General features: G+C 40.9%; 4 protein-coding genes and 2 long non-coding RNA genes across 8 annotated transcripts; 3 read left to right on the top strand and 3 right to left on the bottom strand.

Moving 5' to 3' along the window:
• Window positions 1-3,854: 3,854 nt before the first annotated feature.
• Window positions 3,855-57,606, top strand: atp6v0a1b (ATPase H+ transporting V0 subunit a1b). Of its 3 annotated transcripts, XM_037755269.1 has the most exons (22): window positions 3,855-3,965; window positions 7,380-7,542; window positions 7,824-7,902; window positions 10,550-10,647; window positions 13,108-13,236; window positions 13,342-13,424; window positions 13,921-14,047; window positions 14,223-14,305; window positions 14,574-14,667; window positions 18,181-18,393; window positions 19,833-19,983; window positions 20,091-20,230; window positions 20,323-20,486; window positions 22,296-22,386; window positions 22,972-23,090; window positions 26,613-26,829; window positions 27,585-27,692; window positions 29,745-29,945; window positions 32,433-32,450; window positions 43,893-44,010; window positions 45,811-45,982; window positions 56,349-56,442. In XM_037755269.1, exons 2-22 carry the CDS (start codon window positions 7,426-7,428, stop codon window positions 56,440-56,442), a joined length of 2,616 nt encoding a protein of 871 aa, XP_037611197.1. In that variant the 5' UTR covers window positions 3,855-3,965; window positions 7,380-7,425. The 3 variants fall into 3 exon arrangements, with proteins under 3 accessions (XP_037611197.1, XP_037611198.1, XP_037611196.1); XM_037755270.1 differs by lacking the exon at window positions 3,855-3,965 and having other exon boundaries at window positions 7,426-7,542; window positions 29,838-29,945; window positions 56,349-57,606; XM_037755268.1 differs by lacking the exon at window positions 3,855-3,965 and having other exon boundaries at window positions 7,426-7,542; window positions 56,349-57,606.
• Window positions 12,051-23,289, bottom strand: LOC119479531. Its single transcript, XR_005204695.1, has 3 exons — window positions 23,278-23,289; window positions 23,235-23,243; window positions 12,051-12,274 (listed from the first exon to the last, which is right to left on the bottom strand). It is a non-coding gene; the product is annotated as an uncharacterized LOC119479531 (long non-coding RNA).
• Window positions 57,607-61,350: 3,744 nt separating the features above from the next.
• Window positions 61,351-71,987, top strand: naglu (N-acetylglucosaminidase, alpha). The gene is made up of 6 exons (XM_037754439.1): window positions 61,351-61,876; window positions 65,645-65,792; window positions 66,016-66,162; window positions 68,053-68,138; window positions 70,087-70,343; window positions 70,587-71,987. Exons 1-6 carry the CDS (start codon window positions 61,464-61,466, stop codon window positions 71,789-71,791), a joined length of 2,256 nt encoding a protein of 751 aa, XP_037610367.1. The 5' UTR covers window positions 61,351-61,463; the 3' UTR covers window positions 71,792-71,987.
• A 3,929-nt stretch (window positions 71,988-75,916) lies between these two features.
• On the bottom strand, window positions 75,917-79,018 carry LOC119479825 (uncharacterized protein K02A2.6-like). Its single transcript, XM_037755794.1, has one exon. The coding sequence runs from the start codon at window positions 79,016-79,018 to the stop codon at window positions 75,917-75,919; it is 3,102 nt and encodes a 1,033-aa protein (XP_037611722.1).
• An 8,772-nt stretch (window positions 79,019-87,790) lies between these two features.
• On the bottom strand, window positions 87,791-114,833 carry ipmkb (inositol polyphosphate multikinase b). Its single transcript, XM_037754440.1, has 6 exons — window positions 113,334-114,833; window positions 104,489-104,574; window positions 99,599-99,695; window positions 98,309-98,481; window positions 89,277-89,358; window positions 87,791-88,993 (listed from the first exon to the last, which is right to left on the bottom strand). Exons 1-6 carry the CDS (start codon window positions 113,569-113,571, stop codon window positions 88,188-88,190), a joined length of 1,482 nt encoding a protein of 493 aa, XP_037610368.1. The 5' UTR covers window positions 113,572-114,833; the 3' UTR covers window positions 87,791-88,187.
• Window positions 95,970-106,534, top strand: LOC119479155. The gene is made up of 3 exons (XR_005204623.1): window positions 95,970-96,037; window positions 103,174-103,176; window positions 106,514-106,534. It is a non-coding gene; the product is annotated as an uncharacterized LOC119479155 (long non-coding RNA).
• Window positions 114,834-115,063: the final 230 nt, after the last annotated feature.

Genomic DNA, 115,063 nt, shown 5'->3' with positions numbered 1-115,063 from the left:
TGCAGCCGTGTGCTTCCCTGGACTGCGGCTGCACAGGGGAGGAGGGCGGCACCTGAGGAGACAGAGAATAGGGCAGAAAAATATAACATACATGCAACACAGCACGGCACGTAACATTAACCAATAACTTTTGTTGCCTAAACCTAACCAAAACCTAAAAACTAAGTAAACCTACGGTGGAAGTTTATTTTGAAAAGACACTGTATGCATGCCCTAAAGCATCCCCTGCTTTATGGTCTATTTGACTCTAAATGGGACCATCATTTACTAAATGAACATCATGCTGTATTGAAGACTTGAAACTAGTGATTGAGACCATAAACTCATGTTTACAATGTTTACTGAGGTAATAAATCAAGTGAGAAGTAGGCTCATTTTCACATCGACTTCTATACAATCAGCCTTCTTTTTGCAACCAGAAGAGTTTAGAAAGAGATTAGAAAGAATGCAAGTTTAAGACACTTCAGCATTGGCTTCACTTTTACGACTCCGGAGAAGCCCACTGTGCAAATGAAGGTAATGTTAAAGGGGAATACCACCTAAATGAAGAATTCTAGTATGTTATTTCCATGGTCGAGGAAAGTTCAATCAATATTTGTGAACATGAGCTACTCTCTCTCTCAAAGCCAGAAACCAGAGAAGTAAGTCTCAATCTTGTGCTGTCATCAAGCCTGGAGCTGCTTCATAGAAAATGAATGGGAAACTGTGTTGTAGTGTTGTCAGTTGTGAAACAGAAAATGTTCCCATATACTCAGAACATTACCCTGGGTGCTCTCAGTGTCATCTAGAACATCTCTCCCCAGTCACTGTCTGCAGTTCACACTTTATACCTGATGACATCAGAAATTTTAGTTTTAGCACTGTAGTTTTTGGATTTGGGAGAGAGTTGTTCATGTCCACTAATATTTTTTTGGACTGTCTTACACCATAGGAATAACTTGTATGAATTTTGAAAATGGGAGCAGTTCCCCTTTAAAGTTAAATGTGGTTAACATCAGGGAAAGAATATGGGCAGGACTGCATCTGGATACAAGTACAGTGAGACACTGATTTGTACGGTCAGTAGTTGCAAGTGGATAGTGAAAACTGATTGTTTTCCTAAATTAAGTTATCAGCACAGACTTTTTAGTTCTTAGTATCGGTCAACGTCCGGCAGCTGCAAGATTTTTTTGAAGATTTTAAAGAGTCAATCTTTTATTTGGAATCCATGGAAAGACATTTTTCCAAAGAGCCAGCTTGATATTTTACTCAATATGCATCTGAGTGGCATGCTCTGCTCTCTTCTGCACAGCCAGATAACACATGGAGAAAAAAAAATCATTCTAATGCATACAAGTTATGAAAACCACATGGCCCCCCGGAATGAGGCCGAAAGCTATAAAAGCTGTTTCTCATAGAAGTCTGCCGCGGTAATTTATGTACATTATGGGAGTTCCACGCTTCCAAAATTGCTCCCTGGCAGCCAGCCAGTGTCCTGGTTTAAACCCTGCACCATGTGGAACTGAGAGGGGGTGAAACTCTGCTGTGGCTGTTTGTAAGAGGAAAAAATTCTACAGGATCTTGTTAGTACTGACTCAACACTTGGCCAGTTGTGGACTATTCCATCACATCTGTTAGACCTTATTCTCAGGACGCTTAGAGGAGTGGTTTTGGTAGCACTTTATTTGAGGTGTTACTAATAAAAAATGTGGTGTCATAAGGTGTCGTACATGATAATCATCTAATCAGAATTTGAGACTCTCCACAGCATGATTGATTAATGGCAGAAAATGCTATAATCAATATTTTTATAATAACAATGGATCAAATGTGTAACATGAAAGGTGCACTATGAGTGACGAGCCAACAGGGAATTATCACTAGTTCTGTAGGTCCCCTCAAGTCTACAGAGCTTTTTGGTTTTCTGGCCCACAGCTTTACTGCTTTGGTTCAGTCTCAGCACTCTCACAGCTTCGTGTTTGACAATGTTAGGTCACGTTCAGACTGACGTATAAAAAGGTGCAGTCCCCTCATTCATTTGACTGACACAGTTGAGGTATCAGAGCCGAGAGTTCCGCCGAAAGAAACGAAGGGTCATCCATCAAAAAACTTGGCTGAACATTTGCAAGGCACATGCAGGCGGCCAGTCAGACACATGCAAACACACATTCCTGGTACGTAACCTGTAACGTGAACACCGTATATCCATCCATCATAACAACAAAGGCCCAGCAGAGGATGTACTTCCTGCTAACTCAGGAAGTTCAACCTGCCTCAGGAGCTGCTTATCCAAATGATACACAGCAATGTAACGGATAGTCAGGACTGCAGAGAAAAATCACTGTCCTCTATCCAGGATTAACACATCCAGAGTCAGGAGCTGCAGTTTCCAGCAGCCATCTCCATACTGGTGAAAAGCACAGGGTGTGTGTGTCAGTTGTGTTGCACCCCCCCGCACCCCCGCACCCCCGCACCCCCGCTTCTTGATTACCCAGGGAATGTGGTGTGCAGGGTGTCTATTGTTGTGTTTTTGACCCCTGCACAGTTAGACTGTGGCTTTACCCAGATCAGTTGTGTGCTATATGAGGTGGCTATAGGGCCCCCCATACTTCTCCGCTGTGGCAGCCGGTTATAAAGAAGAAGGTGGGCTGCGATGTCTAATCCTTAGCCGATCAGTATCAATGTGGTTAGGTCGTTAAAAGAGGTCGCTAAAGAGGTTGTGGGATGACTGACAGTGACAGTGAGTGTCTCATATACTGTGGGGTCCTCACATATTCGGGTAGACATGTCCCATTTGGCCGGCTACGTTTATGCAAAATTCTGTGGGTGAATGCGATTGCATGATTGGAGGAGATTATTAGTCCAGTAGAGGGCTCCGCCTGTGCTTATAGAACTAGAGTTACAATATCGTAACCCTCGTTACCTAATGTGTTCTCCCTCTCCCCCTCTCCCTCTCCTTCTCTCTCTCTCTCTCTCTCTTTCAAAACCCAACCGGTTGAGGCAGATGGTTGCCCACCCAGAGCCTGGTTCTGCCTAAGGGTTCTACCCGTTAAAGGGGAGTTTTTTCTTGCCACAGTTGCACCAATTGCATGCTCATGGGGGGGGGGGGTCTCTTGTTGGGTCCATAAATTATAAAGTACGGTCTAGACCTGCTCCATGTGTAAAGCGTCTTGAGATAACTTCTGTTATGATTTGACGCTATATAAAAATAAATTGCATTGAATAATTCATATTTCTTATTCTGAAGGCCTCTAATAGCCTACAGTGTGTGTTTGTGTGATTACTTGGATCTATAAAATAATAAGTGTCTTTTTTATCCTTCAAGTCAATTAAATTTTATTTACATAGCCCAATATGACAAATCACAGATTTGCCTCAAGGGGCTTTACAATCTGTACAGCATATGACACCCTCTGCCCTCATAGACCTTCAGTTTGGATCAGGAAAAACTCTCCAAAACACCTTTAACAGAGAAAAAAATGGAAGAAACTGCAGAAAGAGCAACAGAGGAGGATCCCTCTGATCCCTCTGATTCCTCTTCCACCGGGGTGTGTGCAATATGTTTTTTAATAATTTCATTCATCCTTTAGATGTATAAATGTGTTCAGCGTTGGTCATTGCTAGTAATGGATCATTCATGTAAAATTGACGGATTTTAAAAATTAGCTTCCGTGTGGGATTTTCAAAATATAACGATAATGATTCTATTATCATGATTTTGAGCGACAGAAGGCACCACGGTGGGTGATTAATAAAATGATTATTTGAAAATGCATTGTTGTCATTGTCGTGTTTGGAGTCAATTTAAAAAAAGTACGTCTGTCAATTAAATACACTGCTTTTATTTTGAAATGGTCTATTTGCGGGTGTATTTCCGACTGCCTGCAGCAGCTTGACGCAGCGTCTGGAGCGTCTGGACCGCAGCATCCCGCAGCATCCCGCACTGATACAGGAGAGATAGAGCCGAGCAGCTACACGATACACAGGTGAGGAAATAGATATTATTGAAAATCTTTCATGTCAGATTAAGTGATGTGATTGTTTCAGACTGAGTGTCAGAATTATGAACCATAGTTCTATCAATCATAATAATATTGTGACGTGAGGAGGATGATAATGTGTCAACGATACTGCTTCTGTCGAAGGCGCTTCTTCATGGTCACAAATTATATATTTGTACGTAATTAAATGTATGTTTCTTTCATGAACCGCGTTGTGAAATATGACTACATTGTCCTATATAACGTTATACTGCAGCCTGTAAACCAGCTCACTTTCATCATATTCTAGTGTTGTGCCTTTAAGATGGGTGCTCCATGTCGGTGTAGAAAGGGGGAAAAGCATAAATCCAATAGTATTTGTTGTTATATGTCATGAATAGAGTGTTATTAGTAGAAGCGGACACAGTGAGTGTGTGAGAGGAGGTGACAGATGCTCACACAGAGCTGGAGGCCTCCTCCTCCTCCTCCTCCTCCTCCAGCAGCAGCATCATGGCGTCCTTGAGCAGTGAAGGGCAGAGCTGCAGCAGACGGAGAGGGAGGATGCTGCGACACCAGCGGTGCTCCGCTCGGCTCTGCTGTGCTTAGGTTCATAGCAGACTCGATTTTATAAAGCACGACTGTTTTTATAATTTTATCAATGACTTGGAATATATCATCCTGATATTCAGGCTACGTCATCGCGTTGTGTATGAGCTGTTATTATAAAGCCTCGTTCATCCTCGGTCAATAAGCGCCATTCACTTCCGTATTATACATCAGACTGCTGTATATATATATACACATATATATATTATATATTATATATATATATATATTTAGTAGGCCTACTGCTCCATGCTGTATCTTAGTTGGTGGAAATTTGTAAGCTAGGCCCATTATTCTATTATTATATATACTTATTATTTTTCTGATCAATCCTAACATTTGACCAGCTGGAACCAGAGAATGTTTGACATGACAACAACAACACCAACAAAACACTTAAAGGTCCCATATCATGCTCATTTTCAGGTTCTTACTTGTATTTTGTGTTTCTACTAGAACATGTTTACATACTTTAATGTTTAAAAAACTTTTATTCTCCTCGTGCTGTCTGCTTGAATATACCTGTATTTACCCTCTGTCTGAAACGCTCCGTTTTAGTACATTTCAATGGAATGGCAACAGAATTATGTTGCTAGGCAACAGCTTGGGTCCATGTGTACTTCCTGTCAGCTGATGACATTAACATACACTGCAACCAGGAATACACTGGGACACATTTAGAATATTTACATTTAAATCTGTGTAAAGGGTCTAAATATTGTATATTCGTGACATCACAAATGGGCAGAAATCCTGACAGCTTGTTTCAATAGCAGAGCTTCTGTTTCCCTGTGGATTGAATGTTTCAATACTTTCACAGTATTTATATAGAACTTAAGCCTGCTTTATAATAAAAAAACATGAAAATCTCACTTTTTTATGATATGGGACCTTTAAATGATAAACATATTACAGTTTTTCCTCAATCACTCTGGCTCATTTTCTGAAACAGTCTCAACATTTCTCTAAACCGTCAGTGCAATTGTCACAACTGTTTGATGGGACATCACAACTCTATTGCATGTCTGCTATAAAGGGAGTAACTCACCCAGAACACTTCATTCATGCTTCTAAACCAGTTATTGTGTCAGTAAGTCGGTCAATGCCACCAAAATGAAAAGTTGTTTAGTCATAGTGTGAGTCAAACTGGTTAAAATGTTAAAAAACATTTTCACCATGCACATTCAATCCTGGAAATGTTTCTTATACTGTATACGAATCTCTGTTTTATTCTACTATATTTTTTATTGACACTGACTACTTACTGTACTATACCAGAATGTCAGTTTTGTCTAGTTCAGGGGTCAGCAACCCTTTACTATCAAAAGAGCCATTTTATGCAAAAAAATAAAATAAAAAATCTGTCTGGAGCCGCAAAACATTTGAGCATTGTGATGAAGGTAACACAGTTTATAGTCTAAGTATATAGTATATAAGTCTAATGCAGTGAGGGCCAAAGAGCAAATGTATTACGGAGTATTAGGGCCACATTGAGTGAAAAAACCCCTGAGATTTCCAGAATAAAGTCATAATATTATGAGAAAAAAGTTATAATATAACAAGAATAAAGTCATAACTTTACGAGAAAAAAGTAGTAAAATTACGAGAATAAAGTCATAACTTTAAGAGAAAAAAAGTTGAAATATAACTTGAATAAAGTCATAAATTTACGAGAAAAAATGAAATAACGTAAAATTTGTTTACTGGGAAAAGTCAATACTGTAGTAGCTACACAGAAAAAAGGATATGCACATTTGTTTGTATACAGCAAATTTATTTGTGTAGCAACGTGTTGCATGTACTGTAAACAGGAAATTCACTTTTGATCTTTCATGTAAAGTCGTATACAGTGAACAGAATAATTCCCACAAAATGACATCCCTGCAACAATGAAAAAACCTGCTGTAGCTCAGTTAAAAAAACAACAAATTGTACCTCCTCGTCATAGATATTTATGGAATATACATGCATGTCTGACAGATTTTGATAACTGAATGGATCATTTTGCGCGTGAAGGCTTAAACAATGAGAGGACGATAGTTTCACTGAGAATCAACTCGTCGGTTTTATTTAGCAAGACATGTGTGAGTGGTTATTGTACTGACACTTTTAAGCAAACGTGCCAAAACACGTGCAATTTGCTTGAATGAATGAGAAATTATAATCTGTTGTGAGCAACAAACTAGTTGTTCAGAGATTTGAATTCACTGTTTTGAAAAAGTGAATGAGAAAAACTGTAAAATATTGTTTCGACTCATGGCAGCTCTATAGGACAGGGTTTCAAGATCAGGTAAATACAGGAGCTGCTTTGACACCTCTATCAGGTAACTGCCACACAGTAAAAAAAAAAAGGGTTCTTTGGGGCACCTGAGGGTCTGGTTCACCGGAGCAGTTGTTTATGACTGACAAACACTGTTTTCTGACATTTTGTAATCGATAATCAAGAAAATAATCAGGAGATTAATCGATTATGAAAACAATGGCCACTTTGTCCTGTTGGTAAGCTTGCCTTTGTAACTATACAACACAAAGTAGTACAGTAAAGTGTAGTATAATAGTGTGGTACTAACTGTATACAGTATGTTGTCCTGCTCACCCTCACTGCTCTGTTGTGTCGTATTGTACTGTAGTATACTATGGTACAGCATAGTATGTGTTGTGACAGTACAGTTCAGCATTTTGTTTTAATTCTTATTAAATAATTCCAGCAGTTCTTTTAGGAAAAAACTGGTTTTGTATGTGTCATTTGATTTGACCTTTTCACCGATTTCTTTATATCTGAGGCTAATAGTTTTACGTGTCTTCCTGTCCTAGGTGCAGAGATTCTTTATTCTAGCTGTGGTAGAGTGTGCTTCTCATCATGGGGGAACTGTTCAGGAGCGAGGAGATGACCCTGGCCCAGCTCTTTCTCCAGTCAGAGGCAGCCTACTGCTGCGTCAGTGAGCTGGGAGAACTGGGCATGGTCCAGTTTAGAGACGTGAGTATGAATGTTCTCTTCGCTATGCCGTGTCTCAGTGGTAGAGAAATAATCTCAATCATCAAATTAAAGCCAGTGAAAAATGTGCGAGGACGTGGTGTTGCTCGTTTGCTGTCTTTCACATGACATCACACATGTATTGCTGATAAATAATAAATTCCTACATGGAAGTTTTCAGGTCATTATTTCAGTCATTATTAGTCACTTTGAGTTTTAGCTAAATATCCATAATTATTGTGTCAAAATAATTTTGCCCTCTTTTTTTGTTTTCCCGCCCTCAGCTGAATCCAGACGTAAACGTGTTCCAGCGCAAGTTTGTGAATGAAGTGAGGAGATGTGAGGAGATGGACAGGAAACTGAGTAAGTAAAAAGACAAATTAAAGGAATACTTCACCCACAAAATGACCATTTATATATCAAGTACTTGCCTTAATTACCTTGAATTTTTGAAGAAAACTTTGTTTTTCAAGCATGCCTCCACGATGAACAGAGAATCTGAAAATGGAGTAAAATGGGATCCAACTAGGGATGCTCATTTTGAAACGTTTTCTTAACCGATAACCGACCCTCGTTAACCAATTATTAACCGTTAACCGCCAAGATTTGTGCCTCGTACCAGCTGCAGGAGCACAACAGACATTGGTTGACGGGAGTCCCTAGTTCACTGTCCGGGAGCGTTAACTTAGCAGCTACGATGCTGCGTGTAGTGTCTCGGACATGCAGCCACTTTCCCAGTAAAAGTCTCCACCGCACATTTAGTTTAGTTTAGCAGGTTGTCAGCTGTGTGTCTGCCCGACATAACTTTAACGAGTGTCAAACAGTGTGTGTATTTGTGCTACGTTAGCAGCTCTAGCATTGCCGGAGGCTTCGTGCTCGCCGCCGCACACATAGTCTGCGTAACTTTAGTGAGTTTCCAACAGACCGTGTGTGTGTGTGTTGGCGGTGTGTGAGGTTGTTGGTGGCGTTCTAGCTGTGAACGTAGGTGTAGCAGTGTGTGTACAGTTTATTTGTCGGTGAATAAATGCTACGAAACTACAACTTCGCGAGCCAGAGACCGGAGCCGACTTTCTGTATCCTGCAACTCCGGCTCTGCCTCTTAAGGTGGGCTGTTAAGGTGGACCAGCTTTTCTCCTTAAATTGATGAGCCGCTCCTCTGAGCCGCTCAGCTTTTGAGTTAATTATTAACATTTCTTTTAACCGTTTTAACCGATAGTGTTAATCGGTTAAAATGCTTAATGTCAGTTAACGGTGAAAAACGGTTAATTATGGACATCCCTAGATCCAACGGCAAAACTATATAGTAGTGCAGGTGCACTAATCATCCAGACTCACAGTGCGCCTTCGTAAGCACGAGACAGCAGTGGAGGAAGTGTTTTAAATAGTACAATTTTGGCGAAGATGCATGTGTTTGGGAAGTAGTGAAGATACAACCGGACATACGAGTCATGGATTATACTAGGGGTGGGGGGAAAAAAAACGATTCACCTATGTATCGCAATTTTTTTTTACGATTTTGAGATTAATGTTTTAATGCCAAAATTGATATATTTGCTTCATTTGAGTCTATGTGGAGGTAGAAGGAAGTTAGCACTTTAATTGCTGTAGTCTGAGTAACGTGACGTCATATCCGTTCAAAACAAACTGCAGCGAGGCCGAAACGACAATGTATAAAACGTTGGAGGGTCAGCCTGGAAACACTACACATCCAGTAAAGGATGGAAACACTTTGGGTTTCACACATTGCAGGAAAAGCAGAGCTAGACATCACGGCTAAAGCTGCATGCTAACTCTGTCACGGACAGGAAACGTTATCGTATATTAATGTGGCGGTGGAGGCGACCGTCGCTCTCATCTCCGTGGTCAAATGGGCCGACACTACAACTGTAGATCACTCAGATACTGACATTTATGTTCTCTGCATTCAAACGGCCCCGATGGAGCTGATCATGGATGGATAAAGAGAACGGAGCTGACAGGAGAGCTAGAGACCACCTTGGAGAAGTTAGAGGAAGTAGACACGTGGGACTACGTCCGCTTTTCAAAATAAGGTGTTACCAAAAGGAACTGTATATACAAAATAGATATATGGAAATAAGATTAATTGGATTATATTCAGCAGAAGTATAAAACATTACATGTCCCTTATAAATTAAAAAGAAAATATCACTTTTTTTGAGGGAAATTATATAATATTTATTATAAATAATGCCTGACAGTGACTGATATATTTGACTTCAGGACATCTCTGACTACATACATGCTGAAAATCAAACATATTTACTGGATTCATTTAGATATTTTCCTAAGTAAAAGTCCCTAGAAGTGTATGATTCAACTTTTTGTTAAAAAAGTTAACAAAAATTGCAATAAATCGTAATATCGAATCACAATACTTATAGAAATCGCAATACTTAAAAATTGCAATACAAATTGAATCGGCAACCAAGTATCGTGATAGTATCACATCAGAAGATAGGTGGATCGTCCCGGCCCTAGATTATACTGCACGAGTTGTTTGAGAATTTGTAAACAGATATTTTGATAAAGTTTTGCTGTTGTTAAACCTGGACCCCATGTACTTCAATTCATCTAAGATTTACTCCGTTTTCAGATCCTCCGTTTACCGTGGAGTCATGTCAGACAAATAAAGTTTTCTTCAAGAATTTTTTTGTGGGTGAATTATTCCTTTAACCCTCCGGCCCGGCCAAAGGCAAAGTGTAGTCCCTGCCTATGATTCAGCCCTGTTTCAGTTTCTGATCCTTTACTGCTGCTGTCAGATTAAGATCACATGAATAGGGTTTAGATATTTTTGTTTTTACGTATGTATAGAGTGAGCTTTACCACTCCCAGGGCCATGAAACCTGCAATAAACCTGTAACACTTTTCAAAATTACAGGAGTTTCAGCGAGAAAATTATAACGTTTTTCTTCATCTAATCTGGAAAAACATACAGAACTTGGTTTTACATGGGTAAGATATTGAACCATGGTTTCTCTCTGCTGAACAGGGTTTGTGGAGAAGGAGATCAAGAAAGCTAGTATCCCAACTGTGGACACGGGAGAAAATCCAGAGGTGCCTTTTCCCAGGGACATGATTGATCTAGAGGTAATCCGACTGCACCCTGTAATCATTATCACTCATCATCAATCATTATTATTTTAATAGATGAATTTGTTACATTCATTTTATCAATGGTCAGAGGAGGGGGACACCGATTACCCAAAGAATTGCATTGTCATAATCCAAAAACACCCCACTCAGCATCACCTACAGTGTGACAAGACAAGTCACATCCTCCTCTTGGGGCTCTGTGTTCTGAGGTACTGCTTATATGGCCTTTGTCAGGGCTGTAAAAGATAATAGCCAAAGGACACTGAGCTTAGAAGTGCTGCCCATACATAGTTTCCAGAGAAGGATAACATCTGACAAACGTGAATTTAATTCAAAGCTGGATTTTGATGGATTCTGAGTTTTATATACTCCCAGTGCCGACCCGAGGCATAGGTCCAGTGTGTAGGATTTGGTGGCATCTAGCGGTGAGGTTGCAGATTGCAACCAACTGAAACTTCTCCCGTGTGCCAAGCGTGTAGGAAAACTACGGTGGCACCCTCTACAGCCAGTGTTTGTTTGTCCGTTCTGTGCTAGTGTAGCAACATGGTGGCGCAACATGGCGGACTGCGTGGAGAGGACCCTAATGCAGATCAGGGGTGTAAGAAAATATTGAAAAAATCGAATATCACGATATTATGTGTTGTGATACTGTATTGATTCTCAAAATCTCTGTATCAATTTTTAATTAATAGTTTACATGCAAAGATGAATGTGATAAATGCAAACCCACTGTTCTGATTGCAAAAAAAAGTTAACTTTTTTTGCTCAGATTTTATGCATGTGGTGGTGTGTTCTTTACACTCTGACAGTTTTCTTAAAATTAGATAAAAAAATTGCAGTATACCGCCTTGCTTACTGTATCGCAATATATTGAATCGTAACCCCATCATGATATGTATCGTATCGCCGATTCTTGTACACAGTCCTAATGTAAATATAAACGGCTCATTCAAAACAAACACAACAATTCTAACGCTTCGTCCACACTGGGAACGCCAGGAGCGCGTGGCGGCTGCATTTCCTTCATTATAATGAAGGAAATGGCAATCAGTAATAGTAAATGGTAACATTTACTACTCAGTATATTATACATTTTACACAAGGTGAAAAGGTATTAGCGTGACATACAATATGCAAGGTTAAAAGTCTTTCATTTTTTTATTAAAGCATGTGTATCAAAAGCATTCATCATATAAGTGGTGTGTAACAATATATACATACTTTGCAAACGTTTACGTCATCACTGACGTTGTTGCTGTCGTATTTATTCCTAGATGGAGTGTTAGTGGAGCAGCTACAATGTTAGCATAGCCTGGCAGTGATCGATCCAAACTCCATTCAGAAAACAAGCATTTTAAAAGTTGTTTGCTTGTCGTCTTGCGGACAGACCCGACAAAGCATGAATTCAGACTTTTTACTAATCAGCATCATTATGTAGTTATTTTGGCTTCACCTTTGATCCGTTTACAACAACGTCGCTGACGTATTTATGCCTAGATGACGTTATGTTGAGTGATGATGGTGTAGCTACAATGTTAGTATAGCCTGGCATTGATCAATCCGAACTCCGTTCAGAAAACAAGCATTTTAAAAGTTGTTTGCTTGTTGTGTTGCGGACAGACTTGACAAAGCATGAATTCGTTTTTTTTTTACAAATCTACATCATAACGTCGTTATTATATATTATTGCAATTAAATCACAGCACAGTCTGTTTATTTTGGGTTCATACCACAGTAGCGACGTGTGGCTTGCTAGATACAGATACAGTATGTAAGTACAGCTCACCGCCAGGTGACGTTATGAACCCAGACACAACGGCGTTTGGTTTTCTGACATATCTGGGACTTCCACAACATGTACAAAGCAGCAACAGAGGTTATTTCTGGAGGAAAGCGAGGCACAAATTTTGCTCCGTGCTTCGTGTGAATGTACGGTAACACAATACGAAGCACAACATAATGTAACTTAAATGAACATAAACAATAGCACATGTACAACAACAGCACTATGTAATGATACATTGAACCGCTGACACGCTCCCCAGAAAACATAAACACAGAACTGTTCTCCACCTTTTCATTTTGAAAGAGCAACGGCCAATGAGGAAACTCCAACAGTTAGCCGACCAATCCTGTAACTTCATCAGTCAGTCAGTCAGTCAGTCAGTCAGTCAGTCAGTCAGTGACAGACTTTTGCATTTGTAGGGCTGGCCCTCTGCGGTCCAGCCAAAAAACAACAGGTAACACAGCCGCCACGCGCTCCTGACGTTCCCTGTGGTTAGGGTGATTATACACTGAAGAAAACATGATTGTTAATATTATATTCCTTTTCTGCCAATAAAGCCCCCTAAATCCTATACACTGGCCCTTTATTACTATTATTCGAAATATACGTAGCCTATTAAATAGGCCTTATTTTCTGAGCACAGTGTGTTTTGTGTATGTGACTGGCAGGCCACCTTTGAGAAGCTGGAGAACGAACTGAAGGAAATCAACACCAACCAGGAAGCCCTGAAGAAGAATTTCCTGGAGCTGACGGAGCTCAAACACATCCTCCGTCGGACGCAGCAGTTCTTTGATGAGGTTCGCTTATTTCACCCTTTCAGACGTACACACAACCCACCCAGAAGCACGATAGATAATCGATGTAAATGAAGTAACTGAGGTCTTCCCTCATGTCTTTGGTAGATGGAGGATCCCAACCTGCTGGAGGAGTCATCAGCCCTGATGGAGGGCAGTGAGGGGGGCCGCGGGGCCCCGCTCAGACTGGGGTAAAGCACGAGGACCAAATCATATTATCTAACACACATTCTCCAGTTGTCTTGGCAAATATTGAAATAGTCATTTGAATTGCACAGGACACATTGCACATGTTTTGGTGATCACTAAGATGTCCTCAACTAAAGACATTTGTAGTCAAAACATTTCTTTTGACTAATTAGTTTGTGATTTATTTGAAAAATCTGTCAAATTTTCCCCAGATTGTTTCGTCCCTCAGCAGTTATATTATCAGATAATCGTGTTTTACATCAGAATAATTTTAAATCATTTGCTAGTAATGAAAAATAACCAATAGTAGTAGTAGTAGTAGTATTTTTTTCAGTCATCGCACACAATACAATAAGTCTAAACAGTATATACAATATACAATTTAGTATACAGTATGCCTGAAAAGGCACAGGCTATCAATCAAAAGGCTGACTGTGTGCACACTATGGTCTTTTTGTGTTATCTACTCTGATCACTTGTTCGTTCGGTGTGTTGCAGGTTTGTGGCAGGAGTGATCAGCAGGGAGAGGATTCCAACCTTTGAGAGGATGCTGTGGAGAGTGTGTCGCGGTAACGTCTTCTTAAGGAAGGCAGAGATTGAGGACCCTCTGGAGGACCCCGCCACGGTCAGCACACACAATCATAGAGACTAGTACAGAGACCTATTAAGAAGTATACTAAAATGATTCATACCCATTCATAACGTATGATAATTGACATGCTCACATGTTAGAAACTTATACATCTGTGAGTTGTCTAAGTGAGTGTGGGTTATCTGAACACTTCTTCTCTTTTCAACAGGGAGACCAGGTCCACAAATCAGTGTTCATTATCTTCTTCCAAGGTGACCAGCTGAAGAACAGGGTGAAGAAGATCTGTGAGGGGTGGGTGTCATAGAGCGAGATGCCTTAAAATAAGCTGAACATTACATTCAGCTCTAAATGCAAAATTTCTTATCCCACAAAAATACAGATGTCACAGTTTATGGACAGAAGGTTTAGGCATGTCCCTACTGTCACATATCACAAGATATGAGTCCTAGAGGTTTACATTTTAAGACTTTCAATGGTTAACATGTAAACACAGTAAACATGGAGAAAGTACAGTACGGTATGTGCTAGATGCTGTGAATTGATGGGTGTATTGTTCCAGGTTCCGGGCCTCACTCTACCCGTGTCCAGAGACTCCACAGGAGAGGAAGGAGATGCTGGCTGGAGTCAACAGTCGCATCGACGACCTCCAGATGGTATGTGTGTCACTATGATGGCTCTTTACCTCCCGTCACTATTGCATTACACACACACATTAAATAAACCAAAAGAAGGTTAATAAAAATGAAAATCGAGTAAAGTGAGAGTTCCAATAGAGGTGGTTGACCTTGGAGTGAAGCCTGCTTATTGTTACCATTAGCAATGCAGTTTTTTTTTTTAATTGAATAATTCTTTCAAAGGATCTTTGTACTCTTTGTTCCACAGCTGCTCACTAAACAACAAGACATTAATCAGAATCTTTGCACAACAGGATGTCTGTGTTCAGTTTTACTCGAGAAAAATGTATTTCTAATCAAATAACAAAAGCCCTCAGAGTGTAGACGGGTGTGTTCTCGTGCATTAAGTTCTTATCTGTGAAAGAGCTTTTGTCCTGTCTCATAGCGTTGTGGTTCCCTGAAGTTTGCCCTTATTAAGCCTGGAAAAAAGGCCTGGTTCTGCTTGAGAGGTCTGCTCAAGTCTCAGCCTGCCAACCAAATACAATGTATCACACCCCGCTACAATAGAGCATTTTACTCAGGTTTACATAGAAAATCTGATTCTGTGCATAAACGTGACTTGAGTCTGGGAGCCAGTACAGTAAAATCAATCTACTATATGTCAACATGTTTACATCACAAACACTTCACATTCCAGATGTTTAGTTCACATTATGTTCATATCACAAAACCCTGACGACAAGCAACAACAAGTGTCTTAACCCTCTGAGACCTTGAGTCTTTCAGAGTCTGTAGCAGGTTCAGTCAAAGCTAGAGTGAAGATGCAGATATCAAATGAAACTAGAAAACCTGAGGAATCCATCGGTACCAACCAGGTCATGGTAGCTTGCCAGGATGGAGGCTAAATAATGCTCCAAAGTTGGGCTAAATTTTGGTGAGGAAAAACTGTTTCAAATATTTTTATTAAGAAACATGTGCATATCAGTGATACAAACTTTGTGGGGTGTTTATCATGCCTCGTTTTTTATACATATCAACAAAAACAGACAAAACTAGGAACTAATGGCAAACAAAATGGAGACAAGCAAATACAAAAAATATACGTAATGATAGGAAAACAAAACAAAACAGAAAAAAAAACACAGACAACACCCTAAGGCAAACAAATCAGGGAGACATTGGCGACATACAGTATATACATAAACAGGTGTAACCCACCCCCCCTCCGAACCCTCCCATCCCTGAGCAGTGCTACCTCGGGTACTAAAGACTATGTGTCTATTGCGTCTTAATTGTCTGTCCCTCCTATAAAGGAGATCATCGGTCTCCAAATCCTTTCAAATACCTCCAGTCTGTCTTTAAGGGTGTATCAGATCCTTTCTAGGTGGAGGGTATCAGTCAGTGTTGTTATCCAGGATTTAAATGTTGGCACCTCTGTCCCTTTCCAGAACAAGAGAATCAGTTTCTTTGCACAAAGGAGACCATAGGACAGGAGATGATATTGTGTGTTCTGTAGGATTTTAGAGCTTTCGGAAGCTCCTAGTATAACCAAAAGTGGATCAGGTTTTAATTGGACTTTAAAAATCTTAGAAAAGAATGAAAATATTGCAACCCAAAAGTCCTGTATTTTAGGGCATAGTGCATAGCTATGAAGTAAATCTGCATCTGCTTGGGCACATTTCTCACATCTTGGTGACGTTTCTGGAAAGATTTTATGTAGCTTTACTTTAGAGTAATGTAGCCTGTGCAGAATCTTAAACTGTATCAGACAGTGTCTGGCATTCAAAGAACAGATGTGAACATACTTCAAAATCTTGTCCCAAATGTTCTCTGCTATTTCTATCCCGAGGTCTTTTTCCCAGCCCTTTTTTATAGAGCTCACATCTACTTGTTGAAGGTCTTGCAATGTATTGTATACAAATGAAACTGGATGTTTATCTACTATACAGTCTCTCAGACACTGGTCTAGTTTATCAGGTGTTGCACCCTCAAAATTGTGAAGATGAGTTTTCACAAAGTGTCTAATCTGGAGATATCTAAAAAAATCTGTTTTTGACAGCCCATACCTCTCCTGAAGCTGCTGAAAGGAAGCAAACGTACCCCGAATGTACAAGTCCCCAACACTACTCAGTCCTGATTCTTTCCATTGATCAAAGGCTCCATCTAGGGTTGAAGGGGTAAAAGACGGGTTTGCCGATATCAGAAGTGTAAAGGATAGAGCTCTAAGTATAAAATGTTTGGTTATTTGTTTCCAAATTTGAGTAGTGCTATGAATAATCGGATTGTAATTATAACATGCTTTTTTGAGACGAATGGGAGACATTACAATAGCACCAAGTGAGCTGGGTAGACAGTCCTCCCGCTCCATATCCAGCCAGCTGTCAAGAACAATCGTTTCATCCAGCCAATAGGAAACACATCGAATGTTTGCTGCCCAATAATATAGCCTGAAATCTGGTAGAGCCAGTCCCCCATCCCCCTTAGGCTTGCACAGGTGGTCTTTCCTAATTCTATGGGATTTATAATTCCAGATAAATGGTAGAATTATGGAGTCAAGTTTTTAAAAAAAGCTCTTAGTAAGATATATAGGTATGTTTTGAAAGAGGTATAACAGTTGAGGGAGACAGATCATTTTAATTGCATTCACTCTACCTATCAGAGAAATTGGAAGGGTTTTCCGGTGAGGAAAAACTGTCTTGGTCATTTTCAAAGGAGTCCCCTTGACCTCTGACCTCCAGATATGTGAATAAAAATGGGTTCTATGGGTACCCACGAGTCTCCCCTTTACAGACATGTTTGTATTTTCCCAACACACATGCCCACTTCAAGATGATCACATGCAGCTTTTTTCATGCAGTATAAATGTGTTATTGTCTCCTATTCTAAAATGGTGTATTTGAATATTTCTGCATACTGGGGTCCCTAAACAGTCTGGTTATTGGAATTGCATATAGTGCAATTTGAAATTTGACCTCACTGTATAAAATAACCTGTGATGACCTCGGATGGATCAAACTAGAGACCTAGAGCATTCAGAGGATGGATGGATCAGACTAGAGACCTAGAGCATTCAGAGGATGGATGGATCAAACTACAGACCTAGAGCATTCAGAGGATGGATGGCTTTCCTAGCTACATTGACAATAAGGGGGTTTCTGAGCAGTTTACACAACAGAAAGTGCTTGCCATCCAATCGCTGAAAAATGCAATCCTTGCAGAAATCTCCAAACGTCAAAAAGTTTTTGATCCCAAATCATTTTTCTATGGTGTTCCCTCAAGATCTTCGTGTCTTAATGTGGTATTTTGGAGGGATTATTGATCATTTTTATCAATTCTCAATTCCACTGTTGACCTGCTATCTCCCCCTAAAGACCCCCTGTACCCCCTTAAAAAAGACAAAGACGGGTTTGTGGTTCTCAAAGGGTTAAAGGCCATTGGACACAACACACAAACAGACAGAACACACCGAAATAACTTTTAATTAAATTTTAAAAAATCCCGTACCATCCAAATATCCAGTGTTGACCAGACCACAATCTAATGCTCCTGTAGGTGCTGAACCAAACGGAGGACCACCGTCAGCGAGTGCTGCAGGCTGCCTCCAAGACCATGCGGGTGTGGTTCATCAAGGTGAGGAAGATGAAGGCCATCTACCACACGCTCAACCTGTGCAACATCGATGTCACCCAGAAGTGTCTGATCGCTGAGGTGTGGTGTCCCGTCTCGGACCTGGACTCCATCCAGTTTGCTCTGCGCAGAGGGACGGTGAGTTTGGTTTGGTGTGTTTCATATTCTTGCTTTTTGTCGTGTAGTGTAGAGGTATCAAATATTTCTCTGCATCTGTAAAGTCATGCGAGCTATCTTATACGTTTTATGCTTTTATACCAGCAATTTGACTTCTACCTGAGTAAAATCTCTCCACCCCCAAGCTCTCTGCTTCCTGTTGTTGTGAGCTACAATATGTTTTACTACGTGCTGCTAAACAGAGCAATATTACAATCCACTAGTATGCTTTTCTTATTCTGTGCTGAAACAAAGAAAACATGTATCAGTTATATGGTCAGTAGCAGTTCACATACATACATACATAAATATCAGTATACTGTATAGCCCATAGACTGTACATAAGAAGTGGACGTAGTCACAGTGATGTCACCCATTGGTTTGTGGACTGCCGTTTTGAAGCCTTGAGTTCGGCATTTTGGCCGTCGCCATCTTGGTTACGTGACACAAGAGGGTGGATCTAAGTACGACCAAAATGACATTTTTAGGCGACCAAAAAGGTTATAATTAACTGTCACAAACTGAAAACACACTGTGAAAGGGTTAAAGTTGTAAGAAGAAAACACGGACAACTCCCAGACCGGACAACGCTGTGGTAGCGACCTGTCAATCACAAGGTAGCCCCGCCCTAAAGCATCCCCTGCTTTATGGTCTATTGGACTCTAAATGGGACCATAATTTACTAAATGAACATCATGCTGTATTGAAGAAGACTTGAAACTGGTGATTGAGACCATAAACTCATGTTTACAATGTTGACTGAGGTAATAAATCAAGTGAGAAGTAGGCTCATTTTCTCATAGACTTCTATACAACCAGAGGAGTCGCCCCCTGCTGGCTGGTAGAAAGAATGTAAGTTTAAGGCACTTCAGCATTGGCTTCACTTCTCAGATGCCATATTTGCCCACTGATATAATAACCAGGACATCTCTGCTAGTCTTTCGCTGTGTTAAAGTTGAATCTTCCTCACTTGTTGTGTAAGAAAATATTAATTCTGATGACATCTGTTGTGCATATATTGCTCTAACAGTTGGAGTGCTTTGGTCACAGACGGAGTTAAGCAGTCCAGCTGGTTCAAACCTAAACTCTACCCAGCCTGTTAGGCTGTTGGAATTGAAATGATAGCACACAGCTTGCAGTTCCTCCCCAACTAAACTGTAATATGATTGCACCAATCAAATTACAGTACCGCCATCGTCAGTCGGTACAAATGCGCGTCAGTTGGAGAACAATATTGGGGCGCTGTCCTGCAGACAAATGAGTAAAAATTAATTACAAGTGCCAAAACAAACACCAAACATATACAGACTTTAAAACTGACATGAATTTACTATAAGACATGAGGTTGTGTGGAGGCGTCGGCAGGTCCTCTGGTCTTTACCCTTACAACATGACTGATGAGCGAGGGCTTTATTTGACAGGAGAGAAGTGGCTCGACAGTGCCGTCCATTCTCAACAGGATGCAGACCAAGCAAACTCCACCTACCTTCAATAAGACCAACAAGTTCACGTCGGGCTTCCAGAACATCGTCGACGCCTACGGAATCGGGAACTACCGGGAAATCAATCCAGGTTTTTACAGAAATTAATTTATCTATATTTTAATTCATCCAAAGGTGATGGACTGTGAGTGGTTTTGATTGCGTTGCGGTCTCTTGATGTGTGTCACCTGTTTACAGCTCCCTACACCATCATTACTTTCCCCTTCCTGTTTGCGGTGATGTTTGGCGACATGGGTCACGGCGCGCTTATGACCTGCGCCGCCCTCTACCTGGTCATCCGAGAGAGTCGCCTCGTCGCCCAGAAGAGTGACAACGAGGTACAGTAAGACATAAACAAGTAATTTACAGGTCAACCTAACAATACACATATTAGACACGTGATATTTATATCGTGTGTGTGTCTCCGTAGATGTTCAACATGGTGTTTGCTGGTCGCTACATCATCCTGCTGATGGGGGTTTTCTCCATGTACACCGGAATCATTTACAACGACTGCTTCTCAAAGTCACTCAACATGTTCGGCTCTGGATGGAGCGTCAGGCCCATGTTCGGCCCAAAAGGAGCCAACTGGTCGTAAGTCAGCCACCAACACCTGCTTGGACTCATACTGTTTGAAGATGACCCACATCCCTGATTCCTTTCACTCATGTTTTCTTCAAGTTAATCTACCACAAATCGATAGATTAAGCTCAGCACCACGCCTATGTTTTGTAATTATTTGCCATAACAATTGTCAAAAGTTATTTCTGAGAGTGAGATGAGAAGATGGATATCAATCTTGTGTTTGTGTGTTAAGTACAGGGCTGGAGTCAGGATGTGGTTAGCCTAGCTTAGCATAAAGACTGGAAGCAGGGGAAACAGCTAGCCTGGTTCAGTTCAAAGGGAAGAAATACACCTACCAACACCTCTGAAACTTACTAATTACTAGGGTCCGAGCACCGACAACGTCGGGCCAGCGAAGGCCTTATAGAAACTGTAGGAATTATTTTTCTTTTTTTAAAATGAATCGCCTTTTTGAGGGCCTTAGCATAATCAAAAAGTTGTTAAACTTGGCACACTTATCAGACGCGGTGAAAAATTTGATATTTTAAGGGTCTCGGGCTTGGGTGTTGCAAAATGGCTCGCTAGCGCCCCCTAGAAAGTTGGAAAAATTGAGCCCCTCGCTCTGGTTTCACCTACATATATGAAATTTGGCAGACAGCTGTAACATGTGGAGACACACAACAAAACCTCTTGGAGGTATGCCCAAAACTCAACAGGAAGTCAGCCATTTTGAATTTATTGTGCGATTGTATTTCAACATTTTTAACGTTTTATAGGCCGTGCACTTTAACAAACTCCTCCTCCAGGTTTAATCAGAACGACTTGAAATTTGGTCAGGACCGTCTTAAGACCTTAAGGATGAAAATGTATTCAAATAGTGAGTTTTCACTGAACGACCTGACCGTGGCGTGGCGGCCATTTTGAGCCATTCGTCATGAAACAGGAAGTTGTTGTAACTCCACTGTACATAGTCCGATCTGCCCCAAATTTCTCAGGTATGATGGTGGTCCAGTACTGAGGACATGTACATGCAAAAATAGACTCATAGCCCCGCCCCAAGACGTTAGCCACGCCCCTTTCTATAACTCATGAACCGTTTGTCATAGAGTCTTGTGGCAGGCGTCATAGCGTTCATCAGAGTTCCGGTTTCCTTGGGCCTGGCCCGTCGATCGGCGTCCCAACAGTATCCCCGACGCGCCGGGAGGTGCGAGGGCCCATTCATCGCTGCTTGCAGCTTTAATTATTATTAATTATGTTTGTTTAATCTGCACACAAACAGAAATGTAAAAACGACAATTTGTGGTTTTGGGGAAGTTACGTGCTGGAACCAATAATTGCCGGACAATAGCCAAGTGCAGTGACTTCCTGAAGTCTTGTTGTCACAGCGAGTTTGGCCTGGTTTGACACCATCGTGCCTGTTCAGAAACATATACTAAAGCCTGTGCTCACTGATCTGCCCACTGAGAACCGTTGTTCATCAAGAAGTAATGCACAGTTTTGCACAGTAGGAAACTTCCCCAGGACATAATTAGGAAATTACAGACCTGCAAAATAAAGTTACAGATTCAGTACATAGAAAACTGATCTTGTCAGGAAATTAACTTTTGCTTGATCATTTAGAAACCCTCTGACACCAGTCAGATCCATTCAGGTATACCCACTCTCTGTTCTGTCATCATATATACCATTCACAGACATGATTTTATTTATCTTACTACTATACTCTATATGGTAGATTCATGTTCTAAAGGGTATCACTTTTCCTTCTAAAACCTGCAGCATGTAAAATAATCTTCTTCATTTCAATACATTCATTCTTCTCCTGCTGATCTGTCCTAGGTTCGAGACACTTGATGGAAATGGAGTTCTACAGTTAGACCCAGCTGTTCCTGGTGTGTTCGGTGGGCCTTATCCACTTGGAATTGACCCGGTAAAAATCTTAACACTCACTAGAACAACAAAAATAAATAGCTGGAAGTTGTTTTCTCTGGTTAGAATCACAGTGAAAACAAAGTGTGTGTATCAAACCCTGATATCTCTTCTTCCTCCTTGCCATAGAGCTCCATTGTTGTCCAAACACTATTAAAAACACATCAATGAGCCACACTGGGTGACATGTTCCTTCATTACCATGAACACACACACACTGTAGTTTATTTTGACTCAATCCTACATACACTATTATACTACTATCGGATTAATCCGCCACTGAAAATAGTCCCCAACAAATGCACTATTTTCTCTTGTTTGAATGACATGTCTTAAAAGCTACTGTGCCCAGCTGTTTTAGGAAATTATTGAGCCTATTTAAAAAATGCTTATAAGATTGACATCTTAAGTAGGAATGAGTAGGCCGAATGACCGAAATAATTACCACAAAGGAGCAAATAATATTGAGTTTCCAATGTATTTGGTTTTGTGCACCCTAATGCAAAAAAAAAACAAAAAAAAAACTAAGGAATGATCACACCTTAGTTGGTCTCAAACATTTGACCTTGTTGTGTAATCTCTGCAGATCTGGAATGTTGCCACCAACAAGCTGACCTTCCTCAACTCATTCAAGATGAAGATGTCTGTGATCCTGGGCGTCGTCCACATGCTGTTTGGAGTGTCTCTCAGTCTCTTAAACCACCTGTAAGTACTACACTCAACAGCCATGCTGATCATATACACCTGAACCACTGGGTGTCTTTCTCAGTTCTCACTCCCGTTATTTACAGGCTTATAGCATCGTCACTACGAGCAAAAGGGTTTTCTACAGGATTTTAATGGCCACACTCGAAAAGCCTGTGAAAGGGGGGCGAGATCAAATGAATCATACACACGTCTGGACAGTGTTTCCCTCAGTTGTTTGCACAGGAAACAACGGAAGTGGGAAGAATGAAAAAAGAGGGCTTGAGAGAGAAGTTCAAACCCAGGGAAGTCCACCTATTACCAAAGATGGCCGCCATTAGCGGACAAACAGTGTGTTCCAATCCACATACTTCCTGAAGTACACTTCAATGTAGTGCACTGTGTGCACTCTGTACTTACTTGAGTAGTGCGTGAATTTCAACGGGGTAGGGTTGTCTCAAATCAAACACTCTGCCGCGCACATACCGGAAATGAAGATCACAACATTTCACCGCGGCTCACTACCCGCCAAAATATCTTCTTCTTCTTCGGGGTTTTACGGCAGCTGGCATCCTTTGTGTTGCAATTCTGCCTCCTTCAGGTTTTACCCGTCCACTACCCGCCAAAATATCTGCCTGCTTTGTTGATCCAGAATACACAGAAAATGAAATCAAATGAGTAGGTACGTTGTTCAGCACCGCAAAAGCTCCTGCATCATCTGCCGCCATTTTCACATATTTGAATAGTGGTCGTGGTCCCGCCCCTTCCGCTACGTAGCCAAAATGGCGACAATTGAGTGTGAAAAGTGTCCAGCGTTCCACACTCAACGATTTGACCATTTTGAGTACAACATCCGGGTACTTCGAGTGCACTGCATTTTGCCGTACTTCACAGTGTGAACGCACTTATGCACTCAAAATAGTAAGTGTAAGTACTGAAGTACGCAGATTGGACCACACTGAAAGTGACATGAAATTCGTTTGAAGCCTACTGAGGCCCGAAAATGACTCAGAACTGTTTTTGTGAGGTTTTTTTGCCTGTATGTCCACGGGTTTTCAACACACTGCCAATATATATATTGTCAAAAAAAATTACCGATGGTGTGAAACAAACAGATTTTTGTTGGAAAATGTTTGGAGATTTTGAAATCAGACTTCACATCATGCTTTATGTAATGTACACAGAAAGTGGGCTCTGTTTTTTGGAATATCTGTTTAGATTTTAGTGAATCTACACCATAAAAAAAGTCCTCCTCCAGTTCCTTATTGCTCTGTGACTACAGATACACAGACAGCAACCTGTTGATGTTGATGCTGAAGAAAAAGTTAACATATGAGGAGTGAATTCCACTGGTTCCAGCAGTATACATGTATAAGATAAGATAAGATATTCCTTTATTAGTATGTATGATTTCTGTGTGATCGGATGTGAGTTATGTCTCAGGTTTAATAACAGTGTTTCCTGTGGCCACCACAGCAACAAAAACAAAAGAAAACGTCCGATCCACTTCCTCAGTACGTACGTGGTTGTTGTTGTTGCTGCACTACACTTTTGTCACTTGACCCGTGAAGGCCAATGAGTTCATCTTACAAGTAAACGGCACAATTTTGAGGAAAATTGGCTTACTCTGATATTTTACAAAGAAAAGAAAAAGCAGACAATTTAGGTAAACAGGGCAGGCGTCTTGTTAGCTAGACTATATGCTCATGTGCATAATATCTAGACAGATAAAATGATGCAGCCTAAATTAACGTGATTGCATAGGTGCAGTTAGGCTGTGGGTGTGTGCTTCCAAAAAACATCCAAACACAGGAAGTCTGGATGGGACCCAAACTGCATTCAGATACCAAGGATCAAGCCTTGGTTGTACTATACTTCAAATTTAAAACAATGTCCTCACTTTTTGTCAGTACTATAGTCCCTTAAAAGGTAATGGAAAATAACTTTTTAACCCTCTGAGCACCACAATAGACCCGTTTTGTCTTCTTGAGGGGTGTACAGGGCGTCTTTAAGGGGAGATAGCAGGTCTGGGAACCTGAAAATTAATCTGAGATGCAGCTCAGCGCTGTCTGTCAAGTTGTTCTAGTCATAAATCAGAAATAAACATAAATTCATTAATAAATGTATTATTTAAAATAAATTGTAAAAGTGTATAAGGGCTTAGAACATTATGATTTAAGTATATGATGGTCATCCCCATGCTCTATTATGTCTCATAAGTTGTTTCATCAATTTTTGGGGTTAATACTATTTGTTACATAGATTTGGTGCTAAATTTAACTATTTTTACCACTGGAGAATTGATAAAAATGATCAATAATCACGCCAAAATACCACATTAAGACACCAAGACCTTGAAGAACACCATAGAAAAAGCCATGCTGTGATTTGGGATCAATAACTTTTGAAAATTGGAGATTTCTTCAAGAATTGCATTTTTTGGCGATTGGATGGCGAGCACTTCTGTTGTGTAAACTGCTCAGAAACCCCCTTATTGTCAATGTAGCTAGGAAAGCCATCCATCCTCTGAATGCTCTAGGTCTCTAGTCTGATCCATCCATCCGCTGAATGCTCTAGGTCTCTAGTTTGATCCATCCATCCTCTGAATGCTCTAGGTCTCTAGTTTGTGGCTGTAAAGTTTCATCAGGCTGTGATTATCCTAGAGGTCACCACAGGTCATTTTATACAGTGAGGTCAATGAAATGTCTCCTATGGGGACTAACATCATCACACATGAATACAGTTGGGCTCATTGGATCCACAAGAGTCTCAGCTTTACAGTAATACCCAATTTGTGTTGTTTAGGGACCCCAGTATGCAGAAATATTCAGATACATCATTTTAGAATAGGAGAAAATAACACATTTATACTGCATGAAAAAAATTGCATGTGATTGTCATAAAGTGGGCATGTCTGTAAAGTGGAGACTTACCTTAAGTGGAGTACCCATAGAACCCATTTTCATTCACATATCTTGAGGTCAGAGGTCAAGGGACTCTTTTGAAATTGGCTATGCCAGATTTTCCTCGCTAAAATTTACCCAACTTTGGAGTGTTATTTAGCTTCCTTCCTGACATGGTAGCATGACCTGGTTGGTACCAATGGATTCCTTAGGTTTTTTCTAGTTTCATATGATATCATATGATATCTCTACTCTAGCCCTGAAACTGAACCTGCTACAGCCTCTGACAGACAGTTAGGTCAGTCGGGATCGCGGGTGTCAGGGGGTTAAACTGTGTTTTAATACAAATTTTCTTATGTCCACATCGCCCCCACATGAAACACTGTTATTATATCCGTCTGAATTTATACAGTAACACTGATGGAGTATGATGAAACAATTACCCTACTGGAAACTGTTCTGGTTGACAATGCCAGTGCTATCTAACTCCTTCACATTCACCTGCTGATTGATGATATTTTCACTGCAGGCCATCATCAGTAAAGTGAAACCACTCAACAAATGGCACGCTAGATTCTCCATCACCGACTTCTTAAAATCTGCTTTGTTTGTGTTGTTAACTGACTTTGCCGCTCTGCAGGTACTTCAAGAAGCCGCTGAACATCTTCCTGGGCTTCATCCCAGAGATAGTCTTCATGTCCACTCTGTTCGGCTACCTCGTCCTGCTGGTCTTCTACAAGTGGACGGCCTACGACGCCTTCACCTCCAAGGACGCGCCCAGCCTGCTCATCCACTTCATCAACATGTGTCTCTTCAACTACAACGACCCCACAAACAAGCCCCTCTACAGGGGACAGGTGCTCCCTCCCCTCATCCACCCTCCTGCCTCTCCCAGCTTCCTGCCCCTCTCCCTCATGCACTAGTGTGGTTGAACCCTGGTAGAGAGGTGCACAGCAGCTCATAGCAGAACAATAATAATAGCATAATTAATAGTAATATACTACATAAATAAATAAATAATATTTTGTTCCGATACCAGTATTGGAAATACCTCCGATACAGCTGGTCGTATGATTTTGAAATTTATTTTTTTAATGCCAGAATTGATATATTTCCTTCATTTGAGTCTATGCAGAGATAGAAGGAAGTTACCGCTTTAATTGTAATTATACATTCACATTGTATTGTACATTCACTAGATATTCTCAGAGCTAAACTAACTCTTCTGCAGTTTGTAGTGTGCGTGCATGCACGTGAGAGCTGAGCGAAAGAGCGAGAACAAGCGCGCTGTGTGAGTGAAGGCAAGCAGGCAGAGGAGCAGAGTACAGCAGAGACTCCGGTTTCCAGGACCGGAGTCTCTGCTGTACTCTGCTCCTCTGCTCCTCTGCCTCCTCTATTGTTAGATTAGAACAACAAATAACTGTAACAAACCTGCGTCGCAAGAATGAGAATGAGACAAAAGAAAAAAAATGCTGTGTTTTCTGTCCCAGCAGTGAGGGGGGGAGGAGATAGTCAGGCCTCACCAGGATCCTTTCAGGGAATTAGCATCTTCTGATCATTGCTACACATCACCACCATCACCTTGTTAACCTCTCTCTGTTTGAATCTGTAGATGGGGATCCAGATTTTGTTGGTGCTGATTGCCCTTGCATGTGTACCCTGTATGCTGATTGTGAAAACTTTGGTGCTTCGGCGTCAGCACCTGTGGAAAAAGCACCTGGTATGTGGATCTGACCCCACCTATATAACCTTACTGCCACCTTTGATGAATAACATTTATAACCTTTGGTATAACCTTTTTTTTTTTTTTTTCCACTCCTATTCTGCCATTCATTTCAATGCACATTGTTAATGTGGTTGGTTGTGTTCGTGGTTGCCATGAAAACATGCTTAAAGCCTGCCTTGGAAACGCTCATATTTTGGTGGAAAATTTGGTAGAAATGAACTGAGGGCACCCTGACAGCTGATGAGCTGCCACTTTTATCCTCTTATTCTACACGTAAATTTGACAAGTTTTTATCCAAAATTGCCGTGTATCCAACAAATATGAATTTCTTGAAATACCTGGTGTATCGGCCTGGTGCTCACTGGCTCTCTTAAACCTCACAGAAATGCAGTCAGACTGAAGATCAGTACCAACTTTAAAGGTTCCATATCGTGCTCATTTTCAGGTTCATAGTAGTATTTTGTGTTTCTACTAGAACATGTTTACATGCTGTAATGTTAAAAAACTTAATTTTCCTCATACTGTCTGCCTGAATATGCCTGTATTCACCCTCTGTCTGAAACGCTCCGTTTTAGTGCATTTCAACGGAATTGCAACGGAATTGCGTGGCTAGGCAACAGTCTGGGTCCATGTTTACTTCCTGTCAGCTGATGTTTTTTACATACACTGCAACAGGAAATAAACTGGGATACATTTAGAATGTTTACATTTAAAACCGTGTAATGACATCACAAATGGACAGAAATCCTAACGGCTTGTTTCAAACGCACAATTTCTGAAGACGGGCTGTGTGTATTTCTCCGTATATTGAGCGGTTTGATACTTTCACAGTATTCATTTCGCACTTAAACCTGCTTTATAATATAAAAGACATGAAAATACTATTTTTACAATATGGGACCTTTAAAGAATTACGGTCGTGTTAACCATGTTCATGAGATGAGTCCTACATATTAAGTAAGTGGAGTGCTACTCAGTGTACATTTTGGCACCTGGTCTATTTATATATTTTTAGTTTACTTTTTGGCATTTTCGCCTTTATTTACACCCGGTCTTATGCCAAAAATGTATTAGCTTTTGTTACATTTTAGTAAGTTGATTATAGTTTAAGTTAAATTAAAGACATTTTGTCAGTGACATTTCTGATTTTCGTGTCGCAACATTAACATTAAAGATAGGGTCGACGATGTTGGAAAGCTAGCATAATTTGAAAGTAGCATCACCTCAGGAGCTCCGTCTAAACCTCAACTCAACAACGCTACCTCATGACAAGTAACCGCGGCAGTGCTACTGCAGGGCTGACTTTTCTCTTCCATTCTCCAGTAAACTTGACGGCGGCGACACGCTTTGAGTTCAGGTTGGTGCACGCCAAGGGTAGAGAACGAGCAGGGAGGCATCTGATTGGTTCTTTCCAAGCGGACCTCGAGTCAGTGATTGGTAGACGTTTTTACAGGATTACAGCAGCTACAGATGACGGCTCTTTTCCAGTCCTTTTTCAGAGCTCATCAGTAATAGATCGCTGTCGGGGTGTAAAGACCATTTCAACCAATAGAACAAATAGTGGAGACTGGAGAACATCGTCAACCCTGCCTTTAAAGTTATCAAGTTATCAAAAAAATTGCTAGCTAGCTGACATTCCAGATCCAAATTAGCCACCAGAGCAAACTAGCCTGCTGTCAAGCACATAAAAGCCATTTTAGACGAGTAAATATTAGACGGTATCAGGATGTTGCTGGTAGCTTCAACAGGAAATGATTTTAGTCATACTGAGACCAGAATTTCTTCTCTGCCATTTAAAGTTTTACAGTTACAAGCTGTACATTACAAAATAAAAGTCCTCGACTGTGTTTCTTGAGGTTTAACTCAACCAATGAGCAGTGTCATGTTTCACAAGTGGCGGATGGATTTCATTTTGGAATGAAAGCCTTTAACTCACTGTACTGGGTGCCCTGTTACTTTAAAAACAAATGAAGCAAATGAAGAAGAAAGCGTTGAACCTAAGGCTTGCTTTAAGCTAGACACAGCTCTTGTGGCTTTTGTATTTAGTCCCAGAAGAGGGAAGAAACCCCCGCAGAGAATCTAGAGCAGACTTTAGAGCAAACAGGCGTGTCCTCATCATGCACCGGACTCACCCAACAGGGCACGCAGAAGTTCGGAGGGGTGCGGGTGGGCAACGGGCCCACGGAGGACGAGGCTGGCATCATGGACCATGACCACCTCTCGCAGCACTCAGAGGAAGGAGATGAGGTGAGCTCACCAAATATCACCAGACATCACTGATTCAAATTCCATCCCCCTTCCAGACCTTGATTTTGTTTCACTTTTAGTACTGTTTCTTTAATTTCATGGGTTATTTCAATTTTCTGTATGCAAAAACATATGAAATCCATACCCTAAATAACGTCTTTCTCAGCATTGACCTTTTACCTACCGTGCCTTTTTAGCTGACGTTTTGTGGGCAGATTGCGTAGCACATTACACTTTGCATTACACCGGTACTGAAACATCATCCAACCATTAACTTAGCAGAGAATACTACAAGTTCTTCCTTATGTTTAACACGGGCTGGGGTTCGCTTCTGGACTAGATATAGATAATAAAGGTTCATTGTAATTTTCACATTTTTCAGAGAAGTATATAGTTCCCTTAGAATGCTTACAAAATAGTAGATATACTAGATCAGGGGCCTGCAACCTGCGGCTCCGGAGCCACATGAGGCTCTTTAGCCCCTCTCCAGTCCCACATGGACACGCTCCAGAAAGCCATAATTAAACACGCCATATCAGGCCGTGTGTTGCTGCGATTAAAGGATCATCACCTGGAGCTCCTCAGGCTCGAGGCTGAGGAGCAGCAGCAGGAGATCTGGCAGGACCTCCTCCTCCTCAGAGTTCAAGAAGAAATCATTGAACTCAATGACATCTGCTCTGTGGAGTTTTAAAAAAATTAGTGGAAATGAATAACTGTTTTTTCGAGAATAAAGTCATAATATTACGAGAATAAAGTCATAATATTACAAGAATAAAGTCATAGGTTATAAAGCAGTAATTTGACGTGTTATTGAATTTTTTTCTGATAATATGGCGACTTTATTTCTTGAAAAATATGACTTTATTCTCATAATATTATGACTTTATTCTCTAAATCTTAGATTTATTTTTTTTCCTCAATGTGGCCCTAATACTCCGTCGTACCGTCGTACTATAGACCTACAACAATGATAAATAAAAACAAAAAACAGTTATTCATTTCCATTTCTATAAATCCACAGGGAGCCACTGGAGAGGAGCTAAAGAGCCACATCTGGCTACGGATCCGCAGGTTGCAGACCCCTGCTTTAGTCCCTGTCGTACCTTCATATCAGAGAGCAGTCTTTTTCTCCCGAGTAGTAACAAGAGACAAGGACGATGTTGGCACAACAGCGTGCAGAGAGAAAGGCAGGGCAGGGATGGATCGGAGCAGATAAGAGATGGATTTTCCATTTCAGAAACATAAACAGCGAGGTGGTTTTCATGAGAACCAGCGAGTGGAATTTCTGATATACCAGCCAGAGTTTTTTCTCTCTGTGACTCAGAGGTTTGGTGTCTCCCCGGTCTCCTGCGTAATAAATCTCTCTGCGTGTTTATGCTGCGATAACAGATTACATAACTGTAATATAATAAGACTGCTTTCTGTCATCAGTATTCCAAGTGTATGATATTCCATGTAGCCATGGCTTAAACAACATACTTATGGGGATTTAATATTGCATAGTGTTGAGTAGCAAGTGACTGTCGTTTCTATAGGGGGTTGGACAACTCACTGAATACTACAGAAGATGTTAACATCTGTGGTAAACTGATTGAAATAGGTCTCCCTTTCTCTTGTGTTTTTTCTCTGGCTCTCTTGAGTACACACGCTGACCTTTGAACTTCTAATCAGTGGTTTCTGGCAGTGCTGGTTATTTGGGAATCCACAATCCTTGATCTGTGCAAAAACACATTGTGAAGTTCAGCCAAAGCTAATAAAAGTCTTCAAAAGTCTAGAATTATCCTAATTAATTGGGTATCTTCATCCTGGCAGTCGTGTGTAGTGCCTGTCTGCACTGCGTCTTGGCAACAGGCCTACATGTGACTCCCAGGATGCGCTGTATCCCTCCGCCCTGGCTCAACAACGAAGACGGAATATAACATAAGAATATACCAAGAGACTGTAACTTTGGAAGATACACACTCTGATTTGTGTAGATTACAGTGACCCGTAACTCTTTCAGAATACATATGACATGAGATTATCGTATTAACAAGAAAATCTGAACCTATCCTTTCAGATTCAACCCGACTGAACCCAAAGTGGTGCCAAATTTAAGATAGACCAGGATAATGCAATTCATTGGCTACACACTGTCTCCTTCCCTCTTCCCCCCCCCCCCCCCGGGAAGTGCATGTCTATTTGCAAAACATAACAAATGGATGCAGAACAGTCAGAGAGAGAAAGAGAGAAACGTCTTATTAAATTACATTTGAAAATAACCAAAGGGAAGCCCAACCTGAGCCCAAAACTTTACCCAACGAAATGGCCTTAACCCGACCTGAAACCCTTTAAATACCTTTATCTGGACCTTTTAGGCTCCAGAAGTTCTGAGGTTCCAGAACTCCAGAGTCTAGCAAATAAACTGCAAAAAGTATGATGGACCCTTGTGGATCAATGCAGTTCCTGAATTCTGCCACTAACCTTTGACCTTTGCTTACTTTCAAGCACCCAGAGGAAGAGCCGGTAAGAACCTGAGTTTTTGGTGTCTTCTTATAGCATGTCTGGATGCTGTCTTGCCTGATCTGTTTGTGCCATTAGTACCAAGTGGTGGTCTTTCTGTACTGATATACTGTCTACCTCCCAGTACCAGGCATGTTTATGTGTGTGACTGTAAAGATGTATCTTTTTGTCTGTGAAATTTCACTACGAGGTCATTTAGTGAGATACTCATTCTTGAGATTGCTACAGTTCCATTTGTTTCAGTGCAGTTTTTCATTGACATCTAGTTTCAAGAAAATGACATCAGCTTTGACATTCTTGACATTTTTTCATTGCACGTTAAAACTTTTGGCAGATGCCCTCACTTCTAAAGAGAAAAAAAAGCTTTTAAAACTCAATGAGAGACTTAATGACTTGTTAAGTTGGATATTTTTTTAGCGTACCCTTGAATAAAGCTGGTGCCAAGACCACTGAAATAGAATCCGAGACAAATCCAAGTACGAGCGGTTTTGAGATGAAGTGAAGATCAGGTCAAAGTCAGGGGTTGAGTGCGAGTTGTAATTAGTTTAAAATAGAGCTGTCAGAGTTAACGCAATAATAACGCAAATTTGTTTTAGCGCCACTAATTTCTATAACGCATTAACGCAACTTTTAATTAACCTCTTAAAAATCCAGACCACTATTGGATCTTTCGGAGGCTGTAGCGGGGTTCAGTTTTAAAGTTAGAGTGAAGATACTGGCATCATATGTAACAAGAAAACCTCAAGAAAACCTCAGGAATCTATCGGTACCAACCGTGTCACGCTAGCTTGTCAAGAACGCTCCACAAACATACCATAAATTTTGACGAGGAAAAACACACACACACACACACACACACACACACACACATTAACACACACTGAAAATGATAGGCTTTTGTAGGAACTATAGGCTTCTTTGAGGTTTATAACGAGGGCTGTTAATAATGCGTCGACGCAAATTTGTTTTAACGCCATTGCTTTCGATTTTTTAGTTGTAACGGCTCAGGTTTAAAGCTATGAGTGAAGATACTGGTATCATATGAAACTAGAAAAACCTGAGGAATCCATCGGTACCAACCATGTCATACTAGCTTGTCGTGAAGGAGGTAAAATAACGCTCCAAACTTACGCTAAATTTTGGTGAGGAAAAACTGTCATGTCCATTTTCAAAGGTGTCCCTTTGATCTCTGACCTCCAGATATGTGAATGGGTTGTATGGGTACCCACGAGTCTCCCCTTTACAGACATGCCCACTTTATTATAATCACATGCAGTTTGGGGCAAGTCATAGTCAAATCAGCACACTGACACACTGACAGCTGCTGAGTTCGCCATGTTATGATTTGAGCATATTGTTTTATGCTAAATGCAGTACCTGTGAGGGTTTCTGGACAATATCTGTCATTGTTTTGTGTTGTTAATTCATTTCCAATAATAAATATATACATACATTTGTATAAAGCAGCATATTTGCCCACTCACATGTTCATAAGAGTATTAAATACTTGACAAATCTCCCTTGAAGGTACATTTTGAACAGATAAAACATGTGTGATTAATTTGTGATTAATCCCGATTAACTACGGACAATCATGCGATTAACTGCCATTAAATATTTGAATCGATTGACAGCCCTAGTTTAAAACAAAACAAAACAGTGGCCATTCAATATTCTTAATACTGTTGTCTCATGGCGGGATCACACTACACAATATTTTTGCCTGTTGAGACAGTCACTGTGTCTGTTTCGACGATAATAGAGTGTGTTTCCATCCAAACAAGTACAAGTCAAAACACTCACCCAGACAGAGACAAATTACCCCTCGCACGGCAGCTGGATTCTTGTGATGTCATAAGGTCACTCGGAAATCCATCTCTGTTAGGCTTCAAGCAATGCGTTTGATTCCAGCAAGCCAGAGCAGGGACCGCGACTGACGTGTGAGGAGCTACGGGCGCGGTGAGACACAGCGATTGTTGGTTCTAAACAACAATGGCAGCTCGTGAAGAGGTTCATGTAGATCAGGGGTCTGCAACCTGCAGCTCCGGAGCCACATGCGGCTCTTCAGCTCCTCTACAGTGGCTCCCTGTGGAGTTTTTAAAAAAGTTAGTGGAAATGAATAACTGTTCTTTGTTTACATTTTCATTTTTATTTATCATTGTTGTAGGTCTAATGTACGACGGTACAACGGAGTATTATGGCCACATTGAGGAAAAAAATAAATAAATCTGAGATTTAGAGAATAAAATCATAATATTATAAAGTAGTAATTTTACATTTTATTTTCCTTTTTCTCGTAAAGTTATGATTTTATTCTCGTAATATTATGACTTTTTCTCTTGTAAACTTCTGACTTTATTCTCGTAATATTACGACTTTTTTTCTCGTAAAGTTATGACTTTATTCTCGTAACATTTAGACTTTATTCTCGTAAAGTTATGACTTTATTCTTGTTATATTACAACTTTTTCTCGTAAAGTTATGACGTTGTTATCGTTATATTACGACTTTTTTCTCTTAAAGTTATGACGTTATTCTCGCTATATTACGACTTTTTTCTCGTAAAGTTATGACGTTATTCTCGTTATATTACGACTTTTTTCTCGTAAAGTTCTGACATTATTCTCGTTATATTGTGACTTTTTCTCGTTATATTACAACTTTTTTCTCATAAAGTTATGACGTTATTCTCGTTATATTGTAACTTTTTCTCGTAATATTACGACTTTTTTCTCGTGGAGTTATGACGTTATTCTCGTTATATTACGACTTTTTCCCGTAATATTATGAAATTTTTCTCTCGTAAAGTTATGACGTTATTCTCGTTATATTACGACTTTTTTCTCGTAAAGTTCTGACATTATTCTCGTTATATTGTGACTTTTTCTCGTTATATTACAACTTTTTTCTCGTAAAGTTATGACTTTATTCTTGTTATATTGAGACTTTTTCTCGTAATATTACAACTTTTTTCTCGTAAAGTTATGACGTTATTCTCGTTATATTGTGACTTTTTCTCGTAATATTACGACTTTTTTCTCGTGGAGTTATGACGTTATTCTCGTTATATTGTGACTTTTTCCCGTAATATTATGACATTTTTCTCTCGTAAAGTTATGACGTTATTCTCGTTATATTACGACTTTTTTCTCGTGAAGTTCTGACATTATTCTCGTTATATTGTGACTTTTTCTCGTTATATTACAACTTTTTTCTCGTAAAGTTATGGCTTTATTCTCGTTATATTGAGACTTTTTCACGTAATATTACAACTTTTTTCTCATAAAATTATGACTATTCTCGTTATATTGTGACTTTATAGCATCAGTTAGATCCACCACTGAGGTGCCCTTGAGCAAGGCCCTTAACCCTCAACTGTTCCAGTGGAGCTGCTCAGTGGCCAGCAGATCGCACTGTGGTTGTACTGGGCAGCTTCCAGGTGTGAATGTGATCAGGACGTTCCTGAAAAAGAGAGCATTGTTCTCAGTGAATCTCCCCCTGAATAAATAAAGGTAAAAAAAAGAAAAAAGAGAGTATTTCTTACCTGAAAGAAGAGCAAAGTTCAGCACTGACGGCACCTGCCAAGTATTTTTTCAAAGTGCCTGCCCTTTTCTGAACAGTTTCCAGTGACGGCCATGGCTAGGTTGAAGACAAATACGCCTCTAGGAGACAAGTCAAGAAAACTAAACTCTAAACCAGAGGTCAGCAACCTGCGGCTCTTCAGCCCCTCTCCAGTTGCTCCCTGTGGATTTTTAAAAATGGAAATGAATAACTGTTTTTTGTTTACATTTTATTTTTTATTCATCATTTTTGTAGGTCTATGGTACGACAGTACTACGGAGTATTAGGGCCACATTGAGGAAGAAAAATAAATCTGAGATTTCGAGAATAAAGTCATAATATTACGAGAATAAAGTCATAATATTACGAGAATAAAGTCAGAAGTTTACAAGAAAAAAAGGCGGAACATTATAAAGTCGTAATTTTACGTGTTATTTAATTTTTTTTTCTCGTAAAGTTATGACTTTATTCTCGTAATATTACAAAGTTTTTTCTCGTAAAGTTATGACTTTATTATCGTAATATTACGACTTTTTTTTCTCGTTAAGTTATGACTTTATTCTTGTAATATTACGACTTTTTTTCTCGTAAAGTTATGACTTTATTCTCGTAATATTACGACTTTTTTCTCGTAAAGTTATGACTTTATTCTTGTTATAGTATGACTTTTTCTCTTAATATTATGCCTTTATTCTGGAAATCTCAGATGTTTTTTCCCTCAATGTGGCCCTAATACTCCATAGTACATTTGCTCTTTGGTCCTCACTGCATTAGACTTATATACTATATCAGGGGTCACCAACCTTTTTGAAACCAAGAGCTACTTCTTGGGTACTGATTAATGCGAAGGGCTACCAGTTTGATACACACTTAAATAAATTGCCAGAAATAGCCAATTTGCTCAATTTACCTTTAACTCTATGTTATTATTAATAATTAATGATATTTATCTTTGTGAAAACACTGATCATGTTAATGATTTCTCACAACAAATATATAGAAACAGATAAATATCAATATGCAACACTTTATTTTTATATTTTCTCTAAGTGCACATGTTTTTCAAATTTTTCAAACATTTGAAAATGATCACTTCTACGACAGTCTTGTGAAATCACAATATCCCATTTTAACTAGCTAGCCACTAACATTTTTTAACAAATCATGAATTACTTTGCACCATGTTTGTACAAATAATAACTCATGTAAAATACAAAAATCAACTCTCAAATTTTTAAATAAATCATGTCACACTTTGAACTGGACACCAAATCTGTTATCTGTTTCTTTGTCAGTTAGTGGGAAGCCTGGCATTGCATGCTGTTAACCAGTGTGTTGTACTCTGGTGTGTAACTTGACACTGCAACTCTGAGTGAGTCTTGCAGATGTGCATCAGTGAGGCGTGTTCTGTGTTTGTTCTTGATGAAGTTCATGTCAGAAAAGGCTGATTCACAAAGATAAGTTGAACCAAACAGGCTTGCAACCTTCATAGCTGCTGCGCATACACCACTGTACTTTTCTGTGTCAAGAAGGCACCAAAAGTTTGGTGCAGCCTGATGGGCTTTGAGGTGGAGGTCATTTTGCAGTGTTACAATTTCAATCTCCACCTGTTCAGCATCCAGGCTGAATGTTGCACTTAACTGCTCAGCAATACATGATATGTCCACGTTCATGAAAGGATTAGAAATGAACGACACACATGGCTCAAGCTGATCCAGGTCACAAAACCTGTTCTCAAACTCTTGCCCAACTCTGTTTATGACCTGAGAGTACTTTTCTGCAACTTTGTCAAAAGCCTCAGATGCAGAAGCATTGTCTTTCAGCACCATCTGCACAGAGGGAAAGTGCAGCACTTTTTTTCTCTGTAAATGCACAGAGAAAAGGTTCATCTTAGCTTTAAATGCATTTAAAGCACTTATCATATCGGCGACAGTTTTACCTTTGCCTTGCAGCTCACAGTTCAAACTGTTCAGTTTCCCAGTAATGTCCGTTAAAAATGCAAGGTCAAGTATCCACTCAGTGTCCTCCAGCAGCACGGTGTCCTCACCTCTGGACTGCATGAACTCTTTGATTTCACCCAAAAGTGACAAAAAACGTTGCAAAATTCGTCCCCTGCTGAGCCATCGGATTTCTGTGTGTAGTAGCAGGTCATCATATTCAGCTGACAGCTCCTCCAAAAGTACCTTGAATGTTCTGTGCTGTTTAGCTCTGGAGCGGATGCTGTTTATGATCTTCACGACGGGAGTCATTACGTGCTCAAAGCAGATCACTTTTGCACATAAGGCCTGCTGGTGTATGATGCAGTGGTACTGCAGAAAGTTTGGGAACTCTGGGTCAGCTTTACAGTGAGCAACGAATCCTGTGTGTCGGCCGATCATAGCAGGAGCCCCATCCGTAGTCACTGATACCAGCTTTTTCCAGCGGCACCTTTTTTTCCACCAAAAACTCCTTCACTGCGTTATAAATGTCAACTCCCCTCGTAGTTGTCTTCAGGGGCAGTAGTGTCAGAAGTTCTTCTTTTGTGGAGAAATCATCAAACACCATCCGGATAAAGACCATCAGCTGAGCCGTACTGCTGCTGTCCACCGACTCGTCACACTGGATGCTGAACCACCGGCACCTCGCCAGATCACGGTCCAGCTGGTCGGCCAAGTTCCCAGACATCATCGACACTCTTCTTACCATTGTAGTTGCCCCGAGTTGAACATTGGAGAGACTGGAGAGTACATCGGTTCCATACTTCTCGTCTTCAAGCACAGTTTTAGCAATTATCATCATTGCTTCTTTGACAACCTCCCCGTCTGTAAATGCCTTCTTTTTCTTCATCAAGAATTGCGTAGCTCTAAACGAGGCTTCGGTTGCTTTTTGGGAGTTTTTAACCGGTCTAGTGAAAAAAGACTGCTGTTTGCACAAAGCTGCCTTTAACTCGCGGGCTTTTTCTGCTCGCAGTGCGCTGCCCGGTGGGTAGTTAGCATGGTAGCTTGTGTGACATGTAGTGAAATGTCTCTCCACATTGTGCCGCTTTGCTATCGCCACAGTTGCCCCGCAAATGAGACACACGCAGGATCCTTTCACAGTGGTAAAAAAAAACTCTACCTCCCATTCGTCGTGAAAATGATATGTTTTCTTTCTTTTTTCTGCCATTTTTTGGGGTAACTCTTCTCCTCATTTTCGTTGCGTCTGCTAGCTTGTTTGTATGAGCGCAACAAACGCTACGTTTTGGTCATGCGCACAATACTGACCTTTGAACTATACTAGGTCAGAGTTCATTTATATTAAACACAAAAAACATTTTAAATTTTAAGTGTTTTTATATATATATGTTGTCATTTGTAAGTTACATGCAAGTCTGATTTAAACAACAATAGCAAAAAAATAAAATAAATAAAATTTAAAAAAAATAGAGGCAGCTCACTGGTAAGTGCTGCTATTTGAGCTATTTTTAGAACAGGCCAGCGCGCGACTCATCTAGTCCTTACGGGCGACCTGTTGCCCGCGGGCACCGCGTTGGTGACCCCTGTACTATATACACACGTAGGCAAAATTGTTGGTACCCTTCCGTTAAAGAAAGAAAAACCCACAATGGTCACTGAAATAAGTTGAAACTGACAAAAGTAATAATAAATAAAAATTCACTGAAAATTAACTAATGAAAATCAGACATTGTTTTTGAATTGTGGTTCAACAGAATCATTTTAAAAAACAAACTAATGAAACTGGCCTGGACAAAAATGATGGTACCCTTAACTTAATATTTAGTTGTACAACCTTTCGAGGCAATCACTTCAATCAAGTGATTTCTGTAACTCTCAATGAGACTTCTGCACCTGTCGACAGGTATTTTGGCCCACTCCTCTTGAGCAAACTGCTCCAGCTGTCTCAGGTTTGAAGGGTGCCTTCTCCAGACTGCATGTTTCAGCTCCTTCCACAGATGTTCAATAGGATTTAGATCAGGGCTCATAGAAGGCCACTTCAGAATAGTCCAATGTTTTGTTCTTGTGCCAGATGCAGCAAAGCAGCCCCATAACATAACCGAGCCTCCTCCATGTTTCACATTAGGTACAGTGTTCTTTTCTTTGTATGCTTCATTTTTGCGTCTGTAAACATAGAGCTGATGTGACTTGCCAAAAAGCTCCAGTTTTGTCTCATCTGTCCAAAGGACATTCTCCCAGAAGCTTTGTGGCTTGTCAATATGCATTTTGGCAAATTCCAGTCTCGCTTTTTTATGATTTGCGTCCTCCTCGGTCGTCTTCCATTAAGTCCACTTTGGCTCAAACAGTGACGGATGGTACGATCTGACACTGATGTACCTTGACCTTGGAGTTCACCTCTAATCTCTCTGGAAGTTGTTCTGGGCTCTTTGGTTACCATTCGTATTATCCGTCTCTTCAATTTGTCATCAATTTTCCTCTTGCGGCCACGTCCAGGGAGGTTGGCTACAGTCCCATGGACCTTAAACTTCTGAATAATATGTGCAACTGTAGTCACAGGAACATCAAGCTGCTTGGAGATGGTCTTATAGCCTTTACCTTTAACATGAAGGTCTATAATGTTCTTTCTGATCTCCTGAGACAACTCTCTCCTTAGCTTTCTGTGGTCCATGTTCAGTGTGGTACACACCATGATGCCAAACAGCACAGTGACTACTTTTGACCCTTTAAATAGGCAGACTGACTGATTAAAAGTTTGAAGACACCTGTGATGCCATTTACAGGACACACCTTAGTTTAACATGTCCCTATGGTCAAACTATTTTACATCTTTTCTAGGGGTACCATCATTTTTGTCCAGGCCAGTTTCATTAGTTTGTTTTTTAAAATGATTCTGTTGAACCACAATTCAAAAACAATATCTGATTTTCATTAGTTAATTTTCAGTACATTTTTATTTATTATTACTTTTGTCAGTTTCAAGTTATTTCAGTGACCATTGTGGGTTTTTCTTTCTTTAACGGAAGGGTACCAACAATTTTGCCTGCGTGTGTACTTAGACTATAAACTGTGTTACCTTCATCACAATGCTCAAACTTTTGCGGCTCCAGACAGATTTCTTATTTTTTATTTTGCCTAAAATGTCTCTTTAGATAGTAAAGGTTGCTGACCCTGCTCTAAACTCTTGTAGATTGTGAATGTACGTTGTGAAATCATATACAGTAACTCTGCTCAGCTGAAATGTTTTGTTCACAACATTTCTGATCAGAGCCGCTATAGCCTCCGTGTATTTTGCCATTACGGCATGTTAGCCGGTGTTGTTTTCATTAGCCACTTATGTCGGAGACCCTTTGAATGGAAACAATGAGTCCTGCTTCCATGAACTCTATTTAATGGCTCCGAGGACAAAAGAGAAGCATGGAAAGAGGAAACCAGACCAGCGCAAAGCCAAACCCAACAAGAGCAAACTTAGAGCATTAGTCTCCAGTGTTCCCCCCCCCCCCCCACCCCCCCCCTCCCTGAACACGTCATACAGGAAAGGCTCGTCTTGCTCCAGGAAGGAGAGAACGGAGGAACTCTGTTGGCTTTACAACACACAAACAAGTCCCTGCGCTGTGATCTTGCTAGGAAAAAAAAAAGAAGAAACAAACTCAAACAACCCAGACTAGCCAGACTAGCTCTTTGTTTTCTGCCTGACCATAGCTGAAGGCTCAGGAGAGGGGTCAAAGGTCAAAGCAGCCGCTCATTAAAATGATAACGGAATTTCCATCCATACTGACAGTACAGCTGTTATTATTGGCCACACTTTGAGTGGGTGATAATCATCTCTCAATGTTAAGTAAAGTGTTTGTTTTAGTCTCTTTTTTTCCTGCGGTTTACTATCGTAGTCAGTATATTAAACACAACTTTGTTAATGCGTTAATCAACTGTTTAATTTATAAAAAATATATATATTAAAAGTTACTGTGAGGAACTTTTAACTGGTTATGAAGCAGTCTCGATGTAATACTGATGCTTCCATGTGACCTGCATAAGACCATCAGCAAGAACATTGGCTGTGTCTTTAAAGTTATTTGCCTCGCTGCTTCGCTACGACGACGACACCACGCTGCTGGAGGCTCAGGCCGTATTGCTGGGCCCGCTGGAGGGAAGGGAGGCAAGGGAGAATTAGGAACTAGACAGACTTTCAGACCCTGCTGCAGTAAAATGAGAAGTTTTCTAAAGGGACTCTGGTGCTCGGAAACACACTACCGCTTTTGTCCACAGGGACCGCCAAAAATCGACACAAAACTCCTCGTGCCAGCTTTAAAGAATCACAAAATCTTTAAACATCAATTTTGACAAACGCACCCAATGCTAGTACAAAAGTAAAAGCTAAACTAAACAGAAATATTCATTCTTAAAGGGAGATAGTTTAGTGATTGGAGCAAAGCTGTGGACAAAATAATCCCTGAAGTTGCTTTCCTCTATTTCACATGTCAAAGTCAGTTTACGTGTTGTAGTTTAGTACTACTTAGCCTGTGAAAACAGTGTTTTTTGAAAGACGTGTTTCCCAGGCAGGGAGGGTTTAATGAGAGACATGAATTAGGGTAGTGTGGGATCCAATATTCTTGGTGCTCGGCCTCTGCTGCACCAATTTGGACCGTTCTTTTTGTATGTTTGGAGACTTTATGTCAGTGCAACACTTAATCACTGCAGTACCTCATTAAAGCTCCTGTTATGACCATGGAGAATATAGATATACCCGCTAGTAAAAGCACCAGAAACAAAAGATGTCTGTGAATGATGATGAATGACGATGAATGACGATGACGATGACGATGTTCTAGTTGAAACTCAGTGGATGCAGTGGTGGCCTGAAGGTTTTAGGGAAGTGGGCTTGTGACCTGAAGGTTGCCGGTTCGACCTTTTGGACTGGCAGGAGAAGTGAACGACTGTGCACTGCTCTCCCCTCATTATCACCACTGAGAAGTCCCTGAGCAAAGCCGTATAGTGATTAAAAGCCGTAAGGTGCTTGATTCGCTGCATGTACACATTGAGTGACAGCCCGGACACACCAGGAAGGTCAGGAGCGCGTAGCAGCTGTGTTACTTGTTGTTTTTTATTTCAGCGTCCATGTTAACAGGTTAGAGCAGCCACACTAAGAGACTGTGAGACACGCGTCTCAGCTGCGAATAGAGGTCTCGCCTATTTTTGACGCGTCTCACAGCACCAACAGAGAGTGAAAGTGATCTATTGACAGTATATTAACATCATATCAGCAACACTACTACAGTTTCGATGTCTAGACATCTGTGGAATATGTTACAGACAGTGGAAGTGATCTATTGACTGTATATTAACATCATATCAGCTACATTACTACAGTTTCGATGTTTATCTGCAGAATATGTTAGGGAGATGAAAAAAAAGTAAAGACTTATTTTTAAATCAACACTTCCTGCTTTCATTTCATAATAAAAGCCCTCAAGCGTTTTTTTCTAAGGACAGAATTCCTTCATTTGTTAGGACAAGGCTTTTATTCTGAAATATGTTCCTGTCAGTGTTCTAGAACATGCAGTGACTTGGAGAGCTCCATCAATGAATATAGTGCAGAGTTTTAATTGTGGATTATTACTATTATTTACAAATGAACACACGTTTCTTAACCTTTCTCTGTCTAAAATAAATACAAATGATATTTATAATGAAATGAAATGGCCATTAAAAGGCAAACTCTATGTAGAAAGAAAGGGCTGACAGCAGCAGCTGACACGCAGCTGAAATGCAGCTGGTGTGAACGCCCGACGCATGTATCACGCAGCCGCCACGCGCTCCTGACGTTCCTGGTGTGTCCGGGGCTTTACAGTGACAGTAATCAGCTCAATGCCAATATATATATATATAAATATATATATATGTGTGTGTATGAAACCATGCTGTGCGTGCTAACCATCTTGTCTTCCCACCACAGTTTGACTTTGGTGACGTAGCTGTCCACCAGGCCATCCACACCATAGAGTACTGTCTGGGATGCATCTCCAACACAGCCTCCTACCTGCGCCTCTGGGCCCTCAGCCTGGCTCATGCACGTGAGTAAAAGCCTGCATACACACACACTCGCAAAAGCATGCACAGTTTTATGATACACATTCTGTGAAGCATTATTTTTAGATAAAGAGCATGGCTGCGGTCGAAAAGTCTTTTTTTGTTCAGGAAGGTTCCTATAAGGGAGTGAAATTGACCAGGAAGTATCTTAGCAGCAGCCATGATGAGAGCTGTTTGAATCCTCTAAATGCTGAGGAAAGGTGCTTCGATGCTTCCGTTATTATCTCCTTTAGCAGAGGATACACTGGAGCATCCTTTACCAAAGGAAAGGAGATAATACATATTATTTTTATTTTTAAAGTTATTTTTTGGGGTGATTTTTAAGTATTTATTGATAGGACAGTGGATAGAGTGTTGGAAAGGGGGAGAGAGAGAAATGACATGCGGAAAGGACCACAGGCCGGATTCAAACCCGGGTCCACCGCTGCTAGGACTGAGCCTTGGCGATACATGGGCACTCGCTCTACCGACTGAGCTAACCAGCCGCCAATACATATTATTTTCATTCAGTCATATACTAATTGGGATTGATAAATATGAGTGGACAGTGCAGTCTATAGGCTATTCCTTTTTTTATTTCAATTCCGTCCTTGGTAATGAAGTGATATTTTTCACCGGTTGTCCACATTAGGTCAGATAATCCTTTATTATATGTTGATAGAGTGTTCCAGCAGCAGGAGGACCTGTGGTATTTCTCTTTCACACATCGTGGGTGAAGCAGTCTGTCACTGAAAGACCTATTTAACAACGCACAGGGGGGTAGCGGCGCCTTTTGTAGTCCATCTTCAGAACATTGTAGTTTCACCACAGCAGACAAGCGTCACTGGACACACCAGGAACATCAGGAGCGCGCTGCGGCTGCGGCTGCGGCTGCGCTGCGTTTCTGCTGCTGCTGCTGCTGTCAGCCCTTTCTTTCTAAATAGAGTTTGCCTTTTAATGGCCATTTCATTTCAATATAAATATAATTAATATTTAATTTAGACCGAGAAAGGTTAAGAAACGTGTGGTAATATGTAAATAATAGTAATAATCATCAATTAAAACTCCGTACTATATTCATTCATGGAGCTCTCCAAGTCACTGCATTTTCTAGAACACTGTCCGACACATATTTCAGAATAAAAGTCTTGTGTTAACAAATGAAGGAATTATGTCCACAGAAAAAAACGCTTGAGGGCTTTTATTTTGAAATGAAAGCAGGAGGTGTTGATTTAAAAATAAGTCTTTACTTTTTTTTCATCTCCGTAACATATTCTACAGATAGACATCGAAACTGTAGTAATGTTGCTGATATGATGTCAATATACAGTCAATAGATCACTTTCACTGTCTGTTGCTGCTGTGTGACGCGTGTCTCACGCGGGCAGTGTGGCTGCTCTAACCTGTTAACACAGACGCCGAAATAAAAAACAACAGGTAACGCAGCCGCAACGCGCTCCTGATGTTCCTGGTGTGTCCGGGCTGTAACATCCGCCGCTGTCGCATCATAATTACGGAGCCTATAGTGTTAGAGCAGTCGTAGTCTCTCAACACGGCGGTTGTCTTTATGAATTCTCCTTCACGTCTTTCCTTGACCTCATGACGTTTTCCATCGAGGTCAAGGAGAAGTGGTTAGGAGAAGACGCTAGGACGTCATTTTTTTACTTTTTGACCGCAGCGCCTTCCTATTTGACCATATACAGTAGGTAGATTGATTCAATAACGGTGCATTTAAAGATGCTTGACGTGCATATATTTGGGTGTGAACCTTGTTGTCTTCACTGTCTGTGTGTGTGTGTGTGCAGAGTTGTCCGAGGTGCTCTGGACCATGGTGATGCACCTGGGTCTGTCCTCTCGGAGCGGGGCCGGGTTCTTCGCCCTGTCTATCATCTTCTCGGCCTTTGCCACCCTCACTGTTGCCATCCTGCTCATCATGGAGGGGCTGTCGGCTTTCCTGCACGCCCTGCGTCTGCACTGGTGAGACCCACACACACATACAGCCGACATCCATGTTATTAAATGTACAGTATATGTGAGTATTTGCAAGGTGAGCACACTCACACACCCATGTGCACACACATCACATGCACAGAGCACATGCAGAAACACTCTCATATGCCTACAAAATGAATCCCATATTGATAGAAAACATGCGCCCAGCAGGCCGTCCGTCATCGTTCACCTCTTGAACCAGGTATCTCTGCCAAAGCTGTGCTTCTTCAGTTTTTTACATGCACATGAGGAATGCTAGCAAAACGAAACATTCCTGACCCAAAAGTAGTTTACCAAACTGTGAGCGTACAGGCCTCCAGATAACCTCACACCCTGCAGCTCCATCGCCTCCTAGCACCAACACCTCCACCCTGCTTATCCACCCGTGTAAACTGTACATGTAGAGAAGTCCTAAGAAATCCTTGATAAAAAGTCAGAGAGCCAGAGAGAGACTTGACCCATCCAAAAAGTAAAAATATCTCTATTCTATCTCTATTCTAGGGCTGTCAATCGATCACAATTGTTATCTGTATCTGTTCAAAATGAACCTTAAAGGGAGATTTTTCAAGTATTTAATCCTCTTATCAACATGGGAGTGGGCAAATATGCTGCTTTATGCAAATGTATGTATATATTTATTATTGGAAATCAATTAACAACACAAAACAATGACAGATATTGTCCAGAAACCCTCACAGGTACTGCATTTAGCATAAAACAATATGCTCAAATCATAACATGGCAAACTGCAGCCCAACAGGCAACAACAGCTGTCAGTGTGTCAGTGTGCTGACTTGACTATGACTTGCCCCAAACTGCATGTGATTATCATAAAGTGGGCATGTCTGTAAAGGGGAGACTCGTGGGTACCCATAGAACCCATTTACATTCACACATCTGGAGGTCAGAGGTCAAGGGAACCCTTTGAAAATAGCCATGACAGTTTTTCCTCGCCAAACTTTAGCGTAAGTTTGGAGCGTTATTTATTTGTCCTTCCCGACAAGCTAGTATAACACGGTTGGTATCAACGGATTCATTAGGTTTTCTAGTTCATGTGATACCAGTATCTTCACTCTAGCTACCTAAAAATTACAAGCTGTGAAAATGCGTTAAAGGGACTGTTGGTAACTTCTTACACGTATAAATCATTGCAGGTCGGTGTCTCATGCGCGCTCGCGTGTGGCTACACTGTTCAGACTCAGACTCCAACACAAACTACACGGAAGCACCAAAACCTCTTGGTTGTATCTAGTGAAGCTCGTCTGTTAAACAGTGTTGGCCGCGGTCAGAGGACGCGGGGGAGACCGTAGCTTTGGTCTCCAGGACCGGAGTCTCTGCTGTACTCTGCTCCTCTGTCTGCTTGCCTTCACTCAACCATCGCGCTCGTTCTCGCTCTTTCGCTCCACTCTCACGTGCATGCGCGCACACTCCACACTGCAGAAGAGTTAGTTTAGCTCTGAGAATATCTAGTGAATGTTCAGTGGACGTTTGTGCAGAAATAACTGCTGCAGCTCCTCCAGACCAACAGCGGTTTCCCGTGTCTTGTGAAGTGGCGGGGCTCCGCAGAGAGAAACGTTATCGTCTCCGACCAAAACTCCGGTGTCTCCCCTGTTCCCTCCAGCCGCAGTCGGGAGGCTGAGGCAGGAAAAGCCAACACTAGGATCAGCATTGATTCATGGAGAGACCTTCGTCTGGTCAGCTAACATTACTGCCAAGCAGCTGAAATATAGAGTGATATTGTGCTTTTAGCTGACGTGTGTCACCTCACTGTTTTGAGCAATGCTCGTTCATGTCTATGTAGAGCGAGCACAAACGTGAGCAACAGGATGCTGACTTTCTTTGACTTAACGGCAACAGGTGTCGCTGTTAACAAACAATTTCTGATTCTTGCAAACAGTCCCTTTAAAGAAATTAGTGAAATGAACGTGTTATTAGTGGTATAGTGGTATGCAGATAGTGTTAAAATGTGTTTTTTTTTGCAATTTAGGCAATACAGCCCTTTAATATGCTTCGTTCTGATAGTGGTGCAAGTCAAAGATAAGAAAGTCACCAAAATTACTACAGGATCATTGATATTGATCCTGGTGCTGAAATTCCCTTTTTTATTCATTACATATTAAGTTGAAACTGTGTTTGGTGTTGGTTGATCACTGCACGGAAAATACCCATTGATATATTAGGGCTGAGTTAAAGGGCTCGTGTTGTTCAGAGGTCTTTCTGTTGCCTGGCGTTGAAACATTTCTGCCTATTCTCAGTGATTTCTCATTGGCTCATTTGTGGCTACATGGAGTTGCGATCAGGTGCACCCTGCTGCATTTCTGTTTGACAGACCATTCCTTTTAAACCTATTAAGTGAAAGCTGCAAAGTGTATTTTCTTTAATCCTTCTGGTCTGGTTCCTGCTAGTAGCACAGAGCCTTGCGTCATGATTATGAGACGGATAAACAAAGACAGGGAGAGAATATCCTGTCGGGTTGGACAGAGGTATACGATTTTAATGCTCCACTGCTGCTCTCAGGCCTGATTGTTGTAAGTAGGTTTAAGTAGAACCCGTTCGTCTGTCCTCTGTCTGTCTGTTGTTCCTGTAAACTAGTGGAAAGTTTTGCAAATATGAGCTCAGCAGCCTTTTATCCAGACTGTGTTGTTCTTCCAAGACATCTACAGTATGTGTTGTGTAACCCCACTACTGCCTTACATATATAGGCTGGCTGTATGTTCCAGGCTGGAGGTCATGTTTTACAAAGCTTTCTTGCAGGCACACGTGCATCACGTGCTGTGCGTAGTGCCAGAGGGGGCACAAACAGCCTGGCCATAACACTGCCGTTTGCCAACTGACTCATCACAGTCTCAAGATTCATATAATACCACTGTATGTCCACTATCTTCAAACCTGAAACCTGCAATGGCCTTCAAAAGACAGTAATGTTTCCAGTCATTGTATAGTATGTTGAAATGTCATAGTATAGTATGTCGAAATGTCACAGTACAGTATATCAATAGAAGTCATAAAAAAAGTCATAGTATGGTATGTCGATAAATGTCATTGTATGTCCAAAAGTCATAGTACAGTGTGTCCAACAAAGTCATAGTATAGTATGTAAAAAAAAGTCAGTATAGTAGGTCCTAAAAATCATAAAAAGTCGTAGTATAGTATGTTGAAAAAAGGTAATAAAAAAGTCACAGTATAGTACTTCGAACAAAGTCAGTATAGTAAGTCCTAAAAATCATAAAAAAAGTCATAGTATGTTGAATAAGTCATAGTACAGTATGCCAAAAAAATCTTCATTATTTCCTTCTGTTGTTGAAGGAGCATGTGTAAGATGTGGTCAGAATTTCAGTTTACAACATTCAAAAAATGCGTAAAACTGAATGAAACGTCACATTTTGAACGCAAACAAAAAAGCTTCTTTAGGTTTATGCAATAAAACTACAACTTCTTTAGGTTTAGGCAACAAAACTACAACTTCTTTAGGTTTAGGCAATTCAAATACAACTTTTTTAGGTTTAGGCAAAAAAAACAACAACACTTAGTTAAGTTTAAGGAAAAACATTGTGTTAAAATAATTATGAACACAAAGACAACTACACGTTGATGGTTTCACACGGGATGCCAACTCCGGTGTCCTGGCTGAAACCCCTCATGCTGTCTATACTACAGCACCTGACTTCCTCTTCTGCTCCTGTCATAATTACTACGGTCGCTAGAGGTCGCTCTGGTGTTCTTTTATGTGAATAGATGATAAAACCTACTAGTGGGGTGTAGTAGGCCCCTATTGACCCACATCTATGGGGCTTATAGTGACTGATAAAGCCTATCTAATAACCTGACAACAGACTAATCGGCTGATCAATGAGTGCAATGAGTTTGCAGTGGCCCACAGAAAGAGGCTGTGGTTATACAGTCTGTGTAACTGTATGAATGTGGGTCACTTTGTTAATAAAGCAGCAGTGTGCCGGCTCAACAGGTCTCCGCTAAGGTTAAAAAGAGTAGCGGAGTATTTTTCACAGAGGTGAGTGAATGGAAATAGTCATGTTCAAAGTAAACAGCAGTAAAGCCGGGACCCTCCGCTCCGCCGTCCACTCTTCACACACACATGCTGATGAGTTTGTCTGCGCAAACACACACACACAACCGACACCAGCGTAAGTGGAGTTTAGTGTGTGTTGGGTACAGCTGTGCGCAGAGGCAGATGAGAGGATCTCTCATTTCTTTCCTCTTTTTAAGTGTTGCCCTCTCACAGCTCTGGCAGGCCAAATATTTGCCACAACTGGGAGACATTCCTGGGCACTCCCCTCACTCCCAGAGGCCAAGGAACCAGCACGAAACTGAAACTCCACTCTTAAGTTTTTTTCCTCTCAAATGAAGACATCAGACGTTGTCAGGATGTGAGAATTACAGTATCCTAACTGTGGATGCAAGTACATTTAGTGTGCTGAGGGAAAATATGAAAATATGGTACTCTAAAGAGGAAAAAATAACTGTCATTGACTGCAGTACTGTCAATTTACTGAAGAGGAATCAGAAAATCAAATGCATTTCACGGGTAGAAAAACCCTGACGTTTGTCTCACAATCATACTTGTTTCCTGCTTTCTGGTGACTTTAAAAAAATAAAAATGGCAAAATAATAAGTACACTGCAACAGCATTTTTTATCTTCAATACTTTAAATTTTACTTTTAATTCTCAGGAAAGAATACTAAATAATTTACCCCTCTGGCATGAACTTGTATAAATCTCTGGTATAAACTAATCATCAGCTTTTATTCGTTCATTCATACATTTTTTGCTCCTGCCTGAGTAATCTTTCTCTTAGTTCTCTCCGTTTCCCTCTCCGGCTCTCACTCACTGAAGGCCTTTTCAGACACAACGTGACAACACCACCTGTTACTGCGGCGAGCGCACCTCAAACCGCGCTGTGTCGTTAGCAGCTCTTTTCTGCCAGTAAACAACATTAGGTGTAGCTGTATTGTTGTCCGGGTGAAAACAGTAGGGATGTACAGCGCCAGAAACAGATTTAGATAACGAAGAAGGAAAAAAAGGTGTGAACATTTGTCATAAATCGGGAGAAATACGGGAGAATTGTGACACCGGGAGGAAACCGGAGAGAGGGCGATAAAAAACGGAAGTCTCTCGGGAAAATCGGGACGATTGGCAGGTATGTCTAGTACCTCTTTCACACAAATGACCAGGGCTGGACCAGGGTTATCTGACCCCATGTTCAACCCTTCTTTTGTCAATTCAAACCAAGCCAGTCAACCTGGGTTAATCCCTGGTCAAGACAATTCAGATATGCACAACAAGGTGCTGGAAATGGGCGTCTGGATGATTAGAGAGAGAGAGGGGATGATAGTGGCATCATCAATGTGTGCCAAAAATGTCACCGAATGATGCATGTTTTGGGGATAATAAAGCACATACAGCATTTTACACTTTTGCTGAATGAGCAGGCGCTACATCAGAGTCTAGTTTTATTGGTAGAGATTAGGGATGTCCATAATAAACCGTTTAACCGTTAACCGACATTAAGCATTTTAACCGATTAACGTTATCGGTTAAAACGGTTAAACAAAATGTTAATAATTAACTCAAAAGCTGAGCGGCTCAGAGGAGCGGCTCGTCTCTTTAAGGAGAAAAGCTGGTCCACCTTAACAGCCCACCTGAAGAGGCGGAGCCGGAGTCGCAGGATACAGGAAGTCGGCTCCGGTCTCCGGCTCGCTTGAGTGGAGCGGAGGAGTTGCAGTTTCTTAGCATTTATTCACCAACAAATAAACTGTAGATACACTGCTACACCTACGTTCACAGCTAGAACACCACCAACAACCGCACACTCACCGCCAACACACAGTCTGTCAAACACTCGCTAAAGTTATGCAGACTACGTGTGCAACGGCGAGCACGAAGCCTCCGGCAATGCTAGAGATGCTAACGTAGCACAAATACACACACTGTTTGTTGGACACTTGCTAAAGTTATGCCGGGCAGACACACAGCTGACAACCGGCTACACTAAACTAAATGTCCGCGACACTACACGCAGCACTGTAGCTGCTAAGTTAACGCTCCCGGACGGTACACCGCTGCATGCGAGGCACAAATCTTGTCGGTTAACGGTTAATAATCGGTTAACGAGGGTCGGCTATCAGTTAAGAACATTTTTCAAAATAGTAGTGATATGAGAGGGGGGGTGTCGCTGACAGACCGGTCTGGCTCTCAGCAGCCATATTTGGTCACATACAGTAGCAATCTGAGCGTGTGCAGACCGTATTGCTCATAAACGTCCCATCCACTGACTCTCACACTTCTTTTCTACATCGCCGTCATCTGTGCGTGTGTAAATGTGTTAGTTGAGACGTGTTATTCTGTTCAAGGATTTGAAAAGGCTCAGCTTTCTGCTAGCTTACTGCTGAGCATCTGATGTGTTCGTTGTGGGAACATGGAGTTTGCTAAAGCCAGAAATGTGTGTTCCTGCATGTGGAAAGAGTTCCACTTGGATTTCCCCAATGCCACGCTCTGAACTGCAGCTACCAAGTTTATCTGATGAGCCAGTCTCACGGTTTGCTACCACGTTCTAATACAGAACCTTTAGAAATGGTTTATGACTTCATAACCTTACTGCTTAATAGATCATGTATAAGCCATTAATATTAACTAAATTTTTTCATTGACCTGTGTAGGTCCTTTCTATTTGGTAATAATAGAGTTATAAATGTTGGTAATCCACAAATAATAACTCCTAATAATAATCCAGCAAGTCTACAGTTAGACATGTTAATAATGCATCCATTAAGGGTTTTAATCATTAAATATCCAGTTAGAAATGTTAATGAGTCATTAATAAGTTGTTGATAAATGGATTTTGGTCCAATCCAAGTGGTCAAATTGTCCAATCAGTCTGCAGGTTGCAGACCCCTGGCTTACAGTGTCGCAATATCTCGTCAATGGCATTGGCAACCGGCAACCCAAAAGTTGTTCTCATTAATGCTTATAACTGATCAATTGAGTTTTAGTAAATGAGCTATGATTTATGAATCATTAAAAAGTAATTAGTTGAAGCTTCAGTAAGCAGTATATGTTTGGCATCATTGGACAATAATTCCATAATGATCTTTCAGTATATTGTAATTAAAGAGAGAAAATCTAAAAAATGTAGCCGTGATGGGAGACTTTGACCAATCACAGGTCATTTCAGAGAGAGAGAGCGTTCCTATTGGCTGTGCTCCGGCTGGTGGGCAGTGCTTGGTATTTCCTCAGCAGATCTCAACATGGCTGCCGGTGTCACAAACTTTCTCATTTTACAGCTAAACAGTACACTATAAGATGATTCTGAGAACATCTGAGGAGAGAAATAGACATTACAGTAACAGAATATTGATTCATATTTGATCAGCGCTGCCTAGTTTGACCGTTTGATCGGAGTTTGCGAGTGACTGACAGCCGGCTCTCAGAAACGGCAGCCGGACGGCAGACTCTAGATCAGCTACGACTGCTTGTTTTCCTCCGGTCTGTGAAATCTTGCAGATGCCATTAGGAGCACCTGAGGACACCGGAGGACACAGAGGAACATGTTTTTTTTTCAAGGGGCTAAAGAGCCGCATGTGGCTCCGGAGCCGCAGGTTGCAGACCCCTGGCTTACAGTGTCGCAATATCTCGCAATATAATGAATCCTAACCCCTTGTATCGTGATACGTATCGTATCGCCAGATTCTTGCCAATACACAGCCCTACATTTATCTAGAAATCATATATTTTTTGCCCTATTCCCTTGTAGTTTCTCCAGATAATGAAAATTACAGTATGGAATTAGTGACGACAAGAAAGAGTAACAGGAAAGACTTTTAAAGGCTTTTGCTTTCTTTGCTGGTTTCACTGATGTTGCAGGGAGATTTCTCCTTTTTAAAATGGTGTGTTTGTTCAACTGTGTGGGCTCCAAATCCAAATTTCGCCTAGGGCACCAAAAAGGCTACAGAGCTGGCACTGACAAAATATGTTCAAAATCTTACGTCAGCGCAGCACAACAAGCAAGCTCAGAGCCTCAGACCCCCAGACAACACATGGAAACAATCCTCCTGTGTCTGCTGGAGTGAACCAGTACTCTGTGGTACATCCTGTACTAGTGAGAGCTTTTTATGTCAACACAGCTTCAGGTAGAATTACAGTGTGCGAGTTCACTGACAAACAAGGCTGGTAATGGTCTTTTTATTCAAATTATATATCAGCCAGTCACTGTCATGTACTGCTGATAAGACGGAGACTACTTTTGTTATTATTATCCTCTTTATTTTGTATAAACTCTATGAGCTATTTCAGAGGGATGAGGAGAGAATAATTCCACATGTTGTGTGGGAGGATTTTACTTTGACTTACTTTAATGGAATGTTGCCCTGCCTTAGAGACATACTGTAACAGCCCGATGATCTCTTATCATCTCTTGGTTGTTCTCACCCTGATAAGAAGAATAAGGTTTTGCACTTGGTTGCACACGTGAAAATTGTCAGGAATAGTTGTGTTCAAACCCTGCTCACTTTCTCACCTACACACACCTGACCAGTTACTGCATCAAATAAGTGTCATTGTTGGGTCAGTAGAAATAAATGAGGTCTTTAAATTTACTTTGGTAAACTGAGGAATAATCAAATGTCCAGACAGTGGTTTAGTCTTTTAGTAGCTTTCACTAACAGTTTCACTAGCAGTTTCACTCCACTGTATATCTGACATTGTGCCCTCAACCTGTGTCTACTAGGGGTGTAACAATAAGTTTTTACAATGATACGATACGTATCACTTTCCCTGATTCCGATACGATACAACGGACGATATTTGGCTCATCTAGAGCGATACGATATGATACGATACGATGCGATAAGATACGATACGATACGATACGATACGATACGATACGATACGATACGATTCAAGGACGATATTTGGCTCATCTAGAGTGATATGATACGATACGATACGATACGATATGATACGATACGATGCGATAAGATACGATACGATACAATACAATACGATTCAAGGACGATATTTGGCTCATCTAGAGTGATATGATACGATACGATACGATACGATACGATGCGATGTGATACGATAAGATACGATACGATACGATACGATACGATTCAAGGACGATATTTGGCTCATCTAGAGCGATACCATACCATACCATACCATACCATACCATACCATACCATACGATATGATACGATACGACACGATACAATACCATACCATACCATACCATACCATACCATACCATATGATACAATACGACACGATACAACACGATACCATACGATATGATACGATACAATTCAATGCCTTGAAATCGATACAGTAACTTTTTTTTGCCAAAAATTCAATCAGTGTGACTGGTAAATAAATAGCTGGATACTGGACAGTGCTGATCAGGATTCCTCAAAGTTGTTCTTGTAATGGAGTCAGGGATACATGAATTATGGATATAAACAAGTAAACACAGCGATTAATGGCAAATAGCGCTAGAGTTAGCTTGGCGTTCGGTTTTAACAATCACATGGCGTCTCAGTAGGTGCGTTGAAAGATTGGCCGTGTTGCCGTTGTATTTTATCTGGCCTTCGCATATTTTCTGCAAAAACAGCGAGCGATTTATCAAGAACATCTCCCCTTTTCGCAAAAGCCAAAATGTTTCCACACACTGGACCGCAAACACGGCTGGAAAATATCTCGCTCGTCTGGCTCTTCCCTCGCCATCAGCACATGCTTCGTTTTGTTGTCGTCTTTCTGAAATTGGTGCTGGTGGTCAAAGGTCAAGGTCATTGTGACCTCACAAAACAGGTGTTTATGCCTCTGCGCTGGCCAGAGGCATTATGTTTTCTAGTTTGAACATGTCTGAAGCATGTAAACATGTTCTAGTAAAATGTGTAATACGACTACAAAGCAATATGATTCCTCCCAGTAGTAGTTGTAGTAGTTTGTAGAATCAGCATATGGGTCAAACGGATGTATTGATTTGTTACTTCCTGACCATGAACCAGTGTTGTCCCTCGGAAAGTTACCAAAATTGTCAGTCGCAGCCTCCAAACTCAACATTGGCACTGTAAGGGAAGGGAGGGTTTCAGATGCTGTGCAACATCCTGACACCTGTAGTCATGTTAATCCTTGTTTGTTATATATTTGCCTGGTGGGGGAATAAGGGTCAAATGTGTTGGCCAACGCATGAATAATATCAGATAAATACAGGAAACTGATCTTCCTCAACTCACCCTGATAACATTCAACAGGAAACACTTTGGCATTTTCATTGTGTTGATGTATTTAACCATAGTTATCTAACCCGTTCTCATCCGTACTTTGTTCTCTTCTCAGGGTGGAGTTCCAGAACAAGTTCTACTGCGGCCAGGGCTTCAAGTTTTTCCCCTTCTCATTCGAGAGCATCCTGGAGGGACGATTTGACGAGTGATCTGGCCTCCGAGTCCCGAGCCCTCCCTCCTCTCCTCTGTGTATGTGTTCGTGTGTGTGCATGAGCCCAAGTGCAGCCTTCTGTCACCCTCTAGTGGTCATTTGTGAAACTTTTATTGTGTATGAGCTATAATGTGGTCATTGTAAAGGGTTTTTCCAGTGCACGCGTGCCAAGCTGTACCCATACTGGAACTTCTATTGCTGTGGCACAGAACCATCACTGTACTCAGCACTCAGCATGTTCACCTCTGCTGTAACAACATCTCCTCTGCCAGCTTTCCTTCAGAGATATCCATTACCGAACACATTTGGCCAGGTCTGATGTGTTCTTGTAGACAAATCTGGAGGACAAGTCGCCGTTACTGCGAAAAAACATAAATCAGCTGCCGGATTTGTCTACACCCCTAAACCTTTGCATTTTGGTGTCATGTCGTCTCCTAACAGACAGTTTTGTTGGAGGAAGACTGAGAAGCAGCTTTTTTATCAGTGTGGTTTGGTGGCGTCTGGTCAGACAAACTGAACAAGAGTTGAGATAAACTACTTCAAACCTGTGTTCTGTGAAGGTACCTTACGTTAATGTACAGCTTGGAATAGTTAGGCAGTGGAAAAACCTTCAAAGAGTCATGAAACGGAGGGTAAGACCAGCTGTCGTCTTACTCCCGTGTAATCAGAGCATCTACACACAACCGTTGTAGAAATCCCGTGTTTAGTATTTGACGTTTTGCTGCACCTCTGTCGCTCCATCCCAAAAGAATCAAGAAAATCATCAAGACAGTGCAAGATAATAACAATACTGAGACAGAAAAGAACTTTTCTATAATACATTTCATAGGTAAACACAGTATTAAAGGCCAAGTCATGTTCATCGGTGAAATCTCTGATTGTGGTGCCATCGCTAAATTAAGGGGCCTGAAACACGAGCAGTCAGATGGAATGTATTTAGAAGACACGTTTACACACCAACTTCCTGCTTCTGCTTTGACTTCTCATACAGTGTCCCAGTCAGATCTCAGCGACTAAAATTAATTCGTAACAAACTGGAATCATCCTTTAACTGTTGGTTATTAAGTGTAGTTTTTGCCATGAAATGACATAATGTGGAGTTGTAATGACTCAACATTTGGCTTTATTTGTAATATGACTTAAAGGTCCCATATTGTAAAAAGTGAGATTGTCATGTCTTTTATATTATTAAGCAGGTTTAAGTGCAAAATAAATACTGTTAAACTATCGAAACGCTCAATATACGGAGAAACACACACAGCCCGTATTCAGAAATTGTGCGTTTGAAACAAGCCATTAGGATTTCTGTCCATTTGTGATGTCACAAATATACAATATTTAGACCATTACACGATTTTAAACATAAACATTCTAAATGTGTCCCAGTTTATTTCCTGTTGCAGTGGATGTGAATAACTAATAGCTGACAGGAAGTAAACATGGACCCAAACTGTTGCTTAGCAACGCAATTCCGTTGCAATTCCATTGAAATGCACTAAAACGGAGCATTTCAGACAGAGGGTAAATACAGGTCAATTCAGGCAGACATTATGAGGAAAATAATGTGTTTTTTGAACATTACAGCATGTAAACATGTTCTAGTAGAAACACAAAATACAAGTATGAGCCTGAAAATGAGCACGATATGGGACCTTTAAGCAATATGATTCCTCCCAGTATTTGATCAGTATATCCTGAAATCACATTTTTCATTTTCGTTTTAATTTCACTATGAATTAATTTATAGAATTACGGTATATAGATGAAATGGATGTAATGATTTGTTATCATGAGAACATCTAGGAGTTGTTGATCTGTAACTTCCCAGTGCTCATTCTGTGTGAATCGGTGTTGTTGTAAACCAGTTGAAGAACTGAAACGTTACGTTTAGCCTAAAATATCCTAAAGTGAATTGTTTTGGAAAAACTTCCAGTTGCTTTAGAAATGTGGAGAATAATGTCCCTCCTGAAAGCAGTGTGACACAACATCCCTTTTTTTATGTACACTACTTTTCCAACATATCTTAGCTTAAATTTTGACATCGCAGTGTGCAAATTACTCAGTCTGGTTTTTAAGATTTTAAAGTGCCGCTCTGCACTAGAAACATCTCTCTTTTAGACCGTTTAGATTCACTACAGCAATCATGTTAGTCTGATAATCAAAGTTATTTGATTTTCATTGTTTTTATGATTTACATGAACTGTTTCAGTTCATTTGCATTCTGATGCCAAAAAGGCTGCAGAAGAAACTGTTACACATGCAACTGATGTTGGTCAGTGACTGGTGATGTGGAAGGTAATGTGTTTGTGATCAATAATAAACAGAGACCAGAGGATTCATCTTGTGTCCTGTTCTCTCTCTCTTTCTCTCTCTCTCTCTGGGTAAAGCAGGTAAATCACTGTGTGGCATATAGTTTGTATTAAACTGGTTCATTATAAAAGTGTCAGGTAATATGCAGAATTTTAGAAACACCGGGAGGTCATTAACCCCCGATCCCCACAGAGACCTGCAAAAAACATGTTTTTCCTCCAGGTTTATATTAATTCAGTTCTTTCATTTTAACATTGTAAGTAAATTTAAAGGTTCTCTATATCGATATCGAGAGCATTAAAGCTGAAGTAGGCGAGATTGGAGCAAATATGATTAAAAAAAGTTATTTTTATATCGTGACAGTAGTACATGAAAAAGGTATGCTGAAAAAAATCATGTGCCTCTGTGTTCTCCGGTGCTCCTAACGGCATCTGCAAGCTTTCACAGACCAGAGGAAAACAACCAGTAAGAGCTGACCTGCGGTCCGCCGTCTATGAGAGCTGGCTGTCAATCACTCGCGAACTCCGATCAAACGGTCAAACTAGGCAGCGCTGATCAAATATGAATCAATATTCTGTTACTGTAATGCCTATTTCTCTCCTCAGATGTTCTCGGAAACATCTTGTAGTGTACTGTTTTGCTGTAAAGTGAGAAGTTTTTGACGCCGCCAAGAGCCATGAGGAGGAGCAGAAGTCTAGTTTTCTCTCAGAACACTTGAATTACAATATGCTGAAAGGTTATTATGGAATTTTTGCCCAATGATGCCAAAAATATACTGCCTACTGCCACTTTAATATAGCAGAAAACAACTATTTGCATATAAATTTATATAGAGATACTGTATAGAGGAGTAATGTCAACACATCCTACCCACCTACTGACGCTTCATCAGACCCCTCGGTGTCACTTCTCGGTCGCAGTAAACACGTGCGTAATGTTGTGAATTAAACAAAAGCACTTGTTTAGGATTTGGCAACAAACCACTATAGTTAGGTCAAAGAAAAAACAACATGGTTGGGCTTAAAATGACTACGTTTGTACAGCGAAAATGTGACTTGACGTTGTCTCTCGACCGACTGACGGCGCCGTCGTGGAAGAACATATATCAGGCTGCGATACAACACTATACTTGTTAGTAGTAGAGGTACTCTGGAACATACGTACAGTTTAACATGCTTAAAGAAATAATGAATAAATAGGAATAAGTTGCAAGAGATTGCTGACACCGGCCGATACACACACCAACATGTGAATGAGGGGAGTACCCGCACTTGTTTGTTTTTCCACTTCAAGCACTGACGTCACGTTACTCAGACTACAACAATAAAAGCATTAACTTCCTTCTACCTCCACGATTTCCCAGAACAGCATTCCCTTCAGACCTGATAAACCAGCTCAACAACAGCTCTTGTGTTGTTTTACCGAAGAGGAGTGTCAGTGTCGTTTCCTGTCAGTGACAGAGTTAGCATGCAGCTTTAGCTCTGCTCTGTCTAGCTCTGCTTTTTCTGTCAATGTGTGAAACCCAAAGTGTTTCCATCCTTTACTTTTTAGTTTATGAGAGTACATTTGATATACTTATAGTACTTAGCTAATGATTTATGTATTACATAAAGAAAAATTGCTCCTTTTGCTATCTGACTTGATCTTTTTTCTCGCATGCCTCCACGGTGAAATCCAAAAACATAGAAAAATCTTTATGAATTGAAGTAAATGTATTACACATCTGGTTACAAACCTAGGCCCATAAGGCAAGAATACTTAATTATACTTTTCTTAAGTATACCTCTATCAAAAGATTAAGTACAAGTATAACCTAAGTACACTTAGACTTTTCTGTATACTTGTCAGTGTAAGCCAAGTATACTTTTAAGTATATCTCTAATAAGTATAAACAAGTATAAAAGGTCAACTGAAAGCATATTTTCTTATTTTAAGTTTAAGAAGAAGTATACTACTAGCACACTTGAATAAATGTCTTTATGGTAAGGGTAACCTTTAATTTTGGCTCTGTAGATACAATATTACAAGTCAGTGACCTCAGTAATGATCTTTAATTTGGTTGGTTGGTTTGTCAGCTGCCAACACTGTGTGCTGTTTTCATGTTGTGTTATCAGCTGGTATGTATAGGAGGTGTCACTTGATGCAAGTGTTTTGTGCTTATTGAGCAAAAAGTTGATGCATACAGTGCACTATTGAGCTATTGAATACGGGATTTCTGACCACATTGAACTCTGGGTAATAAGTGGAAATGAGCCTGCCTAACAACAGAAGAGCCTGTTTCTAATATTTGCTCTGTCTACAGTTGCCTCTATAACATTTTAAAAACATTTGTCCTGTCTGTGTTTTGAACTTTGTATCAGCAGTCAACATTAATGTTCCACCAAGGTTAAAAGGTTTGTGCTTTTTTATGACATGATCATATGACATCTGGCTTGAACCTGAAATCAGACCACTTCTGTAAAATTCACCATAATCATGTGACAGATTGATCACATGACAGACAGTGGCTTCTTCTCATAGGAATTGGTTTTATGGGAGCAGCGTGCTCTGATTGGCTGTTGGTTATAATGCGATGCAGCAGCTCTCTCTCTGATTGGCCAGCAGCTCCTCAGCAAACCAACGCTTCCTGGTTATCTGCTGATGGAGGAACACAGTTGTTTTTAAACCTGGAGGAGGAAACTAGCTGGCTTCTTCTGACTGAGGATCAAGATGTCTCTGAGGAGCGGCTGTAGTCTGGTCCTGCTCGTCGTGTTCTGTCTCTTTGTGACCGCCCGGTGTAGGTTTCCTACTCTGGACCACATCAGACCGGCAGCCAGCGACAAGGTCCAGAGCAGAGCGGTGGTGGAGCTGCTGAAGCGGCTGATCGGGACCAGGTCTACAGAGTTCATGGTGTCGGTGAACCGGAGCCTCTCCAACGACAGCCTGGATGTGTGTGAGCTCCGGTCCACCAGGAACAACAAGGTGGTGGCTACCGGCAGCAGCGGAGTGGCTCTGGCTTCAGGCATCTACAACTACCTGAAATACTTCTGTAACTGCCATGTTTCCTGGTCCGGTGACCAGCTGGAGCTGCCTCGTCCTCTACCGAGGGTCACCGGAGTCCTGAGGATCAGCACCCAGCACAGGTACGTGATCAGCACCCAGCACCCAGCACAAGTCAGTGATCAGCACCCAGCACCCAGCACAGGTACGTGATCAGCACCCAGCACCCAGCACAGGTCAGTGATCAGCACCCAGCACCCAGCACCCAGCACAGGTCAGTGATCAGCACCCAGCACCCAGCACAGGTCAGTGATCAGCACCCAGCACAGGTCAGAGAGACACAATGGTTGTATATGTTGAAGTAATGCACGGCTAGAAGAAGCAGCATCCTCGGCTCATTAATTCGCCAAACATCCAGTAAACTTATATCGAGCAGCAGCACAGCTTTTTCCTGTGAAACTCTGTGGAAATGTCCAACTCTTCACACTGCAACTTCAGTTTGTTTCCACCAGGAGTAGGATGTGAGGGGTCATCGAGCGCTTCACTGTTTATAAAGGATGCACTATCAATGATCACCCAATTCTGTTACACCTTTTTGGCCAACTTCATTCTAATTCATTACCACAACTTTTACACTTAAAAAAAAAAAAAAAATGTGGAAAAAAGTGAATAAACTTAATTTCCGTGAAATTCAACCTATTTTTTGTGTAAAACCCCCCCCAGAAATTAATAATTATTTTGACTGTAGTTATTATCAGAGGAACATAATGTTTATGGATTATCACAGACTGGTATATGTCAAAGTTTAGTCAGAAATGTTTTTTGAAACCATTTAAATTTTTTTAATAGCAGCAAATACTGACACCTGTGGCCTGTTTATATAAGGCATGCAGTATAAATTATCACCCAATTCTCACCTTTTTTGGCCAACTTCATTCCAACTCATTAACACAACCTTTTTTTTAATTTATGGTTAATAAACCTCATTTATGTGAAATTGAGAAATTGAAAACTTGAGTAAAACAATTTTTTTAGAAAAAAAAGAAAACTAAAAAAAAATATCTGCAAAATGTCAGAAAAGAAGTCAAAAAAAGTCTGAAAAATATACGAAAAAAATTCTGAAAAATGTCAGGAAAAAAAATTCTGAAGAAAGTCAGAAAAATGTCAGAAAAAAAAAATTCAGAAAAATGTCTAGAACAAAAGTCTGAGAAATGTCCGTATGGAGTGTTGATTGTGCATGTACTCAGAAATTATCGCTACGCTTCCGCAAGATGCAATATGCACATGAACGGTGGGGGCAGTGTAGGGGCAGCGTGGTGATGTCTTTGACGGGGTCAGGGGTCAATAGGCACATCAGCAGCGACAACAATGGCAGAAAGTTTTGAAGACAAGCTAACAGACCAAGTCCACAATTACCTGCATCTGTACAAAATGTCATTAATGCTGCACAGTAGCAATTATGCTTGTCAAACTAGCTGGCGACAGGTCGGTACCATTTTAGATCCCAGAATAACAATAGTAACCTCCTCGAGTGTCGCCATGTTTATTGTTTCATTATGCAAATCCAGAAGTTCTATATGTCTGAGTTGTCTGGTGTGCCCTCTAGTGGAATCCTCCAGTAACATGCATAGTACATAGGCAAGTATCTATCTATCTATCTATCTATCTATCTATCTATCTATCTATCTATCTATCTATCTATCTAATGGCCTCTGTGGATGTTCTGATGCAAATTTATTGACATCACCAAAACACTTTTGAAATCTTGTTTTCCGACCAAATCCACTCCACAGTGCCGTACATCACCTCCTCTCAGTGGCAGCCTCAGGACTTCACCAGATAGAGGAGCCCTTCCTGTTAAAATCACAGCCTTAGAGGTGCTGTGATAGTTAATTTATTATTATTATTATCAACAGCTGAGAACATCTAAAAATCAGATTTCCCATGCTTCCCAGCAAATAAGGCACTAATTATATTCAACTTCTGGTATCAAAGAGGATGCCGTGATCTATGTATGCGTCTGAATTCTATGATGGCGGTATTTGTGTGCGATATAATCCCTCCACTGCACAACAGCACATCCAAACCCACGGGTGCATGACAAATGGAGCGTGGTCACTGGTCACACATTTTTTTTCATTGTTTACTGTGAGCACTATGGATACTTGTGCCGCGTCCGGGCCCTTTAAAGGACCCTTCCTCTCAATTATCTGTTGTGCATTAGACCCGCATCAGCTCACTCCAGTTATGTCATGTGCACAGTAGTTAGATTGAAAAAAAAAAACATGGCAAGCATGGCACACTTTAGTTTTCCCATGACTGTAACGTGGTGGCAAAGAGCAACTATGAGCCGGTTGGAAGCTTCAATCATTCACCAGCTGCAGGGAACTAGGGCTTAGGTTCCACTGCTTTAATAACAGCAGTGATTTATATGTTATTTTAGCAGAAGTTATATAACATATATAACAGCTCCAATAGAAATTGACAGTCGGTATTCCAGTACTAGTATGCACATTGTAAACACACTTAAATCTATGTAAGAAATAGTTGTAGTGAGTAACTGAGCAGTGTTAGTGACTTTTATCGTATGGGAAATTACCAAACTGGATCTGTCTGCCTGGTTTTTAAGGTCCCATATCATGTTCATTTTCAGGTTCATGTTTGTATTTTGGGTTTCTACTAGAACATGTTTACATGCTTTAATGTTCAAAAAACACATTATTTTTCTCATACTGTCGGCCTGAATATACCTGTATTCATGCTCTTTCTGAAACACTCCGTTTTAGCGCGTTTCAATGGAATTGCAACGGAATTGCGTCGCTAGGCAACAGCTTGGGTCCATGTTTACTTCCTGTCAGCTGATGTCATTCACATACACTGCAACGGGAAATAAACTGGGACACATTTAGAGTGTTTACGTTTAAAACTGTGAAACGGTCTAATTATTGTAGATTTGTGACATCACAAATGGACAGAAATCCTAACAGCTTGTTTCAAACACACAGTTTCTGTACGGGCTCTGTGTATTTCTCCATGGATTGAGTGTTTTGATACTGTCACAGTATTTATATATCACTTTAACCTGCTTTATGATATAAAAAACATGAAAATCTCACTTTTTACAATATGGGGCCTTTAACATACAGTGCATTTTCTATTGATTTGTCTCGTTTGTTTTGTCTTTTTATCGTCTCTGTTCTCAGCACGTTGGATTTGAAATGAAACAGTGGCTGTCGGGTGGATGAGCTTTCAGCCTGAAACATGTTTGTGTGTGTTTTAAGTCGGCAGCACTCACTTCCTCGTAGTTATCGTTTCATTTAAAGTCCACCCTAACCCTACTGCGATTCAGAATTGTTCCATAAAGTTGGAGGACCTGTGATTGGTCAAAGTCTCCCGTCACGGGCTAGATTTAAATGCTCAGATGTTCTCAGAAACATCTTGTAGTGTACTGTTTAGCTGTAAAATGAGAACGTTTGTGACCCGGCAGCCATGTTGAGATCAAGTTGAGGAAATACCAAGCACCGCCTACCAGCTGGAGCACAGCCAATAGGAACGCTCTCTCTCTCTCCCATCACAGGCTAGATGTTCTAAAGTCTGAAAACAGAGCCATGAGGAGGTGCAGAAGTCTAGTTTTCTCTCAGAACAGTTGAATTACAATATGCTTAAAGGTTATTATGGGATTTTTACGCAATGATGCCAAAAATATTCTGCCTACTGCAGCTTTAAGTGATGTATTTGAGACTGCATTATTTTGCCTAATGCTAACAAACAAATGTTGTCTTACTTACTAAGGATTATTATCATTCCTTTTTTTTGCATACTTGTTTAGTATTTTATGTCATTTGAACATTGTCATTTTTTAAGACTCTTCACTGTTATAATAAACTATATATTTGTGTGTTTGTATCCAGATTCCGGTATTACCAGAACGTCTGCACTTTAAGCTATTCCTCTGTGTGGTGGGACTGGCCGAGGTGGGAGAGAGAGATCGACTGGATGGCACTCAATGGGATCAACCTGCCGCTGGCTTTCACTGGCCAAGAAGCCCTGTGGCAAGAGGTAAGAAGAGCAAAGGCTGGAAGTCATGATGTTCCTTTGAACCCAGAATCTACATTAAACAGGAATGCTGTTAAAAAAACAGCTCTTGGTAACAATGTACTGTGTTTCATAATATTGGCTCCTGTTAAGCCTGATTTATAATTTATATATACGATACCTACCTTTGATATGAACAGCAGCAACACGTAAACATCAGCTGATTAACTTGTTGTGTACCTCCCAGGTTTACAGAGCTCTCGGGTTAAACCAGTCGGAGATCGAGGAGTTCTTCTCTGGCCCGGCGTTTCTGGCCTGGAACCGTATGGGAAACTTGTTCAAGTTTGGTGGGCCTCTGCCGCAGTCCTGGCACGTGAACCAGCTCTACCTCCAAGTACTGAAACCTCCACGCTTATCAACACTGTTGGAAGCCACTATGTGTAGAATTCAGGATGTTTCTGGTACCTTTGGCACCACCGAGTATTAAAAACTGAGAATGAAGGGGCTGAGAGCAGCACGTAGACGGCACCGGTTCTCACCTGGATCGTACAGAAACTTTGACCAATGAAAGATACTATATTCACATCGCTCTTCAGTTCAGTTTGAACAGTTTAAGGTCTATTGTTTATGAAAACATTGTAACGTAACAGCTGAGATCTCAAGACAAAGTGATACAGTGACAACGAACCCCCAGAGGCCTGTACTGTACTACGAAGAAGGATTTACGATTAGCGAGGTAACTTCAGGGTTAACCCTTCAGGGGTTTTCAGTCCTATACGACGGTGGATCACTTCTTGCCGGGGTAGATCGCCATGGTAACTGATGCTGAGCACATAACCTGCTCCGGAGCAACGTATGAAAGCACCTCCTACTGACCAATCAGAGCTCAGTGCGCTGATCGTATTATAATATTACATACATAAGAAGAAGTTACAGTCATAATCCAGACTGAAAGCAACACAGTTTAAACTGACAGATGCAGGAAGGACTGCTGGATTTATGCTGTGGGTGTTTAGCGCTTTGAATTATGTTTTTATATTTATTTTTTTACTTTCTCTCAATCTGTTTCACACCGCCGGAGACGAGGACGCAGCTGAAAGAAGGCTGAAATAGTCATACACGCCACAACTTTGTTAAATGCCATAAAGAAGAATAAAGTATTCATCCATTACACTTTTAAAAGCTTTTTTTAATGCCCCATTTAGACAACTATATCTGACTTTTGAGTATTCCGTTAGACCAGGGGTCAGCAACCTTTACTATCTAAAGAGCCATTTTCGGCAAAAAAAAAAAAAATAATCTGTCTGGAGCCGCAAAACATTTGAGCATTGTGATGAAGGTAACACAGTTTATAGTCTAAGTATATACAGTAGTATATAAGTCTAATGCAGTGAGGGCCAAAGTGCAAATACGGAGTATAAGGGCCACATCGAGGGAAAACAAATCTGAGATTTCGAGGATAAAGGCATAATATTAACAGAAAAAAGTCATACTATTATGAGAAAAAAAAGTCGGAATATTACGAGAATAAAGTCATAACTTTACAAGAAAAAAGTCAGAAGTTTACGAGAAAAAAAGAAAATAACACGTAATATTACTACTTTATAATATTATAACTTTATTCTCGAAATCTCAGATTTATTTTTTTTCCTCAATGTGGCCCTAATACTCCGTCGTACCGTCGTACCGTCGTACCATAGACCTACAACAATGATAAATAAAAATGGAAATGCTTCCATTTTTATAAATCCACAGGGAGCCACTGGAGAGGGGCTAAAGAGCCGCATGTGGCTCCGGAGCCGCAGGATGCAGACCGCTGGTTTAGATTAATAAATCTGTTAATTTACGCATTCAGACATCGGCATTTTTTTTTTGTTGCCAGCTGTCCTTCCTGCATTTGGCAGCTTCAACTGTGTTAATGTTAGTGTGGATTATGTGTTAAAATTCTTCGTATTTGTCTAATATTATAGTTTGCTCTTGGCTCTGCTGACAGTGGACTTGTCCATGTCTGTGATTGGTCACATGCAAACACCGCCCCGTTTAGTGAAACCAGATAAGGAGAAGATACCCTGGGTATGTTGAACTGGCTCTGTAGTACAAACCTCTGGTTGGCCAGATTATCTAAACCACTTAATTTGGTGGTAACATTCAAAGTGAACACATCTGAAATGTGTCTTTTAAATCTGTTGATCTGTATATTAAAACAATGTTTGCTGATGAGTTTCATCTTACCAGCTGCCACCAATGGATCCTCTCTCTTGACATTTCCTCTCTTTTTTTACAGTTTAAAATCTTAGAGCGAATGAGAGCCTTTGGCATGATCCCTGTGCTGCCGGCCTTCTCTGGGAACATCCCCGAGGGAATCCTCAGGTGACTCACGCCTCTTGTTGTGTGTTTCAATGTTTCAACATTTCAGAATAATACTGCTGATGTCTGAGGCTGATACCAATAGTGATATTTAAAGCAGCAGTGGGTAGAAATGGAGCAAATATGATTTAAAAAAAAGAAGTTATTTTTATAAAACAGTCAGTATCGGTAGTAGTACAGTCAACATCAGTAGAGTTTGACTATTTAACTCTGTATACGTTCGCCCTGACATACAGCATTAGGTGTGCAGCAGAGTTTTCTGTGAGCAGAACACGCATTTTAAACGTAAATATCGCAGGCGATCATGTTCATTTAATTGTAGGAAACCAAAATCGGGATCGCGATTAATATTGGATTTATTGCGCAGCCCTAGCCCCGAGCTTTAATTTAATCGGATGGTTGAAAAACAGAGAGAAATCGGTAAAGTTTGACTATTTTGTACCCTTGAACCGTGAGTTTAGAAGAGCACTGACCTGGGAAAATTTTCCATTGTAAACTCTGCTGTGTGTTTGTTTAGATAGAGAGGAGACTAATTAGTGGTAATGATGATCTTCCTGATGGAGGAATGATAGTGTGGGAGGAGGAGAGTTAGAGGAAGATTGAAAGGAAAAGAGAAAAAATAGGTGATGTGTAGAGTTGCTTAGGAGAGAATCGTCACTCAAGCACACAGCAGAGGCTTGGGTCCTGTTCTTCAAATATTACCCAGCATGCTGTCTGTTGTTAGGCTAAAAGGATCTTGTTCATTCTCATCCAGCTAATTTGGTTCTTTGAACACAGCTTGAGGATCGACTTGTTCATCCTGGATAAAGTTTTATTGAATAATAGTGAACTCTTATGAGAGGTCATTATTTTCCCAGTTGAAATTTCCAACTTTCTGACCTCCGAGCGATCCAGGTGCACGATGCCAAACACAAACAAAAACCATGTCTGACCGTGACAAAGTGATGTTTCTTCGGTGTGTTCACACAGTTTAACTCTCAGCAGTGCAGCCTCCGCATTCTTTTTTCGGCATTTTTTTATGTTTTCCCGAATAACTTTTGTACAGAGATTGTTTATCGTAACCAGCTACCGAATAACGCGGCGACATATTTTGACATCAATTTACATGCAGAGCACGTTTTACTATATAATAGCATTATTTTAATTCAATACAGGCAAATATACTTAAAGCAGAAGTAGGTGAGAATAGAGCAAATATGATAAAAAAAAAAAAGAAGATATTTTTATAAAACAGTCACTATATCGTGACAGTCGTTTATGAGACAGGTAATCTGAAAAAGGATGTCCCTCTGTGTCCTCCGGTGCTCCTAATGGCATCTGCAAGGTTTCACAGACTGGAGGAAAACAAGCAGTAAGAGCTGATCTAGAGTCTGCTGTCCAGCTGCCGTCTATGAGAGCTGTCGGCTGTCAATCACTCGTGAACTCCGACCAAACGGTCAAACTAGGCAGCGCTGATCAAATATGAATCAATATTCTGTTACTGTAATGCCTATTTCTCTCCTCACATGTTCTCAGAATCATCTTGTAGTGTACTGTTTAGCTGTAAAATGAGAATGTTTGTCACCCTGCAGCCATGTTGAGATCTTTTGAGGAAATACCAAGCACCGCCCACCAGCCGTAGCACAGCCAATAGGAACGCTCTCTCTCTGAAATGACCTGTGATTGGTCAAAGTCTGCCGTCACGGGATAGATTTTTTAAAGCCTGTAAACAGAGCCATGAGGAGGAGCAGCAGTCTAGTTATCTCTCAGAACACTTGAATTACAATATTCTGAAAGGTTATTATGGGATTTTTGCCCAATGATGCGAAAAATATACTGCCTACTGCAGCTTTAAAGGCAGGGTTGATAACATTTTTTGTTATATTTGTTGAAACTCTCATTACATTACAACAGTCAAGTGAATATTTCAGTCCAAACCTTTGAATCACTGAAGTGTTTCTTTGTATTTCAGGTTGTATCCAAAAGCCAACGTAACCAGATTGGGGCCTTGGGCTCACTTCAACTGCAGCTTCTCGTGCTCCTATATGTTAGACCCTCGTGACCCGCTGTTCCTCCAGATCGGGTCCCTCTATCTGTCCCAGGTGGTGAAGCAGTTTGGTACGGATCACATCTACAACACTGACACCTTCAATGAGATGACTCCACCTTCTTCTGACCCCACCTACCTGTCTGCAGTCAGCCGCTCCGTCTTCGCCTCGATGACCGCAGGTGAGTGTCTGGGCGACTGATATACTGTTCACATTGCAAGGTTTTAAATCTGACTGTGCCTGCTGATATTTTGGGTAACAAGTACAATAATTGCCCTAGTTTGATGACCCATGTGTGACCTTGTGTTGTCCAATTGTCTCACACAGAGAATCCCCCCTGGGCTCCGTGCTGATATCCAGCCATGTTCGAGAACTGTCCCCTCTTCTTGTCCCTCATCCAAATAAAAAATGTTTTTCTCCCCAGTTGATCCTCAGGCAATTTGGCTGATGCAAGGCTGGCTGTTCTTCAGTGACGCAGCGTTCTGGAAGCCGGCCCAGATTCAGGCCCTACTACACGGAGTGCCCCTCGGAAGAATGATCGTGCTTGACCTGTTCGCGGAGACCGAGCCAATTTTCTCGTACACGGAGTCTTTCTACGGACAGCCCTTCATCTGGTGCATGCTGCAAAACTTTGGGGGCAACAGTGGATTCTTTGGCACGGTGGAAAGCATCAATTCGGGGCCCTTCAAAGCCTTACATTTCCCAAACTCAACCCTGGTGGGCCTAGGCATGACGCCCGAGGGCATCGAGCAGAATCCCGTGATGTTCGAGTTGATGAGCGAGCTGGCCTGGCGCAAGGAGCCGGTCAACTTGTCCAAGTGGGTGTCGCTGTATGCGATGCGCCGCTACGGCAGCACGCAAGAGAGCCTGACCGCCGCGTGGCGGCTCCTGTTCGCCAGTGTCTACAACTGCACGGTGCCACATTACCGGAACCACAACCATAGCCCGCTGGTGCGCCGGCCTTCCTTTCACATGAATTCTGGCATCTGGTATGACCCGGTCGATTTGTACAAAGCCTGGAAACTGATCATTGAGGCAGCTCCATCTCTCGTGTCCAAGGAGACTTTCCGGTACGATCTCGTGGACGTGACCCGGCAGGTCCTGCAAGTCCTGACAACTTCCTTTTACCAGGATATCGCAGATGCCTTCCAGAGGCAAAAGCTGCCAGAGCTGCTGACCGCCGGCGGAGTGCTGGTCCACGACCTCTTGCCCGAACTCAACCGTTTGCTGAACAGCGACCGCAACTTCCTGTTGGGGACATGGCTGGAGCGGGCCCGATCCTTCGCCCTCGACGAGAAGGAGGCGCAGCTCTACGACATGAACGCCAGAAACCAGCTCACTCTGTGGGGTCCCAGTGGCGAGATCCTGGACTACGCCAGCAAAGAGTGGGGAGGCCTCATGGAGGACTACTACGCCCAGCGATGGGGTCTATTCGTTCACACCCTGGTAGAATGTCTGAACACCGGACAACCATTCAAGCAGGACGCCTTCAACCAGGCCGTCTCCCAGGTAGAAAAGGGATTCATTTACAACGGCCAAAAGTACCCGACCAAGCCTCAGGGAGACACGTACGAGATCGCCCGCAGGATCTTCCTCAAGTACTACCCACAGGCCTTGAAGACACTATAGTGAGTAGAGAAATACATCCTAGAAAAACTCGTCTCAAGTCGCAGCAAAAAGAATGTCTTCCTCCACCTCCAGTCTTCCATGGCTATCCCAAAACATTTAGAAAATCTAACAGCCTGAATCTGCAGGAACAATTTGTTTTGCACATGTAGAAAGATCAGTAATGGATGGTTGTGCATGTTGAAGGAGAGAAAAAAAAGGGATTTTCACTTTACATTCGCACGGATCAAATTCAAATGTTGTTTTTTAACCTGTACACCAAGAGAAATGTAAAAATTACATTTTGTGGTTTTTAGGGAGAGTTAAGTGATGGAACTATTTCTTGACGAACAACAGTTTATCCATCCGTCCCGCACTGACGTATTGCATCTCTTGCTATAGCCCCAGTTGCCAGATAGAGTCAGTAAACACAGGTTTTGGTTTTGGTCTCTGTACAGACACGATGGTACCAAACATGGCAACTTCACTGTGACAACGAGACTTCAGGAAGCTGCTCACAGAACATTTTCGTATACTTATCTTAACTTTCTCTTAACTTTTTTCGTAATTTTTCGTACCTTGGGCTCGTACGAGTGTGCCACGTCAGATTCAGCAAACGCTCCTAACTTCAGATAACTGTGTAAATGACCTGCGTGAAAAATGATGAAAGCTACCTGTGCATTAATGAGCGCATGTTCATGACAATTGTAAGTTAGCATAATTAACGCCCCAATGATACCATACGAGGCATTCATCTGTCTCTGCCAATATATCAGCACACTGTCTAAATACACACTCTCTTCCTGGGGCCCGACCATGGGGCCTGACCCTGGGGCCTGACCCTAGGGCCCGACCCTGGGGCCCGACCGCGGGGCCCGACCGCGGGGCCTAACCGCGTAGCCTAACCGCGGGGCCTGACCCTGGAGCCTGACTACACTTCCCGTTGTCCTTATTACTGTATATGAACAGATTAATTAACCTTCAATTAGTGCGTAATTGAAGTCGTTTTGCAGTTTGAGATGTTCATATTGATATTGTAGTGTTATACAATAGCATCAATGGCCAATTTAAATTAACGATGATGTCGTTAGGCTATATGAATACATTTAGAATTTCATATATATATATATATATACATATATATACACTATATATATAGATATATATATATCTATATATATAGTGTGTATATATATATATATACACACTATATATATATATATATAGTGTGTATATATATATATATACAATATATGTATATATATATACAATGTATGTATATATATATATGTATGTATATATATATATATGTATGTATATATATATATATATATATATTGTATATATATATATACAATATATGTATATATATATATGTATACATATATGTATATATATATACGTATATATATATATATATATACAATATATGTATATATATATGTATATACATATATGTATATATGTATATATATATGTATATATACATATATGTATATACATATATATATACATATATATAATAGGAATTGAATTACAATATGCTGAAAGGTTATTAAGGTTATTATGGGATTTTTACCCAATGATGCCAAAAATATTCTGCCTACTGCAGCTTTAAAAACGAATCTGTTAGTATGTCTTGCATGAGGCCCATTGTGTTAATTAGTGAGCTTTAGAGGTGTTTCTTTTACTCTGGACAGAGTCAGACTAGCTGTTTCCCCCCTGCTTCCAGTCTTTATGCTAAGCTAGGCTAACCACGCCTTGACTCCAGTCAGGCATGAGATCGATATCCATCATAAGCCTATTTCGCAACATGTTGCCTGCAGGGAACCTTCAGCCATTAATGAGATGGCCTTTTCAGACACTATCATGCCTATTTATCAGTTTGAAGTTGATTTGAATATTGTGCCTTATTCTGAGCAAAACTGACCGATAGGACTGTGTGCTTCATAGACATCGCACTAAGTAGCATCAGAACAAGCGGGCCAGTAGTACAGTTACCAAACAACATGGAAGTCTTTGATCTTGCATAACAATTTTCTACTTAATTTACAATTTCATGCTCCTCTGGTCAGCGAGAGCGGACCATTACACAATGAGCTTCTGTAGAGGTCCTCTGAACACAGGGATTTGTTTAATGCTGAGGAATTGCTCTGACAAATTGGCTCACGGTTTGTCCTTTTTATAAAATATATTTTTATATGAAAATTCATAGATGCAAAACTGAGAAATTACCACTTTATGAAAATCTTCTCTATTTTTATGAGTCACATTAGTTTTGTTTTGGATGATGTTTTTCGTACTACATATTGGTCCTTTAAGGAATATTTTGGGAGAATAATGATTGATTTAGTATTTTAGCAATCACTACATGAGCTTACATTCATGCCAACAAACGCCTTACTTATTGTATGAATGCTATTTTTTGTATTTCGATGAATTTAACTGTCGTGATTCTTCAACTCAGGCATGTCATAAAAGTCTTCTTCAGGCTGTATGTGACCAATAATACAATGATTTCATTCTACACCTCTGTGTTGTGTTGTGTTGTGTTGTGTTGTGTGCTAATAATAACTCCACATTAACCTGCGTAACAAAATATACCTCCGTGGATCGGACTTGTTTGTCCAGCACATCCCACAGATGCTCCATTGGATTGAGATCTGGAGAATTCGGAGGCCGAGTCAACACCTCCAACTCGTCACCATCCACATGATGTAAAAGAAAACGTGATTCATCAGACCGGGCCACCTTCTTCCATTGCTCCGTGGTCCAGTTCTGATGCTCACGTGCCCATTGTAGGTGCTTTTGGCGGTGCTACAAGTATATAACTAGTAAACTAACAGCATGCCTATAAGTTCACTTGTAGTATAGTTCACTTCATAATATTGTTTCAGTAAAAAACACAACTTAGATGTAAATCTAGTTGTGTACTAAAAGTTTACTATTCTTACACTTAAAGAACACTTAAACACACCTGTAGCTTACCCTTACAAAAAAAAGTGTATTCAAGTGTGCTATTAGTATACTTCTATTAAATTTAAAATAAGAGAGTATAATTTCAGATTACTTTGTATGTACTTATCAGAGTTAAACTTAACAAAATTATACTTAATTATACTTGGCTCATACCAACAAGTATACAGAAAAGTCGAAATATACTTGGCTTATACTGAAAAGTATACAGAAAAGTATAGTTTATTTGGAGTACTATAAGTTAACGTAAAGAAAACTTACAATTATACTTACAGTAAAAACTAATAAAATAGTAGTTTACTGAGAGTATACTTTACTTTCATAAACTAAAAAGTGGGCTACATGTATATAACTAGTAAACTAACAGCATACCTATAAGTTCACTTGTAGTATAGTTCACTTCATAATATAGTTGCAGTACAAAATACAACTTAGATGTTAACTAGTTGTGTACTCAAAGTTTAATATTCTTACACTTAAAGTACACTTAAAAGTATACTTTTTTAAACTAAAAAGTGGGCCAATTTAGTCCAAAGAAGTATTGAAGTAGTACACTTCAAAGTATACTACTAGTACATTGATATTAGTTTATGTTGTAGCCCAAGTAATCCAAACAAAGAAAAAGAGCGAGACACTTGCATGGACTTAACTCTGAACTTTACTGCTTCTCTTCTTCTCTCAAACTCCTTTTAAACATGCAGTACAATGTCATGTGCTCTACATCGCCATCTAGTGGTTAAACTGAATACACAACATATTTCCCCCTTAGTTTAGGAAGCTTACCCGGTAAAATAAAGGTAAATACACAGTCTCTTAAATTACTTGAGACCTTGCTGTAGAATAATGCAAACTTAAATATCTTCCTTATCCCACATAGCATAAACCCCAAAATGTTCCAATAACAGTGTTATTGTAATTATAACAAACAGCATTACTGTCTATTACAACTTTACTAACAGCATGTAAACTTTATCCTAAATATAGCTTTAACTTAGCTGAGGTAAACAAATGAATTTCACAAGATATTGACATCTGTATCTTAACCAAAACAACATTCAACATTATAGTCAACTTGGTCATGTTCAGATATGGTAAACAATTTTTTTTTTTTCACAGTTATTTTCATTGTCATTCCCTCTTCAACATTTCCCCCCAAAGGCCATGAGAGAACGATTAATGTTCATAATCGTTAAGCCAGTCAGGTCTCTTTCGGACCCTTGCTGGTCTGTGCATGTAAACATGCGGCGGTAGTGCAGGCCCCGGCTCAGGGTCTGAAGCAGGGCGTGTAATGATGTCTGTTGCAGTTTCTGGGACCAGGGAGAGGTGAATAGCGTTCCATGTGCGTCCATCCTCCAGCACATAAGCATTTGAACCAGCTTTCCGTATCACTTTGGCAGGTCCCTGAAACTTTGACAGTCCTTTCTTAACATGGAAAGGTTTCTTTACTCTGACTAAACTTCCCTCTTTGATCCTTGGTACTCGTGCACCTCTCCTCACATCTGTGTAGGCTTTCGATGCGTTTTGTTTGGAGATGACACGATGGCGCACCTGCTTCTCCGACAGTGGGGTGGATTTGCTTGCTGGACCGATGTCCACCTTTGTGCGCATTTTTCTGTTGAACATGAGTTCATATGGTGACACTCCTGTAGTACTGTGTTGAGTTGCACGGTATGTGAGCAGGAATTCCTGTATGAATGGTTTCCATGGTTTTCTCTCCTGCTCGGCAGTGAGAAGTGTCTCTTTAAGAACGCGGTTCCAGCGTTCTATTGCTCCGTTTGCTTGCGGATAATACAAAGACACTTTCCTGTGTTTGATGTCTCTCACTTCAAGGAAGTCTGCAAACTCACTTGAAGTAAACTGTGTCCCATTGTTACTAATGAGCTCTGTAGGGTTGCCAAACCGGGCGAACACTGCAGAAAGGAAGGTTGTGATCGCCGTGGTTGTGATGGAGGAAGTAAAAACAACTTCCGGCCATTTTGTGTAATAGTCAATTAGTGTCACTGCATAGCGACAATCCCAAGTCGCTGACTCGAATGGTCCGACGATGTCGATTCCCACTTTCTGCCACGGACCATTTGGCAGTGGAACTGGCTGGAGTGGGGCAGCATGCGTCTTGGCGCTTTTATCATTCATCTGGCACGTTGCACATGCATTAATGCTGTCCTGCACACACATGTCCATGCCCGGCCACCAGTATAAGTCACGCAGCCTCTGTTTGGTGCGGACGACACCCTGGTGTGTTTCATGTGCCAAATCCACAAGCTGCTTTCTTAGGGCCACAGGAACAAGCCGCCGATGAGGCCCCCTGAATATTGTCACATCTTGGACTGACAGTTCATCTCGGGTAGCAAAGTACGGTTGGAGCACTGTAGGTAGGTGCTTTGCTCTTTTAGGCCACCCCTTTTTTACCTGCGCTCTCAGGGCCGTGAGCTCTGGGCATGCTGCACATGCCACAGCGAAGTCCTTCACTGAGAGAGCTCTCAGTTCTGTATCCAACAGAGCTACGAGTTCAGGCTCTGACACTGGCTCTGCATTCTCTTCTGATGGGAGGGGCAAACGGGAGAGACAGTCAGCAGCATAATTTTGTGCACCAGCGCGATACACTATGTCATATGTGAAACACAAGAGTCTAGCTGACCACCGTGCAATACGCATGCCTGCGCGTCCAAGGCCTTTTGTGGCTAGCAGTGTGGTCAGGGCCTGGTGGTCCGTACGCAGTGTGAATCTTGTCCCCCATAAGAAAGTCCTCCACTTTTCCGCTGCCCACACACAGGCTAATGCCTCCTTCTCCACAATGGAGTACTTCCGTTCTGCAGGGGTAAGTGAACGTGAAGCAAAAGCAACTGTGCGCTCCGTTGTATCAGGGTGCATTTGTGTCAAAATGGCCCCCAGACCATAGTCGGACGCGTCTGTAGACACGATGGTTGGAAGGCTTGAGTCAAAGACAGACAGCGCTGAGCTGTTCACGATGCGAGTCTTGACAGTGTCAAAGCTTGACTGCGCTGCTGCAGTCCACTGAAATGTGTCATCACGCAGACATTCTCGCATCGGCTCCACCAGAGACGCGTAGTTTTGCACAAACTTTGCATACCACGCTGTGAGGCCCAGGAATGAGCGTAGTGTGGTGGCGTCGCTAGGCGCTGGAGTTTCCGTAATAGCCCGGAGGTGATCTTTGTCCGGCAGCAAACCTTGGGGTGTGATGGTGTGCCCAAGGAACCGTAGGCTGGTTTGGTTGAAGTGGCATTTTTCCTTGTTGAGCTGGAGGCCAGCGTCCTTTAACGCCGCGAGCACCGCCTGCAGATTACGGTCATGTTCCTCCTGCTCTATGCCATAGACTATGACATCATCCAGATAGTTCTGGACCCCCTTGAGGTCTTTCAGCACCAGGGACATCATCTTAGAAAACGCACTTGGGGCTGAGCATAGTCCATACGGAACCCGGCGGAACCGAAAGAGCCCATCATGCGTTATGAACGCAGTCATGTCCCGGCTTTCTTCTGCTAGTAGCACTTGATGATAGGCGTTCGCCAAATCGATGGTGGAGAATACAGTGGCTCCACGCATTTCAGAGAAAAGGTCATCCATATGGGGCAGTGGGTGACTGTCCATCACTACAGCCTTGTTTGGCTCACGTAAGTCCACACACATCCTAACTGCACCATTCTTTCGTAGTGTCACCACGATGGGTGAGACCCACGGGGATGCATCAATCCTCTCTATTACATCCATTTCTAGAAGTCTTTCCAGCTCAGCAGATACAGCTTGTTTAACGGAGAGCGGAAGCCTCCGCAGCTTTTGTTGAACAGGCTGTACACCTTCCCTGACTTTGACACGGTGAATGAAACCTTTGGCAAGACCCAGTTTCTCGCCAGCTACTGGTCCAGTATTGATCTCTTCGATCTCTGCCACTGGAGCCGCAGTTGAGAGCACAGCATTATTGTCAATAGACAGTCTCAGTGCTCTGAATAAGTCCATTCCCAGCAATGCTGTGCCTGTCTTCACAACATATAGTGTAGCTGACACTTTAATGTTTGCATGCTGCACTGTAGCTGACAGGCAACCTAGCACTGGAACATCAGATTTGGTGTAAGTCACTAACCTTTTAGGTGGCTCATCCAGCAGCACACCACTGAAGTGCTCTCTGTAGAGGCACTCGGGAATGATGGACACAGCAGAGCCTGTATCCACCACTAGGTTCACAGGGCAGGACGTAGACTTTGCATTTATGGTAACAGCACAGGTAATTTTGTCATCTGATTGTCCCCCTTGTATCATGTGCACTGTATTTATTTCCAGGACAACCACTTCTCCAACTTTGGCTGTGTTGGGCTTTGACTTACATACACGGGCGAAATGTCCCATCCTATTGCAGTTTCGGCAAGTTATTCTCCGTGCAGGGCAGTTTGGAGCGTTGGCAAGGTGAGCTGCTGATCTAAAACAGCTTCGATCCTGTTTTGGTGCTGTTGCAGGCTCAGCAGAGAAATTACTCCTTGCTTTGTTCTTGAATGGGTATTTTGGCTTCACTTTTACCATGTGTACAGGCGCTTGAGGCTCCGAAGAAAGAGTTTGCGCGTGCCCGATAGCCGCTTCCACCTGGCACGCCATCCTAACTGCTTTATCCAGAGTGAGGTTTTCATCCGTTTGCACTAATAGTCTCTCACGTATTCTTGAGCAGCTAGCATGTTCAATGAGCTGGTCACGGATCATTTCATCTGTATTTCCAGCAAACCCGCATGTAGTGGCAAGCTCGCTCAGCGCGCCCACGTACTCTTTGTCTGAACTTGTGTCGTTCCACCACGACGTTAATTGCAGGGCTGAAGTGTGCACGCAGTGCAGCAACTGCTGAATCATAAGTCGTACCTGCATCTGTGAGTGTATAAAATATACGCTGGCCTTCAGTGCCCATGCAGTGTAGGAGGATTGCACGTTTCCTCGTATCGGGCCAGTTGTCCCCCCTCGCGTGAATGGCAAGCAGATAATTGTCGAACATTTTCATCCACATATCGAACGGGATTGCAGGTTGTCCCGTGCATGGAAGAAACAATGCGGGGAGAGGCACGCCAATATTCGCCATCCTCGTCGCCAATTTGTTGTAGCCCAAGTAATCCAAACAAAGAAAAAGAGCGAGACACTTGCATGGACTTAACTCTGAACTTTACTGCTTCTCTTCTTCTCTCAAACTCCTTTTAAACATGCAGTACAATGTCATGTGCTCTACATCGCCATCTAGTGGTTAAACAGTAACTGAATACACAACAGTTTACTTACTACATAAAGTATACTTGGGAAATATGCTTGAGCTTTACTTAAAGGTCCCATATTATGCTAATTTTTAGGTTCTTACTTGTATTTTGTTTCTACTAGAACACATTTACATGCTGTAATGTTCAAAACCCCTTATTTTCCTCATACTGTCGGCCTGAATATGCCTGTATCTATCCTCTGTCTGAAACGCTCCGTTTTGGCGCATTTCGACGGTATTGCAACATAATTGCGTTGCTAGGCAACAGTTTGGGTCCATGTGTACTTCCTGTCAGCTGATGATATTCACATCCACTGCAACCAGGAATAAACTGGGACACATTTAGAATGTTTACGTTTAAATCTGTGTAAAGGGTCTAAATATTGTATATTTGTGACATCACAAATGGACAGAAATCCTGACAGCTTGTTTCAAATGCAGAGTTTCTGAATACGGGCTGTGTGTATTTCCCTGTGGATTGAACGTTAAGATACTTTCACAGTATTTATATAGCACTTAAGTCTGCTTTATAATAAAAAAAAACATGTAAATCTCACTTTTTTATAATAGGGGACCTTTAAGTTTACTTCATAAAATAAACTACATTTTCATATAGGGGATATCAGGGACTCACCAGTAAGAGACTGGTGAGTCACACTGGTTTGACATAGAAAGCAGAACGTAGTTCAAGATGACTCAAAATACAAAAGGACTCCAAGAACGAGGCAGCTCATCATTAAACAGTTTGATTAATATTTTTATTGTTGAAAAAATAATGAGTTATCAGGTTTGTAGTTGTGGAGGGACTTCCTCTCCTTTATGTACACTGGTGATATTTCCTGTTCTGCTTCAGGCTCATTTGTAAGACATGTTTAAATCCAGTATATCAAAATCAATCAAACACTCCACATTGAGGAGTTTAAGAGCTCACGTTCCATCACAGGGAACCAGCCGGGCAGACCAGGTCTTGATTCACAGAAATCCAACACTGGTAGAGAAGCTGAACTGGACCTTTTTGTTTGACACCACGCCACAAGCACTCACACTGCTCAGCTTTTATACATCCCATCAGTGGCATCCGCACAGTCAGCCATACTAACTGCATTTACACCCCCAAAGTTTCCATCAGGCATCACATGAAGACACTTAACTGGAAGTGGATCAAGAGTTGTCACCCAGAAGAAAAGTGTTGGAGGATATCACAGCCAATCAGAACCAGAGAGAAAACTTTTTAGTCAAATGTGTGCACGAAACCTTTTTTCTTTCCCCCAATGCTGCATTTGTGTCAAACAGGAAAGACTTCGTATATATTTTTGAAAATCATTATCTCATCCAGGGCATCCGGCTTGGGGTTTGCATATTCTCCCCCTGTGTTAGTGTGGGTTTTCTCCGGGTGCTCAGGTTTCCTCCCACAGTCCAAAGACATGCAGGTTTATCGTTGACTCTAAATGTCTGATAAATGTAGTTAAATATAGTATTCATTGTGTGATCTTATATGATATAAATGCAGCATTACAAATAGAAACAGAGGGAAAGTCACATGGTTGATTGGCTTTAGAAGACACTAGTCTCCCATTACTCCCCCTTCACTTTTTTCTTCATGGACTCCATTAAAGAAGCATACTGGTTTTGGCATGTTTTACTCAGATTTTCCAGTAGGCCTGTCCATTGTTCAAAGCATCCCATTAGCTGTTAGATTGGCCCAGCGCACATCTGGTAAAAACACGTCAAACCACCTTTACAGTCCTTTAATGGAGAGAGCAACTGGTTATAGGTACTTTGTTAACATGAGAAATGAAATTTGTAAAACAGATGTCATAAATCGTCTATTATTCCATTAGTCTGCAGTGCATGATCGACAAATAAAAGTTTCACCCCACAACCTGTTAAAGTCCTGGATTTAAAGAATAGAAATCATCTGCTGACCACAGCTGGACTGATGTTGCACACTCAATCAGTCAGTGTGCTGGAGTACTGATGAGCTGAGATGACACATATAATGCTCTACAACATCATACTTGGTATCATATTTAAATCCTCAGGACCAAATATAAATGGTGTAATCGGAGTTTCCAGTATGGGTACAGGTGCATGCTGGGACATTTTGAGGGCAGAGGAGGTGGGCAGTGTTACTCTAGCCGTACGTTCCAAACATGCGACATCCACATTTTGCAACAATTCTTGTTTTGTTTAATTAAAAGGTCTGAATGAGCAAATTAGTATTTATGCACGTTTGAAACTAAATTATTTACTACTAATTGCATTTACTTTGAATCATTATTTAGTCTCCTTCTTAGATGATATCATCATCACAGTGATGATAGTGAATGATAAACCTTTGTTTAATTATAATGAATTAATGTAATCCTTTACAACAAGTATGAATTGATTTGCATTTGGATTATACAATTTAAAGTAAAAAAAAAAGAAATCCTAACTGAAAGAAAACGTAATTTCCTTTTATTCTGTCTTCAGATGATGAATGAATCAGCCGGGTTTTAAAATGGAATTACAAAGTCAATTTGAAAAGATCGTTTTCCTTTGTGTCTGCTTACTAGGGCCGTGTACTGGCAAGAATCTGGCGATACGATACGTATCATGATACAGGGGTTACGAGTCAATATATTGCAATATTTTGTGATAATGTAAGCAAGGCGATATATTGCTATTTTTTTAAATTTAATTTTAGGAAAACTGTCGTAGTATAAAGAGCACACCATAAATGGTATGGCAGACGTAGTAGGAGCAGTATGCCACCAAAAAAATGAAATGAGTCACTGAGCAAAAGCAGAAGCTCTGATTGGTCAGATTCCCGCCAACACATAACAATCAGGCCAATCGAAGCTTTTCTTGCTGAGTTTCATTTCAAGTGGCAAAAAAACAAATCAATGAAAACTGTCAATGAAATGTGAGAGTGATTCTGACAGGCAGACAAATAAATAACACATAACATGAATGTTGCAGTTCCATTTTAAAATCAAATAATTATTACAATTAAAGACATAATTTAAATGCAAATGTAATTAATCTGTAATTGTTTTAACTGATGATTTTACCAATTCATATAATTATTATTGTTATTATTATTACACGCACTGTAAAAGCCACACTCCAGTCTCTGTAGGGAACAGCTTGTCTGCTTTTATTGTGGTTATGTTACTGTTGTGTGGTGATTCAAATCAGTCTGCATTTAAAAAAATGACTGTAAAACATTAAAAGGCAGACATGATGTGGAATGGAAAACATATTCAGCAATATAACACACTATGTTACCGCCTCAGCCGTAATGTAAAGGATGAATGATATGCTCTGAAAATCCTTCTGTTGACTAAAACTCTTGGTGCTTGTAATCTGGTGAATATTGGGTATAACGTGTGGAACGTAATGATGTAAATCTGCCCACCTGTCTCAGTCACATTAACTGATTTTGACACTGATTGAAGGGAGTTAAAGTCAAAGGTTGCATCGCTATGAGTCAGCCAATCATTCAACCGATTCCATCGACAATGCCCGGTATACACATACTTTTTGTTGGTTAGCCATGGACACAACAGGCTAAAAACACAGAGGAGATTCACAAAGCTGCCGGAATGATCAATAATCAATATTCACAGCACAGAGACGACACGGAGACATCGACAGAAAATAAGGCAGTGATTAAAAAAACAAAAGAAGAACTCCTGTAAACATCCTTTAAAAGACTCCTTTTGATTATTTCAAACAAATGACGTTAGAGAAAATATTATATTCTAATAGTTCGCAGTCTCTTTCGATTCAGATTCAAATCATAATACAATTTAATCGAGTTAATTTACAAAAAGATCATAATGTTCATTATATTCATATATTACAAGCTACATAAAACTGAAGAGACCTGTGCATATTATTGGTTCAAATCAAAAGTGGGCGTACTGGCAGTGACATTTAACATTTAAAAGCAGCTCCTATGTTAGTGTAGAGAGTCAGTAAACCTGTGGCACGAACACAACTGCATTTAAAAGGATGATAAGGTGAAAACAATTTACAGAAAAATGAGCTTAAAAACATAGTAATCAAATCATTAAATAGTCGGTCTTATTTGTCCTAAAGACAGAGAACTGTGATGACGCATCTCATTTGCTGTCATCACACTGGAAAGTTGGGCCCAATCCCAATGTCCCCCTTAAAGGTCCCATATCGTGCTCATTTTCAGGTTCATTCTTGTATTATGTGTTTCTTCTGGAACATGTTTACATGCTGTAATGTTTAAAAAAAACGTTATTTTCCTCATACCGTCTGTCTGAATATACCTGTATTTACCCTCTGCCTGAAATGCTCCGTTTTAGCATATTTCAACGGAATTGCAATGGAATTGCGTTGCTAGGCAACAGCTTGGGTCCATGTTTACTTCCTGTCAGCTGATGTTATTTACATACACTGCAACAGGAAATAAACTGGGACACATTTAGAATGTTTATGTTTAAAACCGTGTAATGGTCTAAATATTGTATATATGTGACATCACAAATGGACAGAAATCCTAACGGCTTGTTTCAAATGCACAATTTCTGAATACAGGCTGTGTGTGTATTTCTCTGTATATTGAGCGTTTTGATATTTTAACAGTATTTATATATCACTTAAACCTGTTTTATAATATAAAAGACATGAAAATCTCACTTTTTACAATATGGGACCTTTAAGCAAAATTAAAATAAATATTTGTGTATTATGTAGGCTACCATCACAACGCTATGAGTTGTGGGTAATTCCCTGTAGAAAAGCAGACTTACGGAAAGTGTTCGTAAAGGGCTCAAAATGTCTGCGAGATAGAGCCCTCAAGGACTTGATGATTTGACAGCCCTAAACCCTCACGGACTTTGCAGGAACGCACCTCCAAGTCTGTGATTCTGTGAGTGTAGACGTTGGAATTGGGCCTAAGGATTTGATTAAATATACAGGACCGACTGCAGATCAGACTGAGGCGACATCTTCAAATCTGCGGTCTATTGTTCAGTTTCTATTGTGTTTTAGTAGTGCATGTTACCAAACATATGTGGACTCAAGCTGAGATTAGTGTAAAAAGGATCTGCTGACTTCCGTTTTACTAGCAACCAGTACTCAGTACTCTGCCCGACTGCGCCGAGCCCAAACATATCAGAACAGAACAAAAAAAACAAAAACAAAACATGACTATGAAACCATTCAGTCGCTGTCTTTCTCTCTTTAGCATTCTGTCACTCTCCGGTGAGTCGGTCAGTCGACTCGCATTAAAGTAGCATGTTTCAAATATCTTTTTACTACAATCATAAAACCCTTAGGGAAGTTATATCATGCTATCATGTTAACCAATCACAGCACATCATGTGTCATACAGTATAACATGTTGCTTCTGTCAAACGCCAGATAAGACTGTTGTCAGGCTATTAAAAAGGCGTTATCAGTCACTATAAGCCCCATAGATCTAGGTCAATAAGGGCCTACTACACCAACTAGTAGGTTTTATCATCTATTCACATGGTAGATCACCAAAAGAAGGTATAAAAGAACACGACAGTGACCTCTATTGACCGTAGTAACTATGACAGGAGCAGAAGTTTAAGTCAGGCGGTGTAGTATAGACAGTGTGAAACTCCATAACGGGTGGAGGCTTTCACCCAGGACACCGGAGTTCGTAACCTGTGTGAAAAAAACAATGTGTAGTTGTGTTTGTGTTCGTAGTTATTTTAATCCAAAACATAATGTTTTTCCCTAAACTTAACTAAGTGTTTTTTGTTGCGTAAACCTAAAGAAGTTGTAGTTTTATTGCCTAAACCTAAAGAAGTTGTGGTTTTGTTGCCTAAACCTAAAGAAGTTGTAGTTGTATTGCCTAAACCTAAAGAAGTTGTAGTTTTGTTGCCTAAACCTAAAGAAGTTGTACTTTTGTTGCCTAAACCTAAAGAAGTTGCAGTTTTGTTGCCTAAACCTAAAGAAGTTGTAGTTTTATTGCCTAAACCTAAAGAAGTTGTAGTTTTTTTGCCTGAACCTAAAGAAGTTGTAGTTTTGTTGCCTAAACCTTAAGAAGTTGTAGTGTTGTTGCCTAAACCTAAAGAAGCCTCTTTGTTTGTGTTCAAAACGTGACATTTCATTCACTTTTACAACATGTTAGAATGTGTTGCTTTTAAGTTTCACTTTTCACAACGTAGTTGGTGTAGTAGGCCCCTACTGCTTATAGCGACTGATAACGCCTATTTAACGATCTGATTACAGTCGGATTGGGTGATAATTTGGGAGGGAAATGGTTGATTTTCCTATTGTTGCCCAGTTATAACTCAATTCATTATAATGGCTTAAAATCATAGAGAAGCTTGTGGTTAATGCTGGAGCACTGGCACTGAAGTTCAACCCATGAGCAAAGTTACCTTTTGATATAAGTAAAAAAAAAAAAGGGAAGTACAAGGTATGACATCTGTAATATAATGCCGTTCTTAAAACTAGGACAGAGGGGGGGGGGACACACACACACACACCAAATAACCAGAATAAACACAGCGGAGAGCACAGGCTCTCAGAAGGGGGGAGGTGATTTGGCAGCCGAACATGTACAACAATTAAAACAGCCATGGTAAAAAAAATACAACACGGAAGGTCATTGTAAGGTCAACATTGATGAGATAAAGACAATCATGAGATAAAATAAAACATCGAGTAAGACTATATAAAACAATCGCTTAGAACTGAACAACCAGACAGCACGAGGATCATCTTGCTGAGAGGATATAGTAGTAATATTAACTTACAGTAAATTTACCTGAGTTAGATACCTGTAGACAGTGTTTAAACAAAAACACAAAATGACGACCCGACTTAAACCTCCACATTCTCCAGACTTCTTGTTTTACCTGATGCTCACCAACTTCAAGAGGCCGTTCTGAACCCGTATTTAACTGACCAATTGTTGGTCGACCAATGAAAAGACTTCTGGTTTGATATATAGTATAGTTTAAATCTACGTGAACCAAATCCAGTTCACCACTGTGGATGCCCAGGTTGCATTTGAGGTGACAAGGATCAAATCTTCTATATTTACACTTGACTTTTGATTTTTTTTTGACTATGTTACTGGTGTACGATTTAATATTTTATTAACAAGTACAAATTTGGTTAATTCTGAAGATTTTTTTACCAAGTTGTTGGTGTACGATTTCTTATTTTAATAATAAAATAAGAATTCTGTTAATTTTGAAGATTTTCTTTTTACCAAGTTACTGGTGTACGATTTAATATTCTATTAACAAATACAAATTTGGTTAATTTTGAAGATTCTTTACCAAGTTGTCGTTATACGATTTATTATTTTAATAATATATAAGAATTCTGTTAATTTTGAAGATTTTTACCAAGTTGCTGGTGTATGATTTACTACTTATTTATTATTTAATAATAAATACAAATTAAATTTGTATAAATTAATTAAAAATGTGTATTTATTTGTTACATTTTGTTTTACAAAGTTAAGAAAACAATGTTTAATTCAAGCCTGATGTTTCCTTACAGATAATAGAATGACCCCAGTCACTTCCACACAGTGAGGCATAAAGCTTGTTAATTAAACACTGGTATCGGATTGGTACTCGGAATCGTCCGATACCCAAAGCCCAGGTATCTGGTATCGGGACTGAAAAAGTCGGATCGCTGCACCTCTAATTTTAACAGAAACCTACCAGCTATTTTGAGTGGCTATGATATAAAAATATGTTTTCTATGACTGCATTTCCAATGGAAGTCACGTGACATTGAAGAGCTGGTCTGAGCATCGGTAAATCATGCAGCTGAAGATGTTGTGTTTAAGTACAGGGTAGCGATGCCTTCATGGACTGATTAGTGCATGTAGTGCTGCTGATCACAGGGAAAAACACAACTGACAGCCTCTACTATCTCCACCTTGCTCACAGACAGACACTCACACACACGCACACGCACACGCACACGCACACGCACACACACACACGCACACACACACACACACACACACACAAACATGACCGACGAACCATCACAAACAGGTGAGATGATGATGATGATGATGATGATGATGATGATTCGGTCTAATATTCACTTCTTTGATTCTTCCCTCTGAAGATGTCTGTCCTTTGAGAAGAAAGGAGGGTTGACAGAAGGTCGACGGTGGTTCACTGAGCAGGTCAGGAGGTAAAGAGAAGGTGGGGAGGAGGAGTGGGAGCTCTAGGCGGCGTCACAGAGGATCTGCTCCAGCACCGTCAGCAGGTGTTTTAGGCCGTAGATGTAGCCGCGGTCGTGGCTTTCACTCGGGAAAACGTGGGCAAAGTCGATCATCCTGACCTCCACCTCCTTGGCTCCTCCGCTCCCCTCTGTTGCGTCACCTCCTCGTCCTTTCAGCTCCTCCTCCTCCTCCTCCTCTCTCCTCCTCCTGCCTCTGTTCTCCCTCTTTTCTTCTTCATCCTTCCCTTCCAGTTGTGATTTGTTTCCGTTTCCGTTCGGTGGTTGCTGCTCACCTGTTCGTTTCCAAGCAGAGTTGTCTTCTCCGCACAGCACTGAGATGTTATCTCCGGAAACCGAGCTCACCGTCGTCTCCACGGCGTCGCCGTCTCTGCTGTTGCCGTGGAGATGATCCTTGGCACAGTGGTGGTGGTGGCCGCCCTTCCTGTGGTTGGTGTAAATGGTGGCCAGGCTGTAGTCCCAGGGCGCTGGCACCTGAATGTTGTTGTTGTTGTACTCGGCCACTTCGTCTTCCTGTTTTGCCCCTTCCTGTTTCGCCTTCCCCTCCCCGCCCTGGCCGCCGTCGATCAGCCCCGCGGTCGGACTGATCGACGGGGAGCTGAGGAGGGATGAAAGGGAGGACGAAGAGGAAGAGGAGGGGAGCCCCTCGTAGACGAAGAGAAGGGAGCTGGCGTAGAAGGTCAGCTGGTGCTGCGACTCAAACCAGCGGAGGATACGCTGTACTCTGCAGATGCTGGCTGACACGGCATCCTTCCTCAGACTAACACCGTTATGGAAGAACTTCGCCAGGCCTGGAGGAGAGGAGAGTAGAGAGGAGAGGAGAGGAGAGGAGATGAGAGGAGATGAGAGAGGAGAGGAGAAGAGAGGAGAGGAGAGGAGAGGAGAGGAGAGAAGAGGAGAGGAGAGGAGGAGAGGAGGAGAGGAAGGTTATACATATTGGTAGGGCTGAGATGACACACCTATCTCCCGATTCATAAAAAAAAAATTATGATACTACTCATAAAACTCATGAGTCATGCATGCACACACACACACACGCACACACACACACACGCACACACACACGGTACGTACCGTCTTTAATGGTGTCCTTAACTAGTCCCCTCCCGTAGTGCTGGTCGTACGAGTCAAACGTGTCACTGCACATCTTATACACCTGAAATAGAAGACAATACATCATGATAAGAGCATGTGCACTGTGTTTGTCCTTGTTTCTCATACTGTGCACGGATACACGTGTCACTATTTCATTCATGACTGAACAAAGATTAATTTAGTTTGTAGTGAACTGATAAAAAAAGAAGCAAATAACACACCTCCTATTGCTCAGATGCTCCCTCACAGGTCATCATATGTCTTATAAAATGTATAGGCCTAAACATGAGTTGTTCATGCCAACACTCTGCTGCAGCCAACTGCTGTGTACGGTCTTTATTCTCTCTGTTATGGTGTTCATCTCTCAGAACATAACATGCATGCTGACTAAGGAATGGCAAAAAATCTCTCTCTAACTGATCAAACATTGACTCCATCTAGTGGTCTACAGCTGCACTCACACCTGCCCCCCATAGCAGGGGTCAGCAACCTTTACTATCTGAAGAGCCATTTTAGGCAAAAAAAACAAAATCTGCCTGGAGCCACAAAACATTTGAGCATTGTGATGAAGGTAACACAGTTTATAGTCTAAGTATATAGTATATAAGTCTAATGCAGTGAGGGCCAAAGTGCAAATGTACTACGGAGTATTATGGCCACATTGGGGGGAAAAACAATCTTAGATTTACAGAATAAAGTCATATTATTAAGAGAAAAAAGTAGTAACATTATGAGAATAAATTCGTAACTTAACGAGAAAAAAGTCGTAATATCATGAGAATAAAGTCACAACTTTACAAGAAAAAAAAGAAAATAGGTAAAATTAGTACTTTATCATATTATGACTTTATTCTCATAATACTACGACTTTTTTTCTCTTAAACTTGTGACTTTCTTCGCATAATATTATAACTTTTTTCTCGTAAACCTATGACTTTATTCTCGCAATATTATGACTTTATTCTTGAAATCTTAGATTTCATTTTTTTTCCACAATGTGGCCCTAATACTCCGTCGTACCGTCGTACCATAGACCTACAACAATGATAAATAAAAATGAAACTGTAAACAAAAAACAGTTATTCATTTCCATTTTTAAAACTCCACAGGGAGCCACTGGAGAGGAGCTGAAGAGCTGCATGTGGCTCCGGAGCTGAAGGTTGCAGACCCCTGCTCCAGAACATCAAACTGACCAGCTATGACTGCAGATCAATCTATAAAATCTATTGTAAGCCTGCTGCATGCTGAGCCATTATCATGATGCAAGCTCAGTGCAGAGCAGATAACCAACAGGTAGACAGAACAGGGTGGCGTGGCGCCACATTAGGGCAAGTTCCCAAACTTAAAAGCATGTTTATACATGCTGGAATGCATGCTGCCCCTGGGACCCGGCTTATCCAGTTTAGAATGTAAATGCTGGGGGGGGTTCCCAGCACACACCTACCTTATGTAGCTGCTCATGATCATGGTTTCAACTAGAGATGCACCAAAACCAGTATCGGGTATCGGGTCCGATACTGTGCTCATGTACTCGTAATCGCAAAACGGCTCCGATACAACTGCACCGATACCACTTTACAGCAGCGCGACGTTAACCTCTTGTCACCATCTTTCGGGTCCTCACGCTCCACCTCCCCGACGGTGCGGGCGAGACGGGCCGGTGGTGCGCCCGACCCCGCTGGGCCTGGATCCCCCTCACTTTCATCGTGCCATATGGTTTTGCTTGCACCCTCTGACTCACACTCCTTGGTCCGTGTTTCAAGACGGGTCGGGTGGGTTGCCGACATCGCCACAGACCCCTGACGCCTTTTACATGTGCCGCGGCACGACTCGGGTGGGGCGCACTGAGGACAGTCCGCCCCGGTCGACAGTCGCACCAGGAGCAGGGAGCCCCGTCACAGTGCGGCGAGGTCCGGGCGGGGAGCGCTGTAAAGCTGCGGCCGCGAGCCACCTTCACCCCGAGCCTTTCCAAGCCGACCTAGAGCCGGTTGCGGCGCACCGCCTCGTATGCGGGACTCCCCAGCCTGCCGTGTGTCGCTCACACCCTCCAGCTGGCTGTTAACGAGGGTCTTTTGGCACAGAGAAGTACTCGTATCGGTACTCGTATCGGCGAGTACCCAAATGTAAGTACTTGTACTCGTACCCGGTTCGAAAAAAAGTGGTATCGTAGCATCCCTAGTTTCAACTACTACTCATTTTGCCTTTATTTCAAAATAACGCTGCGTTGCAGACAACTCGAAACCACTCGAATTTCTGACCTCCAACTAGAAGAAGTCAAATGGACGGCCTTGGAAGTTGGAGATCCTACTTGCAAACTTGAGGCGAATCTATTTACCCCGACTTCACGAAGAAGCAATTGTCTGACGTTGCACAACGACGGAATAGCACATTGTAAACCGCCAACTAAAGGGCGACGTTAAAGCTTCAGTAGGCAGAATATTTTTGGCATCATTGGGCAAAAATCCCATAATAACCTTTCAGCATGTTGTAATTCAAGTGTTCTGAGAGAAAACTAGACTTCTGCTCCTCCTCATGACTCTGTTTTCAGGCTTTAGAAAATTTAGCCCGTGACGGGAGACTTTGACCAATCACAGGTCATTTCAGAGAGAGACAGAGCGTTCCTATTGGCTGTGCTCCGGCCGTTTGATCGGAGTTCAAGAGTGATTGACAGCTGCTCAGAGACCGCAGCTGGACGGCAGACTCCAGATCAGCTCTGACTGGTTGTTTTCCTTCGGTCTGTGAAATCTTGCAGATGCCATTAGGAGCACCGGAGGACACCGGAGGATACCCAGGGACATTTGAGTGACTATTTTATAAAGATGTATATTTTTTATCATATTTGCTCCATTCTCACCTACTTCTGCTTTAAGTATATTTGCCTGTATTGAATTAAAATAATGCTATTATATAGTAAAACGTGCTCTGCATATAAATTGATGTCAAAATATGTCGCCACGTTATTCGGTAGCTGGTTACGATAAACAATCTCTGTACAAAAGTTATTCGGGAAAACATAAAAAAATGCCGAAAAAAGAATGCGGAGGCTGCACTGCTGAGAGTTAAACTGTGTGAACACACCGAAGAAACATCACTTTGTCACGGTCAGACATGGTTTTTGTTTGCGTTTGGCGTCGTGCACCTGGATCGCTCGGAGGTCAGAAAGTTGGAAATTTCAACTGGGAAAATTCTGACCTCTCATAAGAGTTCACTATTATTCAATAAAACTTTATCCAGGATCATCAAGTCAATCCTCAAGCTGTGTTCACAGAACCAAATTAGCTGGATGAGAATGAGACAGCATGCTGGGTAATGTTTGAAGAACAGGACCCAAGCCTCTGCTGTGTGCTTGAGTGACGATTCTCTCCTAAGCAACTCTACACATCACCTATTTTTTATCTTTTCCTTTCAAACTTCCTCTAACTCTCCTCCTCCCACACTATCATTCCTCCATCAGGAAGATCATCATTACCACTAATTAGTCTCCTCTCTATCTAAACAAACACACAGCAGAGTTTACAATGGAAAATTTTCCCAGGTCAGTGCTCTTCTAAACTCACGGTTCAAGGGTACAAAATAGTCAAACTTTACCGATTTCTCTCTGTTTTTCAACCATCCGATTAAATTAAAGCTCGGGGCTAGGGCTGCGCAATAAATCCAATATTAATCGCGATCCCGATTTTGGTTTCCCACAATTAAATGAGCATGATCGCCTGCGATATTTACATTTAAAATGCGTGTTCTGCTCACAGAAAACTCTGCTGCACACCTAATACTGTATGTCAGGGTACCGTACTTAAGTACAATTTTGAGATACTTGTACCCAGGGTATGAAATTAACTTTTTTCACTCCCTGCCACTCTCCCATGCAAGTATTTTTTTTTATCTGCCACTTCAGAAATCTCTGCGCTAAATGAAGGAATAACATTTTAGATCTGATGTCATATAATGTTCGATATATTTTACATAAAAAACATTGTATGCATGGTAAATTACAGTGTTCAAGTTACACCGTGGCTTCTGGGAGAGCCCTATTTTTTGGGGGGAGGGAGGGTAGTGTACACAGACCTGTACTGTACTTTGTTATTGTCATCTATAGTGGTCATTTGCATAAAAACACACAATTCAAATGATTACGATTAATTAAATATTTGCTTTGATTAAAAAAAATCATGGTAAGTTGCTAGGAAGTTCAACAGATCATAATATTCTCTCTCTAATATCTATTTTATATTGATGTGAAAACATCTCCTTCAAACTAATGGATATATTGAAGATTTTTGCCAAAAACTAAATTTTACTAGATTACATTTGAACACATCATGATGATGTTGTAATTTACCTTCACCCAATGGTAATTTTTTATTGAGCAGACCGTGAACGTCTCATAATAATAACTCAATGGCACCTCCGTTAACGTTAGTAGCTCCGCTAGCTATCCAGTCAGGACTGTGCCGCCCACCGGCTGCTAAAAGCTAACGTTACTAACTCCCCTCCTGCTGATTACAACACAGGTTTGTTGTTCACAATGTCGCATTATCAGGAAAACATAGGGTGCACCCCCTCAGGGTGTTGAAATGGGCAGCGGACAGGATCACACCGGTCAGAACAAAAAACAGACGTTCCGAACCGGAATGGAAATATCAAAGGAGAACATACTGGCGGTAGCATTGTTGTCGGAGAAGCCAGAATTTCAATTCAGCATTGTTTTCTTAATCTCTCTGAGGACATATCATGGTCATTTTATGATTTGCCACTTGTCAGCCTGTGGTGCTGTAGCACAGATCAAACATTAACTTCACCTCCTGTACATGCAGTCTCCATAGAGATTAATATGAGCAAACGTCAGAGCACTGAGTGGGCGGTACATTTACGAGCGGTTTACAAAGGGTGGGGACATGCAGGCATAAAGGTGATGTCATTTACACTGAGGATCAGGTTAGACAAACACAACCAGGCCCTCAAGGACAAACCCATCAATCAATGGGCTGTTTCATCAGGTGCACAAAGACCAGCAGTTAGATAATATATTACTTATTTCCTCAAAACACGGTTCATGACCTCCTCTCAGCCCTGAATAATACCCAGCCGTACCCATACCTTCATCCACTACCAGTGCTGAAGAGGCTTCTCACATTTTTTTTCTCATTATTTTTTTTTTTTTTAATGGATTTTGTTCAGCTAAAACCATGACTTTCAAATTCAAAAGTTCAGTTTGCTTTTTACCAAATTGCGCTTTACACTACATGTCAGCATTCACCCGTTCATACACACATTCATACACTGATGGCAGAGGCTGCCATGCAAAGAGCCAACCTGCCCATCAGGATCTAAATACTCATTCACACACCGATGCAAAATGACACAAAAGATTCATCACTTAAAGGGACTGTTTGTAAGAATCAGAAATGTCTTGTTAACAGCGACACCTGTGGCCGTTAAGTCAACGAAAGTCAGCGTCTTTTTGCTCTCGCTTGTGCTCACTCTACATAGACATGAACGAGCATCAGTCAAAATAGTGAGGCGACACACGTCAGCTAAAAGCACAATATCACTCTATATTTCAGCTGCTTGGCAGTAATGTTAGCTGACCAGACGAAGGTCTCTCCATGAATCAATGCTGATCCTAGTGTTGGCTTTTCCTGCCTCAGCCTCCCGACCGCGGCCGGAGGGAACAGGGGAGACACCGGAGTTTTGGTTGGAGACGATAACGTTTCTCTCTGCGGAGCCCCGTCACTTCACAAGACACAGGAAACCTCTGTTGGTCTGGAGGAGCTGCAGCAGTTATTTCTGCACAAACGTCCACTGTACATTCACTAGATATTCTCAGAGCTAAACTAACTTTTCTGCAGTGTGGAGTGTGCGTGCATGCACGTGAGATTGGAGCGAAAGAGCGAGAACGAGCGCGGTGTGTGAGTGAAGGCAAGCAGGCAGAGGAGCAGAGGAGCAGAGTACAGCAGAGACTCCGGTCCTGGAGACCAAAGCTACGTTCTCCCCCGTGCCTTCCGACCGCGGCCAACACTGTTTAACAGACGGGCTTCACCAGATACAACCAAGAGGTTTTGGTGCTTCACTGTAGTTTGTGTTGGAGTCTTGTCTAACCATGTTAGCCCACCTCGAGCGTGCATGGGACACCAACCCGGATTGATTTATACGTGTAAGAAGTTATAAACAGTCCCTTTAATGTGACTGTCTGACCGTAAAATATGCAGGTAGTGCAACAAACTGGCAACAACTTGTTGTGAAGTGAATGCAATGGAACGGGGGGAGGGAGAGTGCGATATCTGGTGGCTGACCTATCAATAGCACCTTTAATAGTAGCGTCAGTCTCGTTTCAAACATTCAAACATACCAATAACTTCATAGAAATTCTAATTGGAGACCAAACAGTTCATGTAGTTAATGTTGGGTGTTTTTGTTTGTTTCTCGCTGCAGGCAGGAAGACCGATGACGATACTGTCAGTCGGTTGCAATGGAAACTGATCGAAGCGATAAAGGTTTCGCTATCTGACTCTCTTCCTTTCCAACGGATAAGAAGTTATCTTCCTGTCTTCACCCATGCGGACAAAATAATGAGACACTGACATGAGGCGTGTTTACTGCTCCACAGCCAGATTCTGGAGATTCAACAAACCGCTTCAGATGAACAACAGCTATTTACAAGGATGGTCAACTTTGTGCATTTATGCATGTGTGTGTGTGTGTGTGTGTACTTAAACACATGACAGGGTGAACTATGTGCTGTTCAGCTCGGTCAACAATGCAAACATATTTCACATATCGCATGGGTTAAACATTGACTCATTTCAGGATGTTCAATAGTATCTCATGTTGTTCATCACGGTGTGTATGAAAGGTGTTATCAATCACTGCTGTTATTGTGTTACTAGGGCTGGGGCTTTTGAGGTGGGGCTGTATGAGGTACTTATCCATAGTTGCTGTATTACTTTACTACAGTAGATGACGGTTGGCGCGCCCCCAGCATGGAGAAACAGACCGGAGTACCGGTACGGGAACAAAGCAATACAGTGCTGTGGACGGGGGACGGCAGCAAAACGTATTTTAGCCTCCTAAAAGAAAGGCTCACCCAAAAAACTGTACGCTGTATGTAAGTAGGTTGGCTTGTAGAGTTTGTGAAAATGTGAAAATGTGAAAAATAAATAATATATAAAAAGAAAATAACATATAATAGTGATAAAAAATGTGACCTTTAACAGGGATGCCGATTGTCGGCAACTGCCGATAGTTATCATCCTTGAATCCGAGTGGATGTTTGTGCCAAATTTTAAGAAATTCCTTCCAGGCGTTCCTGAGATATCGTGTTCACCAGACCAGACGTCATTATGTTTTTGGGGACAGACGGACGGAGGGCCACCCAAAAAAACACGATGCCTTCGGCCACGGCTGTCGCCGGCGTGGAGGCAATATATGGACACATACCCTAAGAGGATAACATCCAGAATTTTTGACGGGATTGTTGTCCAATTGTCCAAATCCCTGTTGATTTGATATATGTTTTTAAGAGGTAAGTTTGGCTATCGGGCAAGTACCTGACATGCCCGGTTTTAATTGATATTCTAGAAATGAAAAGTCGCCTTGAAACTTGCAGCAACTTGAAGCATATTTGTGCTCATCATTAACTTTGCACTTGCATTACTGAAGTAGCAGTTCAGTGGCTGGGACTGCCTTGTATGTGTATTCTGTTCTGTCAGTGAAGATCTCCGTTGCTGTAGTTCAATGGTGCATTTAGTCTTGAGACCAACAAGCTAAGGAAAAAAAAGTTATAATGTGACCCTGCATAAAACATGCACTATTTAAGTAATGACATCCCAAAACATTTACTGAGGCTGCGGGTTCAACTCCACCTGAGAAACGTCCATAGGATACAGGCCTATTTAAATGATTTAATGCAATAGAAGGTGTTAATCAAACTCCAATCACGATGAAAAGCTTGTTTGCGTGTACAAGTAGGGATGCACCTTTTTTTCAGACCGAGTACAAGTACAAGTACTTACATTTGGATACTTGCCGATACCGAGTACCGATACGATCTGTGCCAAAAGACCCTCGTTAACAGCCAGCTGGAGGGTGTGAGCGACACACGACAGGCTGGGAAGTCCCGCATACGAGGCGGCCGCAGCTTTACAGCGCTCCCCGCCTGGACCTCGCCACACCGTGACGGGGCTCCCTGCTCCCAGTGTAACTGTCGACCGGGGCGGACTGTCCTCAGTGCCAACAGCGCTAAAGGCGCCAAGGGTCTGTGGCGTTGTCGGCAACCCACCTGACCCGTCTTGAAACACGGACCAAGGAGTCTAACGCACGCGCGAGTTAGAGGGTGCAAGCAAAACCCCGTGTCGCAAAGAAAGTGAGGGCTGGCGTGCGCCGGCTGAGGTGGAATTGGAGCCCAGCGGGGTCGGGCGCACCACCGGCCCGTCTCGCCCACACCGTCGGGGAGGTGTAGCGTGAGGACCCGAAAGATGGTGACGAAATGTAAACGTCACGCTGCTGTAAAGTGGTATCGGTGCCGTTGTATCGGAGCCGTTTTGCGAGTACGAGTACATGAGCACAGTATCGGACCTGATACCTGATACTGGTATCGGTATCGGTGCATCCCTATGTACAAGCATGTACATTTCCTAGTTGTTGTAGTGATCAGGTCTAATGGCGTGCCGTTAGAGGTCGTTTCTCAGATGTCCTCGACCACAGAAATTCTTAGTCGACTAACACTCGTTACGATTTTGTCGACTAATTGATTAATTGAATCGACAGATCTGTGAAACTGAGTTTCTCCACAAAGAATCACACAAAAGCGCCACTTTAAATCTGGTGTTTACCAGAGATGTGCTCAGAAGTTTCTTGGAAATACGTCATTCAGCATGAAAAAAGGATAAAAAATGACTAATCGTACTAAAAGAAAGAAAAATATGATATTACCCAACTCAGAGTTTAAAAATCATTACACAACACACACACACACACACACACACACCAGCACACCAGCAGGTCAAACTCACCCTCATGCCAAGGACCAGGAAGCCTATCTCCTCCATCAGCGGGTATTTCCTGATCTGCTGTTCCCGCTTCTCCTGCGAGGCAAACGGATCGTAGCTCCGCTGGCCCAGCTTCACGTCCATGATGCACGGCTTGACGAAGCGTCGAGTCACGTCCTCCAGCTTCAGGTACAGGTCTGAGGCAGAGAGTGATGATGCGTGGTATGGAGTTATTACTAGCTTGTTCATGTGAGACTCATTTGGCTTTTATCTAAAAAAAATCTGTCATTAGGTGTTTTCTTTTTTTTTTCAACATCAGATGTCTGAGAGAAATGTTTACAGTGGGATGTGGGAGGACTTTAGCCAATAAAAACCTCCCTCATATCACATCAACATCACAAACTATTTACAAGACTTTAGAAGAAATAACAGTAGCTCATGGTATTTGGCTTTCATAGCTGAAACTGCACAAATACTATCTTTCCTTGAAGTGAAACTGATAGGACTTTTACCCAGTTGGACCTGGACCTAACCCAGCATTAGGGATGTCACGACAACCGTTACTTCGGTACCAAGTCGATGCCCAGATTAAAAAAAAGTGACGGTACTCTTTTTCCACAGTACCGAAGGTACTGTACGATGCCTGTAATGGTCATTGGTAGTGATGTGACAGTGAGGAAAATTTTCCCACCGGTTAATAAACTTGTGACAACACCAGTGTTACCGATTACACCGGACATTTTACAAGAAAAGATAAGTTAACATGTGCAGAGCGCTGACTCTGATCTTTACTGTCGGGTGGCGGTGTGTCTGGCCTCTCCGGTAGAGCTTTTGCTGCGGGGCTCCGCTGTGGGGGTCTATCTGGCGCCGCTGCTCCGTGCAAGGGATTTATTGTCATTATGTTTTTTTTTATTGTACCTTGGTTTTGAAATTGGGTATCGAGAATCGTGGAAATTCACTGGTATTGGTATCGACTACTAGATATCTGGTATCGTGACATCCCTACCCAGCATACACTGGGTATCATTCAGTTGCATGTTAGACTGAGCCTTCAAAACAGTTTGTATCTTGATCACAATGGTAAAATCTAAATTATTTATGTTATGCCAAATAATGTTGGCCAAAATAGGGATTTTTTTTTGAAACTCCCAAATATCACTATATATAGGCTTCAAAAATCCAGTATCGGTCGTGCTATAATTACCAGTATATCATATCATATAACATTCATAGGAAGGGGCCGATTCACCCAACCTGCATGTATTTTGGACTTGGACTTAGATGGCTACACACACACAGAGTTCAGTCTCTTACCGTTGGGGCTGTCAGGAGAGGACCAGGTGCCGTAGTACTTGGGCAGATGGCTCTGGAGCTCCAGAAGGCATGGATCACAGCAGTCCTCTGCATACACCTAGAACACACGTATACACACACAAACACATTACCACCATCATACTATACCAGGGGTCAGCAACCTTTACTATCTAAAGAGCCATTTTAGGCGAAAGAACTAAGAAAAAATCTGTCTGGAGCCGCAAAACATTTGAGCATTGTGATAAAGGTGACAAAGTTTATAGTCTAAGTATATAGTATATAAGTCTAATGCAGTGAGGGCCAAAGAGCAAATGTACTACAGAGTATTAGGGCCACATTGAGGGAAAAAACATCTGAGATTTACAGAATAAAGTCATGAATTTAGGAGAAAAAAAGTTGTAATATTACGAGAATAAAGTCATAACTTTACGGGGGAAAAAAAGTCAGAATATTACGAGAATAAAGTCACAACTTAACCTAAAAAAGAAAATAACACGTAAAATTACTACTTTATAATATTATGACTTTATTCTCGAAATCTCAGATTTATTTTTTTTTCCTCAATGTGGCCCTAATACTCCGTACCGTCGTACCATAGACCTACAACAATGATAAATAAAAATGAAAATGTAAACAATAAAGAGTTATTCATTTCCATTTTTAAAATTCCACAGGGAGCCACTGGAAAGGAGCTAAAGAGCCGCATGCGGCTCCGGAGCTGCAGGTTGCAGACCCCTGAACTAGGTGGATACTGTATATTTAGTGTAGGGCTGCAACTAATTATTTTCATTACAGTTTAATCTGGTGGTTACTGGTGGTTGTTACAAATATCCATCCCAAGTTCCCAGAGTCCAAGGTCATTTGATGTTCGATATGTTTACATAAAAAAACATTATATACATGGTAAATTACAGTGTTCGAATACACCATAACTTCTGGGGAATATCTATTTTTTGGGGGTGGGAGGGTACTGTACTCAGTACTGTACTTTGTTATTGTCATCTATAGTGGTTGTTTGCATAAATACACACAACTCAAATGATTATTTAAATATTTACTTTGAATAAAAAAATCATGCTTTGCTAGTGTTAGGAAGTTCAACAGGTCATAATTCTCTCTCTAATATCTATTTTATATTGATGTGAAAACATCTCCGACACACAACTGGATTTATTCAAATTTCTCGCCAAAAACTTCATTTTACAAGATGGTAAATGGTAATTTTTTTACTGAGCAGAGATTGAACGCCTCATAATAATAACTTAATGGCACCTCCGTTGATGTAAGTAGCTCCGTTATTTATCCAGCCAGAACTGTGCTGCCCACCGGCTGCTAACAGCTAATGTTACTAACTCTCCTCCTGCTGATTTCAGCACAGATTTGTTGTTCACAGTGTTGCATTATCAGGGAAAAATAAGTTGTGTCCTCTCAGGTTTAGCAGCGCCATGCTTTAGAGCGTTTTTTTTTCTCTCCTCCATGGCTCCTGTCCTCAACAAACTGAACCATGATACAGCGTGCGTATGCCGTTGCGTCATTGTGCATGCGTAACTGTCGGAAAGCATCTAACGGGAATCAATAGTCACGGAGGCATGAGGTGCCAAGGAATTGGACAACTATGAAACAGTTCTCAACGAGAACCAATTCTCTATTCCCGACCCCAGCGTCTGCCAAAGTGGCGGACGGCCTGACGATTTTAACCTCCACTACCAACATTTTACCCGCATTTGGCGGGTGCTAATTTCAGACCCTGGTCCAAAGTAGGGCTGTGTGTTGGCATGGAATCTGGCGATACGATACTTATCACGATACAGGGGTTACGATTCAATATATTGCGATATATTAAGATACTGTAAGCGAGGCGATATATGCATAAAATTTGAGTAAATCTTTTTTACTTTTAACAGTGAGTTCTGCATTTGCATTTATCACAGTCCCTGTAACATCCAACATCATAGCACTACTTAGAGAGGGCAGATATCTTTGCAACTGAAATACAGTATTGACTGAGTTCATCTTTGCATGTAACTAAAAATCAAAAGTTTTTGAGAATTGATACAATATGACAAAACATAATATTGCGATGGTCCAATATTTTGGGGTGGTCTGGAAAAAGGCTTCAATATTCTCACATTGGAGAAGAAAGAACCAGCAACTGTTTGCCATTTTGGCTTAATTCATGACTTAAATCAAGTCTCAAAGCTACGGCTGGTTAGTTTTCTGCTGATCGACTAATAAATGTATCAACGAGACAAAAGTGAACATGGCTCACGTACCCCCCCGCTCACTGCTTGACCCCTACTAAAGTAGGGCCAACGGTTTTGTTCTTTTGGAACTAATGGAACGAGATCGCTCTGGAAACGAAATCGAAGTCGGAAAAAAAATCACAGCTTTTGGCAAAAATGTAAAGGTCCCATATTGTAAAATGTGAGATTTTCATGTCTTTTATATTATAAAGCAGGTTTAAGTGCTTTATAAATACTGTTGACCAATCAAAACGCTTAATATACGGAGAAATACACACAGCCGGTATTCAGAAATTGCGCGTTTGAAACAAGCCGTTAGGATTTCTGTCCATTTGTGATGTCACAAATATACAATATTTAGACCATTACACGGTTTTAAACGTAAACATTCCAAATGTGTCCCGGTTTATTTCCTGTTGCAGTGTATGTAAATAACATCAACTGACAGGAAGTAAACATGGACCCAAGCTGTTGCCTAGCAATGCAATTCCATTGCAATTCCATTGAATGCACTAAAACGGAGCGTTTCAGACGGAGGGTGAATACAGGTATATTCAGGCAGACAGTATGAGGAAAATAATGTGTTTTTTTTTAACGTTACAGCATGTAAACATGTTCTAGTAGAAACAGAAAGTACAAGTATGAACCTGAAAATGAGCATGATATGGGACCTTTAAAACGTTTTTGGCCCCCTGGACTTCTAACCCCTAAAAGGCACAACTAGACCACACTGTCAACCATCATACCAAATTTGAAGTTTCTAAGTTTAATAGTTTCCGAGTTCTGCTCCGGAAACGAGGACAGACGGAAGGACGCTTCCGGGCACTATATACCCCCCGACTACATTGTAGCGGGGGTACAATTAATCATCTCATCACTAATACAGGGCATATGCAGTATCATTTCAATGTAATTATTTTTTTTTCTTCCTGAGGCTTTTCTACCCCGATAAGAAAACAATTCTGATGGAAAGTGAAAAAATATCTGAATTTATTAGCATGAGCGTGGTGAAAGTTCAGCACAACATACAGTATTACAGCAGCCCCATATAGTTAAATACGTCGTGTTCTAGTTACTAGACTCCCAGCCAGCCCCGTGCAGGATGTCAGGTCAGTGTGAGATGTGTGTGTGTGTGTGTTGTTGGGATTAGGTTAGAGACAGGCAGACATGATACCATGACTCACTCCTGTTTGTATGAGAGTTGCTGAGGCTGACAGTGCTGCTAAGCTCTAAAGCAAACACTGAAGCTGTGAAGCAGCAGACACACATGTGCCACTGTGTGATTACATAGACCAATAAGGAATGTCTTGAATGTGCTGTTGGACAAGTCAGTAAGTGAGTCACAATAGAGGTAAATACTCATATTTACATATCTAAATAGAGGGTGAGAGACCTTACACAAGTCTCTTTCATTACTGCATTATGAGTAGTGGTGTAAAGGCTGTGTAATGGCAGGAGTCTGGCGATACGATACTGTACGTATCACCAGCAATTATGAACATTGGAGTAATTCATCAAACAATTAGAGTTACCGCCCTGTGGTTGTATTCCTCCGCCAACCGGTCAAGTGTCAGTCTACATCCATGTCTGTTCAAAATGTCATCACTTCATCATTTTATCCTGTTAGACATGTGTGTGAAATTGTCATAATTGCCGGTGAAAACAAAAAATGATCTCCTTCCAAGGCCTTAGAGGTTTTGTTTTCACCAGCCTCTGTCTGTCTGTCTGTCTGTCTGTCTGTCTGTCTGTCTGTCTGTCTGTCTGTCTGTCTGTCTGTCTGTCTGTCTCTTAGCAGGATTACTCCAAAACTTTGCGATGGATTTGAATGAAATCTTTTGGAGGGTTGGGGTGTGGCACAATGAACAATCCATTTTGGTGGCGAAAAAATCCTGAAAAAATATTGAAAAGATCCTGAAAAAATCCTAAATCCATATCATGAGTCGGATTCAGGATTTTTTTTAAGAATTCCGATCATTAAGACCACAGGGTATAACACATGCGCGGTGTAACTGATGACGCGTGACCCCGCCTCCTTCCTTCTGAGAGCAGAGAGTTACGTGTGTGTGGATGTGTGGCGAGACTTAGAGGTGCGGGAGCTGCTGTCCGTCCGCGGTGAGAAAGAACAAAGCGGTAGATGGGGGGATGATAACAACGTAGTGTAACGATATACAGACATAACAAGGCTGCTGAATGAGAGAGGAATCCGCTAAGACGTTACACGGAAACACACACACAAGTTAATAAGCCAAGTGCCATTCTAGTTAGCATATGACTTCTTGAGTTATGGCTACAGTAAATACATGTTTTGTGAGGTCACAGTGACCTTTGACCACCAAAATCTTAGCAGTTCATCCTTGAGTCCAAGTGGACGGTTGTACCAAATGTGAAGACAGACTGACAACCTGAAAGCTGTCGCCGGTGCGGAGGCATCGAAATGCCTTAGATATAAATATATTCTCTATATAAATATATATATAAATATATAGTGTATGTATAGTATTATCTAAAAAACGATGAGAATCAATACAGTATCACAAAACATAATATTGCGATATTCGCTATATTTTTGATATTTTCTTACACCCCTTGTTGATATTGTTGTGTATGTGATTGTGTATAGGGGTTATGAATGCATTGTGTATGTTACCGTGCTGTAAAACTGCATCTCTCGTGGACCTCTGGGAGGAGGCTGAAGCTGCTTCAGGACTGTTCCATCTGGATGCTGCAAAATACCTGCAACAAATACAAAAGACAAAACTGAAATTCAAGCAGTAAAGAATAATAACAGCTGACAAAGTCACCCAGTCATCTGTTCTCAACCTGAAGTACTGAAGAACAGTTACAATGAAGATTTTCACTGAGACACCTCAATTTAATGTCCGTCAGCAGTTCATTCGGAACAGAAGTAAATCATTGGAAATGGAAAAAAAAAAAAGAATTGTTCATTTAATCATTAACAGTTCAAACTGAGGTTAATTTTAAATATTGAATAGGGTTAAGAAAAAACCCTATTACGATTATGAATTTTTTTAATGCCAGAAACGATATATTTGCTTCATTTGAGTCTATGTAGAGGTAGAAGGAAGTTAGCGCTTTTATTGTTGTAGTCTGAGTAACGTGACGTCATATCTGTTCTTCACCAAAACCAAAACAAACCAGCCGGCCGCTGCGAGGCCGAAACGACAAAACTGAAAACGTTGGAGGGTCAGCGTGGATACGACCTGCACCCTCACATGTTAAATCCAGCGTGGTAAACACTACACATCCAGTAAAGGATGGAAACACTTTGGGTTTCACACATTGACAGGAAAAGCAGAGCTAGACATCACAGCTAAAGCTGCATGCTAACTCTGTCACGGACAGGAAACGTTATTGTATCACGGTAACGTGGCGGTCTAGCCAGCCGTCGATCTCATCTCCGCGGTCAAATGGGCCGACGCTACAACTGTAGAGCACCCAGATACTGACATTTATGTTCTCTGCATTCAAACGGCCCCGATGGAGCTGATCATGGATGGATAAAGAGAACGGAGCTGACGGGAGAGCTAGAGACCACCTTGGAGAAGTTAGAGGAAGTAGACACGTGCGACTACGTCCGTTTTTTAAAATAAGGTGTTAACAAAGGGAAATGTATATACAAAATACATATATGGAAATCAGATTGATTGGATTATATTCACCTGAAGTATAAAACATTACATGTCCCTTATAAATTAAAAAGAAAATACCACTAATCTGTGAGGGAAATGTCTTTATTCTTTGATTTTTGGGTTGCTGGAAAAATGTAATAAATAATGTCTGACAATGATCCTGATATATTTGACTTCAGGACATCTCTGACTACATACATGCTGAAAATCAAACATTCATACTGGATTAATTTAGAGATTTTCCAAAGTAAAAGTCCCTAGAAGTGTATGACTCAATTTTTTCCCATGGTCTAGTGTTAAAAAAGTTGCAATAAATCGCAATACTTGTAGGATCACAATACTACTAAGAGGAAAATAATGAAAGAGAAAGAGCAACACGAGGGACTTTGCCCTTAATATAGATAAGCCAGTTGTAGGTCTCCGTGAGCGGTCAATGAGAAACTCATACTCACACAACGTGTACACCACCTGACTAACATCTGATTTCTGAACATGTAGACAGGAAAAAAATTATGTGGGGCCATTTGGTATCTCAGAGTCCATTCTAAGCATTTTAAAACACGACTATACTAATCTAATTTCTTACTGAATTAGGAGTGTTTTTAGTCATGTTCACTTTAAGCATGGAGGGGTTCGGAGACTCCTGATAAATACAGTCCATATTACAAATCTGCTGATGTGACTTTATTGTAAACACAAGCCGTTATTTATTTGTACAGACCACAGCACATGCTATTATTTGAGAACAAGCCACGAGTCGACCATTACATGAAGATGTATGAGAATTACGATAAGTCAATAACTTAATTTATTCTTCATTGTTTTTTTGTTGTATGTATATAAATGTGTGTCTCTTTGTCGGCCTATTTCCAGTATAGAAAGAAAGATACAGTGAGGAAAAGATGAGTGTCCTGTTACATCATCACATGCTGACCACAGCTGATTACAGATGGACTGAGTGAACCTGCAGTGGAAAGGATTAGTCTGCTCTTTAGTCTCTAGATTCTTCTAAGAACCCACAGATACACACACACACACACACACACACACACACACACACACACACACACACACACACACACACACACACACACACACACACACACACACACACACACACACACACACACACACACACACACACACACACACAGATTTTTTACAAAGTTGCTGGTGTATGATTTATTATTTTAATAATAAAAACAAAATTCTGATATTTTTGAAGATTTTTTATCAAGTTGCTTGTGTACAATGTATTACTTAAAATGTAATAATAAATAAAAATTCAATTTGTATAATTAAAATAAAATGTGAATTTTTTTTTGTTACATTTTGTTTTACAAAGTTAAGAAAACAATGTTTAAGTCCAGCCTGATGTTTTCTTACATATAAAAGAATGATGCATAAATGATCGGTGCATCTCTATAATCTAATACAGAACTGAATCATTTCGAAAACTGTAGCTTTCACGTTAAAAGGTTATAAAGTCCTGCCCCGCCTTCAAAAGGAAGACTTAGCATGGAGCAGCTGACAGGTGAGGACTAGGGAGTAACATAGCCGGACTTTCACCTTTGCCTTTCTGTCTTGCATCAGACCCTGTAACTACATTATGATATTACCACACACACCCACACACACACGGCTGTGACAAAGCCTCGGTATTTGACTCCGTGGTAATGAGAACGGGCTTGCAGTTCATTGCTTTGCTTCTGAGCGGTAACTCCTGTCTATGGCGAAATACCTCATACAATCCCACTTCAAAACACCCAAACTATCCCTTTAAATACAGCCAGGTAGTAGCGCATCATTGGGACAATTCCAGAGTCCTATTTACCATACTCAGAAGCACAAACTTTGCATTCTAGAGGCAGTTTGCGTTTCTACTTGGGAAATCTTCAAACCTCAATGATCACTGATAAATGTCAGTGATATATAGCAATATGTGTGCATTATGAGTGTTACATGACATGGAATTACCCATTTACTGTAAATGTGAAGTTCCCTCAACTATCCGGTAAAGAATCCCCTCTGCTTCAGTTCTGTCTCTTACAACAATGTGGAGTCATTAAAGGTCCCATATCGTACTCATTTTCAGGTACATACTTGTATTTTGTGTTTCAACTAGAACATGTTTACATGCTTTAATGTTCAAAAAACACATTATTTTCCTTGTACTGTCTGCCTGAATATACCTGTATTCACCCTGTGACATCACAAATGGACAGAAATCCAAACAGCTTGTTTCAAACGCACAATTTCTGAATACGGGCTGTGTGTATTTCTCCGTATATTGAGCATTTTGATAGTTTAACTGTATTTATAAGGCACTTAAACCTGCTTTATAATATAAATGACATGAAAATCTCACTTTTTACAATATGGGACCTTTAAGTACATAAACATGGTCTCGGTGTCCAATACAATTGACATTCATAAAAGGGGCTATTATTTCAAAAGACAAATCATGTAACTGCTTTCATAACTAAATATATCATTCCTGACATGTTGATAAACAAGAAAATATATGAATATCATAGTAAAAAAAACAAAAAAAACAATAGATAAACAATATTTGATTTCCTCTTTCCATAAAAGGTGCTTGGCTGCTTGCACCTATGACATCCATTTTAGATGGAAAGAAAGAGGAAGTTCCCGACATCCCAGCAGCCTATCACATGACATATCAGGGGTTGATAGAGTAGCTCAAAAGAGTAAAAGCATATGCATGTTGACAAAATGTCCACTACAGAGGACACATATCAATGGGCTGGGTCTCATCCTACTAGTACATGTTGTATATAATCATCTAGTCCATGTACAGTAATATCCATCCAGGATTTATTTCTTTGCACTATTTGTATTGTTTACAACTCCTGAACACGTGACTTGCATAAACACTTGAATTTTTATTTTTATTTTCATTATTGTATTATTTTATGCTATTATTTATATTCTGCGTAAGTACATTGAGAGAACTCCATAAAAAAACAGAGTTTGTATATTAAGTATATATGTATATACTTAGTGAAATAAACCGGATTCTGAGACTGTTAGCTTGGCTTAGCATAACCTCTGTACAACCAACTTTTGCTGGACAGAGCCAGGCTAGCTCTTTCCCCCTGTTAGCCTTTATGCTAAGCTAAGCTAAGCTAAGCTAACAACCAGCCGTACAAGAACCGAAGTGTAAGAATTAAATGCTGTGATTTCTATGTGCCGGGCTATGTGTTGGCCAAGCACAGTGACTTTCTGGACTCTCCAGGATGTAACATCTTTATGGGGGGACATAACCCACAAAGGGCCCATTTTTACACTTTGGTTTTTGCTCAGATTAAACAACCCCAGAACCAGAACCAGTGTTCTTAGCCCCCTTTTTGTTGGCTGAGCTGTCTGTTGCTGGCGCTGCTGCTGTTGCTGCTGTTCTTGAGTTGAATTGGTGAAATTGTGTTTCTTGAGAGCACCTTGACACAGCTCTGTCAATCCATCCTATATAAAAATATATAAATTATATTCAATATGTATTTTTTGTTTTTACTTTTTTTTAATTTTCTAATCATTTTTCTTTATTTTTTCAATCGTTACTATAATATATATATATATATATATATATATATATATATATATATATAAGCCTTTTGATAATAAAAATAAAAATAAAAAAAATAAATAAAAAATCTTTTAAAAAAAAAATCAGCATCAGAGTATTTTTACATCAAAATCCCCATCAAAGTTATTGATTGATTTATTGATTATTTATTATTTATTATATATAGATAATATTTAAATATATATTTTGTATTTAAATATTTTCATTGTTTTAAATATTTTTTTATTTAAAAAAATAATAACAGTATATATTTTTTCAATTTTTATTTTTTATTTTTTTATTACACATATTTACACACACATATATATATATATATATACACATTACACTATGAACATATATATGCATATTACATGATATACATATATATGCACATTACACTATATACATATATATGCACATATAAATATATATATATATAGCATTAGATGTTATTTAGAAACAGCTCCAGCTCCTGCCTCTTCCTTCTGCTCTTCTTAACTGTTTCCACCTGTTAATCGAATATTAATCGCGATCACGATTTTTGGCTTCCCACAATGAAATGAATATGACCGATTGCGATATTGACGTTTAAAATGCTCCGCTCATCTAACAACTAGAGATGAACCATCAATCAGCAGCTGGCCCGTTTGCAATCTTGGCAAAATAACTCAGATTTGCATTTAAAGTTTCATGTTTCCTGGCAGTATAGTGACATACCCCCAGGCTCTGGGCCTTTTCTAGCTTATTAAACCTAGTTGTTTTTTTAACTGACAGGGTTGCTCCCGGATTCATGAGACCAGATCGATGAAAACCTTCCACACTTTCAGCCCTTCATGGCACATAACTGCCCATCACTACTACACATTTAAACACAGACCTATAGACTGGAGGCCTGGGGAAACAGAGCAGTGGGAGGGGGAGTGAGCAGGATCATTTTCAGTCAGCAACAGTACAAGCTCAACAGGATTCCAGTGCTTGTTCTACAACTGTCGTGGAAACTTTAAAGACACTGCTGGCTCAGTCTCAGTAGGCTACTGTGTCGATACTACTTTCCCTGCCTGTTAGTTGGAATGTGTGGCCTGTGTTAATGATTGCTCACTGCCCAAGGAAGGGCTAAGGCAAGATCATTCCACATTACTGTCAAATACACTGTATCACTGCTTCTCTGAATGCCTCTTTCTACTAGCATTTGGGGATGGACACAGCAGACAGAGATGAGACAGAACTATTCGACAAAATATTAAAGACACAGACACCTTCCCAACATTGCACAGAGTATTCAGATTACATTATTGATATGGTTTATAAGTTTGATTCTCTATCAACTAAGTGCACATGGCACTAACTTAGTGTTTTTGCTTGATTTCTGTTCAGCAAACAGAAACAACCAGGGCTCGACAGTAAGGGTTGCCATTGGCAACCATTTTGAGAAATTGGCAATTATGCTGCAAAGTATGAACAACATACATGACATGTATACATGTCACATTTCCTTATTAAGCTGATGTAATAACTGCATAGTGTCTTAATTACACAACATATAAGGTGACTAAAAAATGGCTCTACATTTTCAGTTTTGGCAACCAAAAGCTGATGCCTGGTTGCTTTTAGTTAGTGTCGAGCCCTGCTGTCATTTGTCATATTCCATTTGGAATATTTTGGTAAAAAGACTGACATTATTTTAATTTATCGATTAATAGTTTAGTTTATAGAATGTCACATATACAGTGAAAAATTCCCATCTGAGAGGCCAGGGTTATGTTTTTGAAATGTCTTGTTTCGCCTGACAGACAGTCCACAACCAAATATATTCAGTTTACAGCAGGGCTCAACAATAAGAATTAACCGATTGCCCGGGGCAAGTAAAATGTCACGTCGGGCTAGTAATTCTATCAAACACAGAATTGTTTCTGCAGCCGATGATGGAAGTAGCTTAGGAGTGAGCCATCTCGCTTCCATCTCAATAAATAAACATGTAGATTAAACATGACAATTATTTTTAGTCTTTATTGTTATTTGATAACCGCTAATAAAGAAAACAATTTGTATGGGGGCAAGCAAAAATTAGTAGATTTCTGAACCGACCAGGCAAAGGAAAAAAAAAACCCCATTAATGCTGAACCCTGTTTAAAGTGATATAAAGACAACAAATCTTCACACTGGAACCAGAGAATGTATGGTGATATGCAATATGTAGTACTGACAGCTAGCGTCTTAAATGGGTACAAAAGTCCAAATTCAAAACATTGGAGCCTGTGCATGACACGTAGCTAAGGTCGCTAGTTAGCTAGTGCTGGTGCCGTATATTGTGCGAGATGAGAGATGTAGTTCACTGAGCGGTTTCACACTAAACTAAATGATACTACGACAAACTGTCACTCTATTGCCTTGCAAAATTATCTTTTAATTTGACAAACATCATAATGTGTGATTCATGGAGCATCTCAAACTGGATCAAAAAAATATTTATCTCTCTGTTGACTACTGTTAATATTTTTTTCCGAAATATGGTCCCATGGTCGTCTACCGAAAGGGGCGGGACTTCACCTCTCTATTGCCTTTTAAAAGGTCCCATATCGTGCTCATTTTCAGGTTCAAACTTGTATTTTGAGTTTCTACTAGAACATGTTTACCTGCTGTAATGTTCAAAAAAACTTTATTTTCCTCATACTGTCTGCATGAATAAACCTGTATTCACCCTCTGTCTGAAACGCTCCGTTTTAGTCCATTTCAACGGAATTGCAACGGAATTGCGTTGCTAGGCAACAGTTTGGGTCCACGTTTACTTCCTATCAGCTGATGTTATTTACATACACTGCAACAGGAAATAAACTGGGACACATTTAGAATGTTTATATTTAAAACCATGTAATGGTCTAAATATTGTATATTTGTGATATCACAAATGGACAGAAATCCTAGCGGCTTGTCTCAAACGCACAATTTCTGTATACAAGCTGTGTGTATTTCTCCGTATATTGAGCGTTTTGATAGTTTCACAGTATTTATACAGCACTTAAATCTGCTTTATAATATAAAAGACATGAAAATCTCACTTCTTACAATATGGGACCTTTAAGTTCTGCTCCATATGACTTATTACCAACTAACCCACAAAGCAAAATCACATTCTGACTGACGGACACTTAACTGAAGCTAGATAGATAGATAGATATATAGATAAATAGATAGATAGATAGATAGATAGATAGATAGATAGATAGATAGATAGATAGATAGAAGCTGGTGTACCGTCTGTAGTGTCACAAAGAACTTATGAAGTTATAACTGATTATGAGCTTTATTAGCCGAGACTGAAACTGAAGCTTGTATATCATAATGATTACAGACGGGAAGAAACTTTTGTTTAGAGCCCTGGTAAGCCCGTAGTTCAACACAGTGAACACAGATGAAACAAATGGAAAGAAAGTAAATGTTGGATCACACCAAAGAAAACAATGTGTACACTACATCGAAATGGCTCAGGTTGAACAGGAACAGTTCAGCCAACAAAAAAAAACTTGTGGATAGACAGGTTTGCCCTGGCTGACTGCAGGCCACATCAGGGCACTGTTGAGAATGCCTACCCCACAACATAAAGATGCATCTTCATCAAGGTAAACTGACTGACCAGCACTGAGAGGTACTGAAACTACCACCAGCTGCTGACCGTGTCACGCACAATCAATTCAGCTCAGCACCTCACCTGAAAACACACAGTGGAGGCTTTAATAATGGCAGGTGTCCTTTGTACATGATTGTGAGTGTGAGACCATGGAGCAGAGATATCATGGTTACAAATCCACAAATGATCTCAGATCAGATTTAGTGCAGGGACCCAAATGTTAAGTTGTAATTGGTCTAGATAACAGAGTGAGAAAAATAATCAAATTCATTCCCACAAGTGCACAAATCCGAACTTGTATGTATGCTGCTTCCTCATGTATGACACACAAAAAAAAAAAAAAAATTTATATGACAAATGCTCTTAATTTACTGCTCTTGTTGACAGCAATCATACCTGGTAGAGCTATGGCATTTTGTCTTCCACAAATATCATCTTTCACTTCTAGGTCAAATGAACCTTTTTGGTTGGTTATTTATAGGCCGAATTTTCCTCTGAACCAATTCATAATGTTTCGGGTCACATACAGGTGTGACAAGGAACATACAGTTTCCAGGTCTTAATAATAAAAAAAAAAGTTGACTAAGGAAGTGATGTTTAGTGACAGCAGTTCTAACGGCAGTTTACTCACCCACTGTGTCCACTCCAAACTTGTGCCCCGCCACCTGGTGTGACAGCGGGACGCAGCCGTTCAGGTGAGCCGGGCCTTGTGGACCCAGCGGCCGCTGACCGCACTTCTCTTTGGCGGGGTGACCGCCGGAGAGCCGCGGGGTCAGGCTAACCCCAACAGCGCCTGAACCGGGGGTCAGTTCCAGTCTTCCGAGAGCCAGAGAGGACTCCATCATCACTTGACGCTGAGTTGTTGACATTTACAAAAAATATATATATTTATATATATATTAAAAAAAAAAATAGGTTGAAAAGCACAAAGTCCAAGAAAAAAATAAAATAAAAAAGTAAACGCTGTGACTATGGATTCACATGCTGTTATTACGTAATAAGCACATATTAGAGCCCCGCACACAGACTGGTAGGGCGTGAGGTGGAGAAGCCCTCATGGAAACGGTCCAGTCCAGACGGAACCAGCACAGCAGCTTCGGTCCTGTTCGCCGTGTTCGACCGCCGACAACCACCAGCTCATGGACGGACTGCCGTAACCCCTGCGGTGTCCGCTGCTGAAACAGGGCTCCCGAAGCAGCGCTAATTCAATGATTTTCATATCTTATACAGAAGCATAAATACATCCTGGCCACATCCCACTTCCCTTCACTGTCAAACGCAACAGAACCGAGCGCGACTTCCGCTCGTCGCTTCCAAAATAAAACGAATGGAGACGTATCGATGCTGCAGTGTGCTACGTTAATAATAAAAGGCAGAGATCTCTGTTGTTAACAAAAAGCCGGCTGTCGTTCCATCCGAGCGTTACGTCTCTGTCTGACCCCAAACGTCGTTATTCAAAGTCAAAGCACCTTTATTGTGAAGGCAAAGTCACCCAACTTCCGGTCTTATCTTCATCAACTTCAGCTAGCCTGACTCAGCCAGCTCCACTTCCTTGCTTCAGAGAGGTAAATACTGTTGTCTCTCAGTAATGGTGATGTTACGACACACTCAAGAGCGATATCCAGTTCCCGTCAGCAAACAGAGAAGCAGGCAAATGGATAGCGGAGACAATAAAGTGTATAAATTGCATAAAGCGGATATTCAGTCCTGGTTTTGATTGCTAAGTCATCGATAGTGTCCATAAGGCTGCTGAGCGAGTCCTTCCTTCCTTCCTCGCGTCACAACTCAGCAGACCAGAGGGACATCACACCCTCCAGACGAAGGCCTATCCGATGAAGATGAGCACAGAATCGATGCATTGTCGTCCTAAAATCCATGTTATTAAAAAGGGTCTGTAGAGTTGTCCTCTGCTAGAGATATCCAGGTCAGTGTAGGCGGCTACCTTTCTACGTAATGAACAGCCACAGCGCCCAAAGCCTCCCACACGTTTGCGACACTTTCCATTACTGTCGTAAAAACATATACCTTTAAGCGGCGGCAGCAGCTGCAGCAGCAGTCGTGCCGGTCGGTCGTGCCCGATTTGCATTTGAAATAGATCTTTCTAGGTATTTGTTTATCTGCTGTGCCTCGATCCCTCTCATTACTGATACTTCTCTTTACTATGTGACTAAATAAAGAGGCTACACAAAACGACCCTTCAATAATAAATCTGCTAGAATCAAAGACAACCCTTTCTTACAATGAAACCCTCAGTGTTAATGGATAACAGTAGTAGTAGAAGTAGTAGTTCCCAGATAAAATGTGTGACAAAACAACTGAAATGTCATTTTATTGAAATACAGCAGTGCACAAAGTAATGGA

Source organism: Sebastes umbrosus, chromosome 20 (assembly GCF_015220745.1).
Source record: "Sebastes umbrosus isolate fSebUmb1 chromosome 20, fSebUmb1.pri, whole genome shotgun sequence".
NCBI lineage: Eukaryota > Metazoa > Chordata > Actinopteri > Perciformes > Sebastidae > Sebastes > Sebastes umbrosus.
Note: the sequence above shows the minus strand (reverse complement) of the source record. Positions and strands in the feature narration are given on the sequence as shown.

Excerpts from the sequence above, each read along its gene's own strand:
- atp6v0a1b (XM_037755268.1), top strand. The coding sequence starts at position 7,426 with ATGGGGGAACTGTTCAGGAGCGAGGAGATGACCCTGGCCCAGCTCTTT. Across the intron at positions 20,487-22,295 it reads CCAAAAGGAGCCAACTGGTC|GTTCGAGACACTTGATGGAA; the intron begins GTAAGTCAGCCA and ends GATCTGTCCTAG. Across the intron at positions 45,983-56,348 it reads CACGCCCTGCGTCTGCACTG|GGTGGAGTTCCAGAACAAGT; the intron begins GTGAGACCCACA and ends TTCTCTTCTCAG.
- naglu (XM_037754439.1), top strand. The coding sequence starts at position 61,464 with ATGTCTCTGAGGAGCGGCTGTAGTCTGGTCCTGCTCGTCGTGTTCTGT. Across the intron at positions 65,793-66,015 it reads AAGAAGCCCTGTGGCAAGAG|GTTTACAGAGCTCTCGGGTT; the intron begins GTAAGAAGAGCA and ends TGTACCTCCCAG. Across the intron at positions 68,139-70,086 it reads ATCCCCGAGGGAATCCTCAG|GTTGTATCCAAAAGCCAACG; the intron begins GTGACTCACGCC and ends TTTGTATTTCAG.
- LOC119479825 (XM_037755794.1), bottom strand. The coding sequence starts at position 79,018 with ATGATACAAGGGGGACAATCAGATGACAAAATTACCTGTGCTGTTACC.
- ipmkb (XM_037754440.1), bottom strand. The coding sequence starts at position 113,571 with ATGTCAACAACTCAGCGTCAAGTGATGATGGAGTCCTCTCTGGCTCTC. Across the intron at positions 99,696-104,488 it reads AGATGCAGTTTTACAGCACG|GTGTATGCAGAGGACTGCTG; the intron begins GTAACATACACA and ends CGTGTGTTCTAG. Across the intron at positions 89,359-98,308 it reads TCCTGGTCCTTGGCATGAGG|GTGTATAAGATGTGCAGTGA; the intron begins GTGAGTTTGACC and ends CTTCTATTTCAG.